General features: G+C 40.1%; 3 protein-coding genes, 1 long non-coding RNA gene and 13 other non-coding genes across 17 annotated transcripts; 2 read left to right on the top strand and 15 right to left on the bottom strand.

The window, feature by feature from the left end:
• Window positions 1-36,384: 36,384 nt before the first annotated feature.
• LOC115186748 (zinc finger protein 180-like) lies at window positions 36,385-119,655 on the bottom strand (the record flags this gene model as incomplete). The annotated part of the gene is made up of 2 exons (XM_029746268.1): window positions 36,385-37,114; window positions 119,492-119,655. Coding segments are annotated over 2 exons (894 nt in total), but the record flags the coding sequence as incomplete, so codon positions are not given.
• On the bottom strand, window positions 45,611-46,987 carry LOC115186758 (uncharacterized). The gene is made up of 2 exons (XR_003875881.1): window positions 46,937-46,987; window positions 45,611-45,799 (listed from the first exon to the last, which is right to left on the bottom strand). It is a non-coding gene; the product is annotated as an uncharacterized LOC115186758 (long non-coding RNA).
• Window positions 67,180-67,252, bottom strand: trnav-uac (transfer RNA valine (anticodon UAC)). Its single transcript has one exon. It is a non-coding gene; the product is annotated as a tRNA-Val (tRNA).
• On the bottom strand, window positions 68,018-68,090 carry trnai-aau (transfer RNA isoleucine (anticodon AAU)). Its single transcript has one exon. It is a non-coding gene; the product is annotated as a tRNA-Ile (tRNA).
• On the bottom strand, window positions 68,653-68,725 carry trnav-aac (transfer RNA valine (anticodon AAC)). The gene has a single exon. It is a non-coding gene; the product is annotated as a tRNA-Val (tRNA).
• Window positions 74,843-74,915, bottom strand: trnav-uac (transfer RNA valine (anticodon UAC)). Its single transcript has one exon. It is a non-coding gene; the product is annotated as a tRNA-Val (tRNA).
• On the bottom strand, window positions 75,026-75,098 carry trnav-aac (transfer RNA valine (anticodon AAC)). Its single transcript has one exon. It is a non-coding gene; the product is annotated as a tRNA-Val (tRNA).
• trnav-cac (transfer RNA valine (anticodon CAC)) lies at window positions 77,355-77,427 on the bottom strand. The gene has a single exon. It is a non-coding gene; the product is annotated as a tRNA-Val (tRNA).
• On the bottom strand, window positions 78,617-78,689 carry trnav-uac (transfer RNA valine (anticodon UAC)). Its single transcript has one exon. It is a non-coding gene; the product is annotated as a tRNA-Val (tRNA).
• On the bottom strand, window positions 80,308-80,380 carry trnav-aac (transfer RNA valine (anticodon AAC)). The gene has a single exon. It is a non-coding gene; the product is annotated as a tRNA-Val (tRNA).
• trnai-aau (transfer RNA isoleucine (anticodon AAU)) lies at window positions 80,522-80,594 on the bottom strand. Its single transcript has one exon. It is a non-coding gene; the product is annotated as a tRNA-Ile (tRNA).
• Window positions 80,729-80,801, bottom strand: trnav-cac (transfer RNA valine (anticodon CAC)). The gene has a single exon. It is a non-coding gene; the product is annotated as a tRNA-Val (tRNA).
• On the bottom strand, window positions 81,578-81,650 carry trnav-aac (transfer RNA valine (anticodon AAC)). Its single transcript has one exon. It is a non-coding gene; the product is annotated as a tRNA-Val (tRNA).
• Window positions 81,792-81,864, bottom strand: trnai-aau (transfer RNA isoleucine (anticodon AAU)). Its single transcript has one exon. It is a non-coding gene; the product is annotated as a tRNA-Ile (tRNA).
• trnav-uac (transfer RNA valine (anticodon UAC)) lies at window positions 82,420-82,492 on the bottom strand. The gene has a single exon. It is a non-coding gene; the product is annotated as a tRNA-Val (tRNA).
• On the top strand, window positions 93,055-94,374 carry LOC115186392 (zinc finger protein 239-like). The gene has a single exon (XM_029746036.1). The coding sequence runs from the start codon at window positions 93,055-93,057 to the stop codon at window positions 93,853-93,855; it is 801 nt and encodes a 266-aa protein (XP_029601896.1). The 3' UTR covers window positions 93,856-94,374.
• On the top strand, window positions 109,965-110,834 carry LOC115186749 (zinc finger protein 2 homolog; the record flags this gene model as incomplete). Its single annotated transcript, XM_029746269.1, has 2 exons — window positions 109,965-110,362; window positions 110,531-110,834. Coding segments are annotated over 2 exons (702 nt in total), but the record flags the coding sequence as incomplete, so codon positions are not given.
• Window positions 119,656-144,179: the final 24,524 nt, after the last annotated feature.

Below are 144,179 nucleotides of genomic sequence, written 5' to 3' on the forward strand. Positions count from 1 at the left end.
CGTTCTCCACGGCGTCTCCAGACTCTGTCACGTCTGTCACGTGCTCAGTGTGAACCTGCTTTCATCTGTGAAGAGCACAGGGCGCCAGTGGCAAATTTGCCAATCTTGGTGTTCTCTGGCAAATGCCCAACGTCCTGCACGGTGTTGGGCTGTAAGCACAACCCCCACCTGTGGACGTCGGGTCCTGATCAAACATCAGAAAATACATGAATGAGTTGTTTCATGATTTCAATGAATTAATGTCACAATGTAGAATGTTTTAACATTGTAGAAGGAGTATTTTAATGATGTCACAATGTAGAACCCTAAATGTTTGTCCCCTGTTCTATTGATTTCAACATGATATGGATATTATCCTCAGGGGGAAAATCCAGGCTCTGAAATGGAAGAGTACTATTTATGTGATTTAACAAAAAAGTGACTAACAAAAAAAGAGTTGTTACACTTACCACGTTGGTGACCCACTGGAATCAAAATGCAACACTTCAAAATGTATCTGGCTGATTTCTACAAATTGTCCTCTAACCAGTGATGTACACATTATTCCCAGATTCCGTGTGGTTTTTGAGCTGTTAGTTTTAACAGGATGTACTCCCTCTCTCACGCGATATAAGTGATGACAAATAAGTGTTGTGTTTCTCTTAGTGTTGGGGACACAAACTCAAAATGTAGCTGACTGTCTTCTGCAGGTTGTCCTCTAACCAGTGAGGTAAAAGATGTCTCCCATTTCCATGTGTTTATTTTTAGTTGTGAAAGTTTCAACAGCACGTACAGCCTGATTTCCCCCCTAATCGATATCAGTGATTTAATTTCAATGTACTTACAGCCTATACACATGGTCGCAGTATAATAAATTGGTCTATAATTAATTTTATTAACAATCCTACATCACTCCAGCATTTCTTGACAACATTCAAGTGCTAATTGTCTTTATTCCACTACTGAAGAAGCATGACTCAAATCACCTCATATTTCAAACATCCAGCCTGACAAAAGATACATTTTATGCCTCACCCTTAAGTTAATTATTGCCAATACATATTAACAAAGGGGTTTTCATTTGCTTTTCATATTTCATATTTACAATTCATGTAACGTTTAGTAATCATAATTATTTTTGCAATCAACTGACCATTTTTGGGTACAATTATATTGACATTGCTGCCCTGCTTTTAGAATATCAGGGTTCATTCTCAGATGTGCCAACCCAAATGTACTAGAGCATGACATTGGGGACTGGGCCCCGATCCAACAACATGCCTATCTAGTGAACCCTGAAAAGAGAGAGAAGCTCTGACATGTCCGTGGTAAGGACAACTTGGTTTCTTGGTTTGTCTCAAGGGTGGGCAGTCAAAAAGATTTGTGTTTTGCGTTTAGCCAGTGCGTTGCCATGGATCACAATTTATTTTGACACGTTTTTCCGTGTTGGAGATGAGTTTTATCTCTTATTCTTTTCTGTATGTTTTTGAAACTGCACTGTTGGTTAGGGGCTCGTAAGTCAGCATTTCACTGTTAGGTCTACAGGTCTACTACACCTGTTGTATTCAGCACACGTGACTAATACAATTTGATTTGAGTTTATTTTGGGGTTCCTTCCAAGGGGACGAGAGATCTAGAAGCTAGTGAGTTTTAGGAAGACGAGAGTTCTAGAAGCTAGTCAGTTTTAGGAAGACGAGAGTTCTAGAAGCTTGTGAGTTTTAGGATTCTATATAAAGAAAAAGGAGAAAAAAATAAACCTATTGTATATTATTATTTAAATACGTGTTTTTTTCATGTTTTTAATTGTTGACATCCAGTAGACACCATGTTTATATTGGTGAAGGTGAAGCATTGTAGTTGATTATAATGTGAAATGGAAGTTGTTTTCTGTTGGTGGTGAGCAAACTTGTCCTAAAGAAATATAGGATATATTTGTTGTCTTAAAGGGGAAGGTGTTACAGGCTTTGGTTTTTCCATTTATGTTTTGAGGTTGGACTTTAGCACGTCTAGCTCGTTAGCACGTCTAGCTCGTTAGCTCGTTAGCACGTCTAGCTCATCAGCACGTCTAGCTCGTCAGCACGTCTAGCTCGTCAGCACGTCTAGCTCGTTAGCCCGTCTAGCTCGTTAGCACGTCTAGCTCGTTAGCACGTAGGACGCACTGGTTGGTGTCACCTCGTTAGTCAGTATGTGTTACACCTGTGCTGGCTTGTCCATCTCGTTAGTGGGAAGGTGTTTCACCTGAGCTGGTCCAGGTTCTATTTAAGTGTGTCTGGCCCAGTGCTCCAGTTGTCTTGATACATGTGGAGAGTCAACACCTTTAGTTGCTCCACCTTTTTGGTTTGCTTCCTGTCTTTAAGTTTGGTGTGGGTTTTTCTTTTGTTTTCCTCTTCTTGGGCAGATTTAGTGGGTCTCATGGTGGGTGTCTTTTAGGTCCCAGTTGTTGTTACTAGTCAACTTTCAGTGGACACCCTCATAGTGTCTTTCAGAGCCCCTCCTATAAAACAAGCTTGTAGTTTGGGTTGGACATTGCATCCAATTAATATTTTAATCAACGGAATTTCCTTAGGGTGCCAATTAGTCTTTAAGATGTTAATTTACTTTTTTATCCTCTTATGTTTGTTGTGTACTAAATATTTGTTTTTCTCCCCTGTGAAGCCATTGTGTTGCATCCATGTCTGAAATGTGCTGTATAAATAAAGCTTGATTTGATTTGAACATATTGCAAAACAAATTAACCCAATGACCGACAATCAACATACTCTTGCAAAACCAATTAACAAATATGTGCAAAAGCAACACATATTGGTCCATCTTAGTATGAAAAAGTATAAATTCAGTATATCTTCCACTGTCAAAATAGTGCAAATGGTATGCATGTTTAGTATCACTTTTCAACCAACCCAGTTCATTTGTTGAAAATGAAAAATGTTGAACTCAACAATACATCAGAGGATATTATGTTGAAAATGATTCAACTACTGAAAACTGAAACAAACAAATGGATCATTCCCACCTTTCCAGCCTGCTGAAGGCGTGGTGGAGTGGTAAACACCACCCCCGGCTCTACCAGGGGCTTGAGGTGGTCTCCCACAGCTCTGCTTATGTCATGTTCTGTGGCCTTGCTGTTCCATTTCTTGACTGTCCCTGCAACACAGAAACACATTTAGTCATATTATATAAAACACTCAAAGTCATGGATATGGAGCATCTACGGCCTCAGTTACACCTGGCACCTAAATGTGACTTCTGTCATCTGATCCCTCCAAGCTGTATTAGGTTCAGATCTACCAGGATGGGCCTTTGACACAGTCAGGCCACTGATTATGCATAAGCAATGTAAAGAGATGGGGTGAATGAGTGGAAAGGTACATTTGACACAAATGACCTTCATAATATCAAAGAACAAATGTGTGTCTGAGGGGAAATTAACTTTCATACAGCCAAAAGCGGTGAGAAATTACACCAATTTCAGTGGACAATTTGCACTAATGTAAATAAACATGGATGATGGAACATATTACCTTTTGCTGAGGTGATGAACCGCTAAGGGGACATAAATATTTACCATCTAAACCATGTGTGACCTCTCACCTCTCTGGCTTTAGAAGTGTTCTTCCTAACCAGTCCCTCAACAGCTCTCTGACTGAGCTCCACCCTCACTGGGTCTTCAGAGGAGAGGAAGGCTGAGGAGGGATGGAAGGATGAATGGATCAGTCAGTCAATAAAGTGTAGAGCTGCTGTCTATGCTGTCTGACAATATCACTATTTTAGTAGTTTATTAAAGTAAATAAGGCTTTATGACTGCTGAATACCAACTATCAATCACTTAGATCATGTATTTTCAGGTAGAGATACATCCTTGGGACGTCCCTAGCCCGTTGAAGTTAACATTTAAAATGGTTAAGGTAGGGGTTAAGGTTAGGGTTTAGGGTAGGGATGTCCCAAGGATCCCAGATAGCATTGACCATTGTGCATTCTTCTGTCTCTTTTACATAGCAGGTGATGGGTTCTGACTTCTGAACTTGAAAATATTAAATATCCTTATTATGTGAAATTGAATGAAACAATAATGTATGTTGATGCTAATATGATGTACAATATTCCATGATGTTTCTATATGACAACAATACAGTAATATATTTAATATGATGTACAATATTCCATGATGTTTCTATATGATAACAATAGAGTAATATATTTAATATGATGTACAATATTCCATGATGTTTCTATATGATAACAATACAGTAATATATTTAATATGATGTACAATATTCCATGATGTTTCTATATGATAACAATAGAGTAATATATTTAATATAATGTACAATATTCCATGATGTTTCTATATGATAACAATAGAGTAATATATTTAATATGATGTACAATATTCCATGATGTTTCTATATGATAACAATAGAGTAATATATTTAATATGATGTACAATATTCCATGATGTTTCTATATGATAACAATAGAGTAATATATTTAATATGATGTACAATATTCCATGATGTTTCTATATGATAACAATAGAGTAATATATTTAATATAATGTACAATTTTCCATGATGTTTCTATATGATAACAATACAGTAATATATTTAATATGATGTACAATATTCCATGATGTTTCTATATGATAACAATAGAGTAATATATTTAATATAATGTACAATATTCCATGATGTTTCTATATGATAACAATAGAGTAATATATTTAATATGATGTACAATATTCCATGATGTTTCTATATGATAACAATAGAGTAATATATTTAATATGATGTACAATATTCCATGATGTTTCTATATGATAACAATAGAGTAATATATTTAATATAATGTACAATATTCCATGATGTTTCTATATGATAACAATACAGTAATATATTTAATATGATGTACAATATTCCATGATGTTTCTATATGATAACAATAGAGTAATATATTTAATATGATGTACAATATTCCATGATGTTTCTATATGATAACAATAGAGTAATATATTTAATATAATGTACAATATTCCATGATGTTTCTATATGATAACAATACAGTAATATATTTAATATGATGTACAATATTCCATGATGTTTCTATATGATAACAATAGAGTAATATATTTAATATAATGTACAATATTCCATGATGTTTCTATATGATAACAATAGAGTAATATATTTAATGTAATGTACAATATTCCATGATGTTTCTATATGATAACAATAGAGTAATATATTTAATATGATGTACAATATTCCATGATGTTTCTATATGATAACAATAGAGTAATATATTTAATATAATGTACAATATTCCATGATGTTTCTATATGATAACAATACAGTAATATATTTAATATGATGTACAATATTCCATGATGTTTCTATATGATAACAATAGAGTAATATATTTAATATAACGTACAATATTCCATGAAGTTTCTATATGATAACAATAGAGTGATATATTTAATATGCCATATACTATTTTTTTACCGTTTCACAAATTTCACATTTTAATTAACTTAATCATTATGATTCAACAACTCTACCTACATGTACATATTCACCGTCTCACCTCATACTTTATTGTAGCAGCAGCAGCTGACTGCCCAGTTCAACGTCTTTTCACCGTCTCACCTCATACTGTATTGGAGCAGCAGCAGCTGACTGCCCGGTTCAACATCAGTTCACCGTCTCACCTCATACTGTATTGGAGCAGCAGCAGCTGACTGCCCGGTTCAACATCAGTTCACCGTCTCACCTCATACTGTATTGGAGCAGCAGCAGCTGACTGCCCAGTTCAACATCAGTTCACCATCTCACCTCATACTGTATTGGAGCAGCAGCAGCTGACTGCCCGGTTCAACATCAGTTCACCGTCTCAACTCATACTGTATTGGAGCAGCAGCAGCTGACTTGATCGTTGATGCTAATCATCATGTTTGAATCTGAGAGTAAATAGAGCCGACTACACTCTAAAAATGAAGGGTTCAACTGGAGTTGTTCTCAGATCCCCTAAGAACCGTAGGGTTCTTGGTCAATGAAAACCTCCGTTGTTGCTGGACTTCTTCCGGGAACTTCGCAATTACAACTGAAAACGATGGTGACAAGTTTGGATGCGACAACAGTTAAAAAGGTTAAGTTGGGTTGATGTTTGACTGAATATGTCTCGAAATAATGTATAATAATAATATAACATACCAATAATGAATAACGAAGACAATGATGGTTTTCTGTGAATATCTTCCATAACGTTACTATAGTTAATGAACGTAAATATTAGAAAGCCGGGTTTGACCGTCGGCATTGTATGAGCTACAGTACAGTACCGTTAGCTAGCTAGCTAACTAGGCACAAGTAGGTTTGGATTATTTCCTCAACTATATTTTTACCCATATAATGTATATCGTTTCCATAAAGACAACATGGTTTTACACTCATTAATGTAAGTTTCCAATCTAGAGCAGTTCTCACTTTTGTGATAATGATCTAGCTAACGTTAGCTTCGTTAACTAACTAACTAACTGACGGTGACCTGTCCAGACGAGATGTTACAACGAACTGAATCGTCAGTGGAGGTCTTCCTCTTTATATAGCCTGCTACAGCATGCAATACTATTAACTCACAAGGGGGCATAACGTTACATGTACAATACTATCCCATTTAGGAAACGTTACATGTACAATACTATCCCATTTAGGAAACGTTACATGTACAATACTATCCCATTTTGGAAACGTTACATGTACAATCCTATCCCATTTTGGAAACGTTACATGGACAATACTATCCCATTTTGGAAACGTTAAATGTACAATACTGTCCCATTTTGGAAATGTTACATGGACAATACTATCCCATTTAGGAAACGTTACATGTACAATACTATCCCATTTAGGAAACGTTACATGTCCAATACTATCCCATTTAGGAAACGTTACATGTACAATACTATCCCATTTTGGTAACGTTACATGTCCAATACTATCCCATTTTGGAAACGTTACATGTACAATACTACTCCATTTTGGAAACGTTACATGTACAATACTATCCCATTTTGGAGACGTTACATGTACAATACTATCCCATTTAGGATACGTTACATGTACAATACTATCCCATTTTGGAAACGTTACATGTACAATACTATCCCATTTAGGAAACGTTACATGTACAATACTATCCCATTTAGGAAACGTTACATGTACAATACTATCCCATTTTGGAAACGTTACATGTACAATACTATCCCATTTAGGAAACGTTACATGTACAATACTATCCCATTTTGGAAACGTTACATGTACAATACTGTCCCATTTAGGAAACGTTACATGTACAATACTATCCCATTTTGGAAACGTTACATGTTCAATACTATCCCATTTAGGAAACGTTACATGTACAATACTATCCCATTTAGGAAACGTTACATGGACAATACTATCCCATTTTGGAAACGTTACATGTACAATACTATCCCATTTTGGAAACATTACATGTCCGCTCCCTTGTGGAGGGAAATTAATATCTTAGATGGTAGCTGTAGATGGGATTCAAATGCATAATGGTATTAATACAGTGTCTAGACTACCTCTTTTGTATAAATGCCCTTCAGAATCCAAACACAGTATTGCCACGCAGCAAAATGTTGCGTATAATCTTTCAAGTCAGCCTGATAAAATATTGAACAATTTGTGTACAAAGATATCTTGAAATGTGATATTAGGCCTGTATGGCAGTACTGTTACTGTATGGCAGTACTGTATTGGCTAGTGCTTTCTCCAATATGTTCTTCTATTTTACATTACATTGTATGTTGATGCCTTTTATCTTTCAATATTTATTTAATATATATATATATATATTTTAATGCTTGTAAGACTATTCTTTGACACATTTTCTCTTCCTTTGAAATTCTTATAGGACAGAACATGGACACAATGCAATTGGGATCAAGAAGGTACAGATATGTTGTTGGACAGCTGCATTTGAAGTGTACATTTAACCTACATAGCAGTCAATACAAACTGAAATCTATTAGCGTACAAATGTGTGCAAATTATCTTCTCAGATATTTTCAGAAATGAATCAAGTCCATGGAATGGATATAGACAAAAAGATAATTCAAGGACTATCAGAGGTCGAGAGGCGAGGCAGGGGTGAGGACATCATCCTGCTATTTTGACAGTCCCTGAAGGACAATACAGAAGAGGAATTTGCTCTTATTCCTTCCCTTTCTCTAATGTATTTTGTAATGAAATTAGCAAGTGTAGTAAGATCATTGCTTTACTTTACTAGGACTGGAGACCACAGCAGCGATTCTGCTCTTGCCCTACCTCTTCAATGAGGACCCGAGTTGCCTTTATGTCCGTGACAAGGTATGCCTATGCACCAATCATCTGTTTCTTCATAAACATAGGTGTGCATGCTTATATAAAAACGACAGCTGAACATTTGTTCTGTTCTTTGTTAATTGTATGTGTATTAATCTTTTCTTCCTTTTGTTGACACATATTTCACCGCTCTTCTCTCCTTTACTGCACATCCATTTCACCATGAGAGTGAAATCCCGCTGGCCTTTGATGGGGAGAACATCCAGGCCCTCGAGGACGTCCCCATGGGACTTGGGGCTCTGCTACGGCTGTATTTTTTATTTTCCCTTAAATGTCCCCAAAATGTCAGAAAAACAATTATGTTGTTAAGTTACTGTGTTCTGGGGATCAGAGAAGTTGGGGTGAAGTTACCAGGGCCGGTCATAAAGATGGAAAACTTCCTAACATAACTAAGTGGATATGATATACACACTAAAGCTGAAAAATGTGTATTTAGCATCTAGTCTACAATATTGTTAGTTTACCTATGATTCATTTTCAATGTTGTTTTTATTGTACATTATTATTTATATATTTTAAATGTCATGAAAAGCACTATACAAAGTAAATGTATTATTTATTATGGTCTGACATGTCTGCAGAAATGTTGCAATTTGGTAATGTGTTTTGTTTGGTAAATTGTTTTGTAAATATTAATTCACATTTGTGGTACCACTAAATAAACAATGAATTATTTAAATCAATATTGTTATTATTATTATTAAAATATTGCTTTATAATGGAGAGAGGGTGGACAAGTAGTTAAAAAAACGAACCCCAAAAGGTTCTTTGAGGAAGCATGATAAGGGGTTCTTCAGAGAACTTATAGGGGTTCCCACAAAAGGTTCTTCAAATAACTTTTAGGTGTTCCCCCACAGTTTCAATTTGAAGAACCCCTAAAGGATACTCCAGGAACCTTTAGTTTTTAGAGTGTATATTGATAAAAGTCACCTTGTCCGAGAGACATTTACATAGTTATACACAGCCCAATTTGGGATGACTATTTTAGGGTGAAATAGCGGCCACAACAGACAGACCTGATATCGCCCATAATTCAACGTCCTTGGACGTCACGTGCTGAGTGGGTATGACCAAAGTTATTCTATTTATCTACACTTTGAAGTACATTTTTACACTATAATAAATGTATATGATGCCACATCGCCCGTTTTCAAAGTGAGTCGTTGGTTTTTAGAGGCAGTCGCTTTTGAGCTTTTTATCTGAAAGTATTTTCTCAACTGCGATACCAACTCCAGGCAGCAGATGGCGATGTGCGTCTTTCAGGTGACTCTGCCACTGTGACGTATAATCTAGTGGACGGTTCTTCAGCATCAACAGCAGGTCAGCCACCTTGGTTCACTCTAACTTTATGGAAAAAGGTTTATTCAATAAATCCAGCAACTCCTCTCATACTGGGAAGAACCCCCCCCCCCAGGCCTTAAGGGCAGTTTTATTTCAAATGTAGTACCTGGATGGAGAAAATCCAGTAAGCGTTTTATAGTTACATCGTTAGGGTAACTTACCCTAAAGTGGACACACTCCCATCAGTTTCTGAGACAACTGGCCAGACTTTGTAGACTGTTTAATAATGCTGAAACCTCATCTTTATCAAATGATCCATTAAAGATACCAACTCAAAACCTACGTCCGTCTACATATGGGTTGTTTAAATTGTATCTAATTATATTTCCAGTATTACTTTATCAAATCTCTAGTAATCATTATACACACATACAATTCATCATATTTTCATATATTCACAGAATCAATAGAAAACGTAAGAAATTCTCAGGTACTCACGACAACCATTCCATTTGCTTTTTCAAGGACTCCCCATAGCTACGAAGCAGCTCTCCAAACATACTCAAGGCAGAACAAAAAATAAACTTTTGTTCTCGGTTCTCTAATCTCCCAGACACCACGGCAAAATCAAGCCTCCCAGGAACTATAGACCTTCCGCTGCTTTCTAAAATATCATCCCGCTTATTATCCACATTTCAATCATCTGATTAAGCATATTTCTATATGTTACTATCCAGACGACAGATTAAGACTCATTTCCACAACTCTCATATCACAGTCACACAACTCTCATATCACAGTCACACAACGCTCATATCACAGTCACACAACTCTCATATCAGTCACACAACTCTCATATCACAGTCACACAACTCTCATACCACAGCCACACAACTCTCATATCACAGTCACACAACTCTCATACCACAGTCACACAACTCTCATATCACAGTCATACAACTCTCATACCACAGTCACACAACTCTCATATCACAGTCACACAACTCTCATACCACAGTCACACAACTCTCATACCACAGTCACACAACTCTCATATCAGTCACACAACTCTCATATCACAGTCACACAACTCTCATATCAGTCACACAACTCTCATATCACAGTCACACAACTCTCATACCACAGTCACACAACTCTCATATCACAGTCACACAACTCTCATATCACAGTCACACAACTCTCATACCACAGTCACACAACTCTCATATCACAGTCATACAACTCTCATACCACAGTCACACAACTCTCATATCACAGTCACACAACTCTCATATCACAGTCACACAACTCTCATATCACAGTCACACAATGCTATTCCCAAACATACCTAATCAATTAGTTGTTTTTCAACAATATTTTAAACTGCAGGAATATTTTCACATTTCTATCTCATGGTTAGTTCCTAGGATAATGTAACTCATACATTTACATCTTTCAATACTTCTAAAATGGGGTCCAGGTTTAAAACAATTACAGGTTTAAAACAATTACAGGTGCACCTTACTATCTTATACTATATCATAAATGGTCTTAACTAGTAAACACAGATTCTAGTTTTCATCCAGTTTGCACAGATAGCTGACTGGGCCCTGTTTACACCTCCACACAGGAATACACACTCAGAGCCTCCTGACTGGGCCCTGTTTAAACCTCCACACAGGAATACACACTCAGAGCCTACGAGAATTTTCTAAAAACTCCACTTTGCGTGTTTCGCTCACCTCTTTCTTTTAAAAACTAGGTTTGAGATGTGGTATCCACTCGGCTCGCTGCCTCTCAGGTCAAAAGTGGGTCCATTTGCTCTGTTCCTGAAGTGTGGTCTCCCTGAGATCCCAAGTTTGAGGGATCCCTCGTGCACGATTTACCCAGGTCGTCAGGAGCGGTCACCAAGTCAAGATTCACATCCCCATCGTCAAATGTGGTTGTTAATTTCTTTAATATCAATTGAGACAAACTTATCACACAAGTCAGAGTTATTCTTAAACTATCTTTATTCACGTATTAATAAGGCAGCAGGTTAATACAACACACATATAAAGTGAATCAATTGAGTGCTCTACGATAATGATGGCTGGTCGACGAATCACCCCCAGATGATTCGTTGAGAGCCCTGAGACAAAAGTACAAAGGTCTTTTAAAGCCAAGATACACCCCTTTCAACCTACATCACGAACAACAGATGTATAGAACAGGTAACAAGGTTAAGATTTGTATGAAAGATACTGTCTGCTGAGAATAATAAGTATCTGCTGTAAAAACAGTACTCTTTGTGTAGAGACCAGGGTCTGGCCCTGGGGTCATCTCTCCCTGGTACCATATAGAACAGAAACATTAACTCATGCTCTGGAATGCGGTCTCTTTAGGTTTTATCACCCAAAAGACATTGTAAATCTCCTGTCAGTGTTTTCTCCCAGAGGCCCATCCTCAGTAGAACACACAGACACAATAGTTCTAAGAACCCTCTATTCTGTTGCATAAAACAACCATTTGATGCAATAAAAGTATTATAACATAATCTTGCAATTTTGCTCTCACAGTGTCTACTGAAAGTTGACTAGTAACAACAACTGGGACATAAAAGATACCCACCATGAGACCCACTAAATCTGCCCAAGAAGAGGAAAACAAAAGAAAAACCCCACACCAAACTTAAAGACAGGAAGCAAACCAAAAAGGTGGAGCAACTGAAGGTGTTGACTCTCCACATGTATCAAGACAACTGGAGCACTGGGCCAGACACTCTTAAATAGAACCTGGACCAGCTCAGGTGAAACACCTTCCCACTAACGAGATGGACAAGCCAGCACAGGTGTAACACATACTGACTAACGAGGTGACACCAATCAGTGCGTCCTACGTGCTAACGAGCTAGACGTGCTAACGAGCTAGACGTGTTAACGAGCTAACGAGCTAGACGTGCTAACGAGCTAGACGTGCTAACGGGCTAGACGTGCTAACGGGCTAGACAGCTAGACGTGCTAACGAGCTAGACGAGCTAGACGTGCTAACGAGCTAGACGTGCTAAAGTCCAACCTCAAAACATAAATAAAAATATCCTATATTTTTGTTGGACAAGTTTGCTCACCATCAACAGAAAACTTCCATTTCACATTATAATCAACTACAATGCTTCACCTTCACCAATATAAACATGGTGTCTACTGACTGTCAACAATTAAAAACAGGAAAAAACACATTTCTAAATATATACATTTTTCTACAATCTTAATTTAAAAAAAACTCACTAGCTTCTAGAACTCTGGTCCCCTTGGAACGAGCCCAAACAAAACTCATCTCCAACACGGAAAAACGTGCAGTGAAAATAAATTGTGATCCATGGCAACTCACTGGCTAAACACAAAACTTTTTAACTGCCAACCCTTGAGACAATCGGCAACCAAGTTGTCCTTACCACAGACATGTCTGATTTCAAGAGGAAACTCCTGCAATATCTGTAGAAACTTTCCACCTCACTGCAGAGCTTCTCTCTCTTTTCAGGGTTCACTAAATAGGCATGTTGTTGGATCGGGGCCCAGTCCCCAATGTCATGCTCTAGTACATTTGGGTTGGCACATCAGAGAATGAACCCTGATATTCTAAAAGCAGGGCAACAATGTCAATATTATTTGCACCAAAAAATGGTCAGTTGGTTGCATGAATAATTTTCATTACTAAATGTTACATGAAATGTAAATATGAAATATTTGATTGCATGCCTTATTTTCAAAGTATTTTCAACGTCATTTTGCTAGGTGGGATAGCCCAACGTCAAAACACAGTTTTAACGTGTCCAAATCAATAACCAATATGCAGAAACAGTTTGGGAAAAATTGAAAACCTAAACATAAAATGTGCTATATACACAAACATCTGCCACAATAATCATATTACTTGTATTTTTTTTAAACAAGCACCTTATAAACTGCACAAGCACCAGAAACACTGTTGTTTTGACAAGTAGCAATAAATCACTGATATCGATTAGGGGGGAAATCAGGCTGTACGTGCTGTTGAAACTAACAACTAAAAAAAACACATGGAAATGGGAGATATATTTTTCCTCACTGGTTAGAGGACAACATGCAGAAGACAGACAGTTACATTTTTGAGTGGCACATTTAAATGTAGGGGTCGCTGAACAAAGGAACACAACACTTATTTGTCATCACTCATCGATATCATGTTGAAATCAATTGTGCCGAGAGGAGGGAGATGAGGTTGCACGTCCTGTTAAAACTAACAGCTCAAAAACCACACGGAATCTAGGAATAATGTGTACATCATTGGTTAGAGGACAACTTGTAGAAAACAGCTCGCTACATTTTGAAGTGTTGCAATTTGATTCAAGTGGGTCACCAACGTGGTAAGTGTAACACAACTCTTTTTTTGTTAGTCATTTTTGGTTAAATCTCAAATAGTAACTCTTTCAATTCAGAGCTTGGATTTTTCCCCTGAGGCTAATATCCATATCATGTTGAAATCAATAGAACGGGGCAAACATTTAGGCTTCTACATTGTAACATCATTAAAATACACCTACTACAATGTTTAAACATTCTACATTGTGACATTATTTCATTAATATCATGAAACAACTCCTTCATGTATGTATTTTCTGATGTTTGATCAGATAACCTTTATCAGAGTATCTCTTCCCACATTGACTATAAGGTTTCTCTCCTGTGTGTCTCCACTGGTGTATAGTCAGATAGCTAGATATAGTAAAACTCTTCCCACATTGATCACAGCTGTAAGGTTTCTCTCCTGTGTGAATTCTCAGGTGTAATTTTAGTGATTTTAATCTTAAATAATCACAAAACAGTGGTGAGAGGTCTCTTGTGTGTATTAGTTGGTGTATTTTAAGTTCTGATGATGATGATTTGCAACGTTTCCCACAGTCAGAGCAGCAGATAGATTTCTTCCCTGTGGGTCTCTGCTGGTGATAGGATCTGGACAGACTCCTCTCTGCCTCCTCAGCATCATGATGTTGAGGCTCCACAGAGGATCCACGATAGTCACGTCTCTCTCCTGTGTGAACAACAAGTCAGACAGATGGTGAAAGGCCCACAACAGCAAAAATCCACTGAAAAAGGTGATGCCAACAGCGTAGCCATGATACTGTACAACAATTGACGTCTGTAATGAATATTAAAATTACTTGACAATTGTCTTAAGACAGTCAAGTGAGCAACAAGTCATATTTAGTCTTGTTTTCACATTAGTAGTAACTAGAAATAAGTAAAAGCTGTTGAAATCCTAAGCAATGTGCCAGACGACTTGGTCTCCAATACAGACCCACTCTGTGTTTAATAAAATTGCAGAAACTCCTCCACTAGTTACCACTAGTTATGGATGTAGTATATCTGGTAATGAGGAAACCACTAGTTATGGATGTAGTATATCTGGTAATGAGGAAACCACTAGTTATGGATGTAGTATATCTGGTAATGAGGAAACCACTAGTTATGGATGTAGTATATCTGGTAATGAGGAAACCACTAGTTATGGATGTAGTATATCTGGTAATGAGGAAACCACTAGTTATGGATGTAGTATATCTGGTAATGAGGAAACCACTAATTATGGATGTAGTATATCTGGTAATGAGGAAACCACTAGTTATGGATGTAGTATATCTGGTAATGAAGAAACCACTAGTTATGGATGTAGTATATCTGGTAATGAGGAAACCACTAGTTATGGATGTAGTATATCTGGTAATGAGGAAACCACTAGTTATGGATGTAGTATATCTGGTAATGAGGAAACCACTAGTTATGGATGTAGTATATCTGGTAATGAGGAAACCACTAGTTATGGATGTAGTATATCTGCCTGGAGCATAAATGGTGAGCGAAGATTTTCGTTTTTCACAATGTATTCTGAATATTACAGCGCAAGATCAGGAGTGCTACTGAAGGAAACTCACATTAAGCTCTGTGTTTATTCACTAATTCACCACCGTGGGGGAAACTCAGGAGAGTTCTCATAGGCTGACAGCAAATATAGCCTCCATTTACAGGTTGATTATGAGTGCATTTGACACTACTTTGGATTATAATTGTAAGGCTCGTTTGAATGTCCTGCTTAATATGTTTGTGTTATTGTCTAAAATGTACTACTTTATATTTAAAAACGACTTCAACCAGTAAAATGCTCAGTGGCTAGTTTTCCATCAGCCTGACAATGAGGGTTTGTCCACTAAGTGTTAAACAAATTGGCCCATAACTTCACCTAACAACAACATAGACCTACTGCAGGACCCATAACTTCACCTAACAACAACATAGACCTACTGCAGGACCCATAACTTCACCTAACAACAACGGACTTACTGTAAGACCCATAACTTCACCTAACAACAACATAGACCTACTGTAGGACCCATAACTTCCCCTAACAATAACATAGACCTAGGATTAGAAATCATGTAATATTTCAGGTGAAACATGGAAACTAAAATGTCTTTGTCATGACATTTCATAACCTGATCACCAGATAATTTTGTGAATAATCCCACTAGGCTACTCTGTAATGTGTTGTCATTCTAAATGTCCTGAATAAAGGAAAATAGCTCTGTGTGTTGTACAATAGCCTTTCCATCAAAGAACAGTTCTCTACACATTATGAGGTAAGGATCTCTGTGTCTAAACAGACTAATGAGACCCTACTGTAAATCAAGCAGACAATAACACTATGAACATCAATTTGTTAGGGATGTTGGATCCAACGTGGAGCACGGCATAACTGGTCTTTACCAGAGTAATGAATGAAGAAGCACTTTGATTGTTGTTGCATGTCGTGATGTTTGTCATGTGACTGTCATTCAGAAAATGATTTCCTGGATCAGCTGATGATAGTTGAACATGTGACTAACTAAACAGCTACAGTATTAAGTATTATGTGTAATTATTGAAGAACCGCGTTAATGACAGTATCCATTTGGGTGTTGTCAATCAAGTTAAGGTGACTCTCGGTTAGAACCATTGGATTTAGCAAACTCTGAAATGATTTAGGATTTCTGTGCCCATGAAAACTGTTTTCCAGCGTAATATAAGGAGACACTAAATGTTACATAGTTAGAGTGCATTTTTTTTTATTTAGAAATAACGACTGCTGGTGTAGTCTATTACCAGAAACTACAGGAGCATAACGACTGCTGGTGTAGTCTATTACCATAAACTACAGGAGCATAACGACTGCTGGTGTAGCCTATTACCAGAAACTATAGGAGCATAACAACTGCTGGTGTAGCCTATTAACAGAAACTATAGGAGCATAACGACTGCTGGTGTAGCCTATTACCAGAAACTATTACCAGAAACTATAGGAGCATAACGACTGCTGGTGTAGTCTATTACCAGAAATTATAGAAGCATAACATCAGAATTTACGAAGACCAGCAGCAGCAGGAGGAGAAGGCTCAGGAAGAGGTTTTTCTGATGGTTAGGCTATCTTGTTTCAGAGAGGTGTCATCAATAGCCCATAATGACAAAGTGAAAACAGGTAAAAACAGAAATACCTTATTTACTTAAGTCAGTGGTTCTTAATCTGGGTTCGATCGAACCCCAGGGGTTCGGTGAGTCAGTCTCAGGGGTTCGGCGGAGGTCAAGACACACACCCGACTCATATGATTCGTGATGACACGCCCCGCTTGGCCATCATTGGCTGCAGGTGATCACGCAACATCGCTTGGCCTATCTGTGCTGCAGGGAATTTGGCGCGCTCAGTAGTCGAATTGTGACTGTCGTGATGGTACGTCGTGTGATTTCTTTCTTAATATTTTAATCCCTTCATACTAACTATGTCGAGCAAAAAAAGAAAGTGGTCAGACGAATATGTACAATATGGATTCACATGTATAACGGAACGTGATGAGAGTCAGCGTCCTAACTGCATGATTTGCAATGCCAAGTTGAGCAATTCTAGTCTAGCACCGGCAAAACTAAGAGAACACTTCCTTAAGCTGCATGGAGATGGACAATACAAGAACACAACGCTCGCTGAATTCAAGGTGAAGAGAGCCAGATTCGATGAAAAGGCTACTCTGCCTGTTCTCGGCTTTGTACCCATCAACAAACCGATCCTCACAGCATCGTACGAAGTTGCTTACCTGATCGCAAAGCAGGGCAAACCACACACCATTGGTGAAACACTCATAAAACCAGCTGTGTTGAAGATGGCGAATATCATGCTGGGAAAAGCGGCTGAAGTTAAGTTATCCCAAATTCCTCTTTCAAATGACACCATTAGCGACAGAATAGAGGACATGAGCAAAGACATCTTGGCTCAAGTAGTTGCAGATCTGATTTCAAGCCCGGCAAAATTCAGCCTTCAACTCGACGAGACCACAGACGTTTCCAATCTAAGCCAGCTTGCTGTATTTGTGCGCTATGTGAAAGACGACGTGATAAAGGAAGATTTTTTATTTTGTAAGCCTCTTACGACAACAACTAAGGCAGCCGATGTGAAGAAACTTGTGGATGACTTCTTCAAAGACAATCTTTCGTGGGATATGGTTTCTGCAGTTTGTTCGGACGGAGCTCCAGTCATGCTGGGAAGAAAGTCTGGTTTTGGTGCGCTAGTGAAAGCCGATGCACCACACATCATTGTTACGCATTGTATTCTGCACAGGCATGCGTTGGCAACAAAAACCTTGCCTCCAAAACTGGCAGAAGTATTAAAAATTGTAGTGGAATGCGTGAACTATGTGCAAAATAGTGCTCTGAGGCACCGCATCTTCAGTGAGCTGTGTAAAGAAATGGGCTCTGAATTCGAGGTACTTCTGTACCATTCTAACGTTCGGTGGTTATCCCGGGGACAGGTGCTGAATCGTGTTTTTGCCGTGCGTGTGGAATTAGCCCTGTTTTTGCAAGAGCACCAACATCGTCATGCAGATTGCTTAAAAAATTCTGAGTTCATTCTCATTTTAGCGTACATGGCTGATATCTTCGCAGCTCTCAATCATCTCAATCAACAGATGCAGGGCGGTGGAGTCAACATCATCGAAGCGGAAGAAAACCTGAAGGCTTTTCAAAAAAAGCTACCGTTATGGAAACGACGAACAGAGAACGATAACTTCGCAAACTTTCCCCTGCTGGACGACTGTGTAAGTAAGATCGAAGATGTATCTGGAATCGGAGACATTTCTGTAGCCGCGGAACTGAAGCAAGCAATTGCCACGCACTTAGATGAGCTTGTAAAGTCTCTCGACGGATACTTCCCTACAAGAGAGTCATATCCAGCATGGGTGAGACAGCCGTTCACGTTTAGTGTTGAGACAACAGATGTCAATGATGAATACCTCGATGAAATCATTGAAATTCAGCAGAGCCAGGTTCAACAGCAACTCTTCAGAACAACAACGCTCTCAACGTTTTGGTGTCAACAAATGGTAACGTACCCTGTTATTGCTAAGAAAGCTCTGGAGATTTTCATACCGTTTGTTACAACATATCTTTGCGAGCAATCCTTTTCGAGGATGCTGGACATAAAAACGAAGAAAAGGAACAGACTTTGTTGCGAAAATGACATGAGAGTGGCACTTGCCAAGGTGAAGCCGCGCATTTCTGAACTGGTCTCTGAAAGGCAACAGCAGAAGTCACACTGATTTGCAGTAAATATTCATTATTATGTTTTTGTTTTTGTGTGAAAATCATGTTTTAATGGTTTTGTTCTTTGAACACTGATGTTGATGCACGGTTCATTTTGTGCACCAGTAAAATATATACCTATGTTTTGAATTTTATTTTTCCAATTAAGAAGGGTTCGGTGAATGCGCATTTGAAACTGGTGGGGGTCAGTACCTCCAACAAGGTTAAGAACCACTGGTCTAGGGTATCATGGAAGGTGGAGGTGATATGATCCTTGACTAGTCTCTCAAAGCACTTCATGATGACGGAAGTGAGTGCTACAGGGCGATAGTCATTTAGTTCAGTTACCTTTGCTTTCTGGGCTCCCAAGTGGCGCAACGGTTTACAGCACTGCATCTCAGTGCAAGATTCATCCCTGCAGTCCCTGGTTCGAATCCAGGCTGAATCACATCCGGCCGTGCTTGGGAGTCCCATAGGGCAGTGCACAATTTGCCCTGTGTCGTCCGGGTTTGGCCAGGGTAGGCCGTCATTGTAAATAAATAATTTGTTCTTAACTGACTTGCCTAGTTAAATAAAGGTTAAATAATAAATATATATTGGGTACAGGAACAATGGTGGACATCTTGAAGCATGTGGGGACAGTAGACTGGGATAGGCAGAGATTGAATATGTCCGTAATATGTCTCATAGCAAAGGGTCTGAATACTTATGTAAATAAGGTATTTTAGTTTTTTATTTGTAATAAATTTCCGATAATTTCAAAAAATCTGCTTTCGCTTTGTCATTATGGGGTATCGTGTGTAGATTGATGAGCAACATTTTTTATTTAATACATTTTAGAATAATGCTGTAACGTGACAAAATGTGGAAAAAGTCATGGGGTCTGAATACTTTCCGAATGCGCTGTAAACTAAAGTTTAAAAAAAATGTTAATTAAATCCATTTAAAATAATCTTTGTCTGAATATAAAATGTGATCCTCAACTGCGTTTCCCTCCAGTCAGCAGACGGCGATGTGCGTCTTTCAGGCGATGCTGCAGCGTGACGTATAATCTAGTGGACGGTTCTTCATAAACAGCTCGTCAACCACCTCGGTAGCTTGCTAGCCAACATAGCCGAAAGATTCAAGCTATTTATACGCTTTCGGTCTATATTAGCTACTGTGTTTTAGACACACTTCTGTCGTATCTACTTGTTAACCTATTTAATTTAATATTACGTTATTTTTTATTAGTCAGCTATAGTAGCTGGCTGGTTAAGTTAGCATTAGCCTGGTCGCTAATGATAGCTAGCTAGCTAACATCCCCGAACATGAGCTCCCTAAACTACTCCCCTCCTGTTAAAGAAGAGGAGGTCTGCTGGACGGAGAAAGAAGCTCTGGGGCTGAACATTGTCGTGAAAGAGGAGAAGGAAGAGGAGGATGTTACAGTAAAACAAGAAGTAGAGGGTGAGGCTGTTACAGTGAAAGAAGAAGAGAAAGACGTTTCAGTTAAACAAGAGGATGATGCTGTTTTTGGAGTGAAGAAGGAAGGAGAGATTACTGTCACATTGAAAGATGAAGAGGAGGAGACAGGAGAACTGAGTAACACCAGTAAGTACCACCTTCAATTAGTTTTTAACTTTGGATATTCGGAGTTGGCTCGTCAATACCTCTTCAACGGAGGGTCCTGAGATGATGACTGATATGTCTAGAATCAGACGACGTAGAGAACAAGCTACCCCTTGTTTTCTCCGTTCCGTTTCCAAAAAGTGACTTAACATATATATTTGAGGTCTATCTGCTGACCGCAGACTGGGGGGCCACGGCATGTAGTGATGAATATGCATAGCGATCTGGAGACAACTCCTATAGTGTTTTTATCAAAGTTGTCGGTATGTCACGTGTCCACATAACAACTTAATCATTATGAAACTTCTGTTAGATCAAGTAAACCTCACGTAGCAAATAAGCCATTCATTTTGTTGTTGACCAAATTCAACACTTTCCACATTGGGTTGATAATTGTTTTAACTTGGATACAACCAACTGTAGCCTACTGGCATGACCTAGAGAGATACAACTTACTGTAACCTACTGGCATGACCTAGAGAGATACAACCTACTGTAACCTACTGCCATGACCTAGAGAGTTACAACCAACTGTAACCTACTGGCATGACCTAGAGAGATACAACCTACTGTAACCTACTGGCATGACCTAGAGAGATACAACCTACTGTAACCTACTGGCATGACCTAGAGAGTTACAACCTACTGTAACCTACTGGCATGACCTAGAGAGATACAACCTACTGTAACCTACTGCCATGACCTAGAGAGTTACAACCAACTGTAACCTACTGGCATGACCTAGAGAGATACAACCTACTGTAACCTACTGGCATGACCTAGAGAGTTACAATTTACTGTAACCTACTGGCATGACCTAGAGAGTTACAACCTACTGTAACCTACTGACATGACCTAGAGAGATACAACCTACTGTAACCTACTGGCATGACCTAGAGAGATACAACCTACTGTAACCTACTGGCATGACCTAGAGAGATACAACCTACTGTAACCTACTGGCATGACCTAGAGAGTTACAACCTACTGTAACCTACTGGCATGACCTAGAGAGTTACAACCAACTGTAACCTACTGGCATGACCTAGAGAGATACAACCTACTGTAACCTACTGGCATGACCTAGAGAGTTACAACCTACTGTAACCTACTGGCATGACCTAGAGAGTTACAACCTACTGGCATGACCTAGAGAGTTACAATTTACTGTAACCTACTGGCATGACCTAGAGAGTTACAACCTACTGTAACCTACTGACATGACCTAGAGAGATACAACCTACTGTAACCTACTGGCATGACCTAGAGAGTTACAACCTACTGTAACCTACTGGCATGACCTAGAGAGATACAACCTACTGTAACCTACTGGCATGACCTAGAGAGTTACAACCTACTGTAACCTACTGGCATGACCTAGAGAGTTACAACCTACTGGCATGACCTAGAGAGTTACAATCTACTGTAACCTACTGGCATGACCTAGAGAGTTACAACCTACTGTAACCTACTGGCATGACCTAGAGAGATACAACCTACTGTAACCTACTGGCATGACCTAGAGAGTTACAACCTACTGTAACCTACTGGCATGACCTAGAGAGTTACAACCTACTGTAACCTACTGGCATGACCTAGAGAGTTACAACCTACTGTAACCTACTGGCATGACCTAGAGAGTTACAACCTACTGTAACCTACTGGCATGACCTAGAGAGATACAACCTACTGTAACCTACTGGCATGACCTAGAGAGATACAACCTACTGTAACCTACTGGCATGACCTAGAGAGTTACAACCTACTGTAACCTACTAGAGAGATACAACCTACTGGCATGACCTAGAGAGATACAACCTACTGTAACCTACTGGCATGACCAAGAGAGTTACAACCTACTGTAACCTACTGGCATGACCTAGAGAGTTACAACCTACTGTAACCTACTGGCATGACCTAGAGAGTTACAACCTACTGTAACCTACTGGCATGACCTAGAGAGATACAACCTACTGTAACCTACTGGCATGACCTAGAGAGATACAACCTACTGTAACCTACTGGCATGACCTAGAGAGATACAACCTACTGTAACCTACTGGCATGACCTAGAGAGTTACAACCTACTGTAACCTACTAGAGAGATACAACCTACTGGCATGACCTAGAGAGATACAACCTACTGTAACCTACTGGCATGACCAAGAGTTACAACCTACTGTAACCTACTGGCATGACCTAGAGAGATACAACCTACTGTAACCTACTGGCATGACCTAGAGAGTTACAATTTACTGTAACCTACTGGCATGACCTAGAGAGTTACAACCAACTGTAATCTACTGGCATGACCTAGAGAGATACAACCTACTGTAACCTACTGGCATGACCTAGAGAGTTACAACCTACTGTAACCTACTGGCATGACCTAGAGAGTTACAACCTACTGGCATGACCTAGAGAGTTACAACCTACTGTAACCTACTGGCATCACCTAGAGAGTTACAACCTACTGTAACCTACTGGCATGACCTAGAGAGATACAACCTACTGTAACCTACTGGCATGACCTAGAGAGTTACAACCTACTGTAACCTACTGGCATGACCTGGAGAGTTACAACCTACTGTAACCTACTGGCATGACCTAGAGAGATACAACCTACTGTAACCTACTGGCATGACCTAGAGAGATACAACCTACTGTAACCTACTAGCATGACCTAGAGAGTTACAACCTACTGTAACCTACTGGCATGACCTAGAGAGTTACAACCTACTGTAACCTACTGGCATGACCTAGAGAGATACAACCTACTGTAACCTACTGGCATGACCTAGAGAGTTACAACCTACTGGCATGACCTAGAGAGATACAAGCTACTGTAACCTACTGGCATGACCTAGAGATACAACCTACTGTAGCCTACTGGCATGACCTAGAGAGTTACAACCTACTGGCATGACCTAGAGAGTTACACCCTACTGGCATGACCTAGAGAGATACAACCTACTGGCATGACCTAGAGAGTTACAACCTACTGTAGCCTACTGGCATGACCTAGAGAGATACAACCTACTGTAACCTACTGGCATGACCTAGAGAGATACAACATACTGTAACCTACTGGCATGACCTAGAGAGATACAACCTACTGTGACCTACTGGCATGACCTAGAGAGATACAACCTACTGTAACCTACTGGCATGACCTAGAGAGATACAACCTTCTGTAACCTACTGGCATGACCTAGAGAGATACAACCTACTGTAACCTACTGGCATGACCTAGAGAGATACAACCTACTGTAACCTACTGGCATGACCTAGAGAGATACAACCTACTGGCATGACCTAGAGAGATACAACCTACTGTAACCTACTGGCATGACCTAGAGAGATACAACCTACTGGCATGACCTAGAGAGTTACAACCTACTGTAGCCTACTGGCATGACCTAGAGAGATACAACCTACTGGCATGACCTAGAGAGTTACAACCTACTGTAGCCTACTGGCATGACCTAGAGAGATACAACCTACTGTAACCTACTGGCATGACCTAGAGAGTTACAACCTACTGTAGTCTACTGGCATGACCTAGAGAGATACAACCTACTGTAACCTACTGGCATGACCTAGAGAGATACAACCTACTGTAAACTACTGGCATGACCTAGAGAGTTACAACCTACTGTAGTCTACTGGCATGACCTAGAGAGATACAACCTACTGTAACCTACTGGCATGACCTAGAGAGTTACAACCTACTGTTACCTACTGGCATGACCTAGAGAGTTACAACCTACTGTAACCTACTGGCATGACCTAGAGAGATACAACCTACTGTAACCTACTGGCATGACCTAGAGAGATACAACCTACTGTAACCTACTGGCATGACCTAGAGAGATACAACCTACTGTAACCTACTGGCATGACCTAGAGATTTACAACCTACTGTAACCTACTTGCATGACCTAGAGAGTTACAATCTACTGTAGCCTACTGGCATGACCTAGAGAGATACAACCTACTGTAGCCTACTGGCACTACCTAGAGAGATACAACCTACTGTAATCTACTGGCATGACCTAGAGTTACAACCTACTGTAACCTACTGGCATGACCTAGAGAGATACAACCTACTGTAACCTACTGGCATGACCTAGAGAGTTACAACCTACTGTAACCTACTGGCATGACCTAGAGAGTTACAACCTACTGTAACCTACTGGCATGACCTAGAGAGTTACAACCTACTGTAACCTACTGGCATGACCTAGAGAGATACAACCTACTGTAACCTACTGGCATGACCTAGAGAGTTACAACCTACTGTAGCCTACTGGCATGACCTAGAGAGATACAACCTACTGTAACCTACTGGCATGACCTAGAGAGATACAACCTACTGTAACCTACTGGCATGACCAAGAGAGATACAACCTACTGTAGCCTACTGGCATGACCTAGAGAGTTACAACCTACTGGTAATTCTAAACTTTCTCTCACTTTTATGGGGTATTGTGATATCATTATGGGGTATTGTCCGAAGATTGATCATTTAAAAAAAATGTTTCCATTTTAGAATAAGGTTGTAATGTAATGTAACAAAATGCTTAAAAGGGGTCTGAATGAGAGCATGTTGTATGTTCTAGGGCAGATTAAAAAATACATTTTCTTTCTACCGATTGATTGGTTGAAATGTTATGACGTGTATTTTTCCATATAGACACACCCCATGTGTTTAATAAAATCAACTGTATGTGCAGAACTTGAACTGAACTGATGCTTCAACTGTTAGTCCGTGTTAGTCCGTCTCAGTCCGTGTTAGTCCATAACAAATTGATGTTTATAATGTGTTATTGTCTGCTTGATTTACTGTAGGGTCTCGTTAGTCTGTCTGGACACAGAGATACTTAGCTCATAATGTGTAGAGAACTGTTCTTTGATGGATAGGCTATTGTTTAACACACAGAGTTATTTTCCTTTATTCAGGACATTTAGAATGACAACACATTACAGAGTAGGTTTGTGGGATTATTCACAAAATTATCTGGTTATGAAATGTCATGACAAAGACATTTTAGTTTCCTTGTTTCACCTGAAATATGAAATGATTTATAGTCCTAGGTCTATGTTGTTGTTAGGTGAAGTTATGGGTCCTACAGTAGGTCTATGTTGTTGTTGTTAGGTGAAGTTATGGGTCCTACAGTAGGTCTATGTTGTTGTTAGGTGAAGTTATGGGTCCTACAGTAGGTCTATGTTGTTGTTAGGGGAAGTTATGGGTCCTACAGTAGGTCTATGTTATTGTTAGGTAAAGTTATGGGCCAATTTGTTAAACACTTAGTGTACAAACCCTTATTGTCAGGCTGATGGCAAAGCTAGCCAAAGAGCATGTTACTGGTTGAAGTGTTTTTTTAAGTATAAAGCAGTTGATTTGCGACAATAACACAAACATATTAAGCAGGTGATTCAAGCGAGCCTTACAATTATAATCTTAAAGTAGTGGGAAATACACTCATAATCAACCTGTAAATGGAGACTGTTTTTGCTATCAGCCTATGAGAACTCCCCTGAGTTTTGCCCCACGGTGGTGAATTGGTAAATAGACACAGAGCTTAATGTGAGTTTCCTTGAGTAGCACTCCTGATCTTGTGCTGTGATATTCAGAATACATTGTGAAAATCTAAAATCTTTGCTCACCATTTTTGATCTAGGCAGATATACTACATCCATAACTAGTGGTTTCATCATTACCAGATATACTACATCCATAACTAGTGGTTTCCTCATTACCAGATATACTACATCCATAACTAGCGGTTTCCTCATTACCAGATATACTACATCCATAACTAGCGGTTTCCTCATTACCAGATATACCACATCCATAACTAGCGGTTTCCTCATTACCAGATATACTACATCCATAACTAGTGGTTTCCTCATTACCAGATATACTACATCCATAACTAGCGGTTTCCTCATTACCAGATATACCACATCCATAACTAGCGGTTTCCTCATTACCAGATATACTACATCCATAACTATCGGTTTCCTCATTAGCAGGGAGGAGTTTCTGCAACCAGATTGTGTGTGCTTTGCCCTCGTGCTGCAATTTTAGCAAACACAGATAAAGGCCTTTATTGGAGACCAAAAGTCATCTGGCACACTTTTTAGGATTTTAACAACTTGAATAACTTATTTCTAGCCTACATTCATCGATGTTACTTCTGTGAAAACAAGACTAAATCTGACTATTGTTGCTATCTTGACTGTCTTAATTTTCAAATTTAACAGACGTCGATTGTTGTACAGCTTCATTGGTACGCTCTGGGCATCACCCTTTACCTCAAATAAATAGTGGATTTCCACTGTTGTGGGACTTTAACCATCTGTCTGACTTTGTTGTTCACACAGGAGAGAGACGGGACTATCTTGGATCCTCTGGGGAGCCTCAACAACATGATGCTGAAGAGGCAGAGAAGAGTCTCTCCAGATCAGAACTACTCAAGAAACACCAGCAGAGACCCACAGGGAAGAAATCTCACTGCTGCTCTGACTGTGGGAAAAGATTCAACTCTTCATCAAACCTTAAAATACATCAAAGAATTCACACAGGAGAGAAACCTTACGGCTGTGATCAATGTGGGAAGAGTTTTACTACATCTAGCTATCTAACAATACACCAGAGAACACACACAGGAGAGAAACCTTACGGCTGTGATCAATGTGGGAAGAGATTTATTCTGCTACAAACCCTGAAATCACACCAGAGAACACACACTGGAGAGAAACCTTATGGCTGTGATCAATGTGGGAAGAGTTTTACTCAGCTAAGCAACTTGATAGTACACCAGCGGGGACACACAGGAGAGAAACCTTATAGCTGTGATCAATGTGGGAAGAGTTTTACTTCATCTAGCTGTCTAACTATACACCAGAGAACACACACAGGAGAGAAATCTTATGGCTGTGATCAATGTGGGAAGAGTTTTATTGGCCTACAAACCCTGAAATCACACCAGAGAATACACACTGGAGAGAAACCTTTTAGCTGTGATCAATGTGGGAAGAGTTTTACTACATCTAGCTGTCTAACTATTCACCAGAGAACACACACAGGAGAGAAACCTCCTAGCTGTGATCAATGTGGGAAGAGATACTCTGATAAAAGATCTCTGATTAAACATCAGAAAATACATGAAGGAGTTGTTTCATGATATCAATGATATAATGTCACAATGTAGAATGTTTTAACATTGTAGTAGGAGTATTTTAATGATGTCACAATGTAGAGTGTTTTAACATTGTAGTAGGAGTATTTTAATGATGTCACAATGTAGAACCCTAAACGTTTGTCCCCTGTTCTATTGATTTCAACATGATATGGATATTAGCCTCAGGGGGAAAATCCAGGCTCTGAAATGGAAGAGTTGCTATTTATGAGATTTAATAAAACTTGAATCAAAACACAACACTTCAAAATGTTTAGGTTTTCAATATATCGCCAACTGTTTCTGCTTACTGGTTATTGATTTGGACACGTTAAAACTGTGTTTTGACATTGCACTATTCTCATTTAGCAAAATGTCATTGAAAAGACGTTGAAAATAAGACTATGCCCGATGTCCAATATATGTTCGGTTGTAGTTGAAAGTGAAAGTTGAAAAGAGGTATTTTCTGGTCGTTTTTTCAATGACTTGAAAACAGCTTCATTTCAACGTACTTGCAGCCTATACACATGGACACAGTATAATAAATTGGTCTATAATCAATTTTATTAACAATCCTACATCACTCCAGCATTTATTGACAACATTCAAATGCTAATTGTCTTTATTCTACTACTGAAGAAGCATGACTCAAATCACCTCATATTTCAAACATTCAGCCTGACAAAAGATACGTTTTATTATTCCATGCCTCACCATTAAGTTAATTATTACCAATACATATTAACAAAGGGGTGTACATTTGGTATTCATATTTACATTTAGTAATTGAGTTTTGTTTGGGCGAGGGAACGAGAGTTTTAGAAACTAGTGGGTTTTAGGATTCTATAGAAAGAAAAAGGAGAAAAAAATTCTGATTGTATATTATTATTTAGAAGTACTTGTTTTTTCTTGTTTTTAATTGTTGACAGCAAGTTGTTTTCTGTTGGTGGTGAGCAAACTTGTCCAACAAAAATATAGGATATATTTGTTGTCTTAAGGGGGAAGGTGTTACAGGCTTTGGTTTTTTCATTTATGTTTTGAGGTTGGACTTTAGCACGTCTAGCTCGTTAGCACGTCTAGCTCGTTAGCTGGTATAGCTCGTTAGCACGTCTAGCTCGTTAGCACGTCTAGCTCGTTAGCACGTCTAGCTCGTTAGCCCGTCTAGCTCGTTAGCCCGTATAGCTCGTTAGCCCGTCTAGCTCGTTAGCACGTCTAGCTCGTTAGCACGTCTAGCTCGTTAGCACGTCTAGCTCGTTAGCACGTCTAGCTCGTTAGCACGTAGGACGCACTGATTGGTGTCACCTCGTTAGTCAGTATGTGTTACACCTGTGCTGGCTTGTCCATCTCGTTAGTGGGAAGGTGTTTCACCTGAGCTGGTCCAGGTTCTATTTAAGAGTGTCTGGCCCAGTGCTCCAGTTGTCTTGATACATGTGGAGAGTCAACACCTTTAGTTGCTCCACCTTTTTGGTTTGCTTCCTGTCTTTAAGTTTGGTGTGGGTTTTTCTTTTCTTTTCCTCTTCTTGGGCAGATTTAGTGGGTCTCATGGTGGGTGTCTTTTATGTCCCAGTTGTTAATATTCAATTGTGGTTGTTGTCAGTAACTCTGTCTGTTTTGTTAAAATTCATTTTAGAATTTTTAAATAAAAAAAATAAAAAATCTAATTAAGGGACATTTCTGGTTTCTTGCTGGGGAACGTAACAACAAACAGTGTTGTAAAACAAGCTGATATTTTGGGTTGGATGTTGCATCCAATTAATATTTGAATCAATGGAATTTCCTTAGAATGCTCACTAGTCTTTCAGTTGTTGATCTTGTTTGTTGTGGTAAATATTTGTTTATTCCTGTGAATTCATTGTGTTGCATCCATGTCTGAAATGTGCTGTATAAATAAAGCTTGATTTGATTTGAACATATTGCAAAACATATTAACCCAATGACTGACCAATCAACAGACTCTTGGTCCATCTTAGTATGAAAAACAGTATAAAATCATTAGATGTTCCACTGTCAAAATAGTGCATGGAATGTACGTTTAGTATCACTTTTCAACCAACCCAGTTCATTTGTTGAAATCAATATGTCAAAGGATTCAAATGGATCAACCAGATCAATCCCACTTTTCCAGCCTGCTGAAGGCGTGGTGGAGTGGTAAACACCACCCCCGACTCTACCAGGGGCTTGAGGTGGTCTCCCACAGCTCTGCTTATGTCATGTTCTGTGGCCTTGCTGTTCCATTTATTGACTGCCCCTGCAACACAGAAATAAACACATTTAGTCATATTATATAAAACACTCAAAGTAATGGATATGGAGCATCTACAGCCTCAGTTACACCTGGCACCTAAATGTGACTTCTGATCACTCCAAGCTGCATTAGGTCTGGATGCACTAAAGTCACAATGAGCTGCATTAGGTTTAGATCTGCCAGGATGGGCATTGTGTTCTGAATTTGAGTCTGGCCACCGAATATCCATCAGCAATGTAAAGAGATGGGGTGAATGAGTGTGGAAAAGTACATTTGACACAAATGACCTTCATTATATCAAAGAACAAATGTGTGTGTCTGAGGGGAAATTAACTTTCATACAGCCAAAAGGGGTGAGAAATTACACCAATATCAGTGGACAATTTGCACTAATGTAAATAAACATAGATGATGGAACATATTCCTTTTTGCTGATGTGATGAACCACTAAGGGGACATAAATATTTACCATATAAACCATGTGTGACCTCTCACCTCTCTGGCTGTAGAAGTGTTCTTCCTAACCAGTCCCTCAACAGCTCTCTGACTGAGCTCCACCCTCACTGGGTCTTCAGAGGAGAGGAAGGCTGAGGAGGGATGGAAGGATGAATGGATCAGTCACTCAATAAAGTGTAGAGCTGCTGTCTGACAAAATCACTATTTTAGTAGTTCATTAAAGTAAATTAGGCTTTATGACTGCTGAATACCATCTATAAATCACTTAGATCATGTATTTTTAGGTAGAGATACATCCTTGGGACGTCCCTAGCCCGTTGAAGTTGACATTTAAATAGGTTAAGGTAGGGGTTAAGGTTAGGGTTTAGGGTAGGGATGTCCCAAGGATCCCAGATAGCATTGACCATTGTGCATTCTTCTGTCTCTTTTACATAGCAGGTGATGAGTTCTGACTTCTGAACTTGAAAATATTAAATATCCTTATTATGTGAAATTGAATGAAACAATAATGTATGTTGATGCTAATATGATGTACAATATTCCATGATGTTTCTATATGATAACAATACAGTAATATATTTAATATGATGTACAATATTCCATTATGTTTCTATATGATAACAATACAGTAATATATTTAATATGGTGTACAATATTCCATGATGTTTCTATATGATAACAATAGAGTAATATATTTAATATGACATATACAATTTTTAAACAGTTTCACAAATTAATTTTAAATTAACTTAATCATTATGATTCAACATCAGTTCACCGTCTCACCTCATACTGTATCGGAGCAGCAGCAGCTGACTGCCCGGTTCAACATCAGTTCACCGTCTCACCTCATACTGTATTGGAGCAGCAGCAGCTGACTGCCCAGTTCAACATCAGTTCACCGTCTCACCTCATACTGTATTGGAGCAGCAGCAGCTGACTGCCCGGTTCAACATCAGTTCACCGTCTCACCTCATACTGTATTGGAGCAGCAGCAGCTGACTGCCCGGTTCAACATCAGTTCACCGTCTCACCTCATACTGTATTGGAGCAGCAGCAGCTGACTGCCCGGTTCAACATCAGTTCACCGTCTTACCTCATACTGTATTGGAGCAGCAGCAGCTGACTGCCCGGTTCAACATCAGTTCACCGTCTCACCTCATACTGTATTGGAGCAGCAGCAGCTGACTGCCCGGTTCAACATCAGTTCACCGTCTCACCTCATACTGTATTGGAGCAGCAGCAGCTGACTGCCCGGTTCAACATCAGTTCACCGTCTCACCTCATACTGTATTGGAGCAGCAGCAGCTGACTGCCCAGTTCAACATCAGTTCACCGTCGCACCTCATAATGTATTGGAGCAGCAGCAGCTGACTTGATCGTTGAGGCTAATCATCATGTTTGAATCTGAGAGTAAATAGAGCCGACTACACTCTAAAAATGAAGGGTTCAACTGGAGTTGTTCTCAGATCCCCTAAGAACCGTAGGGTTCTTGGTCAATGTAAAACAGCCCCAAAAGGTTCTTCAAAGAACTTGTTAGAAGGTGGGTTCATCGAGGAACCTCCGTTGTTGCTGGACTTCTTCCGGGAACTTCGCAATTACAAATGAAAACGATGGTGACAAGTTTGGATGCGACAACAGTTAAAAAGGTTAAGTTGGGTTGATGTTTGGCTCTGAATATGTCTCGAAATAATTTATTATAATAATATAACATACTAATAATGAATAACGAAGACAATGATGGTTTTCTGTGAATATCTTCCATAACGTTACTATAGTTAATGAACGTAAATATTAGAAAGCCGGGTATGACCGTCGGCATTGTATGAGCTACAGTACAGTACCGTTAGCTAGCTAGCTAACGTTATGTCCTAACTAGGCACAACTAGGTTTGGATTATTTCCTCAACTATATTCTTTCCCATATATTGTATATCGTTTCCATAAAGCCAACATGGCTTTACACTCATTAATGTAAGTTTCCAATCTAGAGCAGTTCTCACTTTTGTGATAATGAACTAGCTAACGTTAGCTTCATTAACTAACTAACTAACTAACTAAGGACGGTGACCTGTCCAGACGAGATGTTACAACGAACTGAATCGCCAATGAAGGTCTTCCTCTTTATATAGCCTGCTACAGCAAGCAATACTATTAACTCAACAGGGAGGCATAACGTTACATGTACTATACTATCCCATTTTGGAGACGTTACATGTACATTACTATCCCATTTTGGAAACGTTACATGTACAATACTATCCCATATTGGAAACGTTACATGTACAATACTATCCCATTTTGGAAACGTTACATGTACAATACTATCCCATTTTGGAAACGTTACATGTACAATACTATCCCATTTTGGAAACGTTACATGTACAATACTGTCCCATTTTGGAAACGTTACATGGACAATACTGTCCCATTTTGGAAACGTTACATGGACAATACTATCCCATTTTGGAAACGTTACATGTACAATACTATCCCATTTTGGAAACGTTACATGTACAATACTATCCCATTTTGGAAACGTTACATGTACAATACTATCCCATTTTGGAAGCGTTACATGAACAATACTATCCCATTTTGGAGACGTTACATGTCCGCACCCTTGTGGAGGGAAATTAATATCTTATATGGTAGCTGTAGATGGTGTTCAAATGCATAATGGTATTAATACAGTGCCTAGACTACCTCTTTTGTATAAATGCCCTTCAGAATCCAAACAAAGTATTGCCACGCAGCAAAATGTTGCATATAATCTTTCAAGTCAGCCTGATGAAATATTGAACAATTTGTGTACAAAGATATCTTGAAATGTGATATTAGGCCTGTATGGCAGTACTGTATTGGCTAGTGCTTTCTCCAATATGTTCTTCTATTTTGCATTCAATTGTATGTCGATGCCATTTATCGTTCAAGATTTATATAATATATATATATATATATATATATATGTTTTAATGCTTGTAAGACTATTCTTTGACACATTTTCTCTTCCTTTGAAATTCTTATAGGACAGAACATGGACACAATGCAATTGGGATCAAGAAGAAGGTATTAGGAGGCGTAAACAGGGCGGATTCCGGATTCCGGATGTTTTAACATTAAAATTGTCATCTAGTTATTTAAACCCAGGGCATACCTGGCCAGCACATTTAAAATCATTGGAATTCACCACTTCTGAGGGTCACACAGACACTTTTCAAAATGAGGTTCTTCTTCCAATAGAGTTTAACCAGGTACCGTGTTTCACACAGAACCCACAGTCACCCTGGCCCCTCACCCCTACAGACAAATCCCCACTGTGATCAATTCAGTGTCAGGACAGCTCTAGGTCGCCCGCAACCGACCAATGATAGGTGTCTGAGTCAACTGACTCTCAGATCATCCTCCACCGACACGGCCCTGTTTACACCGCCAAGGTGCCCCCCCCACACAGGAATACACACTCAGAGCCTACTGACTGGGCCCTGTTTACACCTCCACACAGGAATACACACTCAGAGCCTACGAGGCTTTTCTAAAAACTCCACATTGCATGTTTCGCTCACCTCTTTCTTTTTTTTTAAACTACGTTGGAGATGTGGTATCCACTCGGCTCACTGCCTCTCAGATCAAAGGTGGGTCCATTTGCTCCGTTCCCGAAGTGTGGTCTCCCTGAGATCCCAAGTTAGAGGGATCCCTGGTGCACCATTTACCCAGGTCACCAGGAGCGGTCACCAAGTCAAGATTCACATCCCCATCGCCAAATGTGGTTATATTCTTTAATATCAAATGCGAAGAGACAAACTTATCACACAAGTCAGAGTTATTCTTAAACTAAATCTTTATTCACTTATAAGGGAGCAGGTCAATACAACGTACACATATAAAGTGAATCAATTGCGTGCCCTACGATAATGATGGCTGGTGGACCCAGGGGACAAAAGTACAAAGGTCTTTTACAGCCAAGATGCACCCATTTCAACCTACATGACCAACAACAGATGTATAGAACGGGTCACAAGGTTAAGATTTGTATGAAAGATACTTACAATTCTCAGCAGAGTGTATCTGCTGTAAAAACAGTACTCTGTGTAGAGACCAGGGTCTGGCCCTGGGGTCATCTCTCCCTGGTACCATATAGAACAGAAACATTAACTCATGCTCTGGAATGCAGTCTCTTTAGGTTTTATCACCCAAAACACATTGTAAATCTCCTGTCAGTGTTATATCCCAGAGGCCCATCCTCAGTAGAACACACAGACACTATAGTTCTAAGAACCCTCTATTCTGTTGCATAAAACAACCATTTGATGCAATAAAAGTATAATAACATAATCTTGCAGTTTTGCTCTCAGTGTCCACTGAAAGTTGACTAGTAACAACAACTGGGACATAAAAGTCACCCACCATGAGACCCACTAAATCTGCCCAAGAAGAGGCAAACAAAAGAAAAACCCACACCAAACTTTAAGACAGGAAGCAAACCAAAATGGTGGAGCAACTAAAGGTGTTGACTCTCCACATATATCAAGACAACTGGAGCACTGGGCCAGACACTCTTAAATAGAACCTGGACCAGCTCAGGTGGAACACCTTCCCACTAACGAGATGGACAAGCCAGCACAGGTGTAACACATACTGACTAACGAGGTGACACCAATCAGTGCGTCCTACGTGCTAACGAGCTAGACGTGTTAACGAGCTAGACGTGCTAACGAGCTAGACGTGCTAACGAGCTAGATGTGCTAAAATCCAAACCTCAAAACATAAATGGAAAAAACAAAGACTGTAACACCTTAAGAGAATGCTTACCACCAACAGAAAACAACTTATATTTCACATTATAATCAACTACAATGCTTCACCTTCACCAATATGAACATGGTGTCTACTGGCTGTCAACAATTAAAAACAAGAAAAAAACATTTTTCCCCCACTAGCTTCTAGAACTCTCGTCTTCCTAAAACTCACTAGCTTCTAGAACTCTCGTCCCCTTGGAACGAGCCCGAACAAAACTCATCTTCAGGAAGGAACACAACACTTATTTGTCATCACTCATCGATATCATGTTGAAATCAATTGCGTGAGAGGAGGGAGATGAGGTTGAACGTCCTGTTAAAACTAACAGCTAAAAACCACACAGAATCTGGGAATAATGTGTACATCACTGGTTAGAGGACAACTTGTAGAAAACAGCTATCTACATTTTGAAGTGTTAAATTTTGATTCAAGTGGGTCACCAACGTGGTAAGTGTAACACAGCTCTTTTTGTGTTAGTTACTATTTGTTAATTCACATAAATAGTACTCTTTCAATTCAGAGCCTGGATTTTTCCCCTGAGGCTAAAATCCATATCATGTTGAAATCAATAGAACATGGGACAAACGTTCTACATTGTGACATCATTAAAATACTCCTTCTACAATATTAAACATTCTACATTGTGACATTATTTCATTGATATCATGAAACAACTCCATGTATTTTCTGATGTTTAGTCAGAGATCTTTAATCAGAGTATCTCTTCCCACATTGAGTACAGCTATAAGGATTCTGTCCTGTGTGTCTTCTCTGGTGCAAAGTCAGCTGGCTAGATGTAGTAAAACTCTTCCCACATTGATCACAGCTATAAGGTTTCTTTCCAGTGTGTGTTCTCTGGTGTAAAGTCAGCTGGCTAGATGTAGTAAAACTCTTCCCACATTGACTACAGTTATAAGGTTTCTCTCCTGTGTGTGTTCTCTGGTGTGTCGTCAGACATCCAGATGTACCAAAACTCTTCCCACATTGATCACATTTAAAAGCTTTCTCTCCTGTGTGTGTCCTCTGGTGTACCATCAGGCTGTTTAGCTGATTAAAACTCTTCCCACATTGATCACAGCCATAAGGTTTCTCTCCTGTGTGTGTTCTCTGGTGTATAATTAGATAGCTAGATGTAGAAAAACTCTTCCCACATTGACTACAGCAATACGGTTTATCTCCTGTGTGTGTCCGTTGGTGTACCATCAGGCTGTTTAGCTGAGTAAAACTCTTCCCACATTGATCACAGCCATAAGGTTTCTCTCCAGTGTGTATTCTCTGATGTGATTTCAGGGTTTGTAGCCGAATAAAACTCTTCCCACATTGATCACAGCCATAAGATTTCTCTCCTGTGTGTGTTCTCTTGTGTATAGTTAGATAGCTAGATGTAGAAAAACTCTTCCCACACTGACTACAGCAATAAGGTTTTTCTCCTGTGTGTGTCCGTTGGTGTACTATCAGGCTGTTTAGCTGAGTAAAACTCTTCCCACATTGATCACAGCCATAAGGTTTCTCTCCAGTGTGTATTCTCTGATGTGATTTCAGGGTTGGTAGCCAAATAAAACTCTTCCCACATTGATCACAGCCAAAAGCTTTCTCTCCTGTATGAATTCTTTGATGTATTTTAACCTCTCTGGGGTATGTGGGACGAACTCGTCCCACCTACGTAACAGCTACTGAAATTCCAGTGGCGCGATTTTTGAATCGTTAGAAATACTATTACTTCAATTTCTCAAACATATGACTATTTTACAGCTATTTAAAGACAAGAATCTCGTTAATCTAACCCCACTGTCCGATTTCAAAAAGGCTTTACAACGAAAGCAAAACATTAGATTATGTCAGCAGAGTGCCCAGCCAGAAATAATCAGACAGCCATTTTTCAAGCTAGCATATCATGTCACATAAACCCAAACCACAGCTAAATGCAGCACTAACCTTTGATGATCTTCATCAGATGACACACCTAGGACATTGTGTTATACAATACATGCATGTCTGTTCAATCAAGTTCATATTTATATCAAAAAACAGCTTTTTGCATTAGCATGTGACGTTCAGAAAACGCATAACCCCCGGCAAACTTCCGTTGAATTTACTAACAGTTTGCTAAATTACTCACGATAAACGTTCACAAAAAGCATAACAATTATTTTAAGAATTATAGATACATTACTCCTCTATGCACTCGATATGTCCGATTTTAAAATAGCTTTTCGGATGAAGCACATTTTGCAATAATCTAAGTACATAGCCCGGCATTACAGGGCTAGCTATTTAGATACCCACCCAGGTCAGCCTCCACCAAAATCACATTTCCTATAAGAAAAATGTTCTTACCTTGCTTGTTCTTCATCAGAATACACTGCCAGGACTTCTACTTCAATAACAAATGTTGGTTTGGTCCCAAATAATCCATCGTTATATCCAAACAGCGACGTTTTGTTCGTGAGTTCTAGACACTATCAGAATGCTTCTTCACGGTCCCGGCGCATTGGCGTGTCAAAAATGTCTAAATATTCCATTACCGTACTTCGAAGCATGTTTAAAACCAATTTTTATGCCATTTAACTCGTAGATTAGTGATAATATTCCGACCGGGAGTATGCATTGAGCCTAAACAGCCGAATAAAATTTCTCCTCAGGAGCGACTCATGCACGCGCCTCATTCAAAGGTCCTCGGAGCAGCCACTTACAAAAGGTGATAATGTGTTTCAGCCTGAGGTTCCCTCGTAAACCTTCAGTTATTTCCCGGGCTCTGAGAGCCTATCGGAGCCCTGGGAATTGTCACGTTACAGCTAAGATCCTTACTTTTCAATAAAAAGATGCAAGACGCACGACTCCTTGTCAGACAGGGTACTTCCTGCTTGAAAGCTTGTCAGGTTTTTGCCTGCCATAGGAGTTCTGTTATACTCACAGACACCATTCAAACAGTTTTAGAAAATTCAGAGTGTTTTCTATCCAAACCTGAACAATAATATGCATATTCTAGCTTCTGAGTTGGTGTAGGAGGCAGTTAAAAATGGGAACATATTTTTTCCAAAATTCTCAATACTGCCCCCTAGCCCAGACAGGTTAAGTTTTACTGAAGAGGTGAATCTTTTCCCACAGTCTGAGCAGCAGTTAGATTTCTTCCCTGTGGGTCTCTGCAGGTGTTTTTTGAGGAGTTCTGATCTGGAGAGACTCTTCTCTGCCTCTTCAGCATCATGAGGTTGTTGAGGCTCCCCAGAGGATCCACGATAGTTAAGTATCTCTCCTGTGTGAATGACAAAGTCAGACAGATGGTTAAAGGCCCACAACAGCAGAAATCCATTGTTTATTTCAGGTAAAATGTGATGCCCAGAGCATACCCATGAAGTTGTACAACAATTGACATCTGTTAAATTATTTGACAATTAACCTGTTGCATCTAGACGTTCCGCTAGCGGAACGCCTCGCCAATATCCAATGGAAGGGCGTGGCGCAAAATACAAAAACCTCAAAAATGCAATAATTTCAATTTTTCAAACATACGACTATTTTACACCATTTTAAAGATAAGACTCTCGTTAATCTAACCACATTGTCCGATTTCAAAAAGGCTTTACAGCGAAAGCAAAACATTAGATTATGTTAGGAGAGTATATAGCCAAAAATAATCACACAGCCATTTTCCAAGCAAGCATATATGTCACAAAAACCCAAAACACAGCTAAATGAAGCACTAACCTTTGATGATCTTCATCAGATGACACTCCTAGGACATTATGTTATACAATACATGCATGTTTTGTTCAATCAAGTTCATATTTATATATAAAAACAGCTTTTTACATTGGTGTGTGATGTTCTGAAAATGTATTCCCACCGAAAACTTCCGGTGAATGTGCACATCAATTTACTAAATTACTCATCATAAACGTTGAAAAAATACATAACAATTATTTTAAGAATTATAAATACAGAACTCCTTTATGCAATCGCTATGTCAGATTTTAAAATAGCTTTTCGGCGAAAGCACATTTTGCAATATTTTGAGTACATAGCCCAGCTATCACGGCTAGCTAATTTGACACCAGCCAAGTTCGGGGCACACTAAACTCAGAATTAGTATTCGAAAAATTGTATTACCTTTGCTGAGCTTCGTCAGAATGCACACCCAGGACTACTACTTCCACAAGAAATGTTGTTTTTGTTCCAAATAATCCATAGTTATGTCCAATTACCTCCGTTTTTTTGGGCGTTCAGGTCACTATCCAAAGGGTAACGCGCGAGCGCATATCGAGAAGAGAAAATTCAAAATGTTCCATTACCGTACTTAGAAGCATGTCAAAATCAATTTTTATGGTATTTTTCTCGTAAAATAGCGATAATATTCCAACCGAACAATAGTGTATTCATTCAAAGAGGAAAAGAAAAAACAGCGTAGTCTCGTGAATGCGCATATCCAATCTCTTCGTCACCGGGCAGACCACTGACAAACTGAGCTACTATACTCTGCCCAGAGACAGGAGATGCCTCAATCCGCTTTCTGAAGGCTTTGGAGAGCCAATGGAAGCCTTAGAAAGTGCTACGTAACCGCATAGATACTGTAGTTTTGATAGAGAACCAAAAGAAGAACTACAAATTCTCAGACAGGCCACTTCCTGCTTGGATACCTCTCAGGTTTTTGCCTGCCATATGAGTTCTGTTATACTCACAGACACCATTCAAACAGTTTTAGAAACTTCAGAGTGTTTTCTATCCAAATCTACTAATAATATGCATATTCTCGTTTCTGGGCAAGAGTAGTAACCAATTTAAATCTGAATAGTTTTTTCACCCGGCCGTGAAAATACTGCCCCCTATCCCAAAGAAGTTTTAAGACAGTCAACTTAGCAACAATCATATTTTGTCTTGTTTTTGCATTAGTAGTAACTAGAAATAAGTTATTAAAGTTGTTGAAATCCTAAGCAGTGTGCCAGACAACTATTGGTCTCCAATATAGGCCCTTTTCTGTGTTTGCTAAATTTGCAGCACGAGGGCAATGCACACACAATCTGGTTGCAGAAAATCCTCCCTGCTAATGAGGAAACCACTAGTTATGGATGTAGTATATCTGGTAATGAGGAAACCGCTAGTTATGGATGTAGTATATCTGGTAATAAGGAAACCACTAGTTATGGATGTAGTATATCTGGTAATGAGGAAACCACCAGTTATGGATGTAGTATATCTGGTAATGAGGAAACCACTAGTTATGGATGTACTATATCTGCCTGGAGCAAAAATGTTGAGCAAAGATTTTAGTTTTTCACAATGTATTCTGAATATTACAGCTCACTATCACGAGTGCTACTGAAGGAAACTCACATTAAGCTCTGTGTTTATTCACTAATTCACCACCGTGGGGGAAAACTCAGGGGAGTTCTCATAGGCTGACAGTAAAAATAGCCTACATTCCGAGGTTGCTTATGAGTACATTTCACATTACTTTTGGATTATAATCGTAAGGCTCGTTTGAATGTCCTGGTTAATATGTTTGTGTTGTCATGACGTTGCCCTCTTTGGGTTTTCTATGCACCATCCCCCTACCTCCCCCTACCCAGGCTCTGTGAGAGCGGTCGTAAATTCCTAAAAGAATGTCCTACCTCATGGCCACAGTTTTGAGACAGAGTGTGTTTCATAGAAAGAACCCAGGAATTCTTCCACCTCACAGGACTGGAGAACCAAACGACATTTATGTTCTGGATAAGGTATAAAAGATCGGTGAAGAATCCAGCTACGAACTGGTCCGTTTGGTACAATTTTGTGAAACTCATGAGAGACAATACGGCCACATTACCATGGCGCTGTTTATATAATAGCCTCAGTTGTGAGACTTACATCTAATGGTTGTATAAAAATCAATGAATAAGGATAAAGCTATTTGGAATATGTTGGGATGATTATAAGATGTTAATGTGACAGAATTGTATTTCTGTGTAAAGTTTCACCAAGTCATCGGCACACCCCCATGAACAGACGGGACCTGGCGTCATGAGACAGCCTTTTAACAAATTCCGAATATAACCCCCACCCAGGGTTTCTATCACCAGACCGAGCTTACCTCCATTACGAGTGGCTAAAGGTTGGAGACCATGCATTCCTCTGTCTGAACTTTAACCATACCACATGGTTAAACTCTTAGACTATTGATACCGACAGAATAATAACAAGTCTTTGATATTAATTACTAGTCTGCAGCTAGGAATTCGGTATCATTGAATGCGAAGACCGACGAAACATCTGTCCTATAACGACATTAATGAATGTCACTTTGAAATATCCATTCTAACAGAGAGAGAGAGAGAGAGAGAGAGAGAGAGAGAGAGAGAGAGAATGCGAGGACAACCTCTCCAACAGAACGAACTTTTCAACAAAGATCCCAAAGACACACTGAGCGTAAATATATATATTGATTGCAATTGTTCCCGAATGAGTGAGCGTTCATGTGCAAAGGATTAGCATTTCAATTGTTATAATTATCAACTCTTATCAACCTTTTGTCTAACAAGCCACCATGCTGGTTTAGCCCACAAGGGCACATTCCTTTATCATTTCTTTGTAACGATATCCATTTGTTATGCATTTCTGTGAATTACTTAGTAAATAAATGATTTTAAGACAATTGATGTATGTATGACTTATAGTGAAGACTGGGTTCGTGCAGATAACCAACAATTTACGACGTTTGGAATGAGACTGACGAGGTAAACAAATACATCATTAATCAGAAGACTAATAGATCAGATATTATAATATCTGAAAGTTATATTAGGAAAATTATAACTTTTTAATCTGAATATTTTCCTTGGTGCCCCGACCTCCTAGTTAATTACAGTTACACGATTAATCAGTTTAATCGCGTAATAATAATTACAGAGAGTTATTTGATAAACATGTCTTCAGTTTAATGATGTCAAAGACATGACAGTGTTATTGTCGCAAATCAACTGCTTTATACTTAAAAAACAGTAAAATGGTCTTTGGCTAGCTTTGCCATCAGCCTGACACTAAGTGTTAAACAAATTGGCCCATAACTTCACCAAACAATAATACAGACCTCCTGTAGGACACATAACATCAACCAACAACAACATTGACCTCCTGTAGGACACATAATATCACCTAACAACAACATACAGTGGGGGAAAAAGTATTTGATCCCCTGCTGATTTTGTACGTTTGCCCACTGACAAAGAAATGATCAGTCTATAATTTTAATGGTGGTTTATTGAACAGTGAGAGACAGAATAACAACAAAAAAATCCAGAAAAACGCATGTCAAATATGTTATAAATTGATTTGCATTTTAATGAGGGAAATAAGTATTTGACCCCCTCTCAATCAGAAAGATTTCTGGCTCCCAGGTGTCTTTTATACAGGTAACGAGCTGAGATTAGGAGCACACTCTTAAAGGGAGTGCTCCTAACCGCAGCTTGTTACCTGTCAAAAAAAAGACACCTGTCCACAGATGCAATCAATCAATCAGATTCCAAACTCTCCACCATGGCCAAGACCAAAGAGCTCTCCAAGGATGACAGGGACAAGATTGTAGACCTACACAAGGCTGGAATGGGCTACAAGACCCTCGCCAAGCAGCTTGGTGAGAAGGTGACAACATTTGGTGCGATTATTCGCAGATGGAAGAAACACAAAAGAACTGTCAATATCCCTCGGCCTGGGGCTCCATGCAAGATCTCACCTTGTGGAGTTGCAATGATCATGAGAACGGTGAGGAATCAGCCCAGAATTACACGGGAGGATCTTGTCAATGATCTCAAGGCAGCTGGGACCATAGTCACCAAGAAAACAATTGGTAACACACTACGCCATGAAGGAATGAAATCCTGCAGCGCCCGCAAGGTCCCCCTGCTCAAGAATACATATACATGCCTGTCTGAAGTATGCCAATGAACATCTGAATGACTCAGAGGACAACTGGTGAAAGTGTTGTGGTCAGATGAGACCAAAATGGAGCTCTTTGGCATCAACTCGCCGTGTTTGGAGGAGGAGGAATGCTGCCTATGACCCCAAGAACACCATCTCCACCGTCAAACATGGAGGTGGAAACATTATGCTTTGGGGGTGTTTTTCTGCTAAGGGGTCAGGACAACTTCACCGCATCAAAGGGACGATGGACAGGGCCATGTACCGTCAAATCTTGGGTGAGAACCTCCTTCCCTCAGCCAGGGCATTAAAAATGGGTTGTGGATTGGCATTCCAGCATGACAATGACCCAAAACACATGGCCAAGGCAACAAAGGAGTGGCTCAAGAAGAAGCACATTAAGGTCCTGGAGTGGCCTAGCCAGTCTCCAGACCTGAATCCCATAGAAAATCTGTAGAGGGAGCTGAAGGTTCGAGTTGCCAAACGTAAGCCTCGAAACCATTATGACTTGGAGAAGATCTGCAAAGAGGAGTGGGACAAAATCCCTCCTGAGATGTGTGCAAACCTGGTGGCCAACTACAAGAAACGTCTGATCTCTGTGATTGCCAACAAGGGTTTTGCCACCAAGTACTAAGTCATGTTTTGCAGAAGGGTCAAATACGTATTTCCCTCATTAAAATGCAAATCATTTTATAACATTTTTGACATGCGTTTTTCTGGATATTTTTGTTGTTATTCTGTCTCTCACGGTTCAAATAAACCTACTATTACAATTATAGACTGATAATTTCTTTGTAAGTGGGCAAACGTACAAAATCAGCAGGGGATCAAATACTTTTTTCCCCCACTGTAGACCTACTGTAGGACCCATAACTTCACCTAACAACAACATAGACCTACTGTAGGACCCATAACTTCACCTAACAACAACATAGACCTACTGTAGGACCCATAACTTCACCTAACAACAACATAGACCTACTGTAGGACCCATAACTTCACCTAACAATAACATAGACCTACTGTAGGACCCATAACTTCACCTAACAACAACATAGACCTACTGTAGGACCCATAACTTCACCTAACAATAACATAGACCTTGGACTATAAATAATTTAATATTTCAGGTGAAACATGGAAACTAAAATGTCTCTGTTATGACATTTCATAACCTGATCACCAGATAATTTTATGAATAATCCCACTAGGCTACTCTGTAATGGGTTGTCATTCTAAATGTCCCGAATAAAGGAACATGACGGAATTGCGCATCACATTTAACAAACCAAACATTGAAATACCCTTATAGAAGGTAAAGTAAAAACCCAAACCGGTCCGTGCATCAATACTGGTATATAGTAAAATACGGTTTACCGCCCATCCCCAAGGCTAGGTTGAGAGTGGGCAGACATCGTACACATCACACTCAGGCAGACAAGACGTTTGATCCGACCAAAGACCCAATCCATCTCTACTATTAGTTCATGTTAGTAAACAATAAACAAACTGTGTCCTTTCAGTTGAGCGTACTAGCACTACGCCTGTCTACCAATCCATCTATACTATTAGTTCATGTTAGTAAACTGTAAACAAACTGGATCCTTTCAGTTGAGCGTACTAGCACTACGCCTGTCTACCAGAAGTTGATGCTGTTGCTATGCAACCTCGCTACCAATCTATTCCTAGTATTTACTGAATATCTGTCTACCAAGTTGTTAAGTTGTTTGTTCTCCCTTTGCACCACCTCCACCTTGCTATGAATAGAGTCTACAGCACCTTTCATCCCTTTGTACCACCTCCACCTTGCTATGAATAGTCTACAGTACCTTTCATCCCTTTCTACCACCTCCACCTTGCCATGAATAGAGTCTACAGCACCTTTCATCCCTTTGTACCACCTCCACCTTGCCATGAATAGAGTCTACAGTACCTTTCATCCCTTTGTACCACCTCCACCTTGCTATGAATAGAGTCTACAGCACCTTTCATCCCTTTGTACCACCTCCACCTTGCCATGAATAGAGTCTACAGTACCTTCCAGCTCCGTGTTCAACATCCATATCAGTAAACCTCTCCCCACTTGCCCTCTTACTAGGGGATGGTTTGGTTCCATCGCTGATACCTATTGGCCAACTTGGTTTTGTTTTGTTGATTGGGTTGGTTGTCCTTAACAACGATGATGCTGGAATCCTCTGAAACCAGCGACATGTTTCTTTGAGTTCGTAAGTATCTCTCGTCAATGAATCGTTCAAGCTCTTCAATGGATACTGAATCCTCCAGCGTGTTTACAGGGATAGTTAAACACTGCTCTCTGGTACTCAGACGAGATGCTCTGAAATCAGAGTAGATAAATTCACTCTATGAAAGCACCCGAATGTCCATTGAGAAAGCACAACGACTATACCATTTAGCTAAGAATGACGGGAATAATCAAGTCAATAAACGTTGGGTAGTTAGTTAGATAGAATATAGTTAATATACTGGCAAGTTTGATGTATAAGTAGCCAACTAACGGTAGGTAGCTAGTTAACACACCGGTACATACTGCTGTAATAACATGCTAACAAATTGTCAGCCAAAATAACGTGTAAGGTAACTTATTTGAAAAGTCATAACTTTATTACATTGCTCAACATTTTCGTAACATTTGTCAAAATTAGTTAAAGCAAAGAATTTGTATCGGCTCTAGTTGGACTTCGGCTGAATATTTTCCTCCATTTTCTTCAAATCTGAAAAGCCACGCCCAGGTCGCAGTTGTAAATGAGAACTTGTTCTCAACTGGCCTACCTGGTTTATGAAGAATTGCATTATGGGCCCTAAAAGCACGGAAATAGTGGCCACTGCTCGTATACTTCGTGTTTTGGCGAATTTAGTAGGACATCCAGGAACTTTTGGCATACTAACTACATCATACTATGACCAATAAGCACACTATATACTCAGTTAACATCACAAATAGTACGGTTAGTATGAGTATTCTAACACAGCTTAGGTCTCTGGGCTGCCATTTTGTTTCTGTTTAAATCCTTGATTTAAAAAAAGCCACACAACAATCTGTCAATCTGCAGTTGAAACAATAACAAAGCTGTAATTCCACCACTGTTTGGTAATAAGATGATGATGATGGGGCTGGAGAAATGTAACTACTCTCAAATTCATAGACAGACCTATGGATGCAAGGACTGACCATCCATGATATCAACATTATAGTTTTAACCATGTTGAGGCTATACAGTGTTGGTTTACATTGTTTCTAAACATTGGAGTAAAAAAAGCTTATATTCTGATGGGGTACAACAGTTGAACTAAGCTCATGAGGCATGTGTTATATTCTTCAAGAATCAATGGCTATAAATAAATAATTTAAAAGTCACAATATGGATGTAGCTATTGCATATTTCCGCTTTAACACCAAACATCAGTTCAACAACTGCAGAGTTTGTGCCTCTGTTTTTAAAACAGTACTTACTAGTGTTAATCAGGGAACGGTTTCTCAAAACCATCTTATTGCTAAGTTCACCGTTAGAACCACTGGACGCCTTAAGATGCGTTTGGGAAACCGTGCCCAGATATCCAGTTTCCTCCTCTTCTTCCTCCTCCTTTATCAATGTAACAGTCATCTCCCTCTCCTCCTCTTTCACTCCATAAACTGCATCCTCCTCTTCTTTTACTGTGACATCCTCCTCCTCTTTCACTCTGAACGCGTCTTTTTCTTCTTTCACAGTAATGGCCTCACCCTCTACTTCTTGTTTTACTGTGACATCCTCATCTTCTTTAGCAGGAGAGTAGCTCAGTGACCGCATGGTTGTGAATGTTAGCTAGCTAGGCTAATGCTAACTTAACCAGCTCGCTAGCTGACTAATAACAACAACACCGTAAATATGAAATTAAATCGGATAACTAACTAGACGACAGAAGTGGGTTTAAAACACAGAGGCTAATATACACTAACGCGTCTAAAGAGCTTTATCGGTTCGGCTATTTTGTCTAGCAAGCTACCGTGGTGTCCGACTAACTGTTGCTGCTGTTGAAAGAAGAGTTCCGTCCACTAGATTATACGTCACACCAACAGCATTGCGTTAAATTACCTTAAATTCCCAGACCGCCATCTGCTGACTGGAGTGGGTAACGCAGTTGAGTAAAATGTTTATTTTGTCAGACAAAAAGTTAAAGGGTAGGAATAAGGGACATCGCTGGTCCTAAAATATTCATTAGCCTAAATATTCATTAGCCCCCCTTAAATAAATCAATATCAGTCAATATATTTTTTCTGTGATTTATTTTTTTCGTGAACAGTTACATCGCATCTTAAACTTTTACCGGGCTGCACTAGGACCAGGGGAGGCTGCTGCTGCACTAGTGACTGTAAGACTTTCTTCAGTAAAGATGGCGGACAGAAATACTAGGAGAGAGGGGTACCCCTACACAGAACTGAACTGGATCAAAGATGGAGGACAGAAATACTAGGAGAGAGGGGTACCCCTACACAGAACTGAACTGGATTAAAGATGGCGGACAGAAATACTAGGAGAGAGGGGTACCCCAACACAGAACTGAACTGGATCAAAGATGGAGGACAGAAACACTAGGAGAGAGGGGTACCCCTACACAGAACTGAACTGGATCAAAGATGGCGGACAGAAATACTATGAGAGAGGGGTACCCCAACACAGAACTGAACTGGATCAAAGATGGCTGACAGAAACACTAGGAGAGAGGGGTACCCCTACACAAAACTGAACTGGATCAAAGATGGCGGACAGAAATACTAGGAGAGAGGGGTATCCCTACACAGAACTGACCTGGATCAAAGATGGTGGACAGAAATACTAGGAGAGAGGGGTACCCCTACACAGAACTGATCTGGATCAAAGATGGAGGACAGAAATACTAGGAGAGAGGGGTACCCCTACACAGAACTGAACTGGATCAAAGATGTCGGAGAGAAATACTAGGAGAGAGGGGTACCCCTACACAGAACTGAACTGGATCAGTTAATTTACGAAAATCGCGATTTAGCAAGCTACCTGACTAGCTAACATTAGCCAGCTAGCTGACTAGCTAACATTAGCCAGCTACCTGACTAGCTAACATTAGCCAGCTAGCTGACTAGCTAACATTAGCCAGCTAGCTGACGAGCTAACATTGACCAACTAGCTGACAAGCTAACATTAGCCAGCTAGCTGACTAGCTAACATTAGCCAGCTAGCTGACTAGCTTTATGGGTGTTGTGACATGAGTATGAAATTGTCATTCTGGTTGTTTTAGGGACTCCTGAAACAACCAGCAAACCAGGCTGTCGTTTTGTTAAACAGTGGATGTATAGAATCTAGCTAGCTGAAGAATTTACTGCAAATTGAATGTACAATTGTGTAAGCTTGCCTTGCTGATATTTGCCATGCAGATAGATGAAATAACGTAGCTAGCTATGTTCTTGCATATTGTGCAGTGGTTGATTAAAATACCTGTATGCCTATGGATGTGTAGCTAGCTATCTAGCCGATCTGTGTATGGACCCAAACGTTTGCTATACATAGTTGTATCAACTTCAGTTGTATCACTTCAGTTGTACCAGTTGTATCAACTTCAAAACAGCCTGAATGACATTAATGAAGCCTATGGATTGAGCAGAATATAATATCATGTTGTGCCAAGGATACAAGTCGTATATACATGTAGTTATTACCATGCATGAGATCCCCACATTGTAGCCTGTACATTTAATATATTCACTGATCATGTACTCTACCTTGGCAAATAAAGGTGCAGTTTAGGTATGAATGTCTTTGAGATTATTTTTCAGTCATATCCAATACCAGGAGTATCAAATTCCAGTCTTTGAATGACGCTGTGTCTGCATGTATGGATTACAATTATACACTTCAACAGTGTTTACCAATCTTGGTCCTGGGACATCAATGGTTACACATTGTAACTAATAGACTAGAAACAGGATTTAACTAGCTAATTCATATATTCAGAAATATGATAAAAACAGAACACTACACTTCCTATGCATCATGTAAATACTCAAACACTGGTTCATCTCAACATCTAATGCCCTTCATCTGCATTGATCTGATAAACACAGGATAGGTGGAGTATTTCATCACATTACACTTCAACCAGTAGAGAATGTGAAACGCTTTATTGAAAAGCTCATTAACCAAGTGTTATAAATACAAGTTTAATCTGTCCTTCAATGCACATCTGTTGTGCATTATAAAAACAGAGGAAGAAAGAGGAGGTGGTGAGAGAGGTGTAAAAGACAGAAAGGGAAAGAGGTAAGCACATAGGAGCAGGGAAGGCAGCACATGATTAATGAATCACAGTGCTATAAATATTCTCTCAGTTAATCACAATTACATAATGATGGGACTGGGGTTTGGCATCCTCTCACATCAAAACATATCTGCAGACAAGAGACAGATGGAGAGAGAGAGCATGTTTAAGCCTTGTGTTTTTAGTTTTTATTCTGACATTGTTAGTCATCAATCAGGAGGTGAAATGTAAAACTGACTTGGGATCATTAACTCTGGGACTACTGCATCTCTATCTGTATTTCAATGTAAAGCATCTCTTTAATAATACTTCCTATATAATATAAACTGACTTGGGATCATTAACTCTGGGACTACTGCATCTCTATCTGTATTTCAATGTAAAGCATCTCTTTAATAATACTTCCTGTATAATATAAACTGACCTGGGATCATTAACTCTGGGACTACTGCATCTCTATCTGTATTTCAATGTAAAGCATCTCTTTAATAATACTTCCTGTATAATATAAACTGACCTTGGATCATTAACTCTGGGACTACTGCATCTCTATCTGTATTTCAATGTAAAGCATCTCTTTAATAATACTTCCTGTTGACCTGACCAAGTGACCTCTCACCTCTGATCATGCTGTGCCCTCTATGTAGCCAGTTCAGATGCAGGAGGGGTTCACCTACACAGCTGATATAACCTAGAGGATTTAGGGAGAAGGGGAGAGAGGGATGAAGTGAAGGAGAGAGACTGTTATTGAGAAAATAAGGTAGTTAAAGCGACAGTGTTCAACAGGAATCTGTGTGTGGCCTCACCTGGTGTCCACACCACACTAAGTGGCTGCAGAGGACTTTATGCTGAAAAACATGAACGGACACACGAGGACAAACAATATAGTGTAGTTATAGAAATAACAAAGTGTCTTACTATTCTCCATGGTTGGCCCTCTTGTCTATTCTTTGAAGGTGGAAGGAGCCACAGTTATACACCTGAGCCTGTTTACTGCACAACACAATCCATCAATCAGATTGATACATGAATGTGTGGGTTATAGGGTGTCTATATATTATATATTATAGGGCTGCTATCCTTTCACCCTCCTCCATGGCTGTTAGCTAGCTACCTACAAATGCATTTGGAGTTTGTTTTTTTACAGTGATAAATACATCAAGATAGCTAATATGAAGTTAGGTAGTTGCTGATATTTAATTCACTTAGCTAGCTATCTATCTATACAGTATTTGAAGTTGGTTAGATAGCTAGCAAGCCAACTAGCTAGCTCATTTAACAGCTCATTTGAGTTAGCCTGCACTGTAGCTAGTTAGCTAATAATACATTGTTGTTTTTTACATTTTCAAAATCTATTTACTTACTTAATTACTTGAATAGGTTCTCCCAGCCATGTGGACAACTGGAAACAGGGCAGTAAAGTTTGTCACCAGGGCGCTTTAGAGGATATTACTATTGAACTATGTACCCATTTAATAACCAGACCTTCATACAAACTTGCTCTGCTGAATTCTTGACGGCGTCACAATGGGCGGCCTAAGAGGCATCTAGTCCATCTGCTGACTGGACGCAGTTCAGTACACACAAACGACATCATATTAACATTAACTACATCACACCTTCCCAGACCCACTAGCACACATCTTCAGCGCACTCATCTCAACACTGACACACCCCCATCTCCAGCTCCTGCATCACTCTCCACCACATGGCCTCAAACTGCACCATTTTATTTCTCTCCGTCGCCCAGAACTTTACATTTTTAGATAATAAAGCATTTGACCTTTCTATTGCGTTAACAGTAATATTGTACTTCTGACAGACAACTTTCTAACTCCGCCCATAACTTTATGACATCATAACATTCCCAGAAGGATTATTGAGTCATTGTTAGTTTTACACTGAAGACATGATTCTGCCGTTGTGCTGTAGAATTAGGGGATTTTGTCTCTTGTATAATAAGGGACTATTATCTGTCCCAACATCACAGGCCACAAACTTTGATTTAGTTAAAGACTTCCAAAAGTGTTTTAATGGGGTTTCTCCCTGTGCACCTGCCAATGTAAATCCATTGAACGAGACAAGTTACCAGACAGGACATATTGCTAATGCTCTTCCCATTGATAACCTGAATGACAATTATCTTGTGGGCGGTGGTGGTGATGACGGCCTATTGGATGACGTCCTCCATCGATCGGGATTCCCCCAAAAAAGAAGATGCTCTGGATTGATCACTGGAGTCAGATGTGAAGGAGGAGGTTGATCATCAGGAGTCAGATGTGAAGGAGGAGGTTGATCATCAGGAGTCAGATGTGAAGGAGGAGGTTGATCATCGGGAGTCAGATGTGAAGGAGGAGGTTGATCATAGGGAGTCAGATGTGAAGGAGGAGGTTGATCATCAGGAGTCAGATGTGAAGGAGGAGGTTGATCATCAGGAGTCAGATGTGAAGGAGGAGGTTGATCATCAGGAGTCAGATGTGAAGGAGGAGGTTGATCATCAGGAGTCAGATGTGAAGGAGGAGGTTGATCATCAGGAGTCAGATGTGAAGGAGGAGGTTGATCATCAGGAGTCAGATGTGAAGGAGGAGGTTGATCATCAGGAGTCAGATGTGAAGGAGGAGGTTGACCATCAGGAGTCAGATGTGACGGAGGAGGTTGATCATCAGCAGTCAGATGTGAAGGAGGAGGTTGATCATCAGGAGTCAGATGTGAAGGAGGAGGTTGATCATCAGGAGTCAGATGTGAAGGAGGAGGGTGATCATCAGGAGTCAGATGTGAAGGAGGAGGTTGGTCATCAGGAGTCAGATGTGAAGGAGGAGGTTGATCATCAGGAGTCAGATGTGAAGGAGGAGGTTGATCATCAGGAGTCAGATGTGAAGGAGGAGGTTGATCATCAGGAGTCAGATGTGAAGGAGGAAGTTGATCATTAGGAGTCAGATGTGAAGGAGGAGGTTGATCATCAGTGAACCTCTAGGATTGTGGCTGGGCTGGCGTTTACACTTCCAGCTTGGTCATATATTTTGATACCTTGAATGTTGATATTGTGAACCTATGTTATATATTTGTACCTCCTGTTTCAGGAAGTGATGTCACTAAGTACTGCCCCTATATATACAGTGCAGTGAGAAAGTATTCAGACCCCTTCACTTTTTCCACATTTTGTTACGTTACAGCCTTATTCTAAAATGGATAAAAAATGTAAAAAATTCTCATCAATCTACACACAATACCCCATAATGACATCACAATACCCCATAATGGAAAAGTGAAAACAGGTTTTTATAAATGTTTCAAATGTAAAAAAAACAACAACTGAAATATTCTTCAAGGCAGTCACCCTTTGCCTTGATGACAGCTTTGCACACTCTTGGCATTCTCTCAACCAGCTTCATGAGGTAGTCACCTGGAATTAATTTCAATTAACAGGTGTGCCTTGTTAAATGTTGATTTGTGGAATTTCTTTCATTCTTGATGCATTTGAGCCAATCAGTTGTGTTGGGCCAAGGTATGGGTGGCTCTCATGAGGATTGCCACAGGAAATGAAGACCCAGAGTTACCTCTGCTGCAGAAGATACGTTCATTAGAGTTAACCGCACCTCAGATTGCAGCCCAAATAAATGCTTCACAGAGTTCAAGTAACATACACATGTCAACATCAACTGTTCAGAGGAGACTGCGTGAATCAGGCCTTCATGGTTGAATTGCTGCATTCAAAAACACTGTTTACAAAAGCTTTGTCAAAGAACAAGAAGCCTGGCACACTGTTTACAAAAAAAAGCTTTTCTTTCAAAAACAAGGACATTTCTAAGTGACCCCAAACTGTTGAACTGTGTACATCTACATGATGTATTCTTACACCATTTAGGAGCAGTATAGACGTAGTCTGGTCATTATATACAACTACATGATGTATTGTTACACCATGTAGGATCAGTATAGACCTAGTCTGTTCATTATATACATCTACATGATGTATTGTTACACCATGTAGGAGCAGTATAGACCTAGTCTGTTCATTATATACATCTACATGATGTATTGTTACACCATGTAGGAGCAGTATAGACCTAGTCTGTTCATTATTGTAACGCAAGTTGTCATGGAGAGAAGACCAAGGCGCAGCAGGTATGTGAATACTCATCTTTAATTAAAATAAAGGAGTAAATCATCCACTTAACAATACAAACAAAGTGACAACAGCTACAGTTCTGCAGGCTAGAAACGCAGTGCAAAAACAACCACCCACAACCCCAAAGAAAAACACACACACCTATATAGGACTTCCAATCAAAGGCAACTATACACACCTGCCTTCAATTGGAAGTCCAAATCATCCACCCAACATTTAACCAACACAAACATGCCACGTCCTGACCCCAAAACAAAAACACTAGCTCCATCTGCTGGTCAGGACGTGACAATTATATACATCTACATGATGTATTGTCACACCATGTAGGAGCAGTATAGACCTAGTCTGTTCATTATATGCATCTACATGATGTATTGTTACACCATATAGGAGGAGTATAGACCTAGTCTGTTCATTATATACATCTACATGATGTATTGTTACACCATGTAGGAGCAGTATATACCTAGTCTGTTCATTATATGCATCTACATGATGTGTTGTTACACCATATAGGAGCAGTATAGACCTAGTCTGTTCATTATATACATCTACATGATGTATTGTTACACCATGTAGGAGCAGTATATACCTAGTCTGTTCATTATATGCATTTACATGTGTTGTTACACCATATAGGAGCAGTATAGACCTAGTCTGTTGATTATATACATCTACATGATGTATTGTTACACCATGTAGGAGCAGTATAGACCTAGTCTGTTCATTATATACATCTACATGATGTATTGTTACACCATATAGGAGCAGTATAGACCTAGTCTGTTCATTATATACATCTACATGATGTATTGTTACACCATGTAGGAGCAGTATAGACCTAGTCTGTTCATTATAGACATCTACATGATGTATTGTTACACCATGTAGGAGCAGTATAGACCTAGTCTGTTCATTATAGACATCTACATGATGTATTGTTACACCATGTAGGTGTAGCGGGTTTCTTATGCACCACAGGAGAACCCAGAATTGAAGAGCGACACCACGGCTGTCTTTAAAGCTTTTATGTTGATCTGCTGCAATAGTATTATGAAAAGACAGGACAGGAACACATCAGTCTCCAATGCAACGCCTGACAAGTTGTTCTTTCTCTCTCAGTGTTTTCTCAGACTCTCACAATCACACTCATACATAAAGCCATAATGTATAGTATAAAATAATAACCAGTCCTTAATACAAAGAATGTATAATCTTAATTCTTAGACAATAGAACCATACCTGCAATAGTATTATGAAAAGACAGGACAGGAACACATCAGTCTCCAATGCAACGCCTGACAAGTTGTTCTACACAGGAGCATGAAGAAAGGTAAAACACATATCCTGTCTCACATCCCCAATACATTGCTAGGTGCTTTCATTGTTGATAGTAGCAAAATACAACAACTCATGTACAAAACCACTGCAACACAAACAAGTTACAACGTAAAATCGCCTTAGAGGGCAAAAACTACATCCCCCATAATGCACCACAATCACTAGTCGGCAGCTGAGCTAGCCTTCTGCATCACAGAAAGTCATGCTAGCTAGCAACACTTTTAGCACTCTGTAACTATATTAATAACAACAATAAAACTCTGGAAGTTACGTGTTTCGATAGTCTCACATCCCCTTATAACAATATCTACAGCATTAACCTTGGGACGTTTTATTTATTTCACGTTACGGACTTCTACAAAGGAGTAATCTGCAACCCGTACCTTTCTCTCTCAGTGTTTTCTCAGACTGAGGAGATCGGGAGCTAAGGGTAGTACCAGGGTGTTAGTAGGTGACGTAAGCACCCAGATAAAATAAAATACATTTAATGAAACAAAACCTGAAGATGTTAACATCATTCAGCTACTGTAGCTGCCTACCTAACATCAACAGGCATCACCAGTAGCGCAACAATTAAAATTAGAAACCAAAAGTAAAGTTCCTGGCGATCTGACTCCCCCCTTCTGTCTGAACTTGGAATATTCCTGTTCGCGGGCTTTGGCCACTGACCCTCAACCTGATTGTTCTGTTTTGCGTTGTGTACTATTCTAATAATTTGAAGTTTGCTGCAATAACCATTTTAACTCTACTACATATTTATCACTGTAAAAAACAAACTCCAAATGCATTTGTAGGTAGCTAGCTAACAGCCATGGAGGAGGGTGAAAGGATAGCAGCCCCAACTGTCAGTGAGAGAGGAGGCTATTCTGGATAGGGCCGGTACTTTTGTGTAGTTCCTGTCCCTAGAAGTGAGGACGGAGATAATAGTAACATAATATTCAGTGTGGTGTAATTTGACTATAATGAAGTCTGTTTCTTGTGAGGTTTTCTGTCCTCAGATAAAGAGCTCTATGAAAGCCAGTCTACATATGAAGAGGTCCCAATGAAGAGCAGTGGTTCTCAGTCCTGGGGACTCAGAGAGGCACATTGTTGTTTTTGCCTTCACACTGCACAGCTGATTCAAATGATCAACTCATCATCAAGCTTCAAGTGGTATTTATGTATTCATTTGTGATGCCATCCTTGATATGATCCTGTTATTGTCACATGCTACGCATGTACATATGTGTGCCCATGCATCTATCAATCCAATGTTATCATGATTTGTTATCAGGGATATTATACTTTAGTAATCCACAATGACCTGGTGATGTAACAGTCTAATAATTACATTGTCTTCCATATTCCTACAGATACCTTGTAACTGGAGATTCCTTCAAAATGATTGCCTACAGTTACCGTGTAGGGCACTGCAAGGTTGGGTGACCAGGGTCATCTGGGACTGCCTCCTGGAGGAATTCAGGCGTGTGAAGGCTACCTGTGTCCTGCGTAACTTCATGAGGATGGACACGAGGACCAGAAGGGGATCAGCAGCTCACCGCCGTGTGCCAGAGGAGGAGTCTGCTGCTCTGCAGGATGTTTCAAGGATGGGGTCCAACAACGCAGCAAGAGAGGCAATCCGTGTGCAGGATATCTTCACCTCCTACTTCTTCAAAGAGGCTGCTGTTCCCTGGCAACACCATAGACGTCACTATGCACAACCAAAGGCTCTTTTAAGAGCCATTCACATTGCAATAAGAGTATTCTTGCATTTACTGAGCTATGTCAACTGCAGTTATTCAATTCACAGTTTCTCTCCCTTTGATTTCTACTTCTCAGGTAAGGGTGCTGTGTAGGTAAGGGTGTGTGATGTCTGTACAAAAACAAAACAGGCTATTTTAAATCATCCATATTGAAAAGAAATTTAACAATTAGACACCCTATAACCCACACCTACACACTCATGTATCAATCTGATTGATGGATTGTGTTGTGCAGTAAGCAGGTTCAGGTGTATAACTGTGGCTCCTTCCACCTTCAAAGAATAGGCAAGAGGGCCAACCATGGAGAATAGTAAGACACTTCATTATTTCTATAACTACGCTATATTGTTTGTCCTTGTGGGTCCGTTCATGTTTTTCAGCATAAAGTACTCTGCAGCCACCTAGTGTGGTGTGGACACCAGGTGAAGCCACACAGAGATTCCTGTTGAACACTGTTGCTTTAACTACCTTATTTTCTCAATAACAGTCTCTCTCCTTCACTTCATCCCTCTCTCCTCTTCTCCCTAAATCCTCTAGGTTATATCAGCTGTGTCGGTGAACCCCTCCTGCATCTGAACTGGCTACATAGAGGGCACAGCATGATCAGAGGTGAGAGGTCACTTGGTCAGGTCAACAGGAAGTATTATTAAAGAGATGCTTTACGTTGAAATACAGATAGAGATGCAGTAGTCCCAGAGTTAATGATCCCAGGTCAGTTTATATTATACAGGAAGTATTATTAAAGAGATGCTTTACATTGAAATACAGATAGAGATGCAGTAGACCCAGAGTTAATGATCCCAGGTCAGTTTATATTATACAGGAAGTATTATTAAAGAGATGCTTTACATTGAAATACAGATAGAGATGCAGTAGTCCCAGAGTTAATGATCCAAGGTCAGTTTTGTATTTCACCTCCTGATGACTAACAATGTTAGAATAAAAAATAAAAACACAAGGTTTAAACATGCTCTCTCTCTCCATCTGTCTCTCGTCTGCAGATATGTTTTGATGTGAGAGGATGCCAACCCCCAGTCCCATCATCGCCACCTCACCTGCTTTTAAGAACCTTTGTGCCAACGAGAGACACTATTATGTAATTGTGATGAACTGAGAGAATATTTATGTAGCACTGTGATTCATTAATCATGTGCTGCCTTCCCTGCTCCTATGTGCTTACCTCTTTCCCTTTCTGTCTTTTACACCTCTCTCACCTCCTCCTCTTTCTTCCTCTGTTTTTATAATGCACAACAGATGTGCATTGAAGGACAGATTGAACTTGTATTTATAACACTTGGATAATGAGCTTTTCAATAAAGCGTTTCACATTCTCTACTGGTTGAAATGAAGTGTAATGTGATGAAATACTCCACCTATCCTGTGTTTATCAGATCAATGCAGATGAAAGACATTAGATGTTGAGATGAACCAGTGTTAGAGTATTTACATGATGCATAGGAAGTGTAGTGTTCTGTTTTTTAACATTACATTTCTGTATTTTTGAATTAACTATTTAAATCCTGTTTCTAGTCTATTAGTTACAATGTGTAACCATTGATGTCCCAGGACCAAGATTGGTAAACACTGTTGAAGTGTATAATTGTAATACATACATGCAGACACAGCGTCATTCAAATACTGGAATTTGATACTCCTGGTATTGGATATGACTGAAAAATAATCTCAAAGACATTCATACCTAAACTACACCTTTATTTGCCAAGGTAGAGTACATGATCAGTGAATATATTAAATGTACAGGCTACAATGTGGGGATCTCATGCATGGTAATAACTACATGTATATACGACTTGCATCCTTGGCACAAAGTTACATTATATTCTACTCAATCCATAGGCTTCATTAATGTCATTCAGGCTGTTTTGAAGTTGATACAACTGGCTATGATAGCTGAGGTTCATAGGTTCTGAACTAATATGTATACCAAACGTTTGGGTTCATACACAGATCGGCTAGATAGCTAGCTACACATCCATAGGCATACAGGTATTATAATCATCCACTGCACAATAAGCAAGAACATAGCTAGCTACGTTATTTCATCTATCTGCATGGCAAATATCAGCAAGGCAAGCTAACACAATTGTACATTCAATTTGCAGTAAATTCTTCAGCTAGCTAGATTCTATACATCCACTGTTTCACAAAACGACAGCCTGGTTTGCTGGTTGTTTCAGGAGTCCCTAAAACAACCAGAATTACAATTTCATACTCATGTCACAACACCCATAAAGCTAGTCAGCTAGCTGGCTAATGTTAGCTAGTCAGCTAGCTTGTTAATGTTAGCTAGTCAGCTAGCTGGTTAATGTTAGCTAGCTGGCTATTGTTAGCTAGTCAGCTAGCTGGTTAATGTTAGCTAGTCAGTTAGTTGGTTAATGTTAGCTAGTCAGCTAGCTGGTTAATGTTAGCTAGTCAGCTAGCTGGCTAATGTTAGCTAGTCAGCTAGTTGGTTAATGTTAGCTAGTCAGCTAGCTTGCTAAATCGCGATTTTCGTAAATGAACTTTACGATTAAAAAAAGCATAATCGTTTGTCTCTACATTAACTAACATTCCTGTAAACTGTACATGTTTTTGCATGATTCGTTATGACGTTATAATCCCTTACATTTGCTTCCATCCTAGTATTTCTGTCCGCCATCTTAGATCCAGATCAGTTCTGTGTAGGGGTACCCCTCTCTCCTAGTATTTCTGTCCGCCATCTTTGATCCAGTTCAGTTCTGTGTAGGGGTACCCCTCTCTCCTAGTATTTCTGTCCTCCATCTTAGATCCAGTTCAGTTCTGTGTAGGGGTAACCCTCTCTCCTAGTATATCTGTCCGCCATCTTTGATCCGGTTCAGTTCTGTGTAGGGGTACCCCTCTCTCCTAGTATTTCTGTCCGCTGTAATAAATATATCGCATAAGCTGGTCTATTGCGCAACACTTATCTGCTGATACAAAAGACACATTCTGTGTTGAACGGATACTAGCTATACACGCACACCCAGAAACAGATGGCCGACTTAGACCTTACACAGCACTGATAAAACAGGAAATGCCCTGATCACAGGGGCCAGCGGCCAGTCTCGCAATAACATCTTGTGACTACAGAGACACACAGACAAGGACTCAGCACAAAATACACACGTACACACACACACAAACCCATCCCAGAGGGCTGGGTCAGTGGAACAAAGAACACACTCATGGACCAATGGGGAGTCGACACCGACCCGAGACCAGATCGTCACTCCACTCAACGACCAGTCAGGAGGACGAATCTACAAGACTCAACCTACGTCATAGCATTACAATCATGTTGTATAAAACAGATGCACACTATGTTTTGGGGCTCTCTTCCGCTAGTTCCATAAGAGCTAAAAGAACGAGTCTGTGCACGTTTTGCCAAATATCTTTGTCTCTTAATAAAGCTGCCTTACTATAATTGAATCCACCCGGTCCAGCGTCTTGACTTGGTCTCCTTCTCAAGTAACTGATCATCAACAAAACTTGGTAGCAGAGGATGGTTTCATACTTCTGAATTCGGTCCATAGATGGTTGATGTGAGAGGGGACAAGTCCAGGACAATCTCGTGAGGACGGGTGACCTGTCCGCAGGAGCCATCGGTGATTCTACTTGCCCCGGGAAACTGATCAACGAGCTCGACTAATAAAAGGTAAGCAGAGCCTGTTAAAACAAAATCTGCATATTGTATTATAGTCTTTATCCAAATTTTGATCAGAAGTACCAGGCGTGAGTATGAATTACTGTTAATATTGTATAGGATTGTAATAACAAAATGTAAGGGCTGAGTACAAGGATATTTGTGGTAATAGGCTTGATACCAAGTAGCATCAGTAGAAACTGGGATTGGTACAAATGTATACCGTGAGATTATGACCATTCACCGTGGCGTGTGGATAAGGGACATCAATAGAAAGTCGGATACATAAAAATGGAATAAAGAGATCGTGTGTGGATAGTGAATAGAGTGAACAGAGAGACCGTGTGTCGATCGCCCATGCTAAATTAAAAGCCTGTGTGGCGCAACATTGATAGTATACATCTGCTAACTAGAGAAGGCCTACTGGAATAGCTGACCAGAAGGGAACACTCAGAACAAGCGGATTCAGTAAAGTAAATATAACTTAAACATATTAATCTTGTAAAATTATTTAGTTTCGTCCCGGAGATCTGGAATTTATTCTGGTTCCGGTTTTGACTTTGCTTAGGGAATAATTGAAGTAGCAAGTAGGTAGATAAACCGATTTTGGTCGGAAGTCCCGTACATTGTAAAATTATTTAGTTTCATCCCGGAGATCTGGAATTTATTCTGGTTCCGGTTTTGACTTTGCTTAGGGAATAATTGAAGTAGCAAGTAGGTGGATAAACCGATTTTGGTCGGAAGTCCCGTACATTGTAATAACGTGTTTAGTTTCGTCCCGGAGATCTAGAAATAGTTCCGGTTTTGACTTTGTTTAGGGAGGGATTTGTGCGCCTCCAGTGCGTCTGGAATTTGTTTCCAGCCCTGTTTGAGTGTGCTTGTTTGTACGTACCCCGAAGGCGGAAACTATACCAATAGTTTGGGTTTCAGCCCGGGTGTGCGATCTGTCTGTCTATAGAACTGAGTGAGGATTTGATTTGCAAGTACTGCGGGGGACCTAAATAACATTGAACACCAAATTGGGGTAATCACCGGGGAGTTGGTATTGACCGGGTTAATGTTTTAGCCTATTCAAAATATTAGTCCTAATATTTCAAAAAACTTTGTTTACGAGGGTGGGGCACCAGAGATAAGCTCGAGTCAGCACCGTGAATACATCGCTGGTCTTGACCAACGACGAGCTAAGTACATTTAACATTTTAGTCATTTAGCAGACGCTCTTATCCAGAGCGACTTACAGTGGTGAATGCATACATTTCATACATATCATACATTTTTTTTTTTTTTTTTCTGTGCTGGCCCCCCGTGGGAATCGAACCCACAATCCTGGTGTTGCAAACACCATGCTCTACCAACTGAGCTACAGGGAAGGTATACAAAGCATACAAAGATAGAGGGACATTTATACAAATAATAACATGGCAGCTATTCCGCCCACCAAACTTAAATTCAGCGAATATTTGGAACAAAAAATACAGGATAGAGCTGGAGGAGAGGAACAATATAAAGTAATAAGAAAAGTGTGGGAGGAAGTGAAGTTGAGATGGACACAGGCGGGCTATTTTAGTGGGGGAGCTCCCACTAAAGGCCAGCTGATGGTGAGCAGGCGATAGAACAGGATAGGATGCTACTAGAACAAAAAACATTTTTGTAGAATTTCCATTCCAACATTTGGAAATTGACTTATTGAACTATTCCGAATTGAGATATTATCCCTAGAGTTGGTTTACTGGGATCTATCTCTTTAAAGAATGAATGACAGATTAGCTAATCAGGTAGAGCCTATAGAATGCCAGAGTTAGAGATACCAGAACAGGTAGACATAGAAATTAAAGATATACTGGCAGAGCACATGAGAAGACTGTTTGTTAACCAAACCCGTATGTCCAAGAATTTGTGTCCAACAGGTGAATTACAGGAGAAGGTGATTCACTCAATCCAACCAGGAGACTGGGTGTGGATCCAGTCCCTGAGGAGAAAAAACTGGAAGCAGTCCCGTTGGGAAGGCCCATACCAGGTTCTGTTAAACCACTGCTTTTGCCATTAGAAAAGCTGAGAGAGTCACTTGGGTCCACATTACCCACTGCAAGGAGGTATGTACACATATGAACACTGTTGATCACACACAGAGTTAGGAGAAGAACCGATACCAATAGGGTCCGGGGGTTACCTCCTTAACGAAGATTTCCTATCCCGACCGTTCATCACTGTGTGTGCTCCTAGAGGTGTGAGTATGGGGTGGTACCTAGCAGAGAGACTAAGGGCAGGAGAGGGTTGGCGGTTTTTGGAAAGAGTTTAGACTCTGAGCTGCATCATAGTCTAATCTGACTGATACATTCAGATCCACCACCTTCTGGTACAAATCATACGATACCGTTGTCATTGAGAAGAAGTAGAAGATAAACTATATAATACACTGATGAGTGACTTACAAAATAAGGAGTCAAAGAAGATCAAGATGTAGGATTTAAGGTAAACATTAAACAATTTCCTGGGAAAGAAGACAACTGTATAGGAATGGGGGTTGGCCAGATTGAAGTGCTCAGCCAACACACCTCGGTTCACCTGGATTCCTGATGAGCACCAGTGTTATAGATACAAGAATGGCACCGAGAATTAAGATGATTTTAATGGCTGGAAAGGTAATCGTTAATGGGACTGACTTAGGTTTGAAAGCACAGGAGAAAATGTGTAACCTCATAGCACCTATAACTGATGAAGGGTGGGCTAGTACCAGCAAAGGACGCATACGACAAAAATTACCACAAAGGGTGGTTAGGAACTTGCGCCCTGGGGTTATTGGTCCAACCAGTTTAAATTAGTGATAAGAGACCAGTTATAGGAGGCTAAAGTAGGTACAGGAGGAGTTTTGACCAGGATGGGAGTAGCTTTGTCTAGATGGATGCTATTGGCATCCTCAGGGAAGTTCCAGATGAATACAAAGCTATGAATCAAATATATTCATGAATGAAACCGGGGATGCAGTAAAGAGGTTCTCTGACCAATTATCCGCCACCCCCCTCATGACCTGGTAAAATAGACTGACTCTCGATATGTTATTGGCAAAGGAGGATAGTGTAGGTAGAATGATTAGGTTCATTGCTGTACGTACATTCCTGATAACACAGCCCATGTTTGGGAAATGGAAAAGTGTTGTAGGAACTGTATTATGGGCTGCCTTCACCGGTATGAGTGTGTTTGTGTTGTGTGGTTGTTGTTTGGTCCCGTGTGCGAGAGGTCTTATTTCCAGGATTCTGGAGAGATTGATAACGGAGCAGATGGGCAACCGGAATGATGCCTTTGATGGAAGTGACCCCGGAGGACACTGAATCCAGCTATGGGCAATGATCCTTGGTTTACTGTTGAGGAAGCAGAACCTACTTACATATTCTTGTGAGACGTGAAGAGGGGGACTCACAAAATTTGCCTCTTGCAAATTTTGCCCTTGTTTTCCTATTCATATATATATGTCACATCTCTTAGGAGACGTGAAGAGGGGGATTTGTAATAAATATATTTGATAAACTGGTCTATTGAGCAACACTTATCTGCTGATACAAAAGACACATTCTGTGTTGAACTGATACTAGCTATACACGCACACCCAGAAACAGATTGGCCGAATTAGACCTTACACAGCACTGATAAAACTGGAAATGACCTGATCACAGGGTCAACGTCCAGTCTCACAATAATATCTTGTGACTACAGAGATACACAGACAAGGACTCAGCACAAAATACACACGTACACACACACACAAACCCATCCCAGAGGGCTGGGTCAGTGGAACAAAGAACACACTCATGGACCAATGGGGAGTCGACACCGACCCGAGACCAGATCGTCACTCCACTCATCGACCAGTCAGGAGGACGAATCTACAAGACTCAACATACGTCATTACAATCATGTTGTATAAATCAGATGCACAATATGTTTACGGGGCTCGCTTCCGCTAGTTCCATAAGAGCCAAAAGAACGAGTCCGTGCACGTTTTGCCAAATATCTTTGTCTCTTAATAAAGCTGCCTTACTATAATTGAATCCACCCGGTCCAGCGTCTTGACTTGGTCTCCTTCTCAAGCAACTGATTATCAACAGAAGCGTTCCCAACTTACTTGGTGGACATGATTATGGTAGCTAGAATATTAGGACAAGAGATCCCAGTATCAACACTAGGGATTATATCTCTTTAAATGATGGATGACAGTTTAGCTAATCAGGTAGAGCCTATAGAATGCCAGAGTTAGAGAGACCAGAACAGGTAGACATATAAGTTAAAGATATACTAGCAGAGCACATGAGAAGACTGTTAACCAAACCCGTATGTCCAAGATTTTGTGTCCAACAGGTGAATTACAGGAGAAGGTGATTCACTCAATCCAACTAGGAGACTGGGTGTGGATCCAGTCCCTGAGGAGAAAAAACTGGAAGCAGTCCCGTTGGGAAGGCCCATACCAGGTTCTGTTAAACCATTGCCTTTGCCATTAGAAAAGCTGAGAGAGTCACTTGGGTCCACGTTACCCACTGCAAGGAGGTATGTACACATATGAGCACTGCTGATCACACACAGAGTTAGGAGAAGAACCGATACCAACAGGGTCCGGGGGTTACCTCCTTAACGAAGATTTCCTATCCCGACCGTTCATCACTGTGTGTGCTCCTAGAGGTGTGAGTATGGGGTGGTACCAAGCAGAGAGACTAAGGACAGGAGAGGGTTGACGGTTTTTGGGAAGAGTAGAGACTCTGAGCTGCATCATAATCTAATCTTTCTGATACATTCAGATCCACCACCTTCGGGTACTAAACACAGGTTACCGTTGTCATTGAGAAGAAGTAAAAGATAAAATATATAATACACTGATGAGTGACATACAGAATAAGGAATCAAAGAAGATCAAGATGTAGAATTTAAGGTAAACATTAACCAATTTCCTGGGGAAGCAGACAACTGTACAGGGGTAGGGGTTGGCCAGATTGAAGTACTCAGCCAACCCACCTCGGTTCACCTGGATTCCTGATGAGCACCAGTGTTATAGATACAAGAATGGCACCGAGAACTTGGATGATTTTAATGGCTGGAAAGGTAATCGTTAATGTGACTGACTTAGGTTTGAAAGCACAGGAGAAAATGTGTAACCTCATAGCACCTATAACTGATGAAGGGTGGGCTAGTACCAGCAAAGGACGGATACGACAAGAATTACCACAAAGGGTGGTTAGGAACTTGCGCCCTGGGGTTATAGGTCCAACCAGTTTGAATTAGTGATAAGAGACCAGTTATAGGAGGCTAAAGTAGGTACAGGAGGAGTTTTGACCAGGATGGGAGTAGCTTTGTCTAGATGGATGCTATTGGCATCCTCAGGGAAGTTCCAGATGAATACAAAGCTATGAATCAAATATGTGAAGGCATTAACACTACATTATTTTGGTAGTTGACAATAAATAGAAATGTGGATTGAATTAATGACATCTTTTATAATCAACAGAGATTCATGAATTAAACCGGGGATGCAGTAAAGAGGTTCTCTGACCAATTTTCCGCCACCTCCCTCATGACCTGGTAAAATAGACTAACTCTCGATAGGTTACGGGCAAAGAGGATGGTGTAGGTAGAATGATTAGGTTCATTGCTGTACGTACATTTTTGATAACACAGCTCATGTTTGGGAAATGGAAAAGTGTTGCAAGAACTGTATTATGGGCTGCTTTAACCTGTATGAGTGTGTTTGGGTTGTGTGGTTGTTGTTTGGTCCCGTGTGCAAGAGGTTTAATAACCAGAACTTTAGAGAGATGATAACGGAGCAGATGGTGAGCTACGGACCGAGTGAAAGTTCAGATCAATGAGACGACAAGTACCTACCGCCGAGCAAGCCTGTTCCCCTTTTTCTTTGTCACGTCTTGCAGACGTGAAGAGGGGGATTTGTAATAAAGATAATCTAACGTTTTACCTAATGATATATAAGGAGGGCATTTGCACAACATGCTTCACAACAGCACACAACAAAATTCCAGAGACATATTGAGCAACCAACTGATACCAATCACGACCACACCCAGAGACAGATGGCTGACTTAAGCACTCACACAAAAATGTCAAGACATGAAAGCGCCCTAGCCACACGAACTGACCACTGGTGTAAAAAACAACATTCCATGAATATCGTAACCAACCAGACACGAATTAGCAGAAAAACACACTTAGGGGTGTTGGACTCCGAGGACAAAGGACACTGCCCAGGGCCAATGGGAAGTCGACACCACCTGGAGAATGGACCGTCCCTCCACTCATCGACCAGTCAGGAGAGCGGACCTACTAGACTCAACCTACGTCAACACACTGTTATTTCATTGTATAAATTGGATGCACACCATGTTTCGGCGCTCTCTTCCGCTAGTTACCTATGAGCTAAACGAAAGAGTCCGTGCACGCTTTGCCAAATATCTTTGTCTCATAATAAAATGCCTTACTATAATTGAATCCACCCGGTCCAGCGTCCTGACTTGGTCTCCTTCTCAAGTAACTGATCATCAACACGTGTCAAAGAGCACTGTTTCCGCCCGGTTTCGAACCGAGGACCTTTCGCGTGTAAAGCGAACGTGATAACCACTACAATACAGAAACCACTGCTCGATCTTTCTGCAAGTGGTAAACCGAATTTTACCGATATTCATGGCACGTATTCGAATTTCCAAAATAAGGCATTTATGAAAATAACTATTCTCTGTTAAAAGTACAGTACCTACTGCACGTGTCAAAGAGCACTGTTTTCGCCCGGTTTCAAACCGAGGACCTTTCGCGTGTAAAGAGAACGTGATAACCACTACACTACAGAAACTGCTGCTACAATTAGCTGCAAGGAGTAAACCGAATTTTACAGATATTCATGGCACGTATTCGAATTTCCAAAATAAGGCATTAATGAAATTCTCTGTTACCACTATGGTACTTCTTGAATGTGTCAATGAGCGTTGTTTCGATCCGAGGATCTTTCGCGTGTGAAGCAAACATGAAAACCACTACACTACAGAAACTGCTGCTACATTTATCTACAAGGAGTAAACCGAATTTTACTGATATTCATGGCACGTATTTGAATTTCCAAAATACAGAATTTATGAAAAAAACTATTCTCTGTTAAAAGTATAGTGCCTACTGCACGTGTCAAAGAGCACTGTTTCCACCCGGTTTCGAACCGAGGACTTTTCGCATGTTAAGCGAACATGATAACCACTACACCACAGAAACTAGTACTACAATTAGCTGCAAGGAGTAAACCGAATTTTACTGATATTCATGGCACGTGTTCAAATTTCCAAAATTAGGTATTTATGAAAATAACTATTCTCTGTTTAAAGTAAAGTACCTACTGCACGTCTTAAAGAGCACTGTTTCCGCCCGGTTTCGATCCGAGGACCTTTTGCGTATTAAGCGAACTTGATAACCACTACACTACAGAAACTGCTGCTACATTTAGCTACAAGGAGTAAACCGAATTTTACTGATATTCATGGCACGTATTCGAATTTCCAAAATAAGGCATTAATGAAATTCTCTGTTACCACTATAGTACTTCTTGAATGTGTCAATGAGCGTTGTTTCCGACCGGTTTCAAAACAGGGACCTTTCGCGTGTGAAGCAAACCTGATACCCACTACACTACAGAAACTGCTGCTACATTTTGCTACAAGGAGTAAACCGAATTTTACAGATATTCATGGCACGTATTCGAATTTCCAAAATACAGAATTTATGAAAATAACTATTCTCTGTTAAAAGTACAGTACCTACTGCATGTGTCAAAGAGCACTGTTTCTGCCCGGTTTCAAACCGAGGACCTTTCGCGTGTAAAGCTAATGTGATAACCACTACAGTACAGAAACTGCTGGTACAATTAGCTGCAAGGAGTAAACCGAATTTTAAAGATATTCATGGCACGCGTTCGAATTTCCAAAATAAGGTATTTATGAAAATAACTATTCTCTGTTAAAAGTAAAGTGCCTACTGCACATGTCAAAGAGCACTGTTTCCGCCCGGTTTCGAACCGAGGACCTTTCGCGTGTTAAGCGAACGTGATAACCACTACACTACAGAAACTGCTGCTATAGTTTGCTACAAGGAGTAAACCGAATTTTACAGATATTCATGGCACGTATTCGAATTTCCAAAATAAGGCATTTATGAAAATAATTATTCTCTGTTTAAAGTACAGTACCTACTCCATGTGTCAAAGAGCACTGTTTCTGCCCGGTTTCAATCCGAGGACCTTTCGCGTGTAAAGCGAATGTGATAACCACTACAGTACAGAAACTGCTGGTACAATTAGCTGCAAGGAGTAAACCGAATTTTAAAGATATTCATGGCAGGTATTCGAATTTCCAAAATAAGGCACTAATTAAATTCTCTGTTACCGCTATAGTACTTCTTGAATGTGTCAATGAGCGTTGTTTCCGCCCGGTTTCGAACCAGGGACTTTCCACGTGGGAAGCAAACGTGATTTTTTTTTTTTTTTTTATTATCAAAAATGTTTGTTTACAATATTTACAGTACAATCCACAGAGAACAATACAGAAGACACTAGACTAACAGAAGCTGGTGAACAATTCACCCCCTATCAAATTCAAGGGACCCAAAGTAAATATCAAAACAGTGCTTTCAAAAATTATAAGTGATACCTCCACTCTCCTCTCGTGAAATTAACCCACTCCCTTCAACAAAAGATTCATCAAAATGTTCCATCCCATAATTAAACAACATATCTATGTGTTTACTGAACAGTGCTATAAAGATACTCCACACCTGAACCCTCTTTCTGTCAAAAGAAACATAATTCCTCCTACAAAAAATAGCATACCTCACAAAACTCAAAACCATATTCAACAAACACACATTAACACCCTCACATTTACCAGACACTCCAAATAACAAAAGTTCCTCCCACGCATACTTTTTCACGAAATCTCCCCCCCAGTTTCTACATAACATTTCCTTAACTTTACAAAAAAAATATTTTAAATCCTCACATTCTATAAACAAATGCATTAGAGTTTCTGGGAAACATCCACATACATCGCATTCCCTTTCTATCTCACCATTAATTTGCTTTAACACCACCTTTGTAAATATTCTATTATGTCTTAATTTGAAATCATTATTTTCACACTCCTTACTATTATATTTTACATTTAAATTTTCCCATATCTTTTTTTCATCTAATTCCGGAAAAACTACTTTCCAAAATTTCTCAGCAGCCGGCCTTCTACACACTTTTCCTACCATTATTCTATACAATCTTTTCACTGGTATACTAGATAAATGTACTTTCTTCTTACTGCTACCAATGAACAAATTAGGAAATACAAATAAATCTTCTCTTTCAACTTCACTATTTATTAAATCAACCCATTCTCTTGGTATACTATTCTTTATCTTGTTATACATATTATTCACTGTTCCCCTTCCCACCTCTTCATCCCATTCATTGATTATGTCAAAAATAGCTTCCCCAGGTAAAAACCCTGGAATTACCTCATATGTATAATCTTTTATTTGCCGTAGACCTGCACTCATAAATACTTTATTATACAAAACTTTTTCTTTGTTCTTGATTTTCTCATTCAGAAATATAGGTTGATTCATAATCAGGTCAATATGTCCACATTCATAATATACATTAGGCAACAACTCTGCCCATGCATTTAGCACCTCTTTATAAAAATCTGGTACCTTTTCAAACATGGCCCTTTTAAGCCCCATCAATAAACCATTATCCTCACAACCACCACTCTCCTCTAAGTAGACTTTAAAGAAGTGTTTCCAGCCATAATCTTCACTGTCATACAAATATTTCTTTACTGTTTTTATCCTAATAGCTTTTCTTTTGACATCTAAATCTACAAGTTTTAAACCTCCATCCACATAGTCAGCAATCAATGTTTTCTGAGCTATTCTCACTCCTTTACCATCCCATATAAAATTTGACACCACATTATTCAATTCATTTAGGACCCACTCCGGCATGTCCAGGACTCCCAAAACATACACAAATTTGGATAATACCAAAGCATTTGCAACAATTACTTTCCCTTGTAACTTAAGTTTTCTATTTTTCCAGAAATTCAACGTTAGCTTGACTTTATTAAGGATCCCAGTCCAAGTTATATCTTTTGCCTCTTTCTCCTTTACACCAATGTTTACTCCCAGCACTTTAATAAAATCCTTTGCGCTCTTGAATGGAATCTCACACCCTTTTACATTGATATCCCCAACAAACATTATTTCAGTCTTCTCTGTATTAACTTTAGCACCCGATGCCTTGCCATATATATCTATGATTTCCATAATGCTTCCAATACTTTCTATGTCCTTCACAGTACAAGTAGTGTCATCAGCGTACTGATGTACAACACTGACACCACCACCTGGGATTCCAACACCCCTTACTTCTTTATTACTATTTATCAATGTAGCTAACGGTTCTGTAGAAACACTGTACAGCAGAGCTGACAAAGGACAGCCCTGCCTTACTGACCTCTCCACAGGGAAAGTATCTGTTAACACTCCGTTACATTTCACACAACTTTTAGCCCCACTATACAACAGGTTGATCCAAGATACAAACTTTGGCCCAAACCCAAACCTCTCCATAGTTTGTAATAAAAAGCTGTGCTCCACTCTATCAAAAGCTTTGTTAAAATCCAAACTTAAAACTATACCACCTTCATTTTTCATTTGATTAACAACATCCCTAATTGTACAAATGACATCTGCAATATCTCTTCCAGGTATGCCGTAGGCTTGTGTTGATTCAATAATACTCCCAATCACCTTTTTCATCCTATTCGCTAACACTTTAGTCAGTATCTTATAGTCCGAATTTAGAAGGCTAATAGGCCTATAATTTTCTAACTTTAATCTACTGCCCCTATTTTTGAATAAGATCGTTAACATTCCAGTTGACACTCAGGGATTTCCTTATTCTCTTCCATATAATGAAACACCCTCACTAAAATGGGTGCCAAAATATCTACAAAGACTTTATAGAACTCATTTGTTAAACCGTCCAAACCCGGACTTTTATTACCTTGCGTGCTAACAATTGCTTCCTTGATTTCCATAATCGAAATCTCTTCATCACACATCATTCTCTCTGCCTGCGATACTTTGGCACTAATTGTATCCAACACTTTTACAACACACACTTTATCAAATCAAATCAAATTTATTTATATAGCCCTTCGTACATCAGCTGAAATCTCAAAGTGCTGTACAGAAACCCAGCCTAAAACCCCAAAACCCCACTTTATCTACATCATTCTTTTTGTAAAGATTTCTGTAAAAGTTTTCAACTGTCTCTAAGATCCCAACAAAATCGTTTACCTTTACACCTCTTTCATCTTCCAACTCTACAATGTAACTCTTAGTTTGTTTTCTTTTTTCCAGACCCAAAAAAAGGATGTACATTTCTCTCCCTCCAAAGCGTACTGTGCCCTGCTCCTAACAATAGCACCCAAACATTTCTTTTTTTCATAACTACCCAGCTCTGCATGGATTTTCAAATAATTCACAACATCATAGTCTGGATCCGTATCAGCCTTTTCAAGTTCATGCAACATCCTATTCCTAAGCATTATTTCTTTCTGCTTATCTAACCGGTTATGATTTTTTGCGTACCTAATACTCCTATTTTTTACTTTTACTTTCACTTCCTCCCACCATAAACACACATTCTCTTTTAACAGTACATTAGACATTTCATCATTAATACATTCAACAATTTCATTTCTATATCCTTCCTCCTTTAACAGACTGGCATTTAAACACCATACACCTCCCCCTCTCCTCTCCACACCAAAACCCATTTCAAATGACATTACTGCATGATCACTATATGCTGTAAAGGTATATGACACCTTCTTAACATTCTGCACCAATTCTTGTTTTGCTAGACATAAATTAATTCTGCTTTGTTTTAAATCCTTTAGAACCACCTGCCTTCTAGAGAATACTCTTCTGTTTGGATTTTCAGCCCTCCATATATCTACTAGATTCTCCTCATTCATAAGTTTCCATAATGCATTTCTAGAAGAGTCATGTCTGAATTTAGCACAACTAGAGGCATCCATTCTACTACACCTCACATTAAAATCTCCTATCAGTATACAGTTTTCTGAGCACAGTGTTTTTAATTTGTGAAACATTTCTCTCCTTTCAGATTCAATATTTGAAGCATAAACATTAATTAAACGAAAAACTACATTTTGAACTTCAAATTCAATTACAATAAGTCTACCATCATTGTCAGCATATATTTGTTTTACATTCTGCACCACATCATTTTTTATCAAAATAGCCACACCACATGTTTTATCTCCTCCATGACTACAAAAAATTAAATCAGACCATTTACTCTTAATCTCCTGCATTTTGGATTCTGTCCAATTGGTCTCTTGAAAACACAACATGTCTGCCTTAACAGACACTAATACCTGCTCAAATTTTCTCATGTTTCTCAAACTGTTACCGTTTAGGGATGCGACTGTAATCATTATTAATGTTTGCAGAAGTATAATCAGAGTCAAACAAGTCCTTTCAAATCCTACTTTTTCTTTTTTCCAAATCCCATCATCTCCCTGGTTTTCGACAATGACCTCTTATTTTTTACAAACAACTGAAGATCTTCACCATCTATTTCATCATCCGTCTCTTTATTTGGATTTTTGGGGGGAGCGGCTGTGAAGCCTTTTGAAAAGTGCGCTTTAACAGTGCCCGTGACTTCAGTGGACCCAACCCACTCTTTGGTGTAATTCTCACACAGGCTTAAAGCTGGCTCAGGCACCTGAGAAGCACCTTGCACCATCTCCACCTGTGTATGTATTTCACCCATCATGTGCTGCTGTTCCACCTTGTCAGCAGCAGAGACTAAAACCCTGTCTCGTGCTTTGCCATAAGACATTACAGGCTCTTCAAGCTTATCTGCCATTGTCTCTGGAGTCACACTCTCCATGTCACTCTCATCCTCTCTCTCCATCGGCACACTCCCCTCCCCTTCCTCAGACGTGAGGTCCATTGTTTGCAAAAGTAAGTGATCTTCTCCCCTATTACAGCTACATCTAACTTTGGGTCTGTCACACATTTTGCACACATTTCCTATGTTCCGACATTCTCTGGCATAATGCCCTTGTTCACTACATTTGTGGCATGTGAATTCCGGACATTCCTTTAGTATGTGCCCCGGCTGAATACATAATCTACATACCTTCACTTGATTGTCGTGGATTACACGAAAATATTCAAATCCCTCGACAGTGTTAAATTTAGTAGAATATGGCAAGGATTGCACATTGTCTGTAAACTTTACCTTGCAAAATCTCGTCCCATCTACAATGTCCGTTCCTGGCCACATCCTCCTCTTGATTGGCGTGGTCGCCTTCACATTCCAGCCTTTTAGTTTCTCTTCTATCTCCTCATCCGTAATGTATGCGGGCAAGTTCAAAAAGGACACCACCAGCTCATCGTTCCCTAATTCTTTAGCCATGATTTGACAGTTCTTTATCTTTAGCCCGTCTATTAGTCTTTCTTTTCCATTTACATGAGACATTGTTATTTCATACTTATTTCCGTCTTTCATTCGACATCCCAGTATTGCTCCGCAAACTTCCTTTATTCCTCTCAGCAATTCCATCGTTGTTATTTTCCCTTCTCCACTTATTTCCACGTTCACCGTCAGTTCCTTCTCATATGTTCTTTTTTTCAGTTCTTCGTTTAACATTCTGATTTCACTGTTGTCCTTTCTTGTCGTCGTTTGTATTCTTGATGTCGAAGCCATGTTGTCTGTCCGGTTATTTTAAGCAATATCCCCCAAACAGCTCACGCTGATGGGGGACAATAGCAAAAAAGTTTCACAGAAACTTCACTACAGTCACTCACAAACTTTCAAACTTATAAAGCAAATAGACCTCCAAAAACAACGATATTCTCTCTCAAGCACTCAGACACCTGCTTCTCTTCCACTTCTGAAACTCCAAAAAGGGACGTATGAAGCAAACGTGATAACCACTACACTACAGAAACTGCTGCTACGATTATCTGCAAGGAGTAAACCGAATTTTACAGATATTCATGGCACGTATTCGAATTTCCAAAATAAGGCATTTATGAAAATAATTATTCTCTGTTTAAAGTACAGTACCTACTGCACGTGTCAAAGAGCACTGTTTCCACCTGGTTTCGAACCGAGGACCTTTCACGTGTAAAGCGAACGTGATAACCACTACACTACAGAAACTGCTGCTACAATTATTCATGGCACGTGTTCAAATTTCCAAAATTAGGTATTTATGAAAATAACTATTCTCTGTTATAAGTAAAGTACCTACTGCACGTGTCAAAGAGCACTGTTTCCGCCCGGTTTCGATCCGAGGACCTTTTGCGTGTTAAGCAAACATGATAACCACTACACTACAGAAACTGCTTCTATAATTAGCTGCAAGGAGTAAACCGAATTTTACCGATATTCATGGCACGTATTCAAATTTCCAAAATAAGGCATTAACGGATTTCTCTGTTACCACTATGATACTTCTTGAATGTGTCAATGAGCGTTGTTTCCGACCGGTTTCGAACCAAGGACTTTTCAGATGTGAAGCAAACGTGATAACAACTACACTACAGAAACTGCTGCTACATTTAGCTACAAGGAGTAAAGCGAATTTTACAGATATACATGGCACGTATTCGAATTTCCAAAAGAAGGCATTTATGAAAATAATTATTCTCTGTTTAAAGTACAGTACCTAATGCATGTGTCAAAGAGCACTGTTTCTGCCCGGTTTCAAAACAAGGACCTTTCGCGTGTAAAGCGAATGTGATAACCACTACAGTACAGAAACTGCTGCTACAGTTTGCTACAAGGAGTAAACCGAATTTTACAGATAATCATGGCACGTATTCGAATTTCCAAAATACAGAATTAATGAAAATAACTATTCTCTGTTAAAAGTATAGTGCCTACTGCACGTGTCAAAGAGCGTTGTTTCCGCCTGGTTTCGAACCAGGGACCTTTCGCGTGTGAAGCAAACTTGATAACCACTACACTACAGAAACTGCTGCTTGATTTTTCTGCAAGGAGTAAACCGAATTTTACAGATATTCATGGCACGTATTCAAATTTCCAATATAAGGCATTAATGAAATTATCTGTTACCGCTATAGTACTTCTTGAATGTGTCAACGAGCGTTGTTTACGCCCGGTTTCGAACCAAGGACCTTACGCGTGTGAAGCAAACGTGATAACCACTACACTACAGACACTGCTGCTACAATTATCTGCAAGGAGTAAACCGAATTTTACTGATATTCATGGCACGTGTTCAAATTTCCAAAATTAGGTATTTATGAAAATAACTATTCTCTGTTATAAGTAAAGTACCTACTGCACGTGTCAAAGAGCACTGTTTCCGCCCGGTTTCGATCCGAGGACCTTTTGCGTGTTAAGCAAACGTGATAACCACTACACTATAGAAACTGCTACTACAATTATCTGCAAGGAGTAAACCGAATTTTACTGATATTCATGGCATGTGTTCAAATTTCCAAAATTAGGTATTTATGAAAATAATTATTCTCTGTTAAAAGTATAGTACCTACTGCACGTGTTAAAGAGCACTGTTTCCACCCGTTTTTCGAACCGAGGACATTTCGCGTGTAAAGCGAACGTGATAACCACTAGACTACAGTAACTGCTGCTTGATTTTTCTGCAAGAAGTAAACCGAATTTTACAGATATTCATGGCACGTATTCGAATTTCCAAAATAAGGCATTTATGAAAATAATTATTCTCTGTTTAAAGTACAGTACCTACTGCATGTGTCAAAGAGCACTGTTTCTGCCCGGTTTCAAATCAAGGACCTTTCGCGTGTAAAGCGAATGTGATAACCACTACAGTACAGAAACTGCTGGTACAATTAGCTGCAAGGAGTAAACCGAATTTTACCGATATTCATGGCACGTATTCGAATTTCCAAAATACAGAATTTATGAAAATAACTATTCTCTGTTAAAAGTACAGTACCTACTGCAAGTAACAAAGAGCACTGTTTCCACCCAGGTTTCGAACCGAGGACCTTTCGCGTGTTAAGCAAACGTGATAACCACTACACTACAGAAACTGCTGCTTGATTTTTCAGCAAGGAGTAAACCGAATTTTACAGATATTCATGGCACGTATTCGAATTTCCAAAATAAGGCATCAATGAAATTCTCTGTTACCGCTATAGTACTTCTTGAATGTGTCAATGAGCGTTGTTTCCGCCCGGTTTCGAACCAGGGACCTTTCGCGTGTGAAGCAAATGTGATAACCACTACATTACAGTAACTGCTGCTACAATTATCTTGCAAGGAGTAAACCGAATTTTACTGATATACATGGCACGTATTCGAATTTCCAAAATACAGAATTTATGAAAATAACTATTCTCTGTTAAAAGTATAGTGCCTACTGCACGTGTCAAAGAGCGTTGTTTCCGCCTGGTTTCGAACCAGGGACCTTTTGCGTGTGAAGCGAACTTGATAACCACTACACTACAGAAACTGCTGCTTGATTTTTCTGCAAGGAGTAAACCGAATTTTACAGATATTCATGGCACGTATTCAAATTTCCAATATAAGGCATTAATGAAATTATCTGTTACCGCTACAGTACTTCTTGAATGTGTCAATGAGCATTGTTTTCGCCCGGTTTCGAACCAGGGACCTTTCGCGTGTGAAGCGAACGTGATAACCACTACACTACAGAAACTGCTGCAACACTTACCTGCAAGGAGTAAACCGAATTTTACTGATATTCATGGCACGTGTTCAAATTTCCAAAATTAGGTATTTATGAAAATAACTATTCTCGGTTAAAAGTATAGCACCTACTGCACGTGTTAAAGAGCACTGTTTCCACCCAGTTTCGAACCGAGGACATTTCGCATGTAAAGCGAGCGTGATAACCACTAGACTACAGAAACTGCTGCTACAATTAGCTGCAAGGAGTAAACCGAATTTTAAAGATATTCATGGCAGGTATTCGAATTTCCAAAATAAGGCACTAATGAAATTATCTGTTACCACTACGGTACTTCTTGAATTTGTCAATGAGCGTTGTTTCCGCCTGGTTTCGAACCAAGGACCTTTCGCGTGTGAAGCAAACATGATAATTTCTACACTACAGAAACTGCTGTTACATTTTGCTACAAGGAGTAAACCGAATTTTACAGATATTCATGGCACGTATTCGAATTTCCAAAATAAGGCATTAATGAAATTCTCTGTTACCGTTATAGTACTTCTTGAATGTGTCTATGAGCGTTGTTTCCGCACAGTTTCGAACCAGAGACCTTTCGCGTGTGAAGCAAACATGATAACCACTACACTACAGAAACTGCTGCTACAATTATCTGCAATGAGTAAACCGAATTTTACAGATATTCATGGCACGTATTCGAATTTCCAAAATACAGAATATATGAAAATAACTTTTCTCTGTTGAAAGTACAGTACCTACTGCACATGTCAAAGAGAACTGTTTCCACCCGGTTTCGAACCGAGGACCTTTGCGTGTTAAGCAAACGTGATAACCACTAGACTACAGAAACTGCTGCTACAATTAGCTGCAAGGAGTAAACCGAATTTTACCGATATTCATGGCACGTATTCGAATTTCCAAAATATGTCATTAATGAATTTCTCTGTTATCACTATGATACTTCTTGAATGTGTCAATTAGCGTTGTTTCCGCCGGGTTTCGAAACAGGGACTTTTCACGTGTGAAGCAAACGTGATAACCACTACACTACAGAAACTGCTGCTACAATTATCTGCAAGGAGTAAACCGAATTTTACTGATATTCATGGCACGCGTTCAAATTTCCAAAATTAGGCATTTATGAAAATAACTATTCTCTGTTAAAAGTACAGTACCTACTGCACGTGTCAAATAGCACTGCTTCCACCCGGTTTCGAACCAAGGACCTTTCGCATGTAAAGCGAACGTGATAACCACTACACTACAGAAACTGCTGCTTGATTTTTCTGCAAGGAGTAAACCGAATTTTACAGATATTCATGGCACGAATTCGAATTTCCAAAATACAGCAGTAATGAAATTCTCTGTTACCGCAATAGTACTTCTTCAATGTGTCAATGAGCATTGTTTCCACCCGGTTTCGAACCAGGGACCTTTCGCGTGTGAAGCTAACGTGATAACCACTACACTACAGAAACTGCTGCAACACTTATCTGCAAGGAGTAAACCGAATTTTACTGATATTCATGGCACGTGTTGAAATTTCCAAAATTAGGTATTTATGAAAATAACTATTCTCGGTTAAAAGTATAGTACCGACTGCACGTGTTAAAGAGCACTGTTTCCACCCAGTTTCGAACCGAGGACATTTCGCATGTAAAGCGAACGTGATAACCACTAGACTACAGAAACTGCTGCTACAATTAGCTACAAGGAGTAAACCGAATTTTAAAGATATTCATGGCAGGCGTTCAAATTTCCAAAATTAGGTATTTATGAAAATAACTATTCTCTGTTAAACGTATAGTGCCTACTGCAAGTGTCAAAGAGCTTTGTTTCCGCCTTGTTTCGAACTAGGGACCTTTCGCGTGTGAAGCAAACGTGATAACCACTACACTACAGAAACTGCTGCTTGATTTTTCTGCAAGGAGTAAACCGAATTTTACAGATATTCATGGCAGGTATTCAAATTTCCAATATAAGGCATTAATGAAATTATCTGTTACAGCTACAGTACTTCTTGAATGTGTCAATGAGCGTTTTTTCCGCCCGTTTTCGAACCAGGGACCTTTCGCGTGTGAAGCGAACTTGATAACCGCTACACTACAGAAACTGCTGCAGCACTTACCTGCAAGGAGTAAACCGAATTTTACTGATATTCATGGCACGTGTTCAAATTTCCAAAATTAGGTATTTATGAAAATAACTATTCTCGGTTAAAAGTATAGTACCTACTGCACGTGTTAAAGAGCACTGTTTCCACCCAGTTTCGAACCGAGGACCTTTCGCGTGTTAAGCAAACGTGATAATTTCTACACTACAGAAACTGCTGTTACATTTTGCTACAAGGAGTAAACCGAATTTTACAGATATTCATGGCACGCGTTCAAATTTCCAAAATTAGGTATTTATGAAAATAACTATTCTCTGTTAAACGTATAGTGCCTACTGCACGTGTCAAAGAGCACTGTTTCCGTCCGGTTTCGAACCGAGGACCTTTCGCGTGTTAAGCGAAAGTGATTACCACTACACTACAGAAACTGCTGCTACATTTTGCTACAAGGAGTAAACCGAATTTTACAGATATTCATGGCACGTATTCGAATTTCCAAAATAAGTCATTAATGAAATTCTCTGTTAACGTTATAGTACTTCTTGAATGTGTCAATGAGCGTTGTTTCCGCCCGGTTTCGAACCAGGGACCTTTCGCGTGTGAAGCAAACATGATAACCACTACACTACAGAATCTGCTGCTACATTTAGCTACAAGGAGTAAACCGAATTTTACAGATATTCATGACGCGTATTCGAACTTCCAAAATACAGAATTTATGAAAATAACTATTCTCTGTTAAAGGTATAGTGCCTACTGCACGTGTCAAAGAGCACTGTTTCCGCCCAGTTTCGAACCAAGGACCTTTCGCGTGTTAAGCGAACGTGATAACCACTACACTACAGAAACTGCTGCTACATTTAGGTACAAGGAGTAAACCGAATTTTACTGATATTCATGGCGCGTATTCGAACTTCCAAAATACAGAATTTATGAAAATAACTTTTCTCTGTTAAAGTACAGTACCTTACTGGACGTGTCAAAGAGCACTGTTTCCACCCGGTTTCGAACCGAGGACCTTTCGCTTATTAAGCGAACGTGATAACCACTACACTACAGAAACTGCTGCTTGATTTTTCTGCAAGGAGTAAACCGAATTTTACAGATATTCATGGCACGTATTCAAATTTCCAATATAAGGCATTAATGAAATTATCTGTTACAGCTACAGTACTTCTTGAATGTGTCAATGAGCGTTGTTTCCGCCCGGTTTCGAACCAGGGACCTTTCGCGTGTGAAGCGAACGTGATAACCACTACACTACAGAAACTGCTGCAACACTTACCTGCAAGGAGTAAACTGAATTTTACTGATATTCATGGCACGTGTTAAAATTTCCAAAATTAGGTATTTATGAAAATAACTATTCTCGGTTAAAAGTATAGTACCTACTGCACGTGTTAAAGAGCACTGTTTCCACCCAGTTTCGAACCGAGGACCTTTCGCGTGTTAAGCAAACGTGATAATTTCTACACTACAGAAACTGCTGTTACATTTTGCTACAAGGAGTAAACCGAATTTTACAGATATTCATGGCACGCGTTCAAATTTCCAAAATTAGGTATTTATGAAACTAACTATTCTCTGTTAAACGTATAGTGCCTACTGCACGTGTCAAAGAGCACTGTTTCCGTCCGGTTTCGAACCGAGGACCTTTCGCATGTTAAGCGAAAGTGATTACCACTACACTACAGAAACTGCTGCTACATTTTGCTACAAGGAGTAAACCGAATTTTACAGATATTCATGGCACGTATTCGAATTTCCAAAATAAGTCATTAATGAAATTCTCTGTTAAAGTTATAGTACTTCTTGAATGTGTCAATGAGCGTTGTTTCCGCCCGGTTTCGAACCAGGGACCTTTCGCGTGTGAAGCAAACATGATAACCACTACACTACAGAATCTGCTGCTACATTTAGCTACAAGGAGTAAACCGAATTTTACAGATATTCATGACGCGTATTCGAACTTCCAAAATACAGAATTTATGAAAATAACTATTCTCTGTTAAAGGTATAGTGCCTACTGCACGTGTCAAAGAGCACTGTTTCCGCCCAGTTTCGAACCGAGGACCTTTCGCGTGTTAAGCGAACGTGATAACCACTACACTACAGAAACTGCTGCTACATTTAGGTACAAGGAGTAAACCGAATTTTACTGATATTCATGGCGCGTATTCGAACTTCCAAAATACAGAATTTATGAAAATAACTTTTCTCTGTTAAAGTACAGTACCTTACTGGACGTGTCAAAGAGCACTGTTTCCACCCGGTTTCGAACCGAGGACCTTTCGCTTATTAAGCGAACGTGATAACCACTACACTACAGAAACTGCTGCTAAATTTTGCTACAAGGAGTAAACCGAATTTTACAGATATTCATGGCACGTATTCGAATTTCCAAAATAAGGCATTAATGAAATTCTCTGTTACCGTTATAGTACTTCTTGAATGTGTCAGTGAGCATTGTTTCCGCCCGGTTTCGAACAAGGGACCTTTCGCATGTGAAGCAAACGTGATAACCACTAGACTGCAGAAACTGCTGCTACAATTAGCTGCAAGGAGTAAACCGAATTTTACCGATATTCATGGCACGTATTCGAATTTCCAAAATAAGTCATTAATGAATTTCTCTGTTATCACTATGATACTTCTTGAATGTGTCAATTAGTGTTGTTTCCGCCGTGTTTCGAACCAGGGACTTTTCACGTGTGAAGCAAACGTGATAACCACTACACTACAGAAACTGCTGCTACAATTATCTGCAAGGAGTAAACCGAATTTTACAGATATTCATGGCACGCGTTCAAATTTCCAAAATTAGGCATTTATGAAAATAACTATTCTCTGTTAAAAGTACAGTACCTACTGCACGTGTCAAATAGCACTGTTTCCACCCGGTTTCGAACCGAGGACCTTTCGCTTGTAAAGCGAACGTGATAACCACTACACTACAGAAACTGCTGCTTGATTTTTCGGCAAGGATTAAACCAAATTTTACAGATATTCATGGCACGAATTCGAATTTCCAAAATACAGCAGTAATGAAATTCTCTGTTACCGCAATAGTACTTCTTCAATGTGTCAATGAGCATTGTTTCCACCCGGTTTCGAACCAGGGACCTTTCGCGTGTGAAGCTAACGTGATAACCACTACACTACAGAAACTGCTGCAACACTTATCTGCAAGGAGTAAACCGAATTTTACTGATATTCATGGCACGTGTTCAAATTTCCAAAATTAGGTATTTATGAAAATAACTATTCTCGGTTAAAAGTATAGTACCTACTGCACGTGTTAAAGAGCACTGTTTCCACCCAGTTTCGAACCGAGGACATTTCGCATGTAAAGCGAACGTGATAACCACTAGACTACAGAAACTGCTGCTACAATTAGCTACAAGGAGTTGTTGATGATCAGTTACTTGAGAAGGAGACCAAGTCAAGACGCTGGACCGGGTGGATTCAATTATAGTAAGGCAGCTTTATTAAGAGACAAAGATATTTGGCAAAACGTGCACGGACTCCTTCGTTTAGCTCTTAGGGAACTAGCGGAAGAGAGCCCCGAACCATAGTGTGCATCTGTTTTATAAACATGATTGTAATGCTATGACGTAGGTTGAGTCTTGTAGATTCGTCCTCCTGACTGGTCGTTGAGTGGAGGGTTGATCCGGTCTCGGGTCGGTGTCGACTCCCCATTGGTCCATGAGTGTGTTCTCTGTTCCGCTGACCCAGCCGTCTGGGATGGGTTTGTGTGTACGTGTGTACGTGTGTATTTTGTGCTGAGTCATTGTCTGTGTATCTCTGTAGTCACAAGATGTTATTGCGAGACTGGACGTTGGCCCCTGTGATCAGGGCATTTCCTGTTTTATCAGTGCTGTGTAAGGTCTAAGTCGGCCAATCTGTTTCTGGGTGTGCGTGTATAGCTAGTATCAGTTCAACACAGAATGTGTCTTTTGTATCAGCAGATAAGTGTTGCGCAATAGACCAGCTTATGCGATATATTTATTACACTAGCTCGTTATCGCGTCTCGCTCGTTAGCACGTATAGCCCGTTAGCCCGTCTAGCTCGTTAGCCCGTATAGCTCGTTAGCACGTCTCGCTCGTTAGCATGTATAGCACGTCTCGCTCGTTAGCACGTCTCGCTCGTTAGCATGTATAGCACGTCTCGCTCGTTAGCACGTATAGCTCGTTAGCACTTATAGCCCGTCTAGCTCGTTAGCCCGTCTAGCTCGTTAGCCCGTCTAGCTCGTTAGCCCGTCTAGCTCCGTCAGCACGTCTAGCTCGTTAGCACGTCTAGCTCCGTCAGCACGTCTAGCTCGTTAGCACGTAGGACGCACTGATTGGTGTCACCTCGTTAGTCAGTATGTGTTACACCTGTGCTGGCTTGTCCATCTCGTTAGTGGGAAGGTGTTTCACCTGAGCTGGTCCAGGTTCTATTTAAGAGTGTCTGGCCCAGTGCTCCAGTTGTCTTGATAGATGTGGAGAGTCCACACCTTTAGTTGCTCCAACTTTTTGGTTTGCTTCCTGTCTTTAAGTTTGGTGTGGGTTTTTCATTTGTTTTCCTCTTCTTGGGCAGATTTAGTGGGTCTCATGGTGGGTGTCTTTTAGGTCCCAGTTGTTGTTACTAGTCAACTTCCAGTGGACACCCCCATAGTGTCTTTCAGAGCCCCTCCTAAAAAACAAGTTATATTTTGGGTTGGATATTGCATCATATTGTTGATATTTTAATCAATGGCATTTCCTTACAATGCTCATTAGTCTTTCAGTTGTTCTTATTGTTTTTTATCCTCATATTTGTGTACTAAATATTTCTGATTATTTTCATAGTTTTTTCCTGTGAAGCCATTGTGTTGCATCCATGTCTGACATGTGCTGTATAAATAAAGCTTGTTTTGATTTGAACATATTGTAAAACAAATTAACCCAATGACTGACCAATCAACAGACTCTTGGTCCACCTTAGTATGAAAAACTGTATCAATCCTACTTTTCCAGCATGCTGAAGGCGTGGTGGAGTGGTAAACACCACCCCCGGCTCTACCAGGGGCTTGAGGTGGTCTCCCACAGCTCTGCTTATGTCATGTTCTGTGGCCTTGCTGTTCCATTTATTGACTGTCCCTGCAACACAGAAACACATTTAGTCATATTATATATAACACTCAAAGTAATGGATATGGAGCATCTATGGCCTCAGTTACACCTGGCACCTAAATGTGACTTCTGTCATCTGATCACTCCAAGCTGCATTAGGTTCAGATCTACCAGGATGGGCCTTTGACATCGTCTGGATGCAGCCAGGCCACCAAATATGCATCAGCAATGTAAAGAGATGGGGTGAATGAGTGGGGAAAGGTACATTTGACACAAATGACCTTCATAATATCAAAGAACAAATGTGTGTGTCTGAGGGGAAATTAACTTTCATACAGCCAAAAGGGTTGAGAAATTACACCAATATCAGTGGACAATTTGCACTAATGTAAATAAACATAGATGGAACATATTCCCTTTTGCTGACGTGATGAACCACTAAGGGGACATAAATATTTACCATCTAAACCATGTGTGACCTCTCACCTCTCTGGCTGTAGAAGTGTTCTTCCTAACCAGTCCCTCAACAGCTCTCTGACTGAGCTCCACCCTCACTGGGTCTTCAGAGGAGAGGAAGGCTGAGGAGGGATGGAAGGATGAATGGATCAGTCACTCAATAAAGTGTAGAGCTGCTGTCTATGCTGTCTGACAAAATCACTATTTTAGTAGTTTATTAAAGTAAATTAGGCTTTATGACTGCTGAATACCAACTATCAATAACTTAGATCATGTATTTTCAGGTAGAGATACATCCTTGGGACGTCCCTAGCCCATTGAAGTTGACATTTAAAATGGTTAAGGTAGGGGTTAAGGTTAGGGTTTAGGGTAGAGATGTCCCAAGGATCCCAGATAGCATTGACCATCATACATTTACATAGCAAGTGTAAAATAAACAGACAAGACAAGTAGGCATTATGTATTATGGTCATTGTAGTTAATTAGGACACGGTTGATTGGCTATCAGACAAGGTTCATTACAATGCTAGCTGGTAGGACTGCTTTGCTGGATTATACTATAGCTGAGATCCCAATAGCCATGTAAACATAGCTTACTGACAGATCAATGAGGTTAGATCCCAATACCCATGTAGACATAGCTTACTGACTGGTCAATGAGGTCAGATCCCAATACCCATGTAGACATGGCTTACTGACAGATCAATGAGGTTAGATCCCAATACCCATGTAGACATAGCTTACTGACAGATCAATGAGGTCAGATCCCAATACCCATGTAAACATAGCTTACTGACAGATCAATGAGGTTGGATCCCAATACCCATGTAGACATAGCTTACTGACAGATCAATGAGGTCAGATCCCAATACCCATGTATTGCGAACAGGTTGATTATAGCGGTAGTTGTTTCGATAGTGAAGTACTTTACAGTTATTTTGACTGTGGTGATTATTGGAGTCGTGGTTTCCTGGAAGAAACCGTTGTTGTGCATCATCTTTCAACGCTCCAATATCTGATAATGACCAAACCTGTAGAGGCTATTTGGGAATTAAACTTTTATTAACCTGAAAGCGTTGCTTCATAGTATCACCATCTGTTGTGTTGGTAGAATGTGGAAAGACCCACCTCATTGGTTAATATTCACTGTAGTATTACCATCTGTTGGGTTGGTAGAATGTGTAAAGACCCACCTCATTGGTTAATATTCACTGTAGTAGAAACATCTGTTGGGTTGGTAGAATGTGGAAAGACCCACCTCATTGGTTAATATTCACTGTAGTAGAAACATCTGTTGGGTTGGTAGAATGTGTAAAGACCCACCTCATTGGTTAATATTCACTGTAGTAGAAACATCTGTTTTGTTGGTAGAATGTGGAAAGACCCACCTCATTGGTTAATATTCACTGTAGTAGAAACATCTGTTGGGTTGGTAGAATGTGGACAGACCCACCTCATTGGTTAATAATCACTGTAGTAGAAACATCTGTTGGGTTGGTCGAATGTGGAAGTAGGTTATTATTACTTATTACAAATCTGTAGTTGTCTGACTATTATATTATTATTTAATGAAATAAATGTAAAAATGCACTTTTTGTCTGGAAATAAAATCAACATTTATCTGCGTTTCCCTCCAGTCAACAGACGGAGATGTGCGTCTTTCAGGCGATGCTTTCAGCGTGACGTATAATCTAGTGGACGGAACACTTCTTCAACAACATCTAGTCAGCCACTTCGGTAGCTTCCTAGCCGAATCATTCAAGCTGTTCAGACTGCTTCGGTGTATATTTGTCACTGTATTTTAAACATAATTCTGGCTTATAACTATTTTCTCCATTTAATGTCATATTTCCGTTTAGTCAGGTAACGGTAGCTGGCTTGATAAATTAGCCTATCACTAGGCTAGTCGCTAACTAGCTAGGTTAGCTGGCTAACATTCCCGACCATGAGCTCACTAAGTTACTCTCCTCCTGTTAAAGAAGAGGAGGTCTGCTGGACGGAGAAAGAGGGTCTCTGGCTGAACGTGGTCGTGAAAGAGGAAGAGGAGGATGTCACAGTACAAAAAGAAGTTGAGGCTGAGGCTGTTACATTGAAAGAAGAAAAGAAAGATGATGCTTTTTTTGGAGGGAAGGAAGGAGAGAGAACTGTCATATTGAAGGAGGAAGAGGAGGAGGAGACAGAAGATCTGAACACCAGTAAGTCCTGTCTTGAAAATAGTAGTTGAACTGATGCGTGGTTTTAAAACGGCATTCTACTGAAGTTCTGAGCTTAAATGCCGTTTTTTAATGTAGGAATTGATAAAGCTACACTGTAAGATGTGAATACCATCAACAAGCTGGCCAACAACAAAACTTTAACAATGGATTTGCAGCAAAATCACAACTTAGATGTCTCACAGAATGGACTAGCCCTCATTCAATACTGCAATTACATTGTATTAAACTGGAGGGCAATTCCTTGGCCAATATTAACTGAGGTCAAGTGAGCAGACCGTCGCAAAACGCGGTCAGTCCATCTGCTCTTCAGTTTCTTCCTGAAATCGCATGCGCAAATTGACTTTACGGAATCACGTATTTTTTCTGGTAGGGAAACTGAGTTGGATGGACTCTCATGCACAGATAGTCGAGACATGGCTACAAATCATTCCAAGAAAACCGTTTGACGCACACTATTAATTTTGCCGTTGTCAAAAAGGACTTTGATATTGTTGCTAGAGTGAGGCTACAGTAGTCTAACATGGTGCTGTTTAGCAAATGTTGAATTGTTAAAGCAACTTGTTTACAGTCATGACATACTTTTGTATAGATAGTGTATGTCGACACCCCTTCAAATTAGTGGATTCGGCTATTTCAGCCACACCTGTTGCCGACAGGTGTATAAAATCGAGCACACAGCCATGTAATCTCCATAGACAAACATTGGCAGTTGAATAGCCTTACTGAAGCGCTCAGGGACTTTCAATGTGGCACCGTCATAAAGTCAGTTTGTTGAATTTTTGCCTTGCTAGAGCTTCCCCAATCAACTGTAAGTGCTGTTATTGTGAAGTGGTAACATCTAGGAGCAACAACCGCTCAGTGGTGGGCCACACAAGCTCATAGAACGGGACCGCCATGTGCTGAAGCGCGTAACGAGTACAAATCGTCTGTCCTCGGTTTCAACACTCACTGCCGAGTTCCAAACTGCCTCTGGAAGCAACGTCATCACAATAACTTTTTGTCAGGTTCTAAATGAAATGGGTTACCATGGCAGCCACATACAAGCCTAAGATCACCATGCGCAATGCCAAGCGTCAGCTGGAGTGGTGTACACGCTACAGCATACAATGACATTCTAGACGATTCTGTGCTTCCAACTTTGTGGCAACAATTTGGGGAAGACCCTTTCCTGTTTCAGCATGACAATGCCCCTGTGCACAAAGCGAGGTCCATAAAGAAATGGTTTGTCGAGATCGGTGTAGAAGAACTTGACTGGCCTGCACAGAGCCCCGACCTCAACCCCATCCAACACCTTTGGGATGGATTGGTACGCCAACTGCGAGCCAGGCCTAATCGCCCAACATCAGTGCCCGACCTCACTAATGCTCTTGTGGCTGAATGGAAGCACAGCAATGTTCCAACATTTAGTGGAAAGCTATCCCAGAAGAGTGGAGGCTGTTATACCAGCAAAGGTGGGACCAACTCCATTTTAATGACCATGATTTTGGAATAAGTTGTTCGACAAGCAGGTGTCCACATATTTTTGGTCATGTAGTGTATCTACTGTAGTCCAAAGTTGCTCTATAGCTCTGTCACCGAAATAAATGTATTTCCTGTTGCCAAGTAATTTCCGGTTTCTATGCCTTTAGTTTTCCTTGTGGACCAATTTATGGGTGAATCCTGAAAGCTATAGATGGATTGTTCCAGAACATTGTGTTTTTAGGAATTCATATTGATTCTTGTTGAAACGTTCAATTTTCTTCCACATTGTTCTAGTGTTCTTCCACATTGTTCTAGTGTTCTTCCACATTGTTCTAGTGTTCTTCCACATTGTTCTAGTGTTCTTCCACATTGTTCTAGTGTTCTTAAGTATGAAGCTGTTAATGTTCTATATTTTATCCTTTGAAAACAGATACGTACAATTATTCTGTGGATGAGCGAGTGCATCTTCAATCTGTACCCATTGTTCCTCTTTAGTGCATTTACCTATACAGTACCAGTCAAAAGTTTGGACACAACTACTCATTCAAGGGTTTTTGTTTATTTTTACTATTTTCTAAATTGTAGAATAATAGTGAAGACATCAAAACTATGAAATAACACATATGGAATCATGTAGTAACCAAAAAAGTGTTAAACAAATCAAAATATATTTTAGGTTCTTCAAAGTAGCCATCCTTTGCATTGATGACAGCTTTGCACACTCTTGGCATTCTCTCAACCAGCTTCAGCTGGAATGATTTTCCAACAGTCTTGAAGAAGTTCCCACATATGCTGAGCACTTGTTAGCTGCTTTTCCTTCACTCTGTGGTCCAACTCATCACAAACCACCTCAATTGGGTTGAGGTCGGGTGGTTGTGGAGGCCAGGTCAACTGATGCAGCACTCCACCACTCTCCATGGTCAAATAGCCATTACACAGCCTGGAGGTGTGTTTTGGGTCATTGTCCTGTTGAAAAACAAATGATAGTTCACTAAGCACAAACCAGGTGGGATGGCGTATCGCTGCAGAATGTTGTGGTAGCCATGCTGGTTAAGTGTGCCTCGAAATCTAAATAAATCACTGACAGTGTCACCAGCAAAGCACCCCCACACCATCACATCTCCTCCATGTTTCACGGTGGGAACCGCACACGCGGAGATCATCCGTTCACATACTCTGCGTCTCACAAAGACACGGCAGTTAGAATCAAAGATCTCAAATATGGACTCACAGACTAAAGGACAAATTTCCCTGGTCTAATGTCCATTTCTTGTGTTTCTTGGCCCAGGAAAGTCTCTTCTTATTATTGGTGTCCTTTAGTAGTGGTTTCTTTGCAGCAATTCGACCATGAAGGCCTGATTCACACAGTCTCCTCTGAACAGTTGATGTTGAGATGTGTCTGATACTTGAACTCTGTGAAGCATATATTTGGGATGCAATCTGAGGCGCAGTTAACTCTAATGAACTTATCCTCTGCAGCAGAGGTAACTCTGGGTCTTCCTTTCCTGTGGCAGTCCTCATGAGGGCCAGTTTCATAGTGCTTGATGGTTTTTGCGACTGCACTTGAAGAAACTTTCAAAGTTCTTGACATTTTCCGGATTGACTGACCTTCATGTCTGAATGTAATGATGGACTGTCATTTCTCTTTGCTTATTTGAGCTGTTTGTGCCGTAATATGGACTTGGTCTTTCAGCAAATAGGGCTATCTTCTGTATACCAACCCTACTTTGTCACAACACAACTGATTGGCTCAAACGCATTAAGAAATATTCTAGTGTTATAGTGTTCTAAAACTTTCCTAGTGTTCTAAAACTTTTGACCGGTAGTGTATATTAAAGGAGATCTAGATTGTAGATCATCAGTTATTAGGTCTGCTATCATGTTATATATATTTATATATTAAAGGAGCTCTAGACTGTAGATCATCAGTTATTAGGTCTGCTATAATGTTATATATATTTATATATTAAAGGAGATCTAGACTGTAGATCATCAGTTATTAGGTCTGCTATCATGTTATATATATGTATATATTAAAGGAGATCTAGGCTGTAGATCATCAGTTATTCTTTATTTTTCCTATTGTCATTCCTATTGTCATTATTGGGGAAGGCACTGTAGCTCAGTGCCTTCCCTGTAGCTCAGTTGGTAGAGCATGGTGTTTGCAACGCCAGGGTTGTAGGTTTGATTCCCACGGGGGGCCAGCACAGGAAAAAAAATGTATGAAATTGTATGAAATGTATGCATTCACTACTGTAAGTCGCTCTGGATAAGAGCGTCTGCTAAATTACTAAAATGTAAAAATTTAGTTTTTTCCATGTTAATTTTATGTCCTAATTTTATGTCCTGAGATTTTAGAGGATTCTGAAAATATTTTTAGCAGGGGGGCATTTAGTTTTCAATATTGGTCATGTACTGTATATCAGTAAATTTAGTTTATACTCATGTTTAAAAATACTGACACCTGTTATGTGCAAACAGGAAGGGGGAGAAGGGACATCCCTGTCTTGTTCCCATTTCTAAAGCAATTTAACCAGATAATGATTGTAAGTTGCTTTGGATATAAGTGTCTGTTAAATGGCATATATTATGATAAGTAAAGAAAATAAACCTGGCAAATGTCTTGCAGATCTCAGAAAAGGAATATATGCTAAACCGGTTATGATTTTAAAAGATAGAAAAGCAGTAATTAGAAGCAACAATGTGATTTAATTACAATTTTAAAAGCTTCTATGAACTTTTATATAAATAAGAATAAAACAACAGTTGAACGGATCCCCCCCCACTCTCAGAATGTTGACTTTGTTCTGATAATTCCACATCTTACGGGTATTTAGCGTTTTTCTGCTTAACGCCGGTTCAGTGGCATTGGGCATCTTTGACTATTGTTATCTACATTGCTCCAGATCCTCCGGTGATACAGCCACGCCAAGCTCCTCCAATATCAGCTTGATAATGGAACTGGAAAGGTCTCCTTTTTTTACCTCATTTTCCGGTAGGGACAATATTCTCATGTTTTGTCTCAATCTGTTTTCTAGCTGATCCAGTTCATCTTCTAAAGTTTGCACCTTTGTTTCCAGATGGGGTATTGTGATGCCAATTTTGTTGTCTTGTTTGTCCATGCACCCGCCCTGCACATCTGACAGATTCGACTTTCCTTTCTAACAAATCCACCCTTTTAACAACAGATTGCTACAGTTTGTTTATTTTGGTGTTGTAGCATTTTCTAGCTGATCCAGCTCATCTTCTAAAGTTTGCACCATTGTTTCCAGATGGGGTATTGTGATGTGATTATGGGGTATTGTGATGTCATTATGGGGTATTGTGATAACAATTTTGTTGTCTTGTTTGTCCACGCACCCACCCTGCACATCTGACAGATTCCCCTTTCCTTTCTAACAAATCCACCCTTTTAACAACAGATTGCTACAGTTTGTGTATTTTGGTGTTGTAGCATTGAGAGTATTTTAGCTATGCTTTCCTGGATATCCTTTAGCTGTTTGTTGCTCTCATTTGCATCTCCAAGTTGTTCTTTGTCTTTTTTCCTCTGAGGGAATCCATGGCTTGTTGGGTTCGAGTCTCAGCATTGCTTTACTCACAGATTGGTTCACTGTTGTATGTAACTGACCTCTCACTCTCCCCCGGTTGCTTGGAGAAAGATTCATCTATCAGTTTTAAAGGCTTCGTTTAAACTATGTTGTCTGGCTTCTACATGTAATCACAGTTTTGATGTTCATGCGCCTCTTTACTGAACCAAGTTTATTTTTAAGGATGAAAGGTTTTAGGATGAAAATTTGTCTCAGGTTGAGGATCTGATTGTGATTTAAAACCTAACAGGAAGACCGTGTTATCAGTTTTGATCTCTCTGTTAAACTAAATACCCTCTTTGTCTTTGGCAGGAGAGAGACCAAACTCAGAGGAACCAGAGGCAGAGGTGTCCAAAACAGCAAGACGACACCACTGCTCCCAGTGTGGAAAGGTTTTTTCCCGTTTAGCATCCCTGAAAAGACATAAAAGAATACATACAGGAGAGAAGCCTTACTACTGCTCCCAATGTGGAAAGAGTTTTACCCAGTTAGGAACCCTGAACATACATAAGAAAATACACTCTGGAGCGAAGCCTCACCAATGCACCAAGTTTGGAGAGGGTTTTTCCCATTTAAGGTTCCTAAAAATACACGAAAGAATACATACAGGAGAGAAGCCTTTCCACTGCTCCCACTGTGGAAAGTGTTATATCAAGTTAGGGAACCTAAAAGAGCATGAGAGGAAACACACAGGAGAAAAGCTTTTCCAATGTTCCCAGTGTGGAAAGAGTATTCACGGAACCTAAAAGGGCATGAGAGAATACACACAAGAGAGGAGAGGACTTACTACTACTGCTCTCAGTGTGGAAAGCGTTTTAGTTGGTTAAAGGATCTAAAACGGCATGAGAGAACACACACTGGAGAGACCCCTTACCAATGCTCTCAGTGTGGAAAGGCTTTCTCTCGTTTAGCGTCCCTGAAGATACACAAAAGAATACATACAGGAGAGAAGCCTTACCACTGCTCCCAATGTGGAAGGAGTTTTGCCCAGTTAGGATGCCTGAAAGGGCATGAGAGAATACACACAAGAGAGGAGAGGACTTACTACTACTGCTCTCAGTGTGGAAAGCGTTTTATTTGGTTAAAGGACCTAAAACGGCATGAGAGAACACACACTGGAGAGACCCCTTACCAATGCTCTCAGTGTGGAAAGGCTTTCTCTCGTTTAGCGTCCCTGAAGATACACAAAAGAATACACTCTGGAGCGAAGCCTTACCATTGCGCCGAGTGTGGAACCGTTTTTCCTCATTTAGGTTCCTTGAAATTACATGAAAGAATACATACGGGAGAGAAGCCTTACCACTGCTCCCACTGCGGAAAGCGTTTTACCAGGTTAGGGCACCTAAAAGAACATGAGAGGACGCACACAGGAGAAAAACATTTCCAATGTTCCCAGTGTGGAAAGAGTTTACCCATTCACAGACCCTCAAAGGGCATGAGAGAATACACACAAGACAGGAGAGGACTTACTATTACTGCTCCCAGTGTGGAAAGAGTTTTAGTTGTTTAAAGTACCTGAAAAGGCACAAGAGAACACACACTGGAGAGACCCCTTGCCACTGCTCCCAGTGTGGAAAGAGTTTTACCCAGTTTGGGAGCCTGAACAAACATAAGAGAATACACTCTGGAGAGAAGCCCTAGCGGTATACAATAAAGACTGTATACCTGGGTATTTGGAAATAGCCACCACGGGATGGTTTTTCAATACATTATAATATCTGTAGCCACTTCAGTAAATACCTGTAGTCAACTTGTGCAATACATTAGGAGATAAAGCAGATGGCGATCTTCATTTCACCTGTCACATTATTTTACATTATGAAGCTAACCGTAGTTCCCCAGAACAGTTGAACCAGTCATGTGTTTGTTTGTAAATAACAACAGAAAGCGAGAGCAGCTGAGTTCAGATGTGTATTGACGGGGGTCACGTTATATAATGAAAGTCATCAGTGTTTTTTTGGTTCAATAGCGTGATCACTTAAGTGTCACTAAAGCTTTACCTTCACAGAAAATACATTAGTGCAACACATTTGTCCAGAAAATAGCTTAATTTTCATCAGATGACAAACAGAAATTCAACGCTATTTGGCTGGCAGCCACACAAGTAAATTAGTTTACAATGAAAATCAAGGTCTTTTTTTTAAACGATGCATGGCCATCATCATATTTCTAAACTTTTTATAATAGAAAGAATGTAGCCAGCTACCGTTCCTAATGTTTTGTTTTAAAGTGAATCTGTCATTTTAGCTGATAGTCTACAGGAGAACAGCACCAAGTAGCTCCACAAAGTCTGAAGCAGAAATCACAATAACAAGCATCTTAGCTCTACAGGTACAAAACGCAGACAGATTTTTCTGACGAGTTTTACATATTTATCCTGCATGAAAAACTCATAATTCTGCATAAACGCCAAGTTTAACTTGCTAGTTATCTCAGTAGGTGGCTGAATTGGTAAGGAGACGGGGCATCATATAGTGTTAACTTTCTGCCCTGTTTGAAAAGGTCAAAGCACTTTGAATTAGTTATCTGTACAGCTGCCACTGCTATCTTGATCTTCTTGTGTTTTTTTTAAATGTCTGTACTCGGCCTGTCTGCTCATCCCTCCTCATCTCCAAGCGGAGCAGGCAGGCCTGTTGCCCTTGCGACTCCAGAATCCAAACAGACACAGCTTGTACACATGCTGCTCCAGAGCCAGTACTGTTGTATATGTGTGTGTGTATACACAGTGCATTCAGAAAGTATTCAAATTCCCTTTTCCACATGTTGTTACGTTACAGCCTTATTCTAAAATGGATTAAGTCGTTTTTTTAACTCCTCAATCTACACACAATACCCCATAATGACATCACAATACCCCATAATGACATCACAATACCCCACAATGACAAGGCAATAACAGGTTTTTAGATACTTTTGCAAATGTATTAAAAACTAAAAACAGAAACCTTATTTACATAAGTATTCAGACCCTTTACTATGAGACTTGAAATTGAGCTCAGTTGAATCCTGTTTCCATTGATCGTCCTTGAGATGTTTCTACAACTTGATTTGGAGTCCACTTGTTTTAAATTCAATTGATTGGACATGATTTGGAAAGGCACACACCTGTCTATATAAGGTCCCACAGTTGACAGTGCATGTCCGAGCAAAAACCAAGCCATGAAGTAGAAGGAATTATCCGTAGGTTTCCAAGACAGGATCTGGGGAAGGGTACCAAAACATTTCTGCAGCATTGATGGTCCCCAAGAACACGGTGGCCTCCATCATTCTTAAATGGAAGAAGTTTGGATCCACCAAGACTCTTCCTAGAGCTGGTCGTCTGGCCAAACTGAGCAATCGGGGGAGAAGGGCCTTGGTCTGGGAGGTGACCAAGAAGTCACCTCCCTGAGTTCCTCTGTGTAGATAGGAGAACCTTCCAGAAGGGCAAACCAATCAGGCCTTTATGCTAGAGTGGCCAGATGGAAGCCACTCCTTAGTAAAAGGCACATGACAGCCCGCTTGGAGTTTGCCAAAAGGCACCTAAAGGACTCTGACCATGAGAAACATGGTCTGGTCTGATGGAACCAAGGTTAAACTCTTTGGCCTGAATGCCAAGCGTAACGTCTAGAGGAAACCAGGCACCATCCCTACGGTGAAGCATGGTGGTGGCAGCATCATGCTGTGGGGATGTTTTTCAGAGGCAGGGACTGGGAGACTTGTCAATATCGAGGGAAAGATGAACGGAGCAAAGTATAGAGAGATCATTGATGAAAACCTGCTCCAGAGTGCTCAGGACCTCAGACTGGGGCGAAGGTTCCCCTTCAACAGGACAATGATCCTAAACGCAGAGCCAAGACAATGCAGGAGTGGCTTCGGGACAAGTCTCAATGTCCTTGAGTGGCCTAGCCACAGCCTGGACTGAAACCTGATCGAACATCTCTGGAGAGACCTTAAAATAGCTGTGCAGCAAAGCTCCCCATCCAACCTGACAGAGCTTGAGAGGATCTGCAGAGAAGAATGGGAGAAACTCCCCAAATACAGGTGTGCCAAGCTTGTTGTGTCATACCCAAGAAGACTGGAGGGTGTAATTTCTGCCAAATGTGCTTTGTTCCCAGGTTAAACAAAGTAATGAGTAAAGGGTCTGAATACTTATGTAAATGTCGTATTTCCATTTTTTTTATTTTTATACATTTGCAAACATTTCTAAAAGCCAGTTTTTGCTTTTTCATTATGGGGTATTGTGTGTAGATTGAAGAGGAAAAAAACTATTTTAATCAATTTTAGAATAACGTAACAAAATGTGTAAAAGTCAAGGGGTCTGAATACTTTCTGAAGGCATTGTATGGTATGAGCATTTCTTGAGTCTAAACTTGAAACCTCTTGAATTTAGTCGTTTTGTTTCATTTAGATAATTAGTATTCATCAAGCTAAATTAATATGAAAATGTGATTACGTTGTTGACATGAAACATTCACTACATCATGACTGTTCCCATATTAAAACATTCACTACATCCTGACTGTTCCCATATTAAAACACTCAATACATCATGACTGTTCCCATCAGTATTATTAAAACATTCACTACATCATCACTGTTCCCATCAGTATTATTAAAACATTCACTACATCATGACTGTTCCCACATTAAAACATTCACTACATCATGACTGTTCTCATATTAAAACATTCACTACATCATGACTGTTCCCATAATAAAACATTCACTACATCATGGCTGTTCCCATATTAAAACATTCACTACATCATGACTGTTCCCATCAGTATTATTAAAACATTCACTACATCATGGCTGTTCCCATCAGTATTATTAAAACATTCACTACATCATGACTGTTCCCATATTAAAACATTCACTACATCATGACTGTTCCCATCAGTATTATTAAAACATTCACTACATCATGGCTGTTCCCATCAGTATTATTAAAACATTCACTACATCATGACTGTTCCCATCAGTATTATTAAAACATTCACTACATCCTGGCTGTTCCCATCAGTATTATTAAAACATTCACTACATCATGGCTGTTCCCATATTAAAACATTCACTACATCATGACTGATCCCATCAGTATTATTAAAACATTCACTACATCATGACTGTTCCCATATTAAAACATTCACTACATCATGACTGTTCCCATATTAAAATATTCACTACATCATGACTGTTCCCATCAGTATTATTAAAACATTCACTACATCATGACTGTTCCCATATTAAAACATTCACTACATCATGGCTGTTCCCATATTAAAATATTCACTAAATAATGACTGTTCCCATATTAAAACATTCACTTTATCATGACTGTTCCCATCAGTATTATTAAAACATTCACTACATCATGACTGTTCCCATATTAAAACATTCACTACATCTTGACTGTTCCCTTATTAAAACATTCACTACATCATGACTGTTCCCATATTAAAAAATGCACTACATCATGACTGTTCCCATCAGTATTATTAAAACATTCACTACATCCTGACTGTTCCCATATTAAAACATTCACTACAGCCTGACTGTTCCCATATTAAATCATTCACTACATCATGACTGTTCCAATACTACAACATTCACTACATCATGACTGTTCCCATCAGTATTATTAAAACATTCACTACATCCTGGCTGTTCCCATCAGTATTATTAAAACATTCACTACATCATGACTGTTCCCATATTAAAACATTCACTACATCATGACTGTTCCCATATTAAAAAATGCACTACATCATGACTGTTCCCATCAGTATTATTAAAACATTCACTACATCATGAAGGTTCCCATCAGTATTACTAAAACATTCACTACATCATGACTGTTCCCATATTAAAACATTCACTACATCATGACTGTTCCCATATTAAAACATTCACTACATCATGACTGTTCCCATATTAAAAAATTCACTACATCATGACTGTTCCCATATTAAAACATTCACTACATCATGACTGTTCCCATCAGTATTATTAAAACACTCACTATATCATGACTGTTCCCATATTAAAACATTCACTACATCATGACTGTTCCCATATTAAAACATTCACTACATCATGGCTGTTCCCATCAGTATTATTAAAACATTCACTACATTATGACTGTTCCCATCAGTATTATTAAAACATTCACTACATCATGACTGTTCCCATATTAAAACATTCACTACATCATGGCTGTTCCCATCAGTATTATTAAAACATTCACTACATCATGACTATTCCCATATTAAAACATTCACTACATCATGACTGTTCCCACATTAAAACATTCACTACATCATGGCTGTTCCCATCAGTATTATTAAAACATTCACTACATCATGACTATTCCCATATTAAAACATTCACTACATCATGACTGTTCCCATATTAAAACATTCACTACATCATGGCTGTTCCCATATTAAAACATTCACTACATCATGACTGTTCCCATATTAAAACATTCACTACATCATGACTGTTCCCATCAGTATTATTAAAACATTCACTACATAATGACTGTTACCATTTTAAAACATTCACTACATCATGACTGTTCCCATCAGAATTATTAAAACATTCACTACATCATGACTGTTCCCATCAGTATTATTAAAACATTCACTACATCCTGACTGTTCCCATATTAAAACATTCACTACATCATGACTGTTACCATATTAAAACATTCACTACATCATGACTGTTCCCATCAGAATTATTAAAACATTCACTACATCATGACTGTTCCCATCAGTATTATTAAAACATTCACTACATCCTGACTGTTCCCATATTAAAACATTCACTACATCATGACTGTTCCCATATTAAAACATTCACTACATCATGGCTGTTCCCATATTAAAACATTCACTACATCATGACTGTTCCCATCAGTATTATTAAAACATTCACTACATCATGACTGTTCCAATATTAAAACTTTCACTACATCATGACTGTTCCCATCAGAATTATTAAAACATTCACTACATCATGACTGTTCCCATCAGTATTATTAAAACATTCACTACATCATGGCTGTTCCCATCAGTATTATTAAAACATTCACTACATCATGACTGTTCCCATATTAAAACATTCACTACATCATGGCTGTTCCCATCAGTATTATTAAAACATTCACTACATCATGACTGTTCAAATATTAAAACATTCACTACATCATGAATGTTCCCATATTAAAACATTCACTACATCATGACTGTTCCCATCAGTATTATTAAAACATTCACTACATAATGACTGTTCCCATATTAAAACATTCACTACATCATGACTGTTCCCATCAGTATTATTAAAACATTCACTACATCATGACTGTTCCCATCAGTATTATTTAAACATTCACTACATCATGACTGTTCCCATATTAAAACACTCACTACATCATGACTGTTCCCATCAGTATTATTAAAACATTCACTACATCCTGGCTGTTCCCATCAGTATTATTAAAACATTCACTACATCATGGCTGTTCCCATATTAAAACATTCACTACATCATGACTGTTCCCATTAGTATTATTAAAACATTCACTACATCATGACTGTTCCCATCAGTATTATTAAAACATTCACTACATCATGACTGTTCCCATCAGTATTATTAAAACATTCACTACATCATGACTGTTCCCATATTAAAACATTCACTACATCATGACTGTTCCCATCAGTATTATTAAAACATTCACTACATAATGACTGTTCCCATATTAAAACATTCAATACATCATGACTGTTCCCATCAGTATTATTAAAACAAACACTACATCATGACTGTTCCCATATTAAAACATTCACTACATCATGACTGTTCCCATATTAAAACATTCACTACATCATGACTGTTCCCATATTAAAACATTCACTACATCATGACTGTTCCCATATTAAAACATTCACTACATCATGGCTGTTCCCATCAGTATTATTAAAACATTCACTACATCATGACTGTTCCCATCAGTATTATTAAAAGTATTATTACATCTACATGATGTATTGTTACACCATGTAGGAGCAGTATAGACCTAGTCTGTTCATTATATACATCTACATGATGTATTGTTACACCATGTAGGAGCAGTATAGACATAGTCTGTTCATTATATACATCTACATGATGTATTGTTACACCATGTAGGGGCAGTATAGACCTAGTCTGTTCATTATATACATCTACATGATGTATTGTTACACCATGTAGGAGCAGTATAGACCTAGTCTGTTCATTATATACATCTACATGATGTATTGTTACACCATGTAGGAGCAGTATAGACCTAGTCTGTTCATTATATACATCTACATGATGTATTGTTACACCATGTAGGAGCAGTATAGACCTAGTCTGTTCATTATATACATCTACATGATGTATTGTTACACCATGTAGGAGCAGTATAGACCTAGTCTGTTCATTATATACATCTACATGATGTATTGTTACACCATGTAGGAGCAGTATAGACCTAGTCTGTTCATTATATACATCTACATGATGTATTGTTACACCATGTAGGAGCAGTATAGACCTACAGTAGCTGGCTACTTATTTATATGTTGTTTGACTGAATGAAACTGCCTTAAATGTGCTGTAGTAAACATTTTTTATTCTCACTAATCAACCAACACATTCCTGTCTTTCTATGTCTCAATATAATAGTATTATGTAATTAAATCCATGTAAAATAATCTTAGTCTGAATATAAAATGTGATCCTCAACTGCGTTTCCCTCCAGTCAGCAGACGGCGATGTGCGTCTTTCAGGCGATGCTGCAGCGTGACGTATACTCTAGTGGACGGTTCTTCATAAACAGCTCGTCAACCACCTCGGTAGCTTGCTAGCCAACATAGCCGAAAGATTCAAGCTATTTATACGCTTTCGGTCTATATTAGCTACTGTGTTTTAGACACACTTCTGTCGTATCTACTTGTTAACCTATTTAATTTAATATTACGTTATTTTGTATTAGTCAGCTATAGTAGCTGGCTGGTTAAGTTAGCATTAGCCTAGTCGCTAATGATAGCTAGCTAACATCCCCGAACATGAGCTCCCTAAACTACTCCCCTCCTGTTAAAGAAGAGGAGGTCTGCTGGACGGAGAAAGAAGCTCTGGGGCTGAACATTGTCGTGAAAGAGGAGAAGGAAGAGGAGGATGTTACAGTAAAACAAGAAGTAGAGGGTGAGGCTGTTACAGTGAAAGATGAAGAGAAAGACGTTTCAGTTAAACAAGAGGAAGAAGAGGATGATGCTGTTTTTGGAGTGAAGAAGGAAGGAGAGATTACTGTCACATTGGAAGATGAAGAGGAGGAGACAGGAGATCTGATTAACACCAGTAAGTACCGCCTTCAATTAGTTTTTAACTGTGGATATTCGGAGTTGGCTCGTCAATACCTCTTCAACGGAGGGCCCTGGGATGATGACTGATATGTCTAGAATCAGACGACATAGAGAACAAGCTACCCCTTGTTTTCTCCGTTCCGTTTCCAAAAAGTGACTTAACATATATATTTGAGGAGGGTCTATCTGCTGACCGCAGACTGGGGGGTCACGGCATGTAGTGATTTTAATGTAGTGATGTTTTACTACACACCGTGACCCCCAATAGAGCCATGTGAGAGTTGGGTTGGCTACACCAAACATTATGGATATACTGACAAGATGTCTCTCCGCCCTAACAAGGGGAGTCGTTGTCCACAAAGCTGCACTGTGGGTTGTCTATCTCCCACCTATCCTGTCTTTGGATTGGTGGATACATCTTATTATTGTAATCTATTGTTTATATTCTATGAGGGTTGTTGTCGTCAACCGCCTGTATTCAATGGAGAGAGATGCTAAGCTACTAGCATGAATATGCATACCGAACTGGAGACAAATCCTATAGTGTTTTTATCAAAGTTGTCGATATGTCACGTGTCCACATAACAACTTAATCATTACGAAACTTCTGTTAGATCAAGTAAACCTCACGTAGCAAATAAGCCATTCATTTTGTTGTTGACCAAATTCAACACTTTCCACATTGGGTTGATAATTGTTTCCACTTGGATACAACCAACTGTAACCTACTGGCATGACCTAGAGAGATACAACCTACTATAGCCTACTGCCATGACCTAGAGAGATACAGCCTGCTGTAGCCTACTGGCATGACCTAGAGAGATACAACCTACTGTAGCTTACTGGCATGACCTAGAGAGATACAACCTACTGGCATGACCTAGAGAGATACAACCTACTGTAACCTACTGGCATGACCTAGAGAGATACAACCTACTGTAACCTACTGGCATGACCTAGAGAGATAGATACAACCTACTGTAACCTACTGGCATGACCTAGAGAGATAGATACAACCTACTGTAACCTACTGGCATGACCTAGAGAGATACAACCTACTGTAACCTACTGGCATGATCTAGAGAGTTACAACCTACTGTAACCTACTGGCATGACCTAGAGAGATGCAACCTACTACAACCTACTGTAACCTACTGGCATGACCTAGAGAGATACAACCTACTGTAACCTACTGGCATGACCTACAGAGATACAACCTACTGTAACCTACTGGCATGACCTAGAGAGTTACAACCTACGTTAGCTTACTGGCATGACCTAGAGAGATACAACCTACTGTAGCCTACTGGCATGACCTAGAGAGATACAACCTACTGTAGCCTACTGGCATGACCTAGAGAGTTACAACCTACTGTAGCCTACTGGCATGACCTAGAGAGATACAACCTACTGTAACCTAATGGCATGACCTAGAGAGTTACAACCTACTGTAACCTACTGGCATGATATATATATATATATACAAGCATTTCTAAACTTTTTTTCTCACTTTTATGAGGTATTATCTGATAATTGAAAAAAAAAATCATTTTTATAATAACCAAATGTGTAAAAAGGGAAGGGGTCTGAATGCATGTATGTTGTATGTTCTAGGGCAGATTTTAAAAAAATAGTATTTTCTTTCTACCAATTGATTGGTTGAAATGTTATGACGTGTATTTTTCCGTAGGACACACCCCATGTGTTTAATAAAATCAACTGTATGTGCAGAACTTGAACTGAACTGATGCTTCAAGCGTTTGATTAAATAATTAACACACACAAATGACATGAGGAAGCCAGAGGTCAATATAACCAGAAGAAAATAACCAATTCCCAACCTGCTGCTGGCCTTCGTTAATTCTGACGTTATGCTGCTGAAGTTTCCGGTAAAATAGGCAAACTTTTTCCATTTCCGTTTGAAGTGCCAATTTATCTTACCATTTCTACCGATCTGCGTGCCAGTTATGAACGAGTTACAACACCTGTTTGGCTCCGCCACTTCCTGGGTCGGTGAAGTGAGGTATTAAATTTAAGGATTAAATAATTTAAGGAATATATCCGAGTCTCACGCTCATCACCTGTGGAAGGCGGGGCTTCCAGCGAGGTGTGGATTTAATAGTATGTTGTACCTAGTTTCCCTCCTTCAGGGAACAGTAGTTATAGTCATAACGTTAAGCTTGTCATATTATGAACTTTAACTTAAATACTGGATCTTGCTGTGGGACAGTTTTTTGTATTCAGATCTCTGAAATGCTCTCTAACTACGTAACATTTATTGTCTCCTTATATTACGCTGGGAAAACAGTTTTCATGGGCACAGAAATCCTAAATCATTTCAGTTTACTAAATCCAATGGTTCTAACCGAGAGTCACCTTAACTTTATTGACAACTCCCAAATGGATACTGTCATTAACACGGTTCTTCAATAATTACACATCATTCTTAATACTGTAGCTGTTTAGTTACAGTCACATGTTCAACTATCATCAGCTGATCCAGGAAATCATTTTCTGCATGCCAGTCAAATGTAGTTCTTCATTCATTACACCGGTAAAGACAGTTATGCCGTGCTCCACGTTGGATCCAACATCCCAAACAAATCGATATTTATAATGTGTTATTGTTTACTTGATTTACAATAGGGTCTCGTTAGTCCGTTTGGAAATGGAGATACTTAGCTCATAATGTGTAGAGAACTGTTCCTTGATGGATAGGCTATTGTACAACACACAGAGCTATTTTCCTTCATTCGGGACATTTAGAATGACAACACATTACAGAGTAGCCTAGTGGGATTATTCACAAAATGATCTGGTGATCCGGTTATGAAATGTCATGACAAAGACATTTTAGTTTCCATGTTTCACCTGAAATATTAAATGGTTTATAGTCCTAGGTCTATGTTGTTGTTAGGTGAAGTTATGGGTCCTACAGTAGGTCTATGTTATTGTTAGGTGAGATTATAGACCATTTTGGCATACACTTAATGGACAAAACCTCATTGTCAGGCTGATGGAAAACTAGCCAATGAGCATTTTACTGGTTGAAGTCGTTTTTAAATATAAAGTAGTACATTTGACAATAACACAAACATTATATTAAATCAGGACATTCAAACGAGCCTTACAATTATAATCCAAAGTAGTGTCAAATGATAATAATAATCATAATCAACCAGTAAATGGAGGCTATATTTGCTGTCAGCCTATGAGAACTCTCCTGAGTTTTCCCCCACGGTGGTGAATTAGTGAATAGACACAGAGCTTAATGTGAGTTTCCTTGAGTAGCACTCCTGATCTAGTGCTGTAATATTCAGAATACATTGTGAAAACTAATCTTTGCTCACCATTTTTTAAATAGATTTATTTTTTTCACCCCTTTTTTCTCCCCAATTGGTACTTACAGTCTTGTCTCATCGCTGCAACTCCCATACGGACTCTGGAGAGGCGAAGGTCGAGAGCCATGCGTCCTCTGAAACACAACCCAACCTAGCCGCGCTGCTTCTTGACACAATGCCCATCCAACCCGGAAGCCAGCAGCACCAATGTGTCGGAGGAAACACCGTACACCTGGCGACCTGGTCAGTGTGCACTGCGCCCGGCCCGCCACATGAGTTGCTAGTGCGCGATGAGACAAGGATATCACTGCCAGCCAAACACTCCCCTAACCCGGACGACGGTGGGCCAATTGTGCGTCGCCCCATGGGCCTCCCGGTCGCGGCCGGCTGCAACAGAGCTTGGACTCAAACCCAGAATCTCTAATGGCACAGCTTAGGCCACTTGCTCACCATTTTTGCTCCAGGCAGATATACTACATCCATAACTAGCGGTTTCTGCATTAGCAGGGAGGTGTTTCTGCAATCAAATTGTGTGTGCATCGCCCTTGTCGCAATTTTAGGTGTTGGCTTTGGGGGTGACCAGTGAGACCTGCTGCTGTGATGTGATGCTGGACGGGCGAGCAGGTGCGGGCAGTGATCGATTGAATAGCATGCATTTAGTTTTACCTGCGTTTAAGAGCAGTTGGAGGCAACGGAAGGAGAGTTGTATGGCATTGAAGCTCGTTTGGAGGTTAGTTAACACAGTCTCCAAAGAGGGGCCAGAAGTATACAGAATGGTGTCATCTGCGTAGAGGTGGATCAGAGACTCACCAGCAGCAAGAGCGACATCATTGATGTATACAGAGAAGAGAGTCGGCCCGAGAATTGAACCCTGTGGCACCCCCATAGACTGCCAGAGGCCCATACAACAGGCCCTCCGATTTGACACACTGAACTCTATCAGAGAAGTAGTTGGTAAACCAGGCGAGGCCATCATTTGAGAAACCAAGGCTGTCGATTTTGCCAATAAGAATGTGGTGATTGACAGAGTCGAAAGCCTTGGCCAGGTCGATGAATACGGCTGCACAGTAATGTCTCTTATCGATGGCGGTTATGATGTCATTGATGTAGTTAGTATGCCAAAAGTTCCCGGATGTCGTACTAAATTCGCCAAAATACGACGTATACACGCAGTACTTTAGGGCCCATAATGCAATTCTTCATGAAATGGACGTAGCTTCACAACATTTTCAGATTTGAAGAAAATGGCGGAAAATATGCAGCCAGAAGTCCAACGAGAGCCGAAACAAATTCATTGCTTTAACTAATTATGACAAATGTTAAGAACATGTTAAGCAATGTAATAAAGACATTTCTTTTCAAGTAAGTTACCTTACACAATATTTTGGCTGACAATTTGCTTGCATGTTATTACAGCAGTATGTACCGGCATGTTAAAACCTCTCTGGGGTAGGTGGGACGCTACCGTCCCACCTCGCCAACAGCCATTGAAATAGCAGGGCGCCAAATTCAAAACAACAAAAATCTCATAATTCAAATTTCTCACACATACAAGTATTATACACCATTTTAAAGATACACTTCTCATTAATCCAACCACAGTGTCCGATTTCAAAAACGCTTTACGGCGAAAGCATAGCATTAGATTATGTTAGGACACCACCTAGACAAGAAAAACCACACAGCCACTTTCCAAGCAAGGAGAGGCGTCACAAAAACCAGAAATACAGCTAAAATTAATCACTAACCTTTGATGATCTTCATCAGATGGCACTCATAGGACTTCATGTTACACAATATATGTATGTTTTGCTCGATAAAGTTCATATTTATATCCAAAAACCCCATTTTACATTGGCATGTAATGTTCAGAAATGTTTTGCCTCCAAAACCCCTGGTGAATGAGCATATCAATTTACAGAAATACTCATCATAAACGTTGATAAAATATACAACTGTTATGCATAGAATTAAAGATATACTTCTCCTTAATGCAACCGCTGTGTCAGATTTCAAAAAAGCTTTACGGCGAAAGCACACTTTGCAATAATCTGAGTACAGCGCTCAGACACCAAAACAAGCCATACAGATACCCGCCATGTTGTGGAGTCAACAGAAGTCAGAAATACCATTATAAATATTCACTTACCTTTGATGATTTTCATCGGAATGCACTCCCAGGAATCCCAGTTCCACAATACATGTACATTTGTTCGATAAAGTTCATGTTTATGTCCAAATACCTCCATTTTGTTCGCGTGTTAGGTTCACTATTCCAAATGCAGAAGGCGCGCGCACTAAAGTCCAGACGAAAAGTCAAAAAAGTTCTATTACAGTTTGTAGAAACACGTCAAACGATGTGTAGAATTAATCTTTAGGATGTTTTTATCATAAATCTTCCATAATATTCCAACCGGACAAGTCCTTTGTCTTCATAAAGGAAAGAGAACTGAGCTCGTGCTCATGGCTGCGCACGTAACTAAAATAAGACACCTGACTCAATCAGCTCTTATTCTCCCCATTCACAGTAGAAGCCTGAAACAACGTTCTAAAGACTGTTGACATCTAGTGGAAGCCTTTGGAAGTGCAATATGACCCCATAGACACTGTATATTGGATGTATATTGTGTGTTAAATAGGCAATCACTTGAAAAACTACAAACCTCAGATTTCCACACTTCCTGGTTGGATTTTTCAAAGGTTTTGCCTGCCATATGAGTTCTGTTATACTCACAGACATTATTCAAACCGTTTTAGACACTTCAGTGTTTTCTATCCAAATCTACTAATTATATGCATATTCTAGCTTTTGGGCCTGAGTAGCAGGCAGTTTACTCTGGGCATGCTTTTCATCCGGACGTGAAAATACTGCCCCCTACCCCGATGAAGTTAAGCATTTCCAATCCAACATTAAATCTAGAATCGGCTTCATATTTCGCAACAAAGCCTCCTTCACTCACGCTGCCAAACATACCCTCGTTAAACTGACTTTCCTGCCGATCCTTGACTTAGGCGATGTCATTTTCAAAATAGCCTCCAACACTCTACTCAGCAAACTGGATGCAGTCTATCACAGTGCCATCCGTTTTGTCACCAAATCCCCATATACCACCCACCACTGCGACCTGTAAGCTCTCGTTGGCTGGCCTTCTCTAAATATTCGTCGCCAAACCCACTGGCTCCAGGTCATCTATAGGTCTTTGCTAGGCCGCCTTCACTCAGCTCACAGGTCACCATAGCAACACCCACCCATAGCACGCACTCAAAGAGGTATATCTCACTGGTCATCCCCAAAGCCAACACCTACTTTGGACACATTTCTTTCCAGTTCTCTGCTGCCAATGACTTGAACGAATTGCAAAAATCGCTGAAGTTGGAGACATATATCTCCCTCACTAACTTTAAGCATCAGCTATCTGAGCAGCTTACCGATCGCTGCAGCTGTACACAGCCCATCTGTAAATAGTCCATCCAACTGCCTACCTCATCCCCATGTTTTTATTTACTTTTTTGCTCTTTTGCACACCAGTATTTCTACTTGCACATCATCATCTGCACATCTATCACTCCAGTGTTAATTTTCTAAATTGTAATTACTTCGCTGCTGTGGCCTATTTATTGCCTTACCTCCTTACTCCATTTGCACAACTGTATATAGATTTTTCTATTGTGTTATTGACTGTATGCTTGTTTATCCCATGTGTAACTCTGTGTTGTTTGTGTCGCACTGCTTTGCTTTATCTTGGCCAGGTCGCAGTTGTAAATGAGAACTTGTTCTCAACTGGCCTACCTGCTTAAATAAAGGTGAAAAACAAAATGTAATTAAAAATACATTTAAAAATTTATTGACAACACCCAAATGGATACTGTCATTAACTCGGTTCTTAATACTGTAGCAAACATTATATTAAGCAGGACATTCAAGCGAGCTTTACAATTATAATCCAAAGTAGTGTGAAATGCACTCATAAGCAACCTGGAAATGGAGGTTACTCCCCTGAGTTTCCCCCATTCACATTCAGAATACATTGTGAAAAACTAAAATCTTTGCTCACCATTTTTGCTCCAGGCAGATATACTACATCCATAACTATCGGTTTCCTCATTAGCAGGTAGGAGTTTCTGCAATCAAATTGCATGCGCATCGCCCTCGTGCTGCAATTTTAGGAAAAACAGAAAGGGGCCAATATTGGAGACCAAAAGTCGTCTGGCACACTGCTTAGTTTCAACAACATGAATAACTTATTTCTAGCCTACAATCTTAGATGTTACTACTAATGTGAAAACAAGACAAAATATGAATGTTCTTGCTCATTTTAAGACAATTGTTAAATCATGTTAACATTCATTACAGATATCAATTGTTGTATAACATCATGGCTACGCTGTTGGCATCACCTTTTACAGTGGATTTCTGCTGTTGTGGGCCTTTAAATCATCTGTCTGACTTTGTTGTTCACACAGGAGAGATACTTCACTATCTTGGATCCTCTGGGGAGCCTCAACAACCTCATGATGCTGACGAGGCAGAGAAGAGTCTCTCCAGATCAGAACACCTCAAGAAACACCTGCAGAGATCCACAGGGAAGAAAACTCACTGCTGCTCTGACTGTGGGAAGAGATTCACCTCATCAGGCATTAAAATTCATCAGATAATTCACACAGGAGAGAAACCTTATAGCTGTACTCAATGTGGGAAGAGATGTACTACATCTGGCCATCTAACTCAACACCAGAGAACACACACAGGAGAGAAATCTTATAGCTGTGGTCAATGTGGGAAGAGGTTTACTCAGTCAACCAGCCTGATATCACACCACAGAACACACACAGGAGAAAAACCTTATAGCTGTGGTCAATGTGGGAAGAGTTTTGTTCAGTCTGGCCAGCTGACATTACACCAAAGAACACACACAGGAGAGAAATCTTATATCTGTGATCAGTGTGGGAAGCGTTTTGGTCGATCTGGAGATCTGACAGTGCACCAGAGAACACACACAGGAGAGAAACCTTATAGCTGTGATCAGTGTGGGAAGCGTTTTGGTCAATCTGGAGATCTGACAGTGCACCAGAGAACACACACAGGAGAGAAACCTTATAGCTGTGATCAATGTGGGAAGAGTTTTGCTGCACCTAGCACACTGACTCGACACCAGAGAATACACACAGGAGAGAAATATTATATCTGTGATCAGTGTGGGAAGCGTTTTGGTCAATCTGGAGATCTGACAGTGCACCAGAGAACACACACAGGAGAGAAATCTTATAGCTGTGATCAATGTGGGAAGGGTTTTAGTATGTCTGGCTCTCTGACTTTACACCAGAGAACACACACAGGAGAGAAATCTTATAGCTGTGGTCAATGTGGGAAGAGTTTTGCTGCACCTAGCACACTGACTCGACACCAGAGAATACACACAGGAGAGAAATCTTGTAGCTGTGATCAATGTGGGAAGAGTTTTAGTAGGTCTGGCTCTCTGACAGTGCACCAGAGAATACACACAGGAGAGAAATCTTATAGCTGTAATCAATGTGGGAAGAGTTTTACTAAATCTGGCTCTCTGACTCAACACCAGAGAATACACACAGGAGAGAAACCTTATAGGTGTGATCAATGTGGGAAGAGTTTTACAGGATCTAGAAATCTGACAATACACCAGAGAACACACACAGGAGAGAAGCCTTATAGCTGTGATCAATGTGGGAAGAGTTTTATTACATCTAGCAATCTGACTCGACACCAGAGAACACACACTATTTATGAGATTTAACAAAAAGTGACTAACAAAAAAAGAGTTGTGTTACACTTACCACGTTGGTGACTCACTTTAATCAAAATGTAGCTAGCTGTTTTCTACAAATTGTCCTCTAACCAGTGATGTACACATTATTCCCAGATTCCGTGTGGTTTTGGAGCTGTTAGATTTTACAGGACGTGCAACCTCATCTCCCTCCTCTCGCGCAATTGATTTCAACATGATATCGATGAGTTATGACAAGTAAGTGTTCCTTTGTTTAGTGACCCCTAAATTTAAATGTATCACTCCAAAATGTAGCTGACTGTCTTCTGCAGGTTGTCCTCTAACCAGTGAGGTAAAATATATGTCCCATTTCCATGTTTTTTTTTGTTGTGTTAGTTTCAACAGCACGTACAACCTGATTTTCCCCCTAATCGATATCAGTGATTTATTGCTACTTGTCAAAACAAGGTGCTTGTTTAAAAAAAATACAAGTAATATGATTATTGTGGCAGATGTTTTGTGTATATAGCACATTTTGTGTTTAGGTTTTCAATTTATCACAAACTGTTTCTGCATATTGGTTATTGATTTGGACACGTTAAAACTGTGTTTTGACATTGGGGCTATTTCATTATTTCATTTCATGTAACATTTAGTAATCATAATTATTTATGCAACCAACTGACAATTTTTTGGTACAATTATATTGACATTGTTGCCCTGTTTTTAGAATATCAGAGTTCATTCCCAGATGTGCCAAACCAAATGTACTAGAACATGACATTGGGGACTGGGCCCCGATCCAACAACATGCCTATCTAGTGAACCCTGAAAAGAGAGAGAAGCTGTGAGGTGGAAAGTTACTACGGATATTGCAGGAGTTTCCTCTTGAAATCAGACATGTCTGTGTCCTATTGGAGATGAGTTTTGTTTGGGCTCCAAGAGGACGAGAGTTCTAGAAGCTAAGGAAGGATTGTATAGAACGAAAGATGAAGGAGAAAAGATACTGTATATTATTTAGACATTTTTTTTCTTGTTTTTAATTGTTGACAGCCAGTAGACACCATGTTTATATTGTAGAAGGGAATCATTTTAGTTGATTATAATGTGAAATTGAAGTTGTTTTCTGTTGGTGGTGAGCAAACTTGTCCAAAAGAAATAGGGATATATTTGTTGTCTTAAGGGGAAAGGTGTTACAGGCTTTGGTTTTTCCATTTATGTTTTGAGGTAGCTTGTTAGCACGTCTAGCTCGTTAGCACGTCTAGCTCGTTAGCACGTCTAGCTCGTTAGCACGTCTAGCTCGTTAGCACGTCTAGCCCGTTAGCACGTCTAGCCCGTTAGCACGTATAGCTCGTTAGCACGTATAGCTCGTTAGCACGTATAGCTCGTTAGCACGTATAGCTCGTTAGCACGTATAGCTCGTTAGCACGTATAGCTCGTTAGCACGTAGGCCGCACTGATTGGTGTCACCTCGTTAGTCAGTATGTGTTACACCTGTGCTGGCTTGTCCATCTCGTTAGTGGGAAGGTGTTTCACCTGAGCTGGTCCAGGTTCTATTTAAGAGTGTCTGGCCCAGTGCTCCAGTTGTCTTGATACATGTGGAGAGTCAACACCTTTAGTTGCTCCACCTTTTTGGTTTGCTTCCTGTCTTTAAGTTTGGTGTGGGTTTTTCTTTTGTTTGTCTCTTCTTGGGCAGATTTAGTGGGTCTCATGGTGGGTGTCTTTTAGCTCCCAGTTGTTGTTACTAGTCAACTTTCAGTGGACACTGTGAGAGCAAAATTGCAAGATTATGATATTATACTTGTATTGCATCAAATGGTTGTTTTATGCAACAGAATAGAGGGTTCTTATAACTATTGTGTCTGAGTGTTCTACTGAGGATGGGCCTCTGGGAGATAACACTGACAGGAGATTTACAATGTCTTTTGGGTGATTTAAACCTAAATAGACTGCATTCCAGAGCATGAGTTAATGTTTCTGTTCTATATGGTACCAGGGAGAGATGACCCCAGGGCCAGACCCTGGTCTCTACACAGAGTACTGTTTTTACAGCAGATACTGTCTGCTGAGAATTATAAGTGTCTTTCATACAAATCTTAACCTTGTGACCCATTCTATACATCTGTTGTTTGCCATGTAGGTTAAAAGGGGTGTATCTTGGCTGTAAAATACCTTTGTACTTTTGTTTCGTGGCTCTCAACGAGTCATCTGGGGGTGATTCGTCGACCGGCCATCATTATCGTAGAGCACCCAATTGATTAATTTTGTGTATGTGTTGTATTGACCTGCTCCCTTATTAATAAGTGAATAAAGGTTTAGTTTAAGAATAACTCTGACTTGTGTGATAAGTTTCTCTTCTCATTTGATATTAAAGAAATTAACCACATTTGGCGATGGGGATGTGAATCTTCACTTGGTGACCACTCCTGGTGACCTGGGTAAATGGTGCACGAGGGATCCCTCTAGCAGATGGACCCACATTGGATCTGAGAGGCAGCGAGCTGAGTGGATACCACATCTTGAATGTAGTTTAAAAATAAAGAATGAGGTGAGCGAAACAAGTGGAATTTTTAGAAAAGCCTCGTAGACTCGGTGTGTATTCCTGAGTGAGGGGGGCACCTTGGAGGTGTAAAGAGGGGCGAGCCAGCTATCTGTGAGCTGTATGAAATCTAGAATCTGTGTTTACTAGTTAAGACCATCTATGATATAGTATAAGATAGTAAGGTGCCCCTGTAATTGTTTTAAACATGTAATTATTTTAAACCTGTAATTATTTTAAACCTGTACCCCATTTTAGAAGTATTGAAAGATGTAAATGTATGAGTTACATTATCCTAGGAACTAACCATTAGAAATGTGAAAATATTCCTGCAGGCTAAAATATTGTTGAAAAATAACTAATTGATTAGGTATGTTTGGGAATAGCATTGTGTGACTGTGATATGAGAGTTGTGTGACTGTGATATGAGAGTTGTGTGACTGGAAATGAGTCTTAATCAGACGTCTGGATAGTAACATATAGAAATATGCTTAATCAGATGATTGAAATGTGGATAATAAGCGGGATGATATTTTAGAAAGCAGCAGAAGGTATATTGTTCCTGGGAGGCTTGATTTTGCCGTAGTCTCTGGGAGGTTAGAGAACCGTTGAGGATCCCATGGTCATTGTCTGGGAAACAAGTTTATTTTTGGTTCTGCTGGGAGTATGTTTGGAGAGCTTCTTCGTAGCTATGGAGAGTCCTTGAAAAAGCAAATGGAATGGTTGTCGTGAGTACCTGAGAATTTCTTACGTTTTCTATGGATTCTGTGACTATATGAAAATATGATGAATTGTATGCGTGTATAATCGATTAGTAGAGATTTGATAAAGTAATACTGGGAATATAATTAGATACAATTTAAACAACCCATATGTAGACGAACGTAGGTTTTGAGTTGGTATCTTTAATGGATCATTTGATAAAGATGAGGTTTAAGCATTATTAAACAGTCTACAAAGTCTGGCCAGTTGTCTCAGAAACTGATGGGAGTGTGTCCACTTTAGGTTAAGTTACCCTAACAATGAAACTATAAAACGCTAATTGGATTTTCTCCGTCCAGGTACTACATTTGAAATAAAAACTGCCCTTAAGGCCTGGCGGGGTTCTTCCCAGTTTGAGAGGAGTTGCTCGATTTATTGAATAAACCTTTTTCCATAAAGTTAGTGAACCAAGGTGTCTGACTAGCTGTTGATGCTGAAGAAGCGTCCCGTCCACTAGATTATACGTCACAGTGGCAGAATCGCCTGAAAGACGCACATCTCCATCTGCTGACTGGAGTTGGTATCGCAGTTGAGAAAATACTTTCAGACAAAAAGCTAAAAAGCGACTACCCCTAAACACCAACGACTCCCTCTGAAAACGGCGATGTGGCATCAGAAACATTTATTATAGTGTAAAAATGTACTACAAAGTGTAGCTAAATAGAATAACTTTGGTCATACCCAGTCAGCACGTGACGTCCAAGGACGTTGAATTATGGGCGATATCAGGTCTGTCTGTTGTGGCCGCTATTTCGCCCTAAAATAGTTATCCCAAATTGGGCTGTGTATAACTATGTAAATGTCTCTCGGACAAGGTGACTTTTATCAATATACACTCTAAAAAGTAAAGGTTCCTGGAGTATCCTTTAGGGGTTCTTCAAATTGAAACTGTGGGGGAACCCCTAAAAGTTCTCCAAAGAACCCCTTATCATGGTTCCTCAAAGAACCTTTTGGGGTTAATTTTTTTAAACTCCCTGTCCACCCTCCCTGCATTCTAAAAACGTATTTTAATAATAACAATATTGACAATATTGATTTAAATAATTCATTGTTTATTTAGTGGCACCACAAATGTGAATTAATATTTACAAAACCATTTACCAAACAAAACACATTACAAAATTGCAACATTTCTGCAGACATGTCAGACCATAATAAATAATACATTTACTTTGTATAGTGCTTTTCATGACATTTATAAAAATACAAATAATGATGTACAATAAAAACAATAAAAACAACATTAAAAATGAATCACAGGTAAACTAACAACATTGTAGACTTGATGCTAAATACAGATTTTTCAGCTTTAGTGTGTATATCGTATCCACTTAGTTATGTTAGGAAGTTTTCCATCTTTATGACCGGCCCTGGTAACTTCACCCCAACTTCTCTGATCCCCAGAACAGTCACTTAACAACATAATTGTTTTTCTGACATTTTTGGGAAATTTAAGGGAAAATAAAAAATACAGTCGTAGCAGAGCCCCAAGTCCCATGGGGACGTCCTCGAGGGCCTGGATGTTCTCCCCATCAAAGGCCAGTGGGATTTCACTCTCATGGGGACGTCCTCGAGGGCCTGGATGTTCTCCCCATCAAAGGCCAGTGGGATTTCACTCTCATGGGGACGTCCTCGAGGGCCTGGATGTTCTCCCCATCAAAGGCCAGTGGGATTTCACTCTCATGGTGAAATGGATTTCCACCGATGTGCAGTAAAGGAGTGAAGAGCGGTGAAATCTGTGTCAACAAAAGTAAGAAAAGATTAATACACAAACAATTAACAAAGAACATAACAAATGTTCAGCTGTAGTTTTATATAAGCATGCACACCTATGTTTATGAAGAAACAGATGATTGGTGCAGAGGCATACCTTGTCACGGACATAAAGGCCACTCGGGTCCTCATTGAAGAGGTAGGGCAAGAGCAGAATCGCTGCTGTGGTCTCCAGTCCTAGTAAAGTAAAGCAATGATCTTACTACACTTGCTAATTTTATTACAAAATACATTAGAGAAAGGGAAGGAATAAGAGCTGTTGTTGGCTTTATGGAAACGATATACAATATATGGGAAAGAATATAGTTGAGGAAATAATCCAAACCTAGTTGTGCCTAGTTAGGACATAACGTTAGCTAGCTAGCTAACGGTACTGTACTGTAGCTCATACAACGCCGACTGTCAAACCCGGCTTTCTAATATTCACGTTAATAAACTATAGTAACGTTATGGAAGATATTCACAGAAAACCATCATTGTCTTCGTTATTCATTATTAGTATGTTATATTATTATAATAAATTATTTCGAGACATATTCAGAGCCAAACATCAAACCAACTTAACCTTTTTAACTGTTGTCGCATCCAAACTTGTCACCATCGTTTTCAGTTGTAATTGCGAAGTTCCCGGAAGAAGTCCAGCAACAACGGAGGTTCCTCGATGAACCCACCTTCTAACAAGTTCTTTGAAGAACCTTTTGGGGCTGTTTTTCATTGACCAAGAACCCTACGGTTCTTAGGGGACCTGAGAACAACTCCAGTTGAACCCTTAATTTTTAGAGTGTAGTCGGCTCTATTTACTCTCAGATTCAAACATGATGATTAGCATCAACGATCAAGTCAGCTGCTGCTGCTCCAATACAGTATGAGGTGAGACGGTGAACTGATGTTGAACCGGGCAGTCAGCTGCTGCTGCTCCAATACAGTATGAGGTGAGACGGTGAACTGATGTTGAACTGGGCAGTCACCTGCTGCTGCTCCAATACAGTATGAGGTGAGACGGTGAACTGATGTTGAACCGGGCAGTCAGCTGCTGCTGCTCCAATACAGTATGAGGTGAGACGGTGAACTGATGTTGAACCGGGCAGTCAGCTGCTGCTGCTCCAATACAGTATGAGGTGAGACGGTGAACTGATGTTGAACTGGGCAGTCAGCTGCTGCTGCTCCAATACAGTATGAGGTGAGACGGTGAACTGATGTTGAACTGGGCAGTCAGCTGCTGCTGCTCCAATACAGTATGAGGTGAGACGGTGAACTGATGTTGAACTGGGCAGTCAGCTGCTGCTGCTCCAATACAGTATGAGGTGAGACGGTGAACTGATGTTGAACCGGGCAGTCAGCCACTGCTGCTCCAATACAATATGAGGTGAGACGGTGAACTGATGTTGAACTGGGCAGTCAGCTGCTGCTGCTCCAATACAGAATGAGGAGAGACGGTGAACTGATGTTGAACTGGGCAGTCAGCTGCTGCTGCTCCAATACAGTATGAGGTGAGACGGTGAACTGATGTTGAACTGGGCAGTCAGCTGCTGCTGCTCCAATACAGAATGAGGTGAGACGGTGAACTGATGTTGAACTGGGCAGTCAGCTGCTGCTGCTCCAATACAGTATGAGGTGAGACGGTGAACTGATGTTGAACTGGGCAGTCAGCTGCTGCTGCTCCAATACAGTATGAGGTGAGACGGTGAACTGTGCAGTCAGCTGCTGCTGCTCCAATACAGTATGAGGTGAGACGGTGAACTGATGTTGAACCGGGCAGTCAGCCGCTGCTGCTCCAATACAATATGAGGTGAGACGGTGAACTGATGTTGAACCGGGCAGTCAGCTGCTGCTGCTCCAATACAGTATGAGGTGAGACGGTGAACTGATGTTGAACTGGGCAGTCAGCTGCTGCTGCTCCAATACAGTATGAGGTGAGACGGTGAACTGATGTTGAATCATAATGATTAAGTTCATTAAAATGTGAAATTTGTGAAACGTTAAAAAAATAGTATATGTCATATTAAATATATTACTCTATTGTTATCATATAGAAACATCATGGAATATTGTACATCATATTAAATATATTACTGTATTGTTATCATATAGAAACATCATGGAATATTGTACATCATATTAAATATATTACTCTATTGTTATCATATAGAAACATCATGGAATATTGTACATCATATTAAATATATTACTGTATTGTTATCATATAGAAACATCATGGAATATTGTACATCATATTAAATATATTACTGTATTGTTATCATATAGAAACATCATGGAATATTGTACATCATATTAAATATATTACTGTATTGTTATCATATAGAAACATCATGGAATATTGTACATCATATTAAATATATTACTGTATTGTTATCATATAGAAACATCATGAAACATAAAAAAAACACAACAAACAGAAGATTAACAACTGAAAGACTAAGGAAATGCCATTGATTAAAATATTAATTGGATGCAACAACCAACCCAAAATAAAGGCTTGTTTTTTAGGAGGGGCTCTGAAAGACACTACGGGGGTGTCCACTGAAAGTTGACTAGTAACAACAACTGGGACCTAAAAGACACCCACCATGAGACCCACTAAATCTGCCCAAGAAGAGGCAAACAAAAGAAAAACCCACACCAAACTTAAAGACAGGAAGCAAACCAAAAAGGTGGAGCAACTAAAGGTGTTGACTCTCCACATGTATCAAGACAACTGGAGCACTGGGCCAGACACTCTTAAATAGAACCTGGACCAGCTCAGGTGAAACACCTTCCCTATATACACAATATACACAAACATCTCCCACAATAATCATATTACTTGAATTTATTTAAACAAGCACCTTATAAATTGCACAAGCACCAATAAATCATTGATATCAATTAGGGGAGGGGGGGGGGGGAAATCAGGTTGAAACTAACACAACTAAACAAAACACATGGAAATGGGAGATATATTTTACCTCGCTGGTTAGAGGACAACCTGCAGAAGACAGTCAGCTACATTTTGGAGTGATACATTTAAATGTAGGGGTCGCTAAACAAAGGAACACAACACTTATTTGTCATCACTCATCGATATCATGTTGAAATCATTTGTGCGAGAGGATGGAGATGAGGTTGCACGTCCTCTTAAAACTAACAGCTCAAAAATCACATGGAATCTGGGAATAATGTGTACATCCCTGGTTAGAGGACAATTTGTAGAAAACAGCTAGCTACATTTTGAAGTGTTGCGTTTTGATTCCAGTGGGTCACCAACGTGGTAAGTGTAACACAACTCTTTTTTTGTTTGTCACTTTTAGTTAAATCTCATAAATAGTAACTCTTTCAATTCAGAGCCTGGATTTTTCCCCTGGGGCTAATATCCATATCATGTTGAAATCAATAGAACAGGGTCAAACGCTTAGTTAAAACATTCTACATTGTGAAATACCTTAAAATACACCTACTACAATGTTAAAACATTGTGACATTATTTCATAGATATCATGAAACAACTCCTTCATGTATTTTCTGATGTTTGATCAGAGATCTTTTATCAGAGTATCTCTTGTCACACTGATCACAGCTATAAGATTTCTCTCCTGTGTGTGTTCTCTGGTGTAGAGTAAGATTGCTAGAGGTAATAAAACTCTTCCCACATTGATTACAGCTATAAGGTTTCTCTCCTGTGTGTGTCCTCTGGTGTATAGTAAGATTGCTAGATGCAATAAAACTCTTCCCGCATTGATCACAGCTATAAGGTTTCTCTCCTGTGTGTGTTCTCTGGTGTGTTATCAGGTTGGTTGAATGAGTAAAACTCTTCCCACATTGAGTACAGCTATAAGGTCTCTCTCCTGTGTGGATTCTCTGATGAATTTTAATGCCTGCTGAGGAGGTGAATCTCTTCCCACAGTCAGAGCAGCAGTGAGTTCTCTTCCCTGTGGGTCTCTGCTGGTGTTTCTTGAGGAGTTCTGATCTGGAGAGACTCTTCTCTGTCCTGTCAGCATCATGAGGTTGTTGAGGCTCCCCAGAGGACCCATGGTAGTTAGTTCTCTCTCCTGTGTGAACAAACAACAAAGTCAGACAGATGATTAAAAGCCCACGACAGCGGAAATCCACTGTAAAAGTGACGTCTGTAATGAATGTTAAAATTATTGAACAATTGTCTTAAAATGAGCAAGAATAGTCATTTTGTCTTTTCACATTAGTAGTAACATAGATGATTGTAGGCTAGAAATAAGATATTCATGTTGTTGAAATCCTAAGCAGTGTGCCAGACGACTTTTGGTCTCCAATACAGGCCCCTTTCTGTGTTTGCTACAATTGCGGCACGAGGGCAATTTGATTGCAGAAACTCCTCCCTGCTAATGAGGAAACCGATAGTTATGGATGTACTATATCTGCCTGGAGCAAAAATGGTGAGCAAAGATTTTAGTTTTTCACATTGTATTCTGAATGTGAATGGGGGAAACCTCAGGGGAGTAACCTCCATTTCCAGGTTGCTTATGCATTGCACACTACTTTGGATTATAATTGTAAGGATATTTGAATGTCCTGTTTAATATAATGTTTGCTAAAGCATTAAGAATTGTGTGTAATTATTGAAGAACCGCGTTAATGACCGTATCCATTTGGGTGTTATCAATAAAGTTAAGATTTTATTTATTTATTTAACCAGGTAGGCCAGTTGAGAACAAGTTCTCATTTATAACTGTGACCTGGCCAAGACAAAGCAAAGCAGTGCGACAAAAAAACAACAGAGTTACACGTGGGATAAACAAACGTACAGTCAATAACACAATAGAAAAATCCATATACACTGTGTGCAAATGTAGCAAGGAGGTAAGGCAATAAATAGGCCATAGTAGCGAAGTAATTACAATTTAACAAATGAAACCTGGAGTGATAGATGTGCAAGTAGAAATACTGGTGTGCAAAAGAGCAAAAAAGTAAATAAAAACATGGGGATGAGGTAGGCAGTTGGATGGGCTATTTACAGATGGGCTGTGTACAGCTGCAGCGATCGGTAAGCTGCTCAGATAGCTGATGCTTAAAGTTAGTGAGGGAGATATGTCTCCAACTTCAGCGATTTTTGCAATTCGTTCCAGTCATTGGCAGCAGAGAACTGGAAGGAAAGGCGGCCAAAGTAGGTGTTGGCTTTGGGGATGACCAGTGAGATATGCGTGCTATGGGTGGGTGTTGCTATGGTGACCAGTGAGCTGAGTGACGGCGGCCCTGCAATGACAAACCCACTGGCTCCAGATGACCTGGAGCCAGTGGGTTTGGCGACGAATATGTAGCGAGGGCCAGCCGACGAGAGCATACAGGTCGCAGTGGTGGGTAGTATATGGGGCTTTGGTGACAAAACGGATGGCACTGTGATAGCCCGCATCCAGTTTGCTGAGTAGAGTGTTGGAGGCTATTTTGAAAATTACATCGCCAAAGTCAAGGATCGGTAGGATAGTCAGTTTTACGAGGGTATGTTTGGCAGCGTGAGTGAAGGAGGCTTTGTTGCGAAATAGGAAGCCGGTTCTAGATTTAATTTTGGATTGGAAATGCTTAATATTAGTCTGGAAGGAGAGTTTACAGTCTAGCCAGACACCTAGGTATTTATAGGTGTCCACATATTCTAAGTTAAAACCGTCCAGAGTAGTGATGCTGGACGGGCGGGTGCGGGCAGCGACAGGTTGAAGAGCATACATTTAGTTTTACTAGCATTTAAGAGCAGTTGGAGGCCACAGATTGAGTGTTGTATGGCATTGAAGCTCGTTTGGAGGTTTGTTAACACAGTGTCCAAAGAAGGGCCAGATGTATACAGAATGGTGTCGTCTGCGTAGAGGTGGATCAAGGAATCACCCGCAGCAAGAGCAACATCGTTGAACAGAGAAAAGAGTCGTTCCGAGAATTGAACCCTGTGGTAGCTCCATAGAGACTGCCAGAGGTCCGGACAACAGGCCCTCCGACTTGACACACTGAACTCTGTCTGAGAAGTAGTTGGTGAACCAGGCGAGTCAGTCATTTGAGAAACCAAGGCTATTTGAGTCTGCCGATAAGAATAGGGTGATTGCCAGAGTTGAAAGCCTTGGCCAGGTTGATGAAGACGGCTGCACAGTACTGGCTTTTATCGATGGCGTTTATGATACAGTGAGGGAAAAAAGTATTTGATCCCCTTCTGATTTTGTACGTTTGCCCACTGACAAAGAAAATATCAGTCTATAATTTTAATGTTTATATTATTTTAAAGGTTTATTTGAACAGTGAGATAGAATAAAAACAAAAAAATCCTGAAAAACACGTCAAAAATGTTATAAATTGATTTGCATTTTAATAAGGGAAATATGTATTTGACCCCCTCTCAATCAGAAAGATTTCTGGCTCCCAGATGTCTTTTATACAGGTAACGAGCTGAGATTAGGAGCACAATCTTAAAACCTGTTGGGGCTAGGGGGCAGTATTGAGAATTTTGAAAAAAATGTGCCCATTTTTAACTGCCTCCTACACCAACTCAGAAGTTAGGATATGCACTTTATTAACAGATTTGGATAGAAAACACTCTGAATTTTCTAAAACTGTTTGAATGGTGTCTGTAAGTATAACAGAACTCATATGGCAGTCAAAACCCTGAGACAAATTCTGACAGGAAGTGGATACCTGATGTGTTGAATTACTTTTAAGCCTATGCCATTGAAACACACAGGGACTTATTAATCATTGAGCACTTCCTACGCCATCCACTAGATGTCACCAGTCTTTGCAAAGTGGTTTGAGTCTTCTACTGTGAAAACTGACCGAACAAGAGACTTGGAACGTTGGTCATAAGCGGATGGCCAATACTACTCTGGCGCGCGAGTGCATGTTTGGGTACTCTCGTTCCAATACGTTTTAAGGGGTGGGCTTGCGTCCCACATAGCCCATAGAGGTTAAAGGGAGTGCTCCTAATCTCCGCTTGTTACCTGTATAAAAGACACCTGTCCACAGAAGCAATCAATCAATCAATCAGATTCCAAACTCTCCACCATGGCCAAGACCAAAGAGCTCTCCAATGATGTCAGGGACAAGATTGTAGACCTACACAAGGCTGGAATGGGCTACAAGACTATCGCCAAGCAGCTTGGTGAGAAGGTGACAACAGTTGGTGCGATTATTCGCAAATGGAAGTAACACAAAATAACTGTCAATTTCACTCGGCCTGGGGCTCCATGCAAGATCTCACCTCGTGGAGTTGCAATGATCATGAGAACGGTGAGGAATCAGCCCAGAACTACACGGGAGGATCTTGTCAATGATCTCAAGGCAGCTGGGACCATAGTCACCAAGAAAACAATTGGTAACACACTACGCCGTGAAGGACTGAAATCCTGCAGTGCCCGCAAGGTCCCCCTGCTCAAGAAAGCACATATACATGCCCATCTGAAGTTTGCCAATGAACATCTGAATGATTCAGAAGACAACTGGGTGAAAATGTTGTGGTCAGATGAGACCAAAATGGAGCTCTTTGGCATCAACTCAACTCGCCGTGTTTGGAGGAGGAGGAATGCTGCCTATGACTCCAAGAACACCATCTCCACATTCAAACATGGAGGTGGAAACATTATGCTTTGGGGGTGTTTTTCTGCTAAGGGGACAGGACAACTTCACTGCATCAAAGGGACGATGGACGGGGCCATGTACCGTCAAATCTTGGGTGAGAACCTCCTTCCCTCAGCCAGGGCATTGAAAATGGGTTGTGGATGGGTATTCCAGCATGACAATGACCCAAAACACACGGCCAAGGCAACAAAGGAGTGGCTCAAGAAGAAGCACATTAAGTTCCTGGAGTGGCCTAGCCAGTCTCCAGACCTTAATCCCATAGAAAATCTGTGGAGGGAGCTGAAGGTTCGAGTTGCCAAACGTCAGCCTCGAAACCTTAATGACTTGGAGAAGATCTGCAAAGAGGAGTGGGACAAAATCCCTCCTGAGATGTGTGCAAACCTGGTGGCCAACTACAAGAAATGTCTGACCTCTGTGATTGCCAACAAGGGTTTTGCCACCAAGTACTAAGTCATGTTTTGCAGAGGGGTCAAATACTTATTTCCCGCATTAAAATACAAATCCTTGTACTACATTTTTGACATGCTTTCTTTCTGGACTTTTTGGTTGTTATTCAAAACAAACATACCATTACAATTATAGACTGATCACTTCTTTGTCAGTGGGCAAACGTACAAAATCAGCTGGGGATCAAATACTTTTTTCACTCACTGTACGTTTAGTGCCTTGAACGTGGCTGAGCTGCACCCGTGACCAGCTCGGAAACTGGATTGCACAGCGGAGGAGGTACGGTGGGATTCAAAATGGTCAGTGATCTGTTTGTTAACTTGACTTTCGAAGACTTTAGAAAGGCAGGGATATAGGTCTGTAACAGTTTGGGTCTAGAGTGTCACCCCCTTTGAAGAGAGGGATGACCGCGGAAGCGTTCCAATCTTTAGGAATCTCGGACGATACGAAAGAGAAGTTGAACAGACTAGTAATAGGGGTTTCCACAATGGCGGTGGATAATTTTAGAAAGAGAGGGTCCAGATTGTCAAGCTCAGCTGATTTGTACGGGTCCAGGTTTTGCAACTCTTTCAGAACATCAGCTATCTGGATTTGGGTGAAGGAGAAGCTGGGGAGGCTTTGGGAAGTAGCTGCGGGGGGTGGGGAGCTGTTAGTGCAGTATGCCACAGGATGTTTTTGTGCTGGTTGAGGGCAGTCAGGTCTGGAGTGAACCAAGGACTATATCTGTTCTTAGTTCTACATTTTTTGAAAGGGGCATGCTTATTTAAGGTGGTGAGGAAATTATAATTAAAGAATAACCAGGCATCCTCTACTGACGGGATGAGGTCAATATCCTTCCAGGAGACTCGGGCCAGGTCGATTAGAAATGCCTGCTTGCAGAAGTGTTTTAGGGAGCGTTTGACCTTGATGAGGGGTGATCGTTTGACCGCGGACCCATAACGGATGCAGGCAATGAGGCAGTGATCGCTGAGATCATGATTGAAAACAGCAGAGGTGTATTTGGAGGGCAAGTTGGTCAGGATAATATCAGCGAGGGTGCCCATGTTTACGGATTTAGGGTTGTACCTGGTGGGTTCCTTGATAATTTGTGTGAGATTGAGGGCATCTAGCTTGGATTGTTGGACGGCTGGGGTGTTAAGGATATCCCAGTTTAGGTCACCTAACAGAATAGACTCTGAAGATAGATGGGGGGCAATCAATTCACATATGGTGTCCAGGGCACAGCTGGGAGCTGAGGGGGGTCTATAACAGGCGGCAACAGTGAGAGACATTTCTGGAGAGATTCATTCAGACACGGCAAAGACGTCAAGGTTTGCGGAGTGTGCTAAAGCAGTGAGTAAAACAAACTTAGGGAGGAGGCTTCTGATGTTAACATGCATAAAACCAAGGCTTTTACGGTTACAGAAGTCAACAAATGAGAGCGCCTGGGGACACACAGGGCCTGGGTTAACCTCTACATCACCCGAGGAACAGAGGAGTAGGATGAGGGTACGGCTAAAGGCTATCAGAATTGGTCATCTAGTGCGTTGTGAACAGAGAATAAAAGGAGCAGATTTCTGGGCGTGGTAGGATAGATTCAAGGCATAATGTACAGACAGGGGTATGGCAGGGTGCGGTACAGTGGAGGTAAACCTAGGCATTGAGTGACGATAAGAGAGGTTGCATCTCTGGAGGCACCAGTTATGCTAGGTGAAGTGTCAGGGAAATTGCAAGATTATTTTATAATGCTTGTATTGCATTATAATTGTTGTTTTATTCGACAGAATAGAGTATTCTGTAAACTATTGTGTGTGTGTTCTACTGAGGATGGGCCTCTATGAGATAACACTGACAGAGGAGATTTACGATGTCTTTGGGTGATAAAACCTAAAGAGCATTCCAGAGAACATGGGTTAATGGTTCTATTCTATACCGTACCAGGAAGAGACGGTTCCAGTTTGGAGTAGGAGGAACAGACACTGGTCTATACAATGAAAACTGTTGACACAGCAGATGCTGTCTGCTATGTATTATAGATATCTTTCATACAAATCTTAACCTTGTGACCATTCAATGTATCTGTTGTTCGTCATGTAGGTTGAAAGGGGTGTATCTTGGCTATAAAAGATCTTTGTACTTTTGTTTTGCCACTCTCAACGGATCATTAGAAAATGGTGAATCGTTGATAAGTCATTGCTATTGCAAAGCTCTTATTATTAAAGATATAGTTTAAGTATAACTCTGACTTGTGTGAAGTTTGTCTCTCCTCATTTGATAGTAAAGAAATGAACCACCACAGAGGTCACTGCATGTGGGAGGTGGGACAAAAGAGCTCTCTGAGGCATGTTGAGTGGGACGAGGGGCTCCGCAGTAAAATAAAACAATGATAACTACCCTAAACAACAGTATACAAGGCATATTGACATTAGAGAGACATAAAGCGAGGCAAAAAGCAATCGCAAGTGTTGATTGGGAGAGCTAGCTAAGACAACAACGGGTAAGACCACAGTTAATCAGCTAAGACAAAAACAACAGGTAAAATGGCGATGAATGGGCAGAGAGGGTCAGTTAACTACACACGGGGCCTGAGTTCGAGGCTGGGGCTGACGGATCAACAAAATAAACAAAATGGAGTACCGTGATTAAAACAGTCCAGCAGGCATCAGCTATATAGCCAAGTGATCATAGGGTCCAGTGAACAGGAATATATGAAACAGGGAAGCCGTTAGGTAGTCATTACTACGCTAGCCGGGAGATGCACTTGGCTCGAGGCTAACTGGTGCTAGCTTCGGGACAAGGGCATCACCGACGTCTGGCAAAGGCCGGGTGAGGGCACATTGGACGGAATTACGTCGGCAGACCAGTCGTGATGGATCGGCGGGGCTCCGTGTCGACAAAGGGTCCAGGCCAATTGGCAAAAGAGGTATTGTAGCTGGAGTAATTTTGTTTGCTAGCCGGGAGATGCGCCTGGCTCGAGGCTAACTGGTGCTAGCTTCGGGACAAGGGAATTAGCCACTATAGCCAATCCGGTGCAAAGATCCAGAGCTTACGGCAGGAATCCGGTGATGTAGTGGCTATTAGTCGTCTTAGTGAAGAGTCTGGGAGGCATCAGCTGTGTAGCCGAGTGATCATAGGGTCCACTGAGCAGGCCGGGAGATGGGGCTGGGCCACTCGGTGGCAGCTAGCTAGCTGCGATTATCTGGTGTAATGGTCCAGAGCTAACAGCAGGAATACGGTGATGTAGTGGAGAAAAACAGTCCAATATGCTCAGAGTTGATATCGCGCTGTGCAGACTGGCAGGTATTATCCAGGCTAAAAGCGGTTGGTGTCTGAGCTAAAAAGGTAAAGACCTCTAGCAGTGGTTAACAATGACTAAATAGCTAGTAGCTCATTAGCTGGTTAGCTTCTGATGGCTAGGTTCTGATGGAGGTTCTAGCTATAAGGTGTAAAAAATAGCAGATCCGCATCACATTGGGGGAGGCAGGTTGCCGGAGGGTATATTTAATTTAAAAATGGAAAAAGAGATTGAAATATATTGCAATATATACAAAAAAACATAACATTTACAACAAACACGTCATACTGCTACACCATCTTGGATTAGAAGATGACTCAGTTAAAAAACATATGACAAGAGTAACAGATGTCCATCCACATAGCAATCCTGTGATCTCCTCCCGTCCACCCAGCACATTCCACAGCCACTCTGTCTTTCTACAGATCTCACTCCTTTATATACTCTGTGTCTTATCTATCATGTCTTTAATATCTCAATGTTCAAAGTTGAGCCCGAATCCAACAATAGTCATACAGTTACACTCCCTTTCAGTCGGTCAACTTCGGTACAACATACTATGGGGAAATAAAATCATTCCCCAACTGACCCAAACGGATACTAAATGAAACGGCCCCTGGCAGACCACCCAGACCTGACCCCGCAAGATGCGTCAGTTTTGTCAATTTATTCATTGTCTTTTGTTTGAAACACTCCTGTCAATGTTGAGTAAGGACACACACCTTATTACCCATATAGAAGTAGGACTAGTCTACCTGGTTACCCATATAGAAGTAGGACTAGTCTACCTGGTTACCCATATAGAAGTAGGACTAGTCTACCTGGTTACCCATATAGAAGTAGGACTAGTCTACCTGGTTACCCATATAGAAGTAGGACTAGTCTACCTGGTTACACATATAGAAGTAGGACTAGTCTACCTGATTACACATATAGAAGTAGGCCTAGTCTACCTGGTTACACATATAGAAGTAGGACTAGTCTACCTGGTTACACATATAGAAGTAGGACTAGTCTACCTGGCCTGTGTGCAAATGTAGGCCTATAAATGTGCCCATTTGGGGATGTCTGATAGTATTTCTGATTGTCTTAATGCACCACCACTAATGAGCTGTGGAGCTTCTCAATTTATTTTTTCTTCACCTCAAACAGCAAGTAAACAAAGTCTAATCAAAATCAATTGCGTACGACAATAGTTCCTCAAAGTATTTTCGTAAAATATTTCCACTCGGCATGAAAGGGAAAAATGTAATGCTCTGATCCAGTGGAAATGTCAAAATACCTGATTACTTCTTATCCTTTGCACAAATAGCCGACAGCTGTGTCTGTCCCAAACTCACTTGAGCGGGAAACTCTGATCTGATTTATAGGTGATTTCTAGGATATTTATTTTTATCAGGATATTTTCTACCTGCAGGCTGCAATGTTTTTATTTGTTGGCTTTATGTAGGCTATTTTTACATAGTTGGCAATAATAGTTACTTGTAGATTTGTATAACTTTCATTTAGATAAAATATAGGTTAATCAGACAATGATTTTGAGATACTATATTATAAATTAAATGAAACTCTTCCACAAAAATGTGCATATGAAAATCATAACTGGCACACAGATCGTTAGAAATGGTTAAGATACATTGGCACTGCAACTGGAAAAAGTTTGATGACCGCTGGTGTAGTCTATTACTGAAAACGTCAGGAGCAAAACGGCAGTCGGTTAGAGTTTTTTCTTCTTCTGGTCAGGTTATATTGATGACTGGCTCCCTCAAGTAACTTGTGTGTCTTAATTATTTAATCAAAAAAGTTACGTACATATAGTTGATTTTATTAAAACACATGGGGCGATTGGTAGAAAGAACAGATGACTCTTGGTTGACCAAGATTTATTTTAGTTGGGGACAGCACTAGAACATGATTTTGGGGCTCCCGAGTGGCGCAGCGGTCTAAGACACTGCATGCTTGAGGCGCCCTGGTTCAAATCCAGGCTGTATCACAACCGGCCGTGATTGGGAGTCCCATAGGGCGGCGCACAATTGGCCCAGCGTTGTCCGGGGTAGGCAGTCATTGTAAATAAGAATTTGTTCTTAAAACTGACTTGCCTAGTTAAATAAAGGTTACATTTAAATAAATAAAAAAGTGTTTTATGACAAATCGTTTTTTACAAATCCGTCAAGGCACCAACTTTGAGAAGGGTTTAAAACGAAGGTTTCAAACCAATTCATGAATGTAATTGAATCTAGGTATGTCTTGCCTTTAATGTAATGGCATGAAAAAAAAAATTGGCTGAATATTATACAATGACTTATCAACAGCTCTAACAATGTGCCTCCACAGGAAATCTACACTGGCAGTTATAGAATATACTATATATCCTAGAAATCTGGTTAAACTATCATTATGACATCATGGATGAATTCTAGAATATACTATATAGCCTAGAAACCTGGTTAAACTAATCATTATGACATCATGGATGAATTCTAGAATACACTATCTAGCCTAGAAACCTGGTTAAACTATCATTATGACATCATAGATGAATTATAGAATATACTATATAGCCTAGAAACCTGGTTAAACTATCATTATGACATCATGGATGAATTCTAGAATATACTATAAAGCCTAGAAACCTGGTTAAACTATCATTATGACATCATGGATGAATTCTAGAATATACTATATATCCTAGAAACCTGGTTAAACAATCATTATGACATTATGGATGAATTCTAGAATATACTATATATCCTAGAAACCTGGTTAAACTATCATTATGACATCATAGATGAGTTATAGAATACACTATATAGCCCAGAAACCTGGTTAAACTATCATTATGACATCATAGATGAATTATAGAATATACTATATAGCCTAGAAACCTGGTTAAACTATCATTATGACATCATAGATGAATTCTAGAATATACTATATAGCCTAGAAACCTGGTTAAACTATCATTATGACATCATGGATGAATTCTAGAATATACTATATATCCTAGAAACCTGGTTAAACTATCATTATGACATCATAGATGAATTCTAGAATATACTATATAGCCTAGAAACCTGGTTAAACTATCATTATGACATCATGGATGGCCAGTCCTTGTATTCATAGCGTAGTGAATTCAAGGGGTTGGACTCAAACCTGTGTCAAGCCAACACCTTATAACAGTTACGCCAAGTCTCTGGGCAGCCATTTTGTTGCTGTTTAAAAAAAACAATAAATCAACCAATCTGCAGTTAAAACACTGTTTTGGTAATAAGATGATGGATGGGTCTGGAGAAATGTAACTGGTCTCTAATTCATAGACAGACCTTTGGATGCAAGGACCGACCATCCATGATATCAACATTATAGTTATAACCATGTTGAGGCTATACAGTGTTGATTTACATTGTTTCTAAACATTGGAGTAAAAAAAAGCTTATTTGGGGTTCTGATGGGGTACAACAGTTGAACTAAGCTCATGAGGCATGTGTTATATTCTTCAACAATCAATGGTTATAAATAAATAATTTAAAAGTCACAATATGAATGTAGCAATTGCAGATTTCCCCTTTAACACCACACATCAGTTCAACTGCAGAGTTTGTGCCTCTGTATTTAAGACAGTACTTACTAGTGTTAATCAGGGAACGGTTTCTCAAAAGCATCTTACGGCAAAGTTCACCGTTAGAACCATTGGACGCCTTAAGATGCGTTTGGAAAACCGGACCCAGATATCCAGTTACCTCCTCTTCTTCCTTTTTCGATGTGACAGTCATCTCCCCCTCCTCCTCTTTCACTCCAAAAACAGCATCCTCCTCTTCTTTTACTGTAACATCTTCCTCCTCCTTCACTCTGAACGCGTCTTCCTCTTGTTTAACTGAAACGTCTTTCTCTTCTTCTTTCACTGTAACCTCCTCTACTTGTTTTTGTATTGTAACATCCTCCTCCTCGTCTTTGACGAGACCCTCTTTCTCCGTCCAGCAGACCTCTTCTTTAGCAGGAGGAGAGTAGCTTAGTGAACTCATGGTCGGAGATGTTAGCTAGCTAGGCTAATGCTAACTTAACCAGCCCACTAGCTGAATAATAACAACAACACCGTAAATATGAAATTAAATCTGATAACTAACTAGACGACAGAAGTGGGTTTAAAACACAGTGGTTAATATACACTAAAGCGTCTAAAGAGCTTTATTGGTTCGGCTATTTTGTCCAGCAAGCTACCGAGGAGGCTGACGAACTGTTGTTGCTGTTGAAAGAAGAGTTCCGTCCACTAGATTATACGTCACACCAACAGTATTACCTTAAATTCCCAGACCGCCATCTGCTGACTGGAGTGGGTAACGCAGTTGAGTAAAATGTTTATTTTGTCAGACAAAAAGTTAAAGGGTAGGAATAAGGGACATCGCTGGTGCTAAAATGTTCATTAGCCCCCCCCTAAATAAATCAATATCAGTCAATATATTTTTTCTGTGATTTATTTTTTTTCATCAACCGTTCCATCGCATCTTAAACTTACTATCAGGCGGCACTAGGACGAGGGGATGCTGCTGCTGCACTAGGACCAGGGGAGGCTGCTGCTGCACTAGTGACTGTTAGACTTTCTTCAGAAATACTAGGAGACAGGGGTACCTCGACACAGAACTGAACTGGATCAAAGATGGCGGACAGAAATACTAGGAGAGAGGGGTACCTCTACACAGAACTGATCTGGATCAAAGATGGTGGACAGAAATACTAGGAGAGAGGGGTACCCCTACACAGAACTGAACTGGATCAAAGATGGCGGACAGAAATACTAGGAGAGAGGGGTACCTCTTCACAGAACTGAAATGGATCAAAGATGGCGGACAGAAATACTAGGAGAGAGGGGTACCCCTACACAGAACTGAACTGGATCAAAGATGGAGGACAGAAATACTAGGAGAGAGGGGTACCCCTCCACAGAACTGAACTGGGTCAAAGATGGTGGACAGAAATACTAGGAGAGAGGGGTACCCTTACACAGAACTGATCTGGATCAAAGATGGCAGACAGAAATACTAGGAGAGAGGGGTACCTCTACACAGAACTGATCTGGATCAAAGATGGCGGACAGAAATACTAGGAGAGAGGGGTACCCCTACACAGAACTGAACTGGATCAAAGATGGCGGACAGAAATACTAGGAGAGAGGGGTACCCCTACACAGAACTGAACTGGATCAAAGATGGCAGACAGAAATACTAGGAGAGAGGGGTACCTCTTCACAGAACTGAAATGGATCAAAGATGGCAGACAGAAATACTAGGAGAGAGGGGTACCTCTACACAGAACTGATCTGGATCAAAGATGGCGGACAGAAATACTAGGAGAGAGGAGTACCCCTACACAGAACTGAACTGGATCAAAGATGGCGGACAGAAATACTAGGAGAGAGGGGTACCCCTACACAGAACTGAACTGGATCAAAGATGGCGGACAGAAATACTAGGAGAGAGGGGTACCCCTACACAGAACTGAACTGGATCAAAGATGGAGGACAGAAACACTAGGAGAGAGGGGTACCCCTACACAGAACTGAACTGGATCAAAGATGGCGGACAGAAATACTAGGAGAGAGGGGTACCCCTACACAGAACTGAACTGGATCAAAGATGGAGGACAGAAACACTAGGAGAGAGGGGTACCCCTACACAGAACGGATCTGGATCAAAGATGGCAGACAGAAATACTAGGAGAGAGGGGTACCCCTACACAGAACTGAACTGGATCAAAGATGGCGGACAGAAATACTAGGATGGAAGCAAATGTAAGGGATTATAACGAATCATGCAAAAACATGTACAGTTGACAGGAATGTTAGTTAATGTAGAGACAAACGATTATGCATTTTTTTATCGTAAAGTTCATTTACGAAAATCGCGATTTAGCAAGCTAGCTGACTAGCTAACATTAGCCAACTAGCTGACTAGCTAACATTAGCCAGCTTGCTGACTAGCTAACATTAACCAGCTAGCTGACTAGCTAACATTAGCCAGCTAGCTGACTAGCTAACATTAGCCAGCTAGCTGACTAGCTAACATTAACCAACTAGCTGACTAGCTAACATTATCCAGCTAGCTGACTAGCTAACAATAGCCAGCTAGCTAACATTAGCCAGCTAGCTGACTAGCTAACTTTAGCCAGCTAGCTGACTAGCTAACTTTAGCCAGCTAGCTGACTAGCTAACATTTGCCAGCTAGCTGACTAGCTAACATTAGCCAGCTAGCTGGCTAGCTTTATGGGTGTTGTGACATGAGTATGAAATTGTCATTCTGGTTGTTTTAGGGACTCCTGAAACAACCAGCAAACCAGGCTGTCGTTTTGTGAAACAGTGAATGTATAGAATCTAGTTAGCTGAAGAATTTACTGCAAATTGAATGTACAATTGTGTAAGCTTGCCTTGCTGATATTTGCCATGCAGATAGATGAAATAACGTAGCTAGCTATGTTCTAGCTTATTGTGCAGTGGATGATTAAAATACCTGTATGCCTATAGATGTGTAGCTAGCTATCTAGCCGATCTGTGTATGGACCCAAACGTTTGCTATACATATTAGTTCAGAACCTATGAACCTCAGCTATCATAGCCAGTTGTATCAACTTCAAAACAGCCTGAATGACATTAATGAAGCCTATGGATTGAGTAGAATATAATATCATGTTGTACCAAGGATGCAAGTCGTAAATACATGTAGTTATTACCATGCATGAGATCCCCACTTTGTAGCCTGTACATTTAATATATTCACTGATCATGTACTCTACCGTGGCAAATAAAGGTGCAGTTTAGGTATGAATGTCTTTGAGATTATTTTTCAGTCATATCCAATACCAGGAGTATCAAATTCCAGTCTTTGAATGACGCTGTGTCTGCATGTATGTATTACAATTATACACTTCAACAGTGTTTACCAATCTTGGTCCTGGGACATCAATGGTTACACATTGTAACTAATAGACTAGAAACAGGATTTAACTAGTTAATTCATATATACAGAAATATAATGTTAAAAAACAGAACACTACACTTCCTATGCATCATGTAAATACTCTAACACTGGTTCATCTCAACATCTAAAGTCCTTCATCTGCATTGATCTGATAAACACAGGATAGGTGGAGTATTTCATCACATTACACTTCATTTCAACCAGTAGAGAATGTGAAACACTTTATTGAAAAGCTCATTATCCAAGTGTTATAAATACAAGTTCAATCTGTCCTTCAATGCACATCTGTTGTGCATTATAAAAACAGAGGAAGAAAGAGGAGGTGGTGAGAGAGGTGTAAAAGACAGAAAGGGAATGAGGTAAGCACATAGGAGCAGGGAAGGCAGCACATGATTAATGAATCACAGTGCTACATAAATATTCTCTCAGTTCATCACAATTACATAATAGTGTCTCTTGTCAGCCCAAAGGTTCTTAAAAGCAGGTGAGGTGGCGATGATGGGACTGGGGGTTGGCATCCTCTCACATCAAAACATATCTGCAGACGAGGGACAGATGGAGAGAGAGAGAGCATGTTTAAGCCTTGTGTTTTTATTTTTTATTCTAACATTGTTAGTCATCAATCAGGAGGTGAAATGCAAAACTGACCTTGGATCATTAACTCTGGGACTACTGCATCTCTATCTGTATTTCAATGTAAAGCATCTCTTTAATAATACTTCCTGTATAATATAAACTGACCTGGGATCATTAACTCTGGGACTACTGCATCTCTATCTGTATTTCAATGTAAAGCATCTCTTTAATAATACTTCCTGTTGACCTGACCAAGTGACCTCTCACCTCTGATCATGCTGTGCCCTCTATGTAGCCAGTTCAGATGCAGGAGGGGTTCACCGACACAGCTGATATAACCTAGAGGATTTAGGGAGAAGGGGAGAGAGGGATGAAGTGAAGGAGAGAGACTGTTATTGAGAAAATAAGGTAGTTAAAGCGACAGTGTTCAACAGGAATCTGTGTGGCCTCACCTGGTGTCCACACCACACTAAGTGGCTGCAGAGTACTTTATGCTGAAAAACATGAACGGACACACGAGGACAAACAATATAGCGTAGTTATAGAAATAATGAAGTGTCTTACTATTCTCCATGGTTGGCCCTCTTGCCTATTCTTTGAAGGTGGAAGGAGCCACAGTTATACACCTGAACCTGTTTACTGCACAACACAATCCATCAATCAGATTGATACATGAGTGTGTTGGTGTGGGTTATAGGGTGTCTAATTGTTCTACATTTTTTCAATATGGGTGATTTAAAATAGCCTGTTTTGTTTTTTTCACAGACATCACACCCTTACCTAAACAGCACCCTCACATGAGAAGTAGAAATCAAAGGGAGAAAAACTGTGAATTGAATAACTGCAGTTGACATAGCTCAGTAAATGGAAGAATACTCTTATTGCAATGTGAATGGCTCTTAAAAGAGCCTTTGGTTGTGCATAGTGACGTCTATGGTGTTGCCAGGGAACAGCACCCTCTTTGAAGAAGTAGGAGGTGAAGATCTCCTGCACACGGATTGCCTCTCTTGCTGCGTTGTTGGACCCCATCCTTGAAACATCCTGCAGAGCAGCAGACTTCTCTTCTGGCACACGGCGGTGAGCTGCAGATCCCCTCCTGGTCCTCCTGTCCATCCTCATGAAGTTACACAGGACACAGGTAGCCTTCACACACCTGAATTCCTCCAGGAGGCAGTCCCATATGGCCCTGGTCACCCAACCTTGCAGTGCCCTACACGGTAACTGTAGGCAATCGTTCTGAAGGAATCTCCAGTTACAAGGTATCTGTAGGAATATGGAAGACAATGTAATTATTAGACTGTTACATCACCAGGTCATTGTGGATTACTAAAGTATAATATCCCTGATAACAAATCATGATAACATTGGATTGATAGATGCATGGGCACACATATGTACATGTGTAGCATGTGACAATAACAGGATCATATCAAGGATGGCATCACAAATGAATACATAAATACCACTTGAAGCTTGATGATGAGTTGATCATTTGAATCAGCTGTGCAGTGTGAAGGCTAAAACAACAATGTGCCCCTCTGAGTCCCCAGGACTGAGAACCACTGCTCTTCATTGGGACCTCTTCATATGTAGACTGGCTTTCATAGAGCTCTTTATCTGAGGACAGACAACCTCACAAGAAACAGACTTCATTATAGTCAAATTACACCACACTGAATATTATGTTACTATTATCTCCATCCTCACTTCTAGGGACAGGAACTACACAAAAGTACCTGCCCTATCCAGAATAGCCTCCTCTCTCACTGACAGTTGGGGCTGCTATCCTTTCACCCTCCTCCATGGCTGTTAGCTAGCTACCTACAAATGCATTTGGAGTTTGTTTTTTACAGTGATAAATACATCAAGATAGCTAGCTAATATGAAGTTAGGTAGATGGTGATATTTAATTCTATCTAGCTATCTATCTATACAGAATGTGTAGTTGGCCAGATAGCTAGCTCATTTAGCAGCTCATTTGAGTTAGCCTGCACTGTAGCTAGTTAGCTAATAATACATCGGTTTTTTTACATTTTCATAATCTATTTACTTAGTTAATTACTTGAATAGGTTCTCCCAGCCATGTGGACAACTGAAAACAGGGCAGTAAAGTTTGTCACCAGAGTGTTTTAGAGGATATTACTATTGAACTATGTACCCATTTAATAGCCAGACCTTCATACAAACTTGCTCTGCTGAATTCTTGATGGAGTCACAATGGGCGGCCTAAGAGGCATCTAGTCCATCTGCTGACTGGACGCAGTTCAGTAAAATGTACATTTTATCTTCAGACAACAAGTTAAAGGGTAGGAAGCATGAGTTTTTACTCACCAGTGTAACAACACAGTGTGGTTAAAGACTTAGTAACTGAGATGTGATCTGGTTACCTACAAGTACAATGTTTCTGTTTTAAATTTACTAAATTAAAATTACAAATTTACATTTTAAATGTTTTCTTTACTCATGTATTACAATTGTTTTTTAGGGGTGTCGGGTGGAAGCTGTTTCCGCGTAACAGGGAATTCCTGTCCGTCGGCTTCCTGTATAGGTCTGTGCTAAAGCCACCCTTCTCCCTATTAAAATGTCCAGATAACTTGTTTAAGTTAAAGTATTGTCCAACCATCGGGTAACTTGTTTCATGCGTATCAAAGGTGAGGGTGAATTTCAGATGTTCACTGCTTGTATTGATGAAGGAGTGGAATCGATGAAGTTCCTCTGCTGTCCCCTGGAATAGATGGGAGACTTTTACAGAGCCTGATGAGGTGCTAGAATGGATTGTTAGGGCTGGCAATCACATTCTTCTCTAACAACCCCACATACAGATTGGCATAATTAGAAGCTATTTTATAAACTACAATGACCATAATGCACTGCATGCCTACTTGTCTTGTTTGTGTTTCTTTTACACCTGCTTTGTAAAAGAGATAGAAGAATGCACAATGGTCAATGCTATCTGGGATCCTTGGTACATCCCTACCCTAAACCCTAACCTTAACCCCCTATCTTAACCATTTTAAATGTCAACTTCAATGGGCTAGGGACGTCCCAAGGATGTATCTCTACCTGAAAATACATGATCTAAGTGATTGATAGTTGGTATTCAGCAGTCATAAAGCCTAATTTACTTTAATGAACTACTAAAATAGTGATTTTGTCAGACAGCATAGACAGCAGCTCTACACTTTATTGACTGACTGATCCATTCATCCTTCCATCCCTCCTCAGCCTTCCTCTCCTCTGAAGACCCAGTGAGGGTGGGGCTCAGTCAGAGAGCTGTTGAGGGACTGGTTAGGAAGAACACTTCTACAGCCAGAGAGGTGAGAGGTCACACATGGTTTAGATGGTAAATATTTATGTCCCCTTAGCGGTTCATCACGTCAGCTAAAGGGAATATGTTCCATCATCTATGTTTATTTACATTAGTGCAAATTGTCCACTGATATTGGTGTAATTTCTCACCCCTTTCGGCTGTATGAAAGTTCATTTCCCCTCAGACACACACATTTGTTCTTTGATATTATGAAGGTCATTTGTGTCAAATGTACCTTTCCCCACTCATTCACCCCATCTCTTTACATTGCAGATGCATATTTGGTGGCCTGGCTGCATCCAGACGATGTCAAAGGCCCATCCTGGTAGATCTGAACCTAATACAGCTTGGAGTGATCAGATGACAGAAGTCACATTTAGGTGCCAGGTGTAACTGAGGCCATAGATGCTCCATATCCATTACTTTGAGTGTTTTCTATAATATGACTAAATGTGTTTCTGTGTTGCAGGGACAGTCAGAAATGGAACAGCAAGGCCACAGAACATGACATAATCAGAGCTGTGGGAGACCACCTCAAGCCCCTGGTAGAGCCGGGGGTGGTGTTTACCACTCCACCACGCCTTCAGCAGGCTGGAAAAGTGGGATTGATCTGGTTGATCCATTTGTTTGTTCCAGTTTGCAGTAGTTGAATCCTTTGACGTATTGTTGAATTAAACATTTATCTTCAACAAATGCACTGGGTTGGTTGAAAAGTGATACTAAACGTAACATACCAGCACTATTTTGACATAGTGGGAGATATACTGAATTTATACTTTTTTCATAATAAGATGGACCAAGATACGTATTGGTGTTGCAAGAGTCTGTTGATTGTCAGTCATTGGGTTAATTTCTTTTGCAATATGTTCAAATCAAGCTTTATTTATACAGCACATTTCAGACATGGATGCTTCAAAGAAAAAAAATAAAACAATGAAAATAAACAGAAATATTTACCACAACAAACATAAGATTAACAACTGAAAGACGAATTAGCATTCTAAGGAAAATCCATTGATTAAAATATTAATTGGATGCAATATCCAACCCAAAATATAAGCTTGTTTTTTAGGAGGGGTTCTGATAGACACTATGGGGGTGTCCACTGAAAGTTGACTAGTAACAACAACTGGGACCTAAAAGACACCCACCATGAGACCCACTAAATCTGCCCAAGAAGAGACAAACAAAAGAAAAACCCACACCAAACTTAAAGACATGAAGCAAACCAAAAAGGTGGAGCAACTAAAGGTGTTAACTCTCCACATATATCAAGACAACTGGAGCACTGGGCCAGACACTCTTAAATAGAACCTGGACCAGCTCAGGTGAAACACCTTCCCACTAACGAGATGGACAAGCCAGCACAGGTGTAACACATACTGACTAACGAGGTGACACCAATCAGTGCACCCAAGACACATTTCAGTTGTACAAGTGACTAGAAAACAACTACCATTTTACATTATAATCAACTACAATGCTTCACCTTCACCAATATAAACATGGTGTCTACTGGATGTCAACAATTAAAAACACGTATTTCTAAATAATAATATACAATCGTATTATTTTTCTCTCCTTTTTCATTCTATGGAATCCCACTAGCTTCTAGAACTCTCGTCCCCTTGGAACGAGCCCAAACAAAACTCAAATCAAATTGTATTAGTCACATGCGCTGAATACATGTGTAGACCTTACAGTGAAATGCTTAAGAGCCCCTAAACAGCAGTGCAGTTTAAAAAAAAATATGGAGAAGAATAAGAGATAAAACTAATATCCAACACGGAAAAACGTGTCAAAATAACTTGTGATCAATGGTAACACACTGGGTTACATTTGGGTTGGCACATCTGAGAATGAACCCTGATGTTCTAAAAGCAGGGCAACAATGTCAATATAATTGTACCAAAAAATGGTCAGTTGGTTGCATAAATAAATATCATTACTAAATGTTACATGCAATGTAAATATGAAATAGCCCCAATGTCAAAACACAGTTATAAAGTGTCCAAATCAATAACCAATATGCAGAAACAGTTTGTGATATATTGAAAACCTAAACATAAAATGTGCTATATACACAAACATCTGCCACAATAATCATATTACTTGTATTTTTTAAAACAAGCACCTTATAAACTGCACAAGCACCAGAAACACTGTTGTTTTGACAAGTAGCAAAAAAAACACAGATATTGATTAGGGGGGAAAATCAGGTTGTACGTGCTGTTGAAACTAACACAACTAAAAAAAACACATGGAAATGGGAGATATCTGTTACCTCACTGGTTAGAGGACAACCTACAGAAGACAGTCAGCTACATTTTGGAGTGATGCATTGAAATTTAGGGGTCGCTGAACAATGGAACACTTATTTGTCATAACTCATCAATATCATGCAAAAATCAGTTGTGCGAGAGGCAGGAGAGAGGAGGGAGATGAGGTTGCACATCCTGTTAAAACTAACAGCTCAAAAACCACACGGAATCTGGGAATAATGTGTAAATCCCTGGTTAGAGGACAATTTGTAGAAAACAGCTGGCTACATTTTGAAGTGTTACATTGTGATTCCAGTGCGTCACCATCGTGGTAAGTGGAACAACTCTTTTTGTGTTAGTCACTTTTTGTTAAATCACATAAATAGTACTCTTCCATTTCAGAGCCTGGATTTTCCCCCTGAGGCTAATATCCATATCATGTTGAAATCAATAGAACAGGGGACAAACGTTTAGGGTTCTACATTGTGACATCATTAAAATACTCCTACTGCAATGTTAAAACATTCTACATTGTGACATTAATTCATTGATATCATGAAACAACTCCTTCATGTATGTACTTTTATCAGATTATCTCTAGTCACAGCTATAAGCTTTCTCTCCTGTGTGTGTTCTCTGGTGTAATGTGAGCTGGCTAGATTGACCAAAACTTTTCTCACATTGACCACAGCTATAAGATTTCTCTCCTGTGTGTATTCTCTGGTGCACTGTCAGATCTCTAGATTTTACAAAACTCTTCACAGCTATAAGGTGTATCTCCTGTGTGTATTCTCTGGTGTTGAGTCAGCTGTCCAGATTTACCAAAACTCTTCTCACATTGATCACAGATAGAAGGTTTCTCTCCTGTGTGTGTTCTCTGGTGTATAGTCAGATTGCCAGATGTATTAAAACTCTTCCCACATTGACCACAGCTATAAGGTTTCTCTCCTGTGTGTGTTCTCTTGTGTCGAGTCAGAGTGCTAGATGCAGCAAAACTCTTCCCACATTGACCACAGCTATGCAATTTCTCTCCTGTGTGTGTTCTCTGGTGTAGAGTCAGAGAGCCAGATCGACCAAAACTCTTCCCACATTGACCACAGATAAAAGGTTTCTCTCCTGTGTGTGTTCTCTGGTGTATAGTCAGAGAGCCAGATAAAGTATATCTCTTCCCACATTGATCACAGCTGTAAGGTTTCTCTCCTGTGTGTGTTCTCTGGTGCACTGTCAGCTGTCCAGATTGACCAAAACTCTTCTCACATTGATCACAGATATAAGGTTTCTCTCCTGTGTGTGTTCTCTGGTGTAATGTCAGATGGCTAGATCTAGTAAAACTCTTCCCACATTGATCACAGCTATAAGGTTTCTCTCCTGTGTGTATTCTCTGGTGCACTGTCAGCTCTCTAGATCCACCAAAAATCTTCCCACATTGATCACAGCTATAAGGTTTCTCTCCTGTGTGTATTCTCTGGTGCACTGTCAGATTTTCAGATCGACCAAAAGTCTTCCCACATTGATCACAGATATAAGGTTTCTCTCCTGTGTGGATTCTCTGATGAATTTTAATGCCTGATGGGGAGGTGAATCTCTTCCCACAGTCAGAGCAGCACTGAGTTCTCTTCCCTGTTGATCTCTGCAGGTGTTTATTGAGGTGTTCTGATCTGGAGAGACTCTTCTCTGCCTCTTCAGCATCACGAGGTTGTTGAGGCTCCCCAGAGGATTTACGATAGTTAAGTATCTCTCCTGTGTGAACAACAAAGTCAGACAGATGATTAAAGGCCCACAACAGTAGAAATCCACTGTAAAAGGTGATGACAACAGCGTAGCCATGATGTTGTACAACAATTGACGTCTGTAATGAATGTTAAAATTATTTGACAATTGTCTTAAAATGACTTATTTTCACATTAGTAGTAACATTGATGATTGTAGGCTATAAATAAGATATTCATGTTGTTGAAATCCTAAGCAGTGTGCCAGACGACTTTTGGTCTCCAATATAGGCCCCTTTCTGTGTTTGCCAAAATTGCGGCACGAGGGCAATTTGATTGCAGAAACTTCTCCCTGCTAATGAGGAAACCGAAAGTTATGGATGTACTATATCTGCCTGGAGCAAAAATGGTGAGCAAAGATTTTAGTTTTTCACAATGCTTTCTGAATGTGAATGAGGGAAACTCAGGGGAGTAACCTCCATTTCCAGGTTGGTTATGAGTGCATTTCACACTACTTTGGATTATAATTGTAAGGCTCATTTGAATGTCCTGCTTAATATAATGTTTGCTACAGTATTATGAATTATGTGTAATTATTGAAGAACCGTGTTAATGACAGTATCCATTTGGGTGTTGTCAATAAAGTTAAGATTCTATTTTTTATTTCAACTTTATTTAACCAGGTAGGCCAGTTGAGAACAAGTTCTCATTTACAACTGCGAGCTGGCCAAGATAAAGCAAAGCAGTGGGACAAAAACAACAGAGTTACACATGGGATAAACAAACGTACAGTCAATAACACAATAGAAATATCTATATACAGTGTGTGCAAATGGAGTACGGAGGAAAGGCAATAAATAGGCCATAGTTGTTACATAGTAATTACAATTTAGCAAATTAACACTGGAGTGATAGATGTGCAGATGATGTGCAATTAGAAATACTGGTGTGCAAAAGAGCAAAAAAAGTAAATAAAAACATGGGGATGAGGTAGGCAGTTGGATGGGCTATTTACAGATGGGCTGTGTACAGCTGCAGCGATCGGTAAGCTGCTCAGATAGGTGATGCTTAAAGTTAGTGAGGGAGATATAAGTCTCCAACTTCAGTGATTTTTGCAATTCGTTCCAGTGATTGGCAGCAGAGAACTGGAAGGAAATGCAGCCAAAGTAGGTATTGGCTTTGGGGATGACCAGTGAGATATACCTCCTGGAGCGTGTGCTATGGGTGGCTGTTGCTATGGTGACCAGTGAGCTGAGTTAAGGCGGAGCTTTACCTAGCAAAGACTTATAGATGACCTGGAGCCAGTGGGTTTGGCGACGAATATGTAGCGAGGGCCAGCCGATGAGAGCATACAGGTCGCAGTGGTGGGTGGTATATGGGGCTTTGGTGACAAAACGGATGGAACTGTGATAGACTGCATCCAGTTTGCTGAGTCGAGTGTTGGAGGCTATTTTGAAAATGACATCGCCGAAGTCAAGGATCGGTAGGATAGTCAGTTTTACGAGAGTATGTTTGGCAGCGTGAGTGAAAGAGGCTTTGTTTGCGAAATAGGAAGCCGATTCTAGATGTAATTTTGGATTGGAGATGCTTAATATTAGTCTGGAAGGAGAGTTTGCAGTCTAGCCAGACACCTAGGTATTTTTTGTTGTCCACATATTCTAAGTCAGAAACGTCCATTGTAGCGATGCTGGATGGGCGGGTAGTGATCGGTTGAAGAGCATACATTTAGTTTTTCTAGCGTTTAAGAGCAGTTGGAGGCCACGGGTGGAGTGTTGTATGGCATTGAAGCTCGTTTGGAGGATTGTTAACAGTGTCCAAAGGGCCAGATGTATACAGAATGGTGTCATCTGCGTAGAGGTGGATCAAGGAATCACACGCAGCAAGAGCAACATCGTTGAACAGAGAAAAGAGTCGGTCTGAGAATTGAACACTGTGGTACCTCCATAGAGACTGCCAAAGGTCCGGACAACAGGCCCTCCGATTTGACACACTGAACTCTGTCTGAGAAGTAGTTGGTGAACCAGGCGAGTCAGTCATTTGAGAAACGAAGGCTGTTGAGTCTGCCAATAAGAATACGGTGATTGACAAAGTCGAAAGCCTTGGCCAGGTTGATGAAGACAGCTGCACAGTACTGTCTTTTATCGATGGCGGTTATGATATCGTTTAGTACCTTGA

Source organism: Salmo trutta, unplaced genomic scaffold, assembly GCF_901001165.1.
Source record: "Salmo trutta unplaced genomic scaffold, fSalTru1.1, whole genome shotgun sequence".
NCBI classification, from domain to species: Eukaryota; Metazoa; Chordata; class Actinopteri; order Salmoniformes; family Salmonidae; genus Salmo; species Salmo trutta.

Coding starts and splice junctions, on each gene's coding strand:
- LOC115186392 (XM_029746036.1), top strand. CDS start 93,055: ATGTTCCCAGTGTGGAAAGAGTATTCACGGAACCTAAAAGGGCATGAG.